A 121,896-nucleotide genomic window follows, 5' to 3' on the forward strand; every position below is an offset into this window, starting at 1 on the left:
CCCTCTCTGTGCCCCGATTCCACCTCTGTAAAATGGGGTGAAGCCCCTGGATTTGGGGAGGAATAGAGGAGTTCAGATACAAGGAGCTCTTAGAACAGTAGCCAGAGCCTGTGAATTTAGGTGTTAGCCTGACATTAAATAATAATAATAAACATGCATAGGTGAAAGGTCAATCATGAATTACACCTTAATATGAAAATTTAATGTTTGGGTGTGGAGGCAGTTTTATTACTCATTTCTGTATTCAAATTATTGGGGTTGGGGGGTTGGGCGTGTGTTGTTGGAAGCAGCAGAGCCAGTCCTTAAGGGAGAGGACAGGAGCCCCTGCTGTTCCTGCAGCCCCTGCCCTCCTGCTCTCCCCCAGCTTCCTGCCTGGAGTCGGCAGGAAATGCTGAAGGGAAGGGGTTGCTGGGAGGCAGGGCTCCCAGGCCACCAGATGGGAGAAACTCAAGGGAACCCTGCATTTTCTCTTTTCTCTCCTGCCCCCAGGAACCCAGTGAGAAGGTTTAATCCTGAGTATTTCTACTTTCACTTTACAAACTGCCCTGACCATGGAGGTCGCAATGGCTGCTACCTCTGCTACCAAGTGGAAAGAACACAGAGGGGCTTGCTCTTGGACGTGGGCACCGGGGTTTTTGAAAATGAGGTATGTGACCCACGATATGTCATCAGAGGCAGGAGCTAAGCCAGGGAAGGATGTGGGGAAATGATAATATGTAAAATGCCACATATGTAAAATTACAACAACATTGTCCTAAGGTTTAGTCCTGGATGTCACTGCCTGACCATCCAGAAATGCCAGGTACACCTGGGCGACGATGGCAGCCTCAGCATACACAGAGCAAGCCCCCGCCCTGCAGCCAAACACTAAGGTCTCCTGTGAAGTGTCCACCACATACCAGCCCTCCCTTCCCCACCCGGACTGCAGACTACTCAGACCCTTATGGGGTGGACGGGGTGTCACCGTGGCAGTCCTACCCGTGGGAGCACGATTGGGGTCACTTGTGTCATTTAACCTTTTCTAGTACCCAGTGTTCAAACTTTCAGAGAAATCAATTAATTTAATGTTCATAATGTACTTTGTAATATGTCGAAGATATTGTTTCAACATATTGTTAATACAAAAGTTCTTCATGAGATAGTTTACATTCTTCTTTTATACCATGTCATGGAGATAAGGAGTGTGTTCAGTAATTGTCACATATATCAGTGCAGGAGAGCCAAATTTCAAGAGCACAGTAGACACCTGTGCTAGTGGCTCTCTGTGGGCAGCACTGCTCTGGGCCCTCCCCAACAGACAGCACCCAGACAACAAGCCTTGACCCAGCAGCTGGGCCTGGAGCAGGCACCCGGAATGCTCATAGAAAGAAATGGGAGGGTGGGTGTTGGAGTTCATGGATGAGGGTGGGAAGGGATGACTAAGCTAAAACAGCCTCTGTGTGAGACGTTTAAAAAGGAATCAATCAATAACATGCTTCTGAGATTCTGGCTCCCTGTCCCCTGGTCCCGAATCCTCTAGCCCTGCAAAATGCCTGAACTGGAGGCCAGAGGATCTCTTTTCCCTCTCCGTCTCTCCCAGTTCTATCCCAAGAAGCCCAAGCACACAGAAATCTGCTTCTTGAATTGGTTCAAGACCCAGCAAGCATTCTTGGCCCAGAACCTGTCCCACGAGGAGAAATACCATGTCACATGGTTCATGTCCTGGAGCCCCTGCTTCCAATGTGCGAGGCAGGTGGTCGAGTTCCTCAAGGACCACAAGTATGTGCAGCTGAGCATCTTTGTTGCCCGCCTCTACTACTCCAGGAGGCCCCAGTACCAGCAGGGGCTGCGCAGCCTGCAAGATGCAGGGGCCCAGGTGGCAATAATGACTCCAGATGGTGAGAGCAGAGGGCACTGGGGCAGGGATGTGGGAGGACTAGGACCAGGCAGGAAGGACCTAGAATCCCCAGAAAGGAAGGAGAAGCCCCCTTAGCTGCCTGTGGAGGTGGTGCTGGAGTCGGGGAGTCTCCTGGAGGAGAAGTTCAGGGGAGAGAGGTGGTCCAGGCTGGGGAGGGAGGTGAAGGACACCTGCAAGAAGGAGGCTTCCAGAAGGGGGTGTGGAGGCGTGGCTCAGATTCACAGGAAGAAAGGGGACTGAAGTGACAATGAAGTCCCGGGAAGGAAAGAGAAGAGGGTCTGAAATCATGATGGGAAGAGCGGTCCCTAAGAGACACACTGTGTGTCCCCTCAAGGCTCCTGGAGCTGAAGCGCACCATGGTCTCCCCTGTTCCTTTCAGACTTTGCCTACTGCAGGAAGATGTTTGTGGATGACCCCCATAAACCATTCCGGTACTGGAAAGGAATATATATAAACAGTTGCAGCCTATCTAAGACTTTGGAGGACATTCTCAGGGTGAGGTTCCTCCCTCTGAATCTCCCCCTACCCACCACCCTCACCCCCCTCCTCTTCTCCCCTTGGGCCTTTCTCTCCCTCTGGGTCACCTGTTCCCCCCTCGGCCCCAGGTCCCTCCCTCCCTTCAGGTCTCACAAGTCCCTCTGCTTTCTCCCCTCCTGCACCCCTTTTCCTTCCCCCGCTTTGTGACTGCCCCAGACTCTGCTCTGTTCACCTTCCCACCTGCCTCACTCCCTGCTTCCTCCACCTCCCCCTCTCGATCCAGAATCAGGGGAACTGAAGGAAGGACTTCCATCTCTCTAAACAAGTGAGGAGACTTCTGGTGAACGAGGAATAAAACACTTTCTTTAAGAAGTGAAAACGGCCCTAGCTGGCTTGGCTTAGTGGATAGACCTTCGGCCTGTGGACTGAAGGGTCCCGGATTCAATTCCAGTCAAGGACACATGCTGGGGTTGCAGGCTCCATCCCTGAGCAGGAGGCAGCCGGTCAATGATTCTCTCTCATCATTGATGTTTCTGTCTCTCTCTCCCTCTCCCTTCCTCTCTGAAATCAATGAAAAATAAAATAAAATAAAAACAAGTAATAAAAACTCATCATTTACCACCATCTCCAAGTTGATTGAAAGAAACTAGGAAAAGGCAATGAATGAGCTCATAAGGAATTTTTTAAAAATCTGATTTACTTTTCATTTAAAATCAGTGATATGTTCCAAATCCACACCAGTAATATTGTACTCATTACTATCAGAGTCACAAATAGGAGATTATTTATTTACATTGATTTAAAGTCCAAAGCAATAACATGAAAGATTAAGAATCTTCCACAAAATGTTTTTTTCTCTGTAAGTATTTCATGAAGTTCAAATAGTTCAATAAGCACTTGCAAAAGTGAAAATGCCTTTCTCTTCTGTATGTACCTCAGAGGAGGGCAGTGGTCACACTAATTGCAACTGGCTAGGGAAAGTTAGTAGTATTTATAGAAGCAGAATCTCAAAGTCAAAAGCCTAAACGCATCGACCAAGGATATGCCGAGTGTAGTGCTGTGCTGGAAGCTGGTCCATCATTGCTGCTTGACACAGTCGCTGCAAGGAAGAAAAATCTGCATAGCATATGTTTCAAGGGACCTGGCGTATATGGCATACTGTTCTTAATATGTTTGCTCCCCTTCTTAGCGCTATGTGTTTTAACCAAGGTTACCTCTCTGAGAAAGATTGTTTTCCCAGGTGGAGATTTTCCCCTGGAGTTACAGATTAACAGGACTAAGGAAGGGAATAAATCAGTAAAACCCCTTAACTAAGTGCCTGGCGGGTAGTTAATCACCTTAACTATGAACAATCACGCTTAAGCTACATAATCTTTACTTAGGATAATCTCCTTCAGTTACTTCCTTGTAGCTTAACAGAACAGTAGAGTATTGACCTTGGAATGGAGATAACAAACCCCCTGACCTTTGGAACAGAATGGATAGGATTAAAATCAAATGATATAAATACAGATGTAACAGGAGAATAAAGAGAGTACCTGGCTAGAACATGGCTAGAGAACCTGGCTAGGCTGCTGATCAACTTAACGCTGTCCCCATGTCATTCCTTTTTTGCCGACTCCGTTCACACCTTTGGGAACCCCTGGACCTGCTGGGGTTGGACGCCAATAGTGCTGTCATGAAATGACAGCCCATGCAATAAGAGAAGAGAAAAGCTCAGGGTCACTATTGGGAAGAGCAATTGAAGTTGACATTGGCTGAGGGGAGGGCTGGGGATTACTGCGTCCTCAGGCCTTTCCAATTCCACTCCTTATAGAGGAACGGAGAGGTAGGAGCTTCCCTGCAGACAGAATCCCTCTGCCCTTCCCAGGACATGGCCCACGCAGGATGCAGTGCAGGCAGCAGCTGTCTGTCCTGCCGTGTCTCTGTGGAGCCTGAATCATGCTGAGCGAGCCCCTGGCAGCTGGACATCCTGCACAAGGCCTTACAGGCAACGAAGGACCAGGTCTCTCACCACAGCCTTCTGCTCACATGTCTGGACCACTCGTGTCACAACCTCACACAGGACTGTGAGGGACTGGGGCTGAATCCTTTAGTTTGAGAGACATTGGAGGGATAGAGAATAAGGACAGTCATGATGCTCATGGCCAAAACAGTAGGAAGGGACTGAGTCAGGAGTACACAGAGCCAGAGGGAAGACTTGATAGACAAAGTAACCTGAGGAGATGGAAGAAAAAGACAGGAGAGGGGTGGTGGGGTGGTAGGGTATTGTGGGGTGGGGTTGGGCAAAGCAGGGCTGGGGGCCAATGGTGGGAGACAAGGGACAGGAATGAGATCAAGGACAGAAGGCTGGGTTGTCAGGGGACTGTGGTCGCCATGAAGGAGCTGAAAGTCAGCTTGTTTCCCAGGACAAGACCTGTGGGAGGAGTAGGACAGTGTGGGGCTGGCTCAACCGCCCAGTGATGCCATTGGAATCGTGTCCCCCATCCCAGAACCCCAACTCAGCTCTGGGGGGTTGTCTTCTCATGCTGGTCTCCTCCAGCCTCAGATGGTGGCCCACCTCCACACATCATGACTCATTCCCAGGGGGGAGAGAGAGGACTGGACCAACCACAGAACTTTGAAGCCTGTACGTCCTCTCTGTGGACAATAGCAGGGACCGACCATGAAGGGCAGCTGATGGGCAGCCCATAAATCTGTTTCCAGGAGTGTTTCCTTCCTGCGGAGACCCTGTTTGTGTGGCAGAGGGAACAGGGCTGCCTCTTGGATTCCTCACTGTAACACATAGAGAGTAACAGTGACTGACCTCGGGGGCTGTGGTGACAGGTAAATGTCAGGCATTTGGGACAATGTCTAACAAAGGAGATAGATAGTCTTCAACAAAGGATGAGGTGATTATAAAGAAGAGGGGAAGTCTCTGGTTCAGTGAATCAATCTATTTTCAAATAATCCTTCAGTCCTCCAGCAGTTTCTGCTCATACCATGTGCAGCCTGGTGTTGGGAAGAAGTGGTGACAAGAACCATTAGGGGTCTCAGCAGGTGGTCGAGGCTGAGACCAAGGACAGGGTTGGCCCCTGCTCCTCACCCCCTCCTTCTTCCTTCCCTGATGGGGACTCCCTCCCTGTCCTCTGCCAGCTCCTCCTCTGACCCTGGGTGTTCCTCCTGTCTCCTGACCCTGTGCCTCGCCTCGCCTCTCCCCAGGACTCCCACATGTCCTGTGTGCTGCTGCCCTCATTTCTGTGTCTCCTCCCGCCCCTGCTGCAGGTGTACCAGGGAGAATGCCAGTCCCAGAAGTGACGCCACCATGCCCAAGTGAGCAGAAAGTATTGAGAGGGGCCTCCATTCCCTTTTCTCTAAATTAACCTCTGCCTTTTGGTGCAGACTCACCATTTCTCAGGACCTGGGTGAAGCCTCTTTCATCCCCAAGCTTGTCCAGACTGCACCAATTCTCACAGCAGAGAATGACGACTGAGCACCATATTGCTCTGAGGCAAAGTTCTTTTTCCCTTTTCCCAAGGTTGCAGGTAGACAAGGTTGAGCCAGGATTCATATTCTCCCTTTCTGCCCCTTTCCTCCCTCCATTCTTTCTTCTCTCCACGCTGCGTTACTTCCCTCCATCTGCCCAGAGTGATATATCTTTCTTTTTGATCCTGTTTCTTCCTCTCTGTTCTCCCTTTCCTCTTCTTTGCCCTCATAGCTGCCTCTTTCCTTCCCTTCCAGCTTCCCCTTTAACTTAATTTCAGACTCACTGAACATAAAATAAGACCCACAGAAATGGAGATATATACCATGTTCATGGATGGAGAGTCTCAGTGCCTCAGAGGCATCTATGTCTACCAAGATTGCTCTACACCAGGGGTCCTCAAACTACGGCCCGTGGGCCACATGCAAATACAAATATTATATTTGTTTTCGTTTTGTTCACTGCAAAATAAGATATGTGCATTGTGCATAGGAATTTGTTCATAGTTTTTTTTTTTAAGTATAGTCCAGCCCTCCAACAGTCTGAGGGACAGTGAACTGGCCCCCTGTTTAAAAAGTTTGAGGACCCCTGACCTACACATTGATAATAGGGCATCTCATGAAACACGAAAAGTTTGTCCATCACTCAGCTGGTTTGGCTCAGTGGTTGACCACGGACCCATGAACCAGGAGGTTCATGCATGGGCACTTGCCCAGGTTCTGGGATCTTTTCCCAGTAGGGGGTATGCAGGAAGCAGCCAATGAATGATTCTCTCATCATTGATGATTTTTTCTCTCTCTCCCCCTTCCTTCCTCTCTGTGAAATTAATTTAAAAAACATATTTTAAGGAAATTTTTCCCATAACTTCATGTAAATGTGTACACGGCCAATACAACTTCAAAGGTGAAGCTAAGGTGGATCGACATACCAAATATTGGACCTACTTTGAAGCCCTGGCAGAGCAGTGTGGTAGTCGCTCAGGCATGGACAGACAGCACGGCAAAGGAGCATATGACACACACACACACACACACACACACACACACACACACACTAGTATTGTGGGATTGCACATTAGTAGGACAAAATGACGTGGAAGGAAAGTCACTAAATGTCCTTGCATTGGCTATCCAATACAAAATAAAAAAAGACATGCCTATGTCATGTCATATACATACATGACAAAATGAATACATTTGAGAACATTGAAAATTAAGACATCTATACATGGAAAGACTTCATGAAGCAAGAGCCTAGCCACACATTGAAAGAAAGCATTTGCAATGGAACTGACAAGGGTCACTGTCTATTAGCTTTCCTAAAGCAAGAAGGACAGGAGCCTGCCAGCAGTGTCCTCCCCACCCTGTGAAGGCAGAGGGACCTAAGCAGAGGATCAAGCCCAGAACGAGGAACTCAACGCACATCTGTCCCTGATCCAAGGTCCACACTTTCCCATCATTCAACAGGAGGCAGGTGGAGAGCATGCACTGGGCTCAGGCTTGGCTGGGTGCAGGGTGGTGTGGGGAGGGCTACAGCCTGGCCCTCCCAGGGGAGCAGGGCCTGTCCCATCCCCTCTCTCTGCCATCATCACTTTCACTTTCCCTTTACAAGAAGCGTGGGTCCTGCTGCACAGAGGAGCCTTTCTCCAGCAGAAGTCAGCTCTGTCCAGAGGCAGGGCTCCAGAGGAGGAGGGAAGGTGGGTCTGAGGTTGAGGAAGATCACAGCCCAGGGCCCGCCCACCCCCGCAGCCAAAGAAGGAAGGAGGTGGGGTCCAGCTAAGAAGGCTTGAAGGTTCTTTATACAGGGACTTTCCTAAAACCTGGGCCTGTGAGCAGAAATGCAGCACAAGCGCTGGGGACCAAGGGCAATGCAGCAGCAACAAGGGAACCAACACTTCACTCCGGTGCCCTGGCCCAGGTACTGCCCCCAGTCTGTCCTTCTCTGTAGCTCTTTCTACTTGGAGGCCCTGAGGTGTCTCTGTCCTAAGCCTTGTCCTCCCCCTGGTCTAGCCTGGCTTCTCTCCCGCTCTGGGCACCTTCTCTGCAGGTCCCACTCCAGCAGGGGCTTTGCCTTCTTCTGGGGATGTCTCCACAATTGCTTCTGAATGGCCCCTCCTGCCCCTCGCCCAGGCCTGTTGTCCACTTGGTCCTCCTCACAGTCTGCCAGTTGTGGGGCTGGCTGTCCCCTCCCTGCCCGTGGGGCTGCTGCTCTGTGGCCTTTCCTGTGCCCTCTTGGCCATTAGAATTGTACTAAAGGATGAGTGGAGCACTGGGGGCATTTGGTTTGAAGCACTTGGATCCACTTTCTGTGCTACTGATCCCGTTATCCACTCAGAGTGAGAGGAGTTCGCTAAGCAGGAAGGAAAATCCTCTCTCCCAAGGTGCGGGAACTGTGAGCAGAAGAGCAAAGTCAGATGTCCCTAGAGGCATCCCTGCCCTCGTGTTTATAGTGCACGGACCAGTGGGGGAAATGCTGTTTACAATGAGGGAGAAAAGAGCCTCTCAGCCAATAGGGCCACCGCTGCCAGCTGACATCATGCAAGGGCTGGACATGGCTTTGCCTGGGCAAGGAACCGGCTCTGTCACTTAGCAGCCCTGTGACTTGGGCAGGCTACTTCCCTCCCTGTGCCCTGTTTCCTTCCATGTAAAATGGGGTGAGGCCCCTGGATCTGGGGAGGAATAGAGGAGTTCAGATACAAGGAGCTCTTAGAACAGTAGCCAGAGCCTGTGAATTTAGGTGTTAGCCTGACATTAAATAATAATAATAAACATTATTATTGAAAGGTCAATCATAAATTGCACCTTAATATGAAAATCTAATATTTGGGGGTGGAGGCCATTTTATTACTTATTTCTGTATTCAAATGACTGGGGGTATGGGTTTGGGCGTGTGTTGTTGGAAGCAGCAGAGCTGGGCCCTAAGGCAGAGGACAGGAGCCCCCTCACCCCCGCCCCCACCCCGCTGTCTCAGTAGCCCCTGCCCTCCTGCTCTCCCCCAGCCGAAGGGAAGGGGTTTCTGGGAGGCAGGGTGCCCAGAGTGTCCATGGAATGTGTTCAGGAGTCACTGGATGCATGAAACTCGTAGGAATACTGAATTGTCTGTTTTCTCTCTTGCCCACTGCAACCCAATGAGAAGCATGTATCCCAAGACCTTCAACTTCAACTTCCAAAATCTAAATGGCTATGGGCGGAAGTCTACCTTCCTCTGCTTTGAAGTGGAAAAATGGGAGGATGGCTCATTTCTTGACTATCAAAATGGTGTCTTTGAAACCAGGTATGTTCCCCACGATGCTGTCATCAGAGGCAGGAACTAAGCCAGGGAAGGATGTGGGGAGATGATAATATGGAAAATGTCAGAGGCTTATTCCCACAACACTGCCCTGTGTTTTAGCCCTGGATGCCCCTGCCTGACCCTCCCAAATCACCATAGACCAGCAGTTGCCAATGGGTGGTCTGTGGACCACTGATGGCCCGTGAGGTCTGAAAGGTTGGCAACCGCTGCCATAGACAATGGCATTTGACTTATCCACAAGGCCTCCTCTAGTCACTAGAGCAGCCGTGGGCAAACTACAGCCCTCGGGCCAGATCCGGCCCGTTCGGCTGTTCTATCCGGCCCACGGAGCCGAAAGAGCGGAGGGTTCTCTTGCTCTCCCCTCCACTCCTTCACCAGCAGCAGTGTTAACATGGCAACGTCAGGAAACACGGCCGCAGCTCCTTCTTCTGAGTCCAGTTTAAGAACCCATTGTGGGAGAGAAACAAGATAGCGGCATAGGTTAACACCGGAGATTGCTGCCTCGAACAACCACTTCAGAGATATACCTAAAGGACAGAACGGACATCATCCAGAACCACAGGAAGGCTGGCTGAGTGGAAATTCTACAACTAGGAGGAAAGAGAATATCATACCCAGACTCAGAGGAGGCGCAGTGCTGAAGTAAAATACTCAGGTGCGGAGTGCGCATGTGGAGCGGGCTGGTGGTGAGGGCGTGGTTGTTGTTTTCAATCGGGAGGGAGTTTCAGACTCTGAGCTCCAGATCCGGGCGAGTCTCTGGGGACCCAAACTCAAACAGGAGAAGCGGGACTGTCTGGCTTCGGTCGGAACTCGAAGGCAGCTTTCTCTCCAAGGTTTGCAGCGGTTGCTGGGACTCTGAGAGGCAGAGCACCTAGGGACGGAACTGAGAGCAGCCATAACTGCTCGCTCCGGCCAGCCCTGTAGATCCCCAGGGACCCGCCCCGCCCAAGCCCTGCGCAGAGCCATTTGCCAGATAGCCTCAGGCAAATGCTAGATTAGCACCACCCTAGAGATCCAGCACAGAAGCTCTCCCACTGCAGACACAGCTGACTCTCATAGCCAGTTAGCCTGGAGGTCAAATCACCCCTGGTATTGCCCACAACAATCAAGGCTTAATTACAACAAGACTGCGCACAAAGACCACTAGGGGGTGCACCAAGAAAAGATAAAAAAATGTGGAGACAAAGAAACAGGACGCAAATGTCAGAAATGGAAGATATAGAGCTCAAAACCACACTTTTAAGGTCTCTCAAGAACTGTCTCGAAAAAGAATTCAGAATAAGGGTCCTAGAGTGCATAAACCGGATGGAGGAAAAAATCGACAACCTCTGCAAGAAGCAAGACGAAACAGATGAAAAAATCGATAACATATGGAAGAAGCTAGAAGAAACAGATGAAAAAATCAACAACTTAAGTAAGACCCAAGAAGAAATGAAGAGTGATATAGCTGCAATGAAAAACTCCATTGAAAGTATCAACAGTAGACTAGGAGAAGCGGAGGACCGAATTAGTGAATTAGAAGACAAGGAAGCAAAACACACCCAAAATGTACTGCAATTGGAGAAAAAAATTAAAAGACAGGAGGAGAGCCTAAGGGAGCTTTGGGACAACATGAAACGAAACAACATACGAATAATAGGAGTACCAGAACAACAAAAGGATGAACAAGGATTAGAAAACCTATTAGAAGAAATAATATCAGAAAACTTCCCTGAGGTGGGGAAGAAAAAAGTCACACATGCCCAGAGAGTCCCAAACAAGGTGAACCCGAAAAGACCCACACCAAGACACATCATAATTACCATGGCAAATGTTCAGGACAAAGAGAGAATCTTACAGGCTGCAAGAGAGAGACGGAAAGTTACATACAAGGGCTCTCCCATTAGATTGTCAAATGATTTCTCAACAGAAACACATCAGGCCAGAAAAGAATGGACTGAAATTTACAAAGTGATGCAAAGCAAAGGACTGAATCCAAGAATACTCTATCCAGCAAGGCTATCATTCAAACTTGAAGGGGAAATAAGAAGCTTCACAGACAAAAAAAGGCTAAGGGAGTTTATCACCACCAAGCCAGCAATGCAAGGAATGCTAAAGGGACTGGTATAAAAATAAGAAATAAAAAGCTCAGAAAGAAAACAGCCACACAAAAACAGAAATGGCTACAAACAAGTACCTTTCAATAATAACTTTAAACGTAAACGGACTAAATGCTCCAAACAAAAGACATCGAGTGGCTGAATGGATAAAAAAACATGACCCATACATCTGCTGTCTACAAGAAACCCACCTCATTAGAAGGGACTCACACAGACTGAAAGTGAAAGGATGGAAAAATATCTTTCAGGCAAATGGAAAGGAAAAGAAAGCTGGGGTAGCAATACTTATATCGGACAAAATAGACCTCAAAGTGAAGGCCATAACAAGAGATAAGGAAGGCCACTTCATAATACTAAAGGGATCAATACAACAAGAAGATATAACTCTGGTAAACATATATGCACCCAATGCAGGAGCACCCAAATTCATAAAAAAACTCCTGGAAGATATCAAAGGAGAGATCGACAACAATACAATCATAGTAGGGGACTTTAATACACCACTGACAGCACTGGATAAGCCCTCTAGACAAACAATCAGCAAAGATACAGCAATCCTAAATGACTCACTAGATCAGATGGACTTAATAGACATCTTCAGAACACTCCACCCCAAAGCCAGGGAATATACATTCTACTCAAATGCTCATAAGACATATTCAAAAATAGACCATATATTGGGTCACAAGCAAAGTATCCCCAAATTCAAGAAGATTGAAATCATAAAAAGCATCTTCACAGACCACGATGGCATAATATTAGAAATAAACTACAATAAAAACAACCAAAAATACTCAAACACCTGGAAGCTGAATAGCATGCTATTAAATATTGATTGGGTTACCAATGAGATCAAAGAAGAAATTAAAAACATTCTGGAAACTAATGACAATGAAAACACAACAATCCAAAACCTATGGGACACAATGAAAGCAGTCTTGAGAGGGAAGTTTATAGCTCTACAGGCCTATCTCAAAAAACAAGAAAACATGGTAGTAAATCATCTAACTCTACAACTCAAAGAATTAGAAAGAGAGCAACAAGAAAACCCCAGAGTGAGCAGAAGGAAGGAAATAATAAAGATTAGAGCAGAAATAAATGACATAGAGACCAAAAAAACAATACAGAAAATCAATGAAACCAAGAGCTGGTTCTTTGAAAGGATAAACAAGATTGACAAACCTCTAGCCAGACTCACCAAGAAGCAAAGAGAGAGGACCCAAATAAACAAAATCAGAAACGATAGAGGCGAAATAACAACAGACCCCACAGAAATACAAATGATCATTAAAAAATACTATGGACTGCTCTACTCCAACAAACTAGACAACCTGGAGGAAATGGACAAATTCCTAGAAAAATACAACATTCCAAAACTCAATCAGGAAGAATCTAAAAATCTCAACAGGCCAATAACTATGGAAGAAATTGAAGCAGTCATCAAAAAGCTTCCATCAAACAAAAGCCCAGGACCAGACGGCTTCACAGGGGAGTTTTACCAAACATTCAAGGAAGAACTAAAACCTATCCTCCTCAGACTACTACAAAAAATTCAAGAGGAAGGAACACTTCCAAGCTCATTCTATGAAGCCAGCATCACCCTAATACCAAAACCAGGTAAAGATAACACAATGAAAGAGAACTACAGGCCAATATCCCTCATGAACATAGATGCCAAAATCCTCAACAAAATCTTAGCAAATCGGATCCAGCAGTACATCAGAAAGATCATACACCATGACCAAGTAGGATTTATCCCAGGGATGCAAGGATGGTACAATATCCGCAAATCAATAAACGTGATACACCACATAAAAAAACTGAAAGAAAAAAACCACATGGTCATATCAATTGATGCAGAAAAAGCATTTGACAAAATTCAACACCCATTTTTGATAAAAACTCTCAGCAAGGTGGGAGTAGAAGGATCATACCTCAACATAATAAAAGCCGTATATGACAGGCCCACAGCCAACATCATACTCAATGGGCAAAAACTAACACCATTTCCCCTAAGAACAGGAACAAGACAGGGATGCCCCCTCTCACCACTCCTGTTCAACATAGTACTGGAAGTGTTAGCCATTGCAATTCGGCAAGAAGAAGAAATAAAAGGCATCCAAATTGGAAAAGAGGAAGTAAAACTGTCCTTATTTGCAGACGACATGATATTATACATACAAAACCCCAGAGACTCCATCCAAAAGCTACTAGACTTAATACATGAATTTGGCAATGTAGCAGGATACAAAATTAACCCCAAGAAATCTGAGGCATTTCTATACACCAGTAGTGAACTTTCAGAAAGAGAGATTATAAAAGCAATCCCGTTTACCATTGCACCAAAAAAATTAAGCTACCTAGGAATCAACTTAACTAAAGAGGTAAAAGACCTCTACTCAGAAAACTACAGGACGTTGAAAAAAGATATAGAGGAAGACATAAACAGATGGAAGAACATACCGTGTTCCTGGATTGGTAGAATCAACATCATTAAAATGTCCATACTACCCAAAGCAATCTATAAATTCAACGCACTTCCCATTAAAATACCAACGGCATACTTCAGAGATCTAGAACGAACTCTCCAAAAATTCATCTGGAATAAAAAAAGACCCCGAATAGCTGCAGCAATCCTGAAAAAGAACAAAGTAGGTGGGATCTCAATACCAGATATCAAGTTGTATTACAAAGCCACTGTTCTCAAAACTGCCTGGTACTGGCACAAGAATAGGCATATAGATCAATGGAATAGAATAGAGAGCCCAGAAATCGGCCCGAACCAATATGCTCAATTAATATTTGACAAAGGAGGCAAGAACATACAATGGAGCCAAGATAGTCTCTTCAATAAATGGTGTTGGGAAAATTGGACAGATATATGCAAGAAAATGAAACTAGACCACCAACTTACACCATACACAAAAATAAACTCAAAATGGATAAAGGACTTAAATGTACGACAGGAAACCATAAAAATTCTAGAAGAATCCAAAGGCAACAAAATCTCAGACATATGCCGAAGCAATTTCTTCACTGACACAGCTCCTAGGGCACTTGAAACTAAAGAGAAAATAAACAAATGGGACTTCATCAAAATAAAAAGCTTCTGCACAGCAAAAGAAACCATCAACAAAACAACAAGAAAACCCACTGTGTGGGAAAACATATTTGCCAATGTCATATCTGATAAGGGCCTAATCTCCAAAATTTATAGGGAACTCATACAACTCAACAAAAGGAAGATAAACAATCCAATCAAAAAGTGGGCAAAGGACCTAAATAGACACCTTTCAAAAGAGGACATTCAGAAAGCCAAGAGACATATGAAAACATGCTCAAAGTCACTAATCATCCGAGAGATGCAAATCAAAACAACAATGAGGTATCATCTCACACCTGTCAGACTGGCTATCATCAACAAATCAACAAACGACAAGTGCTGGAGAGGATGTGGAGAAAAAGGATCACTTGTGCACTGCTGGTGGGAATGCAGACTGGTGCAGCCACTATGGAAGACAGTATGGCGTTTCCTTAAAAAACTGAAAATGGAACTCCCATTTGACCCTGTGATCCCACTTCTAGGAATATATCCCAAGAAACCAGAAACACCAATCAGAAAGGATATATGCACCCCTATGTTCATAGCAGCACAATTCACCATAGCTAAGATCTGGAAACAGCCTAAGTGCCCATCAGTAGATGAATGGATTAGAAAACTGTGGTACATCTACACGATGGAATACTATGCTGCTGTAAAAAGGAAGGAACTCTTACCATTTGCAACGTCATGGATGGAACTGGAGAGCATTATGCTAAGTGAAATAAGCCAGTCAATGAAGGAAAAATACCACATGATCTCACTCATTCATGGATAATAGAGACCATTACAAACTTTTGAACAATAATAGATACAGAGGCAGAGCAGCCTCAAACAGATTGTCAAACTGCAGCAGGAAGGCAGGGGAGGGTTGGGGGGCAGGAGGTAGGGGGGTAAGAGATCAACTAAAGGACTTGTATGCATGCATATAAGCATAACCAATGGACATAAGACACTGGGGGATAGGGGAGGCTAGGGGACTGTCTAGGGCGGGGTGATAAAATGGACACACATGTAATACCCTTTGTAATACTTTAAGCAATAAAAAAAAAAAAAAAAAAAAAAAAAAGAACTGTCTAGAAGCTGCCGATAAACTTAGTAAGGCCCTCGAAAAGACTGGTGAGACCGCCGATAAATGTAGTGAGATCCTCAAGAAATCTAATGAGACCCTCGATGTTGTGATAAAGAACCAACTAGAAATTAAGCATACACTGACTGAAATAAAGAATATTATACAGACACCCAACAGCAGACCAGAGGAGCACAAGAATCAAGTCAAAGATTCGAAACGTGAAGAAGCAAAAAACACCCAACCCGAAAAGCAAAATGAAAAAAGAATCCGAAAATACGAAGATAGTGTAAGGAGCCTCTGGGACAGCTTCAAGCGTACCAACATCAGAATTATAAGGGTGCCAGAAGATGAGAGAGAGCAAGATACTGAAAACCTATTTGAAGAAATAATGACAGAAAACTTCCCCCACCTGGTGAAAGAAATAGACTTACAGGTCCAGGAAGCACAGAGAACCCCAAACAAAAGGAATCCAAAGAGGACCACACCAAGACACATCATAATTAAAATGCCAAGAGCAAAAGACAAAGAGAGAATCTTAAAAGCAGCAAGAGAAAGACAGTCAGTTACCTACAAGGGAATACTCATACGACTGTCAGCTGATTTCTCAACAGAAACTTTGCAGGCCAGGAGGGAGTGGCAAGAAATATTCAAAGTGATGAATGCCAAGAACCTACAACCAAGATTACTTTATCCAGCAAAGCTATCATTCAGAATTGAAGGTCAGATAAAGAGCTTCACAGATAAGGAAAAGCTAAAGGAGTTCATCACCACCAAACCAGTATTATATGAAATGCTGAAAGGTATCCTTTAAAAAGAGGAAGAAGAAGAAAAAGGTAAAGATACAAATTATGAACAACAAATATGCATCTATCAACAAGTGAATCTAAGAATCAAGTGAATAAATAATCTGGTGATCATAATAGAATCAGGGCCATAGAAAGGGAATGGACTGACTATTCTTGGGGGGAAAGGGGTGTGGGAGATGCGGGAAGAGACTGGACAAAAATCGTGCACCTATGGATGAGGACAGTGGGTGGGGAGTGAGGGCGGAGGGTGGGGCGGGAACTGGGAGGAGGGGAGTTATGGGGGGAAAAAAGAGGAACAAATGTAATAATCTGAACAATAAAGATTTAATTAAAAAAAAAAAAAGAACCTATTGTGGCCCTTGATTAAAAAAGTTTGCCCACCCCTGTACTAGAGTCTATTGAACCTGCTGGCCCTCAGTCTCCACCTCTTCCAGGGACCTTGAACCGTCTTGGAGGAAAGAGCATTTAGGCTTGGGTAAAAGTGCTGATAGGCTTACGTGTATAGAAAAGAGTACATTCGATTGGACTCCCTTACATAAATGCTTTTTCCATTTCTAAAGCAAAATTTTCATAAAGGCCTGTTTCACCTCCCTGTCCTGTTTCTCAGTGATTGCTCTACTGTTATTAGAATTCAGCCACTCAGCCAAATTAGCAAAATGGGTCTTTGATCTAGATCATACATACATCAAAGTAAGCACTCTTCTTACACCATTCTCCTTGGGAGCTCAGGCTGTGGGCCACCTCAGAGTTAATGCTTGCATCCTGAAGTCTCTTTGATAGGCTGTACGTAAGCCTCTGCTACGTACTGTGGTTTATCATAAGGAATTTCCCACAGGCTAAGCTTGATACTCAAGATGTTGGTTGTAGGAGAATTGCAAAAATGAATGTGTTGGCCATACTTTAAATACCTGGATTAGAACCACAAAAATGTGAAATGCTATCTATATATATAAAAGCCCACTGACTGAATGGCGGAATGACTAGAACGACCAGTCAACCAGTCACTATGATGCGCAATGACCACCAGGGGGCAAACACTTAATACATGAACTGCCCCCTGGTGGTCAGTGCGCTTCCACAGTGGGAGTGAAGCTTGGCTAACTGGGATGAGCAGCGCCCCCACAATAGGCCGATCCTCGCAGGTCGCACCCCCGCACCAGTGCACAAATACATGCACCAGGCCTCTAGTCTATATATATATAAAAGCCAAGTGACCTGAACAACAGAACCAGTTGCTTTGATCAGCCCCCCCACACCCTAATTGGGGGTGTGACCGGCCAACCACCGCAGCCCCTCCCCTTGGCAGGCCCCGCTCTGATTAGCACCTCCACTCCGATTGGTGGCGGGCTGGCCAGACCCCACCTGTGCATGAATTCATGCACCAGGCCTCTAGTTCAGCAGTTCTCAGCCTGTGGGTCGCGACCCCTTTGGGAATCGAACGACCCTTTCACAGGGGTCACCTAAGACCATCGGAAAACACATATATAATTACATATTGTTTTTGTGATTAGTCACTATGCTTTAATTATGTTCAATTTGTAACAATGAAATTGGGGGTCACCACAACATGAGGAACTATATTAAAGGGTTGCGGCATTAAGAAGGCTGAGAACCACTGCTCTAGTTATAAATGATACACACACACACACACACACACACACACAATAAGGAACATAGCTTGTCTGCCAGATCTGGCATATGAAGGGTTGGAAAATATTAAATATACTGGAGACTCTGAACCCTTTGAAAGCACAAAATAACCAACGAATGCTGGATTGACTTGACGGACCTAGTTCAGCTGAGTTTTCATGGAAAAACACGAGATTGTAATCTCATTAAAATGTACTTAAATATGCATTACAAGGTTTTCACCATTTTTTCCCTACAGCAATGGCATTTTCTCAATAATTGAAAAGTGATTATCTTCCCAGTAATGCAGTTGTCACTTATCATGTGTTTTATTCTTCATCTTTTTCTGTGCTTTCAAACACTTAAAATGCTTGAGCACTTCCTTTTCAGAAAGTTATGAAATTACACTTAAAAATAATTTAATTTTAAATGCTCATTTAAAGGTGTCTGTGTATCTGTTATGTCCCTTTCCCTAGGAGCCAGCACTAAGACATTGTTCAGCAGCTTTTCAATGTTCATTACCTTTAAACCTAGAACCAAGTGCAACTGACATCTGTTACACGCTGGGTCTAGTTTTCTTCCATCTTCCAGGGCTTCGTGGAATAAGAAACGAATCTAGTACAAATGAAGATTAAATGTTTCTGGGCAACAGTAGAGTTAGCAAACAGATTATTTATCCACAGACGCACGTCAGTCCACTGGAGCAGGGGCTCAGCACATTGGAAATGTAAAGGGATCAGCCTCCTGTGTTTGGGGTCAGTTTTCTTTTGCTGTGTTTTTTATAATGAGGGTGGGGGCCTAAGTGTCCTTATCAAGCTGTGGTCCATGACACATGCCCGTGAGGGAGCCCGGGCCCTGCTGTGCCCTGCCGTGGGGCAGCACCGGCGAGCATCAGTGTTTGGTAGAGGAGCCCTCACGTTAAACAGAACCACTGTAGAGTACAGTGTACTGTTGTGTTGCTGATTTTCCTTTGAAATATAAACATTTTAAGCTTTTTTTGGTCAAAAGTGTTAACATATTAATGCACAAAAAAACCTTTTTGAATCTGGAAGATGGCGGCATAGGTTAACGCTGGAGTTTGCTGCCTCGAACAACCACTTCAAAAATACAACTAAAAGACAGAATGGACATCATCCAGAACCACAGGAAGGCTGGCTGAGTGGAAGTTCTACAACTAGGAGGAAAGAGAATAGCATACCGAGACACAGAGGAGGCGCAGTGCTGAAGTGAAATACTAAGGTGTGGAGTGCATGAGGAGCAGGCTGACGGCTGAGGGCGCGGTTGTTGTTTTCAATCGGGAGGGAGTTTCAGACTCTGAGCTCCAGATCCGGGCGAGTCTCTAGGGACCCAGACTCAAACGGGAGAGGCGGGACTGTCTGGCTTGAGTTGGAACTCAAAGGCAGCGGTTGCTGGGACTCTGAGAGGCAGAGCCCCTAGGGATGGAACTGAGAGCAGCCATAACTGCTCACTCCGCATGCCCTGTAGATCCCCAGGGACCCGACCCACCCAAGCCCTGCACAGAGGCATTTGCCGGATAGCCTTAGGCAAACGCTAGATTAGCACCGCCCTAGAGATCCAGCACAGAAGTTCTCCCACTGCAGACACAGCTGACTCTCATAGCCAGTTAGCCTGGAGGTCAAATCACCCCCAGTATTGCCAACAACAATCAAGGCTTAACTACAATAAGACTGCACACAAAGACCACAAGGGGGTGCACCAAGAAAGCATAAAAAATGTGGAGACAAAGAAACATGACAGAAATGGAGGATATAGAGCTGAAAAGCACACTTTTAAGGTCTTTCAATAATTTTCTAGAAACTGCCGATAAATTTAATGAGATCTACAAGAAATCTAATGAGACCCTCAATGTTGTGATAAAGAACCAACTAGAAATTAAGCATACACTGACTGAAATAAAGAATATTATACAGACACCCAACAGCAGACCAGAGGAGCACAAGAATCAAGTCAAAGATTTGAAATGCGAAGAAGCAAAAAACACCCAACTGGAAAAGCAAAATGAAAAAAGAATCCGAAAATACGAAGATAGCGTAAGGAGCCTCTGGGACAGCTTCAAGCGTACCAACATCAGAATTATAGGGGTGCCAGAAGATGAGAGAGAGCAAGATATTGAAAACCTATTTGAAGAAATAATGACAGAAAACTTCCCCTACCTGGTGAAAGAAATAGACTTACAGGTCCAGGAAGCACAGAGAACCCCAAACAAAAGGAATCCAAAGAGGACCACACCAAGACACATCATAATTAAAATGCCAAGGGCAAAAGACAAAGAGAGAATCTTAAAAGCAGCAAGAGAAAGACAGTCAGTTACCTACAAGGGAGTACCCATACGACTGTCAGCTGATTTCTCAACAGAAACTTTGCAGGCCAGGAGGGAGTGGCAAGAAATACTCAAAGTGATGAATACCAAGAACCTACAACCAAGATTACTTTATCCAGCAAAGCTATCATTCAGAATTGAAGGTCAGATAAAGAGCTTCACAGATAAGGAAAAGCTAAAGGAGTTCATCACCACCAAACCAGTATTATATGAAATGCTGAAAGGTATCCTTTAAGAAGAGGAAGAAGAAGAAAAAGGTAAAGATACAAATTATGAACAACAAACATGCATCTATCAACAAGTGAATCTAAGAATCAAGTGAATAAATAATCTGACATACAGAATGACCTGGTGATTATAATAGAATCAGGGCCATAGAAAGGGAATGGACTGACTATTCTTGGGGGGGAAAGCGGTATGGGAGATGCGGGAAGAGACTGGACAAAAATCGTGCACCTATGGATGAGGACAGTGGGTGGGGAGTGAGGGCGAAGGGTGGGGCAGGAAATGGGAGGAGGGGAGTTATGGGGGGAAAGAAGAGGAACAAATGTAATAATCTGAACAATAAAGATTTAATTAAAAAAATAACCTTTTTGTGATTGTAAGATTTAGCTTATGAGCCGAAACCGGTTTGGCTCAGTGGATAGAGCGTTGGCCTGCGGACTGAAAGGTCCCAGGTTCGATTCTGGTCAGGGGCATGTGCCTGGGTTGCGGGCACATCTCCAGTAGGAGATGTGCAGGAGGCAGCTGATCGATGTTTCTCTCTCATCGATGTTTCTGACTATCTCTCTCCCTTCCTCTCTGTAAAAAATCAATAAAATATAAAAAAAAAAAAGATTTAGCTTATGAATTATTCAAATCGAAGTGAAAGATGACCAGGTCATTGTTAATGACTCAGTCTATTAAGAATATATGTATTTTTGTAAAGGAAAAGGACTTGTTGATATTTAATATATTGTTATTGATTTCAGAGAGGAAGGGAGAGGGAGAGAGAGGTAGAAACATCAATGATGAGAGCGTATCATTGATCGGCTGCCTCCTGCACGCCCCCTCCTGGGGCTCGAGCCCGCAACCAGGGCATATGCCCTTGCCAGGAATCTAACCTGGGATCCTTCAGTTCACAGGCTGACGCTCTATCCACTGAGCCAAATCAGCTAGGGCAGCATTTGTAGATATTTAATCAGTACAAGATATATGTCTGTTTTGCAGAAATAAAATGGTGCTTAGAGATTCTCTTTAAATATTTTTGTGCTGAAATGCATTTTCTGTTGACCTACAGAATGTTGTGTACAAAACTGTATGGTCGAACTATTGGGCTAGGCTAGATACTTATGTTTTTAAAATCTGGACTTAGCCAAGTATACCTGATCATGTTAAAAATAGTATCTTTGTTATTAAAATGTGGATTGCAAAAAAGAAAAAGAAAAAAAAGAGGGTCTAGGACAGTTGGGGCTGCTGTGCACCAGTGCCTTATGGGGCCCTAGGAAGTGCTCTGCTGGCTAGGTCCTCCCCCAGCTACCCCCGGGGAGAACCCACACCCACATCCTGCCTGCCTCCAGCCCGCTCTGAGCCAAGCACTCAGGTCTCCTGTGAAGTGTCCAGCACATGCCAGCCCTCCCTTCTCCACTCAGAGCCCTTCTGGGATGGATGGGTGTCACTGTGGCAGTACTTTCCCCTGGGAGCGTAATCAGCGTCACTTAGGTCATTTAACCTTTTCTAGTACCCAGTGTTCAAACTTTCAGAGAAATTGATCAATTTCATGTTTATAATGTACTTTGTAATATATCTAAGATATTGTTTCACCATATCTGTAATAATAAAAGGGTAATATGTTAATTAGACTGAACGTCCTTCTGGACATCATTCCTGATGTCCTTCCGGACGAAGCCAGGGCTGGGCAAAGCCACCCGGGTCCTGGGTGCTTGCCAGCAGCTGGAGGAGGGAAGCCCAGGTCCTGGTACCGGAGGGAAGCCGGTGCCGGCAGCCAGGGGAAGTAAGGCCTACTCTTGAACAAATTTGTATGCATCTGTCCTCTAGTAGTTAATATAAAAGTTCTTCATGAGATAGTTTACATTCCTCTTTCATACCACGTCATGGAGATAAGGTGTATATTCCGTATTTGTTGCACACATCAATGCAGGCGAGCCACATTTCAAGAGCACAGTAGACACCGGTGCTAGTAGCTCCCTGTGGCAGCATGGCTCTGGGCCCTCCCCGGCAGACAGCACCCAGGAAACAATCCTGGACCCCAGCGGCCTGGCCTGGAGCAGGCCCTCAGGACGTTGGAGTGTGGTAAGGGATGCGTAAATAAAACATTAGGGAGGGGAGGCGTTTACAAAGGGATGAATCGCTCCACTGGTGAGGCTCGGTGGTTGAGCATCGACCCCTGTACCAAGAGGTCACTGGTTAGATTCCATTCAGGGCACATGCCCAGGTTGCAGGTTTGATCTCCAGCGGGACGTGTGCAGGAGGCAGCTTTCTGATGCTTCTCTCTCATCAGTGTTTCTATCTCTCCTTTTCCCTTCCTCTCTCTAAAAATCAATAAAAATAGCCCTCGCTGGTTTGGCTCAGTGGATAGAGCATCAGCCTGCAGACTGCAGGGTCTTGGGTTTGATTCAGGTCAAGGGTACATGCCCAGGTTGTGGGCTGGATCCCCAGTGGGGGTTGTGCAGGAGACAGCCGATCAATGATTCTCTCTCACCACTGACATTTTATCTCTCTCACCCTTCCTTTCTTAAATCAATAAAAATATATTTTAAAAAATAAAAATCAGCCCTAACCAGTTTGGCTCAATGGATAGAGCGTCAGCCTGTAGGCTGAAAGGTCCCAGGTTCGATACCGGCCAAGGGCATGTACCTTGGTTGCGGGCACATACCCAGTAGAAGGTGTGCAAGAGGCAGCTGATCGATGTTTCTCTCTCATCGATGTTTCTAGCTCTCTATCCCTCTCTCTGCCTCTCTGTAAAAAAATCTATAAAATATATTTTAAAATAAATAAAATAAAAAATAAAAATCAATAAAAACATATTTTTAAAAAATAAAAAGGGGATAAATCAATCAACAACATGACCTTGAGACTACTGCTCCCTGTCCCCTGGTGCCCATCCCCCAGTCCTGTCACATGCCTGCTTTGTTACGAGGCCCCTCCCCCCCCCCCCCCCCCCCCCGCCCCCGGTCTCTCCCAGTTGTATCCTGGCCACGCAGAACTCTGCTTTCTGGATTGGTTCCGTGAGAAGGTTCTGTTTCCTGATGAGATTCGGTGTCCTGATGTGCAATACCGTGTCACCTGGTACGTATCCTGGAGCCCCTGCTTTGAGTGTGCAGAGCAGGTGGCTGACTTCCTGAATGAGAAGGAGAATGTGGACCTGAGCATCTCCGCCGCCCGTCTCTACTTGTATGAGGACGAAGATGAGCAGGGGCTTCGAGATCTGGTTGCTGCAGGGGCCAAGGTGGCCATGATGGCTCCAGAGGGTGAGAGCAGAGGGAGCTGGGGCAGGAATGTGTGTATGGGGGGGGGGGGGGCGCGGGGGGGGGGCAGGTAGAGGCACCCAGGGACAGTGAGTGGCAGGGGAACTTGGGAAACTGAGGCAGAGTGAAGACACCTGGCAAGGAGGAAACTGGGCCCTGAGTGGGGTTGCCCAGGGGAGGCTCAGGAGAGAAAGGCTCCTAGGCCAGACCTGCCTGCTTTCTCCCCTCTTTACTGCAGACTTTGAATACTGTTGGGATAATTTTGTGTAAAACTGGGGATGGCACTTCACGTATTGGAAGAATGTGCGTCGAAATTATCGTAGTCTGCAGCAGCAGCTTGATGAAATCCTCTGGTATGAGTTTCCTCATCCCCCGCCACCGCCCCTACCTTACCTCCCACAACCTTCACCTGAGTCTGGGCCTCTCTGCTCCTTCAGGTGCCTCCCCACCCCGACCCTTCCTCCCTCCACCCCTCAGCGCCTCCCTGTCCCCCAGCAAAGGTGCTCCCCCCTTCCTCAGTCCTCCCATCTCACCACATTAACCAAATGTTGTTATTAAACCGAACACAAGTGTTCATGAATGTGTATGAGTGTGGCCATCAGAAGACTGAGGAGACAGAGAATGACTGCATTCGGTGGCTACGGCTTCCTTAGTAACAAACTGTAGCCCAGCCCCAGTGATGTGAATGCCCCTAGTATTAAGAGCAACTATTTTTTAAAAATATATCTTTATTGATTTTAGAGAGGGAGGGAGAGGGAGAGATGGAAACATCAATAATGAGAGAGAATCATTGATCTGCTGCCTCCTGCACGCCCCACACCAGGGATTGGGCTCGAAAACCCGGTATGTGCCCTGTCGGGGAATCCCACCGTGATCTCCTGGTTCAGAGTCCGCTGCTCAACCACTGAGCCACACTGGTCAGGCTGAGCAGCTATGCTTAATTAAGCCTTTGTTCACATGGTAAAAGCTCTTCCTGCTCAACTCTTTGTTCTCAGAAGGTCCTCATTAGTTGCTAACGTGTGTGTCTTTTTGTCTCCTCAGGGACTTGAGGGGAATTCATGACTTTATTTTTGGGACGGAATAATGCCTCCAAGCGGCTGGCTCCCGGGGCTGAAATGGAAGAGCCCTAGCTAAAACTGAAGCAGCACAGCTTTCTCTTCTGCTCTCTGAAGCTCCCCTCCCCAAGTCCCTATGTAATAAAAGGCTAATATGCAAATTGTCCCCTTGACCCGGAGTTCAACCAGGAGGCAGGGCCCCTCTGCCAACCACCCGCCCCCCCCCCCCCCCAATTAATGGAACCAAAGTTTAGTGGGAGAAACCAGTCCTGGAGAAGGTGTAGCTGGGGTTCCAAGTGCAGGCCGGTGTCTGGAGCCTCCTTTCCATGTGACAGTGGGGAGCAGTTTAGTATCCAAGCTAATTAAAGTCTAATAGTCCAGGTGTGGAGGCCACGTGGACGCAGGGGTGGGCTCCCCAACCACAGGAAGGAATGTCAGGAAGCCACTGCTGCCAGGGAGAAGAGAGAGGGCGAGAGGAGTGCGGACCTTTTACTTTAGGGGGTGGGTAGTCTTGCTAGCTCCTAATTGGTCTTTTCAAAGAATTCTGCCTAGGCAACATCCTTGGGATTGGTTTATTTTTTGCATTGATTTTTTTTTTAGAGAGAGAAGTGGAGGAAGGGAAGGAGAAAGGGAGAGAGAAACATCAATGTGAGAGAGACACATTGATTGGCTGCCTCCCGCATACACCCCAACCAGAGTCAAGGATTGAACCTGCAACCCAGATACATGCCCTTGACCAGGAATTGAACCTGCAACCCTTCAGTGTCTGGGCCGATGCTCTAACCACTGAGAAACACGGGCCAGGGCCTTAAAATATTTATGATTGGATAAGGCTTATGATTAGACAGTCTGGTACTGATAATGAATCATCCCACACCCAAAAATGTTTCCAACTGAATGTCAGCATAATGCAGTAATCCTTCCTTCCTGAAATAAAGACACTGTTATCAAAAGAGAGATTTTTGCCTTATATAAAAACGACCCTAACTAAGGTGAACTAAATTATAAAAACAAAACTTTTTATGCACCAGACTTCCAAGTTATCTGTGTCATGGAAGCACAATTCTCCCTACATTTGTAATTCTCTTTTCTTTGGCCACAGCTCTTCCAACATAGCTTCCCAGCGGTGTCATGCATTTCCCTTTAAACATCATGTTCTAGTGCGTGACTAACACTGACAAATTTGTCTGTGACAGGAGTCTTCCTCATGCTTGGCCAGCCTGTCATTTCCCCTCAATGTAGGGTGGTTCTAAGTGAGTGATCTTTTAGTGACATTTCTCTTTGGTGTCTGGGTGTGACCTCACAATCTAGCCAAATAACTTTTAAAGAGTCCAGTAAACTCTTTGGGCTGGAAAAGGCTGATTTCATTTTTTTAATTCAATCACAATCGTCTAATTATTAAGACTCGGTTATCTTAAGGAAAAACTGACAGAACTGACTCAAAATGTTTGTGCAATGTAGCCTAGTTCTATGGCAACAGAAAGTAAACCACTGAAAGAACAAATTTTTAGTGGAAGAATCATGATAAGTATGTGACTAAGAAGAGTCTCCATTCAAAATATACCTCGCATCTGGCCAATTACGGGGGGAAGGGGGAGGGAGAGGGGAGCCTAAAACATTTTTGAACTAGCTCTCTAATGCTCAAAACTTTTAAATTGATGGTGGGTATAATATTTTGTGCAGCTTATTTTTTTTTTCATTCTCAACACAGTAAAATGCTATAATAACTGAGGTTACATTTAATAAAACTTAATGATTTAAGTTTTACTTCTCAATCTGTAATTTTCATAGGGAATTTATTATATGTCTAATCACTTTAAAGGGAATGATAGAAAGGGGGATTTTAAAAAGTCAGAAACAATATATAAAGTCCTCATACAACTCAACAAAAGGAAGACAAATAATCCCATTAAAAAATGGGGAGATGACCTGAATAGACATTTCTCCAAAGAGGACATACAAATGGCCAAGAAACATATGAAAAAAAGCTCAAAGTCACTAATCATCAAAGAGATGCAAATTAAAACCACAATGAGATATCGCCATACACCTGTCAGAGTGGCTATCATCAAAAAATCAACAAACAACAAATGCTGGCAAGGATGTGGAGAAAAGGGAACCCTAGCACACTGCTGGTGGGAATGCAGACTGCTGCAACCACTGTGGAAAACAGTATGGAGTTTTCTCAAAAAATTAAAAATTGAACTTTCATTTGACCCAGTGATCCCACTTTTGGGAATGTATTCTAAGAACCCCCAAAAAACAATCAGAAAGAATATATGCATCCCTATGTTCATAGCAGCATTATTTACAATAGCTAAGATTTGGAAACAGCCCAAGTGCCCATCCATTTATCATGAATGGATAAAAAAGCTGTGGGACATTTACACTATGGGATACTATGCAGCTGTGAAAAAGAGGGATCTCTTACCCTTTGGGACAGCATGGATGGACCTGGAAAATATTATGCTAAGAGAGATAAGCCAATCTGAGAAAGACAAATATAATATGATCTCCCTTATTTACAGAATCTAATGAGCAGACTGAACTGACCAACAAAATAAGACCTAAAGCATGGAGGCATGGAGCAGACTAACATACCTTGATTCGGGGTTGGGGAGATGAGAAGAGATGAACCAAAGAACTTATATGCTTCTAGGCATAGTCCATGGATACGAACAATAAGGTAGTGAAGATATGGGGGGCAGGTGGTTAGGGTCTAGACAGGGGTGGGCAAACTTTTTGACTCGAGGGCCACAATGGGTTCTTAAACTGGACTGGGCCGGAACAAAAGCATGGATGGAGTGTTTGTGTGAACTAATATAAATTCAAAGTAAACATCATTACATAAAAGGGTACGGTCTTTTTTTTTTTAAGTTTTATTCATTTCAAACGGGCCGCATCCGGCCCGCGGGCCGTAGTTTGCCCACGGCTGGTCTAGGAGGATGAGGGTAAAAGGGGAAGGGGAGGTATCTGTAATACTATCAACAATAAAAAGTATATTTTAAAATGAAATAAAATAAAATTGGAAAGAGAAGACTAACACACAACACAATTATGCAGTAATAAACAGCAATCTGTAATCAGGGCTAGATTGTATAGAAGCCAGAGTTAGTGAGGATGTTAGAACATTGTTTCTGAAGAGGTAAATTAGTAAAACCTTTTTACTCATTTTTTTAGAAAATGTAGAATATCTATTAAATTTTCTGTCATGATTCACCCCGCCCCCCCAAAAAATGCAGAAATAAAATCTAGATACAAGTTTTATAACCAGGGCTACATTTTGTTATACATTTTTTTCATGGAAAATTTTAAACAGATACAAAAACAGGAGAATGCATCTTCATGTACATATCACCAAACCACACTGGCAGTTTTATTTTCTTGGAATGCTCTTCCTCTAGCTGTATTTACACAGCTCGCTTCTTCTCAGCTTTCAGAATTGAACTCGAATCACCTCACAGATGTCTTCTATGAACATCTGACCTAAAACTGTACCCCCTAAAACTCCCTCTACTTTTTCTCTTTTTAAAGGTTTTAAAATAGATGTTTAGAGAGAAAGTGAGAGGGAGAGAGAGAAACATCAATGTGAGAGCGAAACATCAATGATGAGAGAGAATCATTGATTGACTGCCTCCTACATGCCCCTTTCTGGGGATAGAGCCCATAACACATAACCTGGGCATGTGCCCTGACCAGGAATTGAACCAGCAACCTTTAGTACATGGGGCGATACCCAACCAATTGAGTCACACTAGCCAGGGCTACCTTTTGCCTTATTTCTCACCATAACATTTCTTACTTTCTATACTTTTTAAAAGTATTTGCATTTCTTATCTGTTTGCAATCCAATAAACTACATGAAGGGAAGGACTATCAAATGCTTTTTTCATTGGTATAATCTACTACCTAGACCAGGGGTGGGCAAACTTTTTGACTTGAGGGCCACAATGGGTTCTTAAACTGGGCCGGAGGGCCGGAACAAAAGCATGGATGGAGTGTTTGTGTGAACTAATATAAATTCAAAGTAAACATCATTACATAAAAGGGTACGGTCTTTTTTTTTTTTTTAGTTTTATTCATTTCAAACGGGCCGGATCCGGCCCGCGGGCCGTAGTTTGCCCAAGGCTGACCTAGACTAATGCCTGACACCCAGAAGGGCTTAAGAAATAGTAAATGAACAAATAAATATGTATGGATATGAGGAGACATCCATGATATAATACATTTAAAAAACACACAAAAAACCCTGCAACACCGTTTGGATAATATCATACATGCTGGATGGGAGAAAGCGGACTGCAATTGAGGTAGAAGTACTCACTGCATAGTCTGCACTCCACATCCACATTGCCCAGCTCACTTTCTGTTGGGCAGGGCTTTGGTTACTAGTTATGGCCAATAAATTGTGATTGAAAGTGGCATATATCAATTATGGGCTGGAGCAATAAAAACTCCATGTGTGATTTTATAGTCTCTCTTCGCTCCTAAAATGAGCAGAGGAGCCATGTATGGCAGATGATGACCACAGCATGGTGGACCTCCAGTATCCTGGGTCCCTGAGTGACTGCATGGAGAAACCATTCTGCCAATTTATTAAGAAATAAATTGTTGCCCTAACCGGTTTGGCTCAGTGGATAGAGCGTCGGCCTGTGGACTGGAGGATCCCAGGTTCGATTCCAGTCAAGGGCATGTACCTTGGTTGCGGGCACATCCCCAGTAGGGGATGTGCAGGAGGCAGCTGATCGGTGGTTCTCTCTCATCGATGTTTCTAACTCTCTATCCTTCTCCCTTCCTCTCTGTAAAAAATCAATAAAATATATTTTTTAAAAAAGAAATTGTTGTGTTAAAGCACTGAGATTTTGTTGTTGGTTACTGCAACATAATCTAGCCTATCCTCATATATGTACAAAACTAGCATTTATTAAGCATTTACTATATCCCAAAAACCATGCTGAATACTTTAGATAGTCTTATTAAACCCTCACAACACCAAGATGAGGAAACCGAGGAAGTATGAGGACAAATAGCTTGTTCAAGGCTGCCAGCTAAATGGAAAGCTGGAAATGATACCCAGGCAGTCTGGAGTATAACCAACAAAGCTATTAACAGTAGTGATCCCAGAGGGCAGGATTATGGGGATTGATCACTCTGTCCTGTATTTCTGTAATGTTACATGTGTACTTTTGCAGTGAGTAATAAACAAATAGATAAACTATATGTTAGATACTTAAAGACTATGAATTCAGAGATGAAAATCAAGTAACCCATGGAAACTGGAGTAATCAAGGAATGTCTAAGAATGACTCTACCAATCTGTAGGCATACCTGGTTTTATAGGTGAATTCTAGCAAATAAGAAGAATCATATTATAATTCATGATAAAATTGGATTCGTTTCTTAGGGCAAAAAAACCACTCCTAGTTATTTTAACTTTTGGTGTTAAATGGCCACCGCAAAAGGAAAGAAAAGCAATAATAATAGAACATTCCTTATAGCTAAAAATGGCTTTATTAAATGTATATTTAAAATGTTCTATTCAGTCTCATTTAAACAAAATATATATGGCAAAATATATAATAATCAGATGTATCTGTAGTTTTCCTGGCTGCCCAGAATCTTAATCCCCATTTTGGCTATTCAACAGTGGAGAATTCTTAACAGGAGGAAACCAAAAGTCCAAAATATTGGTTGTCTCAGACTCTGGGCAGCCAGGTAGCGTGTGTGTCACCTGAGTGTAATGCTGTGATGGTGTGGTGATCTAACAAAGCTACTCCCAAGCGTGACCTTGGCTGTGTACTTGGCTGCCAAGGTTCTTTTGGCCTCTGTCATTTCCTGAGTCTGGTTCTCCAGCTCCCCGTTGATTCTGTAAACTAACAATCTTCCAGAGGTGGTTGTGTGTTTGCTTTTTTTGTTTTTTGTTGTTGTTGTTGTTTTGCTTGGAAGCAAGAAGCTGACTACCAAGCAATAACTATTGGCAGCTATATAATTTAAAAGCTCCGCCTGTAGGAGAAAATGAACCACCATTGAAGGATTAAATAATAAGACCTATATATATAATGACAATGAATATCATAAAAGCACCTTGTCTAGATTTAAGATACACATTTCTCCCAAGTTTGATCTTTTGTTCTCTTTCCAGGAATTTCTGTCATATCTGAGTATTCCCTAACTTCACACATAAGTCTCCCTATGCTTAATTCACATCTTTCATTTATAATATCATAGACTTTCAAAATGGTGTCATTATGTAACATGATCTATTCAACAGTAGAAATGCTTTAAATTTGTGGCTTACTGTTATAGGAAATAAATTACTGAACTATTTTATTAGCTCACGTTCAAAAGTCTATAAAACAAAATAGGTGATGCTATAAGAAAATTAAAATTACCTGAGTTTCATTTGCCTATGGAAATAATAATTCCCACCTTATTTCAGAGTATTCATATAAAGATCAAATAAAATAATTTGTGAACATGTTTAGAGAAATATTATTTTAAGGTATGTTCTGTATTCAAATCTTAAGAAACATTGTAAGACATACCATTAGTTTACATACCACTAAGAAAGAAACAATGTAGCCAATTAAAAACTATAATATGCTTCTTTTTCATTTACATACATGTAAGATGCAGCATTAATTTAGATACCACAATGGAAGAAGCAATATAAAAACTGTAACACATTCTTCCTTATCATTTGGAACTTTTCTTAATACCTATTAAAAAACCCTTAATCAGACATGGATTGTTATATCTAATTCTTGTGCAAACATTAAGAGGAAAACATGAATGAAATAAATTGGTGAAGGTACTCTTAATACTTCTCATTGAGTCCAACATTGCTGAATCATTTTCGATTCAATCATTAATATCAATGTATTTCCACAAAATAACATTATCTGTGCCATCAAAAATGTTGGTGATATAGCATTTCTTATAAGAATCCATAATAGTTAAAAAAAAAAAAAACCCATAAAATGTTGTTCTGGGTCTTGAACTCATCTCCTCCCATGAACACATCGAATCTACAGCTGCATAAGGAATAATTTCCTCTCAATGAAATTCAGAAACTAGTTGAGTGACTCCTACACAGCAGCAAACAAGGAAATACCCACATTGGAATGGGTAGAAGAGGCTAAGTAACACATTCTCACCATAAACCCTACACTTGGCATAGCAACACACCAACACACAACCTGGAGGGAATTCCCAATTCCCAGACTCTCCCTGAAGAGTAAAGAGTATGGATCTCAGAGCCAGCATTACAACTTTTAAGACTTCCACCTGAGAGCCGGGCCCCAAAACATCTAGTTTTGAAAGCCAACAGGGCTTGCACCTACAAGACACTGATGGCTATAGTGAACTAAAAAAACAGTTCTTACAGGGCTCACGGGAATTCACCGCGGCTAACCACCCAGGGCCTCAATGCAGAGGCAGCAGAATGAAAGGCTCCCAGGCTTTCCATGAGAGAGGCAACTGGCTTACCTTAAAAGCTTCGGCTTGAGGAGCAAAAGGAGTTCATGCATCTGTCTGGCACGATGGTTTTTGCATCTGCCACCCAGAGGATGCCCCTTGAGCGCCTGGCTCTGGTGGCCAACAAAGGTTATGTTTGCAGATCCCACAGGCCTGTAACAAATAAGAGAGAAATCGTTCCTAACCACCTTTTTCTCTAGGGCACAGCACAGAGGCAGCAGGCAGAAACACCCAGTCTTTCTGTGAAGGAGGTTACTAGTTCACCTTAACAGCTGCAGCCCGAGGGGCAGGCATCTAATTTAACACACACATGGGGACTTAGTACCACCCTATCAGAGACTGGGTAGGGGGCAGACATCAAAGTCATGCTACACCCAGCTCCAGGTCACTGGTGTCTCCAAGACAGGAGCTTGTGGACAAAAGAAGAAACCGTTCTTAACTGGCTAGCCTCTATGCTCCACACAGCCCCTAACTCAGTATTTAGGGAGCAGACAGAAATGCCCATCTCAGTCTTCCCCTGATAGAATTATATTCGCATATTTTAAAAGATGCTGCTTGAGGATTTGGCTTCCAATCGGCCTGCACACTAGGTATTGCATGGAATCTTACTCTCTGAGACACTGACGGGTCTTGGCACACCATCAACTGCTGGGAGCCAGTAAGAAAAAAGGACAATCACAAAGGTTTAAGAGACAGCCAAGAGCTTGTAGAGGGTTGAAATATGTAAGTTTCATCTTCAACATGTGACTGTTCCTTTAAGATTAAGAGTTTTATCTAACACATAGATACCAGCACAGAGAGTCACAGAAAATGAAGAAATAAAGGAATACATTTCAAATGAAAGAACAAGACAAAAATCTCAGAAAAAGAACTTAATAAAGCAGAAATAAGTGATTTACCTGATACAGGGTTTTAAAGAATGGTCATAAAAATGCTCACTGAGGTCAGGAGAACAACACATGAACAAAGTGACAGAAAATATAAGCAAGTACCAAACAGAAATCACAGAGCTGAAGAATTTAATAACTGAATTGAAAAATTCTAAAGGATTCCACACCAGACTAGATAAAGAAAAAAAAAAATCAATGAATTTAAAGACAGGGCAATGGAATTCATCTAATCATAAAAGCCAAAAAAATAAAGAAAGAGTGAAAACAAGGGAAGATAACACACGGGACTTAGGGACAACATCAAGCAGACCAACATTCACCTTATAGGAGTCCCATAAGAAGAAAAAAAAGAGAGAAAAAGGGCATAAAATTTATTTAAAAAAAATAATAGCTGCCCTAGCCGGTTTGGCTCAGTGGATGGAGCGTCGGCCTGCAGACTGGGGGGTCCTGGGTTCGATTCTGGTCAAGGGCATGTACCTTGGTTGCGGGCTCATCGCCGGGGTGGGGTGGGGGGGGTGGGGTATGTGTGCAGGAGGCAGCTGATCGATGTTTCTCTCTCATTGATGTTTCTAACTCTCTATCCCTCTCCCTTCCTCTCTGTAAAAAAATCAATAAAATATATTTTAAAAAATTAAAATAAATAATAGCTGAAAAATTCCCTAACCTAGGAAGGAAACAGACATCCAAATCCAGGAATCTCATAAAGTTCCAAATAAGATGAACCCAAAAGAGACTCACACCAAGACACATTATAATTACACTGTCAGAAGTTAAAGACAAGGAGATAATATTAAAAGCAGCAAGAGAGAAACTATTTGTTATAAGGGAACCCCTTTAAGACATCATCAGATTTTCAGCAGAAACTTTGCAGGACAGAGGGAGTGAGACGATATATTCAAAGTGCTGAAAGAAAGAAAGAAAACACTGCCAACCAAGAATATTCTACCCAACAAAATTGTCCAGAATAAAGGAGAGTTTTCCAGACAAGCAAAAGCTGAAGGAATTGAGCACCACTAGACTGGCCTTATAAGAAATGTTAAAAGGGACTTCATTAAGTTGATAAAAGGGTACTAATGACTTACAGAAAAGCATATGAAAGTATAAATCTCACTAGTTAAGGTAAATATAAAGTTAAATTCAGAATAATCTAATGTAATGGTGATGGTTAATCATTTAAAAATCTAGTTATGAAGATCAAAAAAAAACAAAACACCCCAAAAGTACCAAAAACTATAACCATAATAATTTGTTAATGGATGCACAGATAAAAAGATACAAACTGTGACATCAAAAACGTAAGATGTTTAGGGGGAGAGTAAAAATGTAGTTTTAGAATGCTTTTGAATTTACATTGTTAGCAACTTCAAAGAGTTTACTATATATATATATGTATGTATATATATATACACATATATATACATATATACATATATATACATATATACATATATACATATATATACATATATACATATATATACATATATATACATATATATACACACATGTATATATACATATATATATAGTGTTTTATGTAAGCTTCATGTTAACCATAAAACAAAAACCTATAGTAGATACACAAAAGATAAAGGAATCTAAGCAAGCATACCACTACATAAAATCATCGAATCACAAAAAAAGAGATCAAAAGAATAAGAAAGGAACAAAGAAATTACAAAACAGTTAACAATGAACAAAATGTCAAAAAGTACACTCCTATCAATAATCACTTTAAATGCAAATGAGCTATATTTTCCAACGAAAAGATACAGAGTGGGTGAATAGATAATAATACAAGACTCATTGATATGCTGCCTACAAGAGACTCATGTCAGATGTAAGAACACATACAGACTGAAAATGAAGGGGTGAAAAAAGATATTCAATGTAAATGGAAACCAAAAGAAAGCTGGGGTAGCTTTATTCATATCAGACAAAATAGACTTTAAGACAAAACTATAATAAGAGACAAAGAAGTTCATTGTGTAATAATAAAGGAGTCAATCCAACAGGAGAATATAACATTTGTAAATATTTATGCACCCAACATAGGAGCATCTAAATATATAAAGCAAATATTAACAGACAAAAAGGGGAAACAGACAGTAATACACTAATAGTAGGGGAATTTAATACCCCCACTTTCATCAAAGGATAATCCAGTTAGAAAGTCAATAAAGGCCCTGACTGGTTTGGCTCAGTGGATAGAGCGTCGGCCTGCGAACTGAAGGGTCCCAGGTTCGATTCCAGTCAAGGGCATGTACCTTGGTTGCAGGCACATTCCCAGTAGGGAGTGTGCAGGAGGCAGCTGATCAATGTTTCTCTCTCATCGATGTTTCCAACTCTCTATCCCTCTCCCTTCCTTTCTGTAAAAAAGTCAATAAAATATATTTAAAGAAAAAAAAAATCAATAAAGAAACATTGGACTTCAACAACAAATTGAGCCAAATTACCCAATTCATCCCAAAGCAGCAGAATATATATTCTCTCAAGCACACATGGACTATCTTACATTGGGCCATAAAATGAGTCTTAATACATTTAAGATCAAAATCATAGAAAGCACTTTCTTGGACCACAATGATATGAAACTAAAAATCAATTACAGCCTGCCTGGCCAGCATGGATCAGTGGTTGAGCGTCAACTTATGAACCAGGAGGTCACAGTTCAATTTCTGGTTGGGGCATATGCCCAGGGTTTCGGGCTTGATCCCCAGCATGGGGCATGCAGGAGGCAGCCAATCAATGATTCCCTCTCATTATTGATGTTTCTTTTTCTCTCTCCCTTTCCATTCCTCTCTGAAATCAATAAAAATATATTTTTTTAATAAATCAATTAAAGAAAACTAAAAATTCACAAATATATGGAGATTAAATAACATGCTACTGAACAGCCAATCGTCGACAAAGAAATCAAAAGAGAAATAAAAAATACCCTAAGACAAATGAAAATAAAGTATACCAAAACTTATGGAATGTAGCAAAAGCAGTTCTAAGAGAGAAGCCCATAGTGATTAATGCCAACATAAGAAAGGTCTCAAGTAAACAACACACAGAATTAAAAACCCAAAGTTAGAAGAAAGAAAACAACAAAGATCAAAATGTAAATAAAAAAAATATAGACTAAAAAGACAATAGAAAATAAGAGGTGTTTTTTTGAAAAGAAAACAAAATTGACAAACTTTTTGCTAAGACTTACCAAGAAAAGAGAGGACTTAAAATCAGACATGAAAGAGGACACATGGTAACATGAGGCTTACGTAAAACACCTTGATACTAGATAAACACAAAGAACCATAAGTGACTACTAAGAACCTTACACACCAACAAAGTGGACAACCTAGAAGAAATTGGTAAATTCCTAGAAACATACAACCTACTAAGACTGAATCATGAAAAAACAGAAAATCTGATCAGACTGATTGAACCATTAATTAAAAAAACTCCAAAATATATAAAGAACTCACACAACTCAATAGCAAAAAAACCCCAATCTGATTTTAAAATGGGCAGAGAATCTGAATAAACATTTTTATAAAGAAGACATACAGATGGCTAACAGATACATGAAAAAGTGCTAATCATCATTACTTCTCAGGGAAATGCAAATCAAAACCACAATAAGATATCACCTCATACCTGTTAGAATGGCTATTATCAAAAAGACAAAAAAATAACAAATGTTGGCAAGGCTGTGGAGAAAAGGGAAACCCTTGTGCACTGTTGGTGGGAATGTAAACTGGTGCAGCCACTATGAAAAACAGTATGGAGGTTCCTCGAAAAATAAAAAAATAGAACTACCATATCCTTGGGAGCACAGCTCCTCAGCCAGGGACTTGACCCTTCTGGGTGCAGGGAATTGGAAAGACCCTCGGGTAACAGGTAAGTGGGACATGCTTCATTACAAACAAAGCAGCGGTGCACTGACTGGTCAGTGGCGACTTACATACACGCTCAAACAAAAGAGGCCTCATACCAATTAGTGATACACGCTCCTGCTACATTAACACAAACAGGTTACATAAGGGTGCGCTTGCGCGGTACGTATATTTCTACTACTGAGTCATTGCCCTCGCACCTGCATAGGGCAAAGGGGCCTTTCACCTGATAACACTGCGGCGTCCTCGCCTGCACGGGAAAGGCAAATTGCCCTTGATCATCTGGCGTGCTCTGATTAGGGTTCCCACACATGATCTAGCAATCCCACTTCTGGGTATTTATCTCAAGGAAACAAAATCACTATCCAGAAAAGATATCTGTATCCCCATGTTCTTTGCAGCATTATATATAATAGGGAATATATGGAAACAACCTAAATGTCAATCAACAGATGAATGGATAAAGAAGATGTGATATATATTCATAATGGAACATTATTCAGTCATAAAAGGGAAGTGATTTCCAAAAAGGATGAAGCTTAAGGGCATTACTCTAGGTCAGTGGTTCTCAACAGTTCCTCATGTTGTGGTGACCCCCAATTTTATTGTTACAAATTGAACATAATTAAAGCATAGTGATTAATCACAAAAACAATATATAATTATATATGTGTTTTCCGATGGTCTTAGGGGACCCTGTGAAAGGGTCGTTCGACCCCCAAAGGGGTCACGACCCACAGGTTGAGAACCGCTGCTCTAGGTGAAATAAGTCAGACAGAGAAAGACAATATTGTATGATCTCATATCTGTCAATTCTTTAAAAATACACACACACCTCACAGATACAGATAACAGATTGGAGGTTGCCAGAGGTTCGGGTGGTTGGTAAATGAAATGGATGAAGGTGGTCAAAAGGTACAAATTTCCAGTTAATAAGTCAGTCCTGGGGATCGTGACTATAGCTAATACTACTGTATTGTACACTTGCAAGTTGCTGAGAGTAGCTCTTAAAAACTATCTTCACAGAAGAACAACAAATTTGTAACTCCCTGTGGTGATGGATATTAACTATGAGGTAATCAGTTTGCAATAAATACATATATTGAATCATTATGTTTTACACCTAAAACTAATACATGTTATATGTCAATTATATCTCAATTTAGAAATCCATAAAATAAATAAAAATCATTAGAGGACACACCAATGATTCCATTAAAATAGAAGTTGTGATTGTCACCAATCTATGTTGCGCTCCTATTGCAAGTAAACCAACAGGCAAGGAAGGAGGCCATTTTACAGGCTGGAGTGACTGAATTTGACTATTAAGGAGAAATTTGGTTCCCATGGCACAAAGAGGGTACGGAGGAGAATGTCTGGAATGAAGATGGTTTGGGGTGCTTCTTAGAACTCCTGTGTTCTGTGGTACATTTTATAATTGTTTCACTCTTTGCTCCATTGGAAAATTTACAGGATTCTGTTGCTCAGGAGAAACTCATTGAAAACACAGGCCAGAGTCTGATAAGAAAAGAAGGCTATATATTTCTTAAGCTAGTGGTGTTTATTTTTGCCTCATATATTCTTTTGTGTGTATGGGTAAAAACAAGATGTGAATGCCATCAGCCACACTGGTGTTTTAAGTTGTGAAAATGCATGAATCAGTAAAAGAGTTAACTGAAATGTAAATCTCACAAGCAAAATATACAATTTCTGGCAGACTATACATAGTGCTAATTCTTTGAACAATATTGTTTTAGACCAAAATACTTTGCAAATTTATGCTACAAGGCAAGAAAGGGGGGTTACTAACTATGGAACTTTGGTAAATTACCGAACCTGTTTGGTAATCAGTAAAATGGGTACACGTGCTAGTTAGGTAAAAACGCTTTGGAAATGGGATTTCACAGAAAGGCCTTCTCTTCTCCTAAGCCAGGGTTTCTCGATCTCAGCAGTACTGACCTTTCAGGCCAGGCAATCACTCGTCGTGGGGCGCTGTCCTGTACATCCTAGAAAGCTCAGCAGCATGCCTGGCCTCTACCGCTATACCCTCCGTCATCTGGAGAGATGCCAGCACCAGCTCTCCCCCAGACATGAGGTTGACATTACCTCCCCAAATTGCCAACTGTCTTCTGGGCGGCAAAATCGCTGCAGTTGGGAACTAGTGTCCTAACCCCATGTTCATACAAAAAGAATTTGAGGGAGAAATAAAACAGCAGCCTCGTGGAGGCTGGATGTGTGACTCAGAAAATGGGGTGAGGCGCTCCGGGGGCCAGTGTGCCGCCAAGTCCCGATTAGTGAACTGACTATCAAGGGAAGGGGCAGCAGGGCGGAGGGAGCGGACGGAACCCGAGGCCCACACCGACTGAGCCACGTACCGCGGTGGGAAAGGCCTCGGGGAGCGGGGTCAGAACCCGGCCTCCAGGCGCTGCGGGGCGGAGTCCCGGGGTGTGCCCGCCCCCGCCGCGCGCGCGGACTTATAGCCGCAGGCCCCGCCCCGCCCCCGGGTGCGCCCCGCCCCCAGGTGCCCGCGCCTCCGGCCCCTGCGCCAGGCCCTGCGTCAGCGGCGGGCGGGGGAGGAGGCGTTGGCGCTGCCACGTCTTGGTGGGGGCGGCGGCGGCGACGGGCCACTGTGGCGCGGGAGGTGCCGGAGGTGGGGCTGACGCTGGAGCAGGATCCGGATGGGTAAGAGCCCGTCGGTACCGGAGGGGAGCGCGGAGTACGGGGCCTCCAGGGGTGAGGAGGGTTGGGGGCCCGGGAGCGAGAGCGGGGCGCGCCGGGGGTCCCGGGGGCCGTGGTGGGCCGGGCTGTGGCTTCATCAGACAGGTGCGCCTGCCGCCGGGGGAGGCGAGGTAGGCCCTGGGGGTGGGGGACGGAGCGGGCGGTTCCGTGCGGGGAGCCGGGCGTTTACCCTGGCAGCTGGGTGCGTGCACACGAGGTTGCGGAGCGCGGTTCGGGGCAAGCTGAGCAGACGCGCCTGGAGCAGAGGTGAGGGGTAGATGGCCAGTGGTCCTGCCTTGCAAGGGTGTCGCCGACAGGGCCCGAGCTGGGGCCGGGGTCGAAACTAACTCTGCGCTCACCAGGCGTCGGCATGGGAATGGAGGCAGCTGCTCAGTCTGTCGCCATCGGCTTTGAATGGGCACGAAACCCGCAGCCCCTTCCTCACCACCCCGCCCCGTTCCTTTCCGGGGTGCACCCCGCGGCGGTTGTGAGCCCTTGAGGACGTGCTCCTGCTTCTAAGATCACCTGCTGCGCTGACTAATCGGGCTTTCACGCGGGAACGAGGGACATCCTTTGTCTTTTTTTCCACGGGGCCTTCTACCCCTAGAAACACGGAGTATTGTGATTTTTCTTGTGGGAGCTTATGTTTATGTATGTAAACCGAACTCCTTTTCACACTAAATTAAACAGGCGATTATGGGGGTAGTGTTGTGGAGCTATCCACTTACGGACGAATCAAGGAATGGAGCTGAAGAATCCTTTAGATTAGCTCTTTTTAGGCAGGGTTCGCAGACATGTTTTAGCACAGGGGAGACAGAGCTACCTGTCAGCTGCGATGATATTAAAGACGGGTGTTAATTTAATGTGGTAATTAGAGCTCAGATGGGAAAACAAGATAGGATTCTGGTCCAGTTCACCCATTTGTGTGCTATGGTGCGGTCCATTCCTTGAAGCTCCACGTGGTTCCATTTCCTGGTCCATAGACTGGGAATGATGCCTAGATTACAAGGATATAATAAGCTACCAAGAAATACTTTTAAAAATGCCCAGGTGAAGTGTAATTGCACAGTTTAGTAATGTGGCCAGGCTTATTGAAGTCATCAGCAAATGGAATGTTCTTTAGATTAAAAATTCAAATTGTTATTGAAATTGTTATAAAGTGTATGTAGGTTAACCCTACTCCCAAATGGCACATGTCCCCCTTCTCCCATTAACAATGTAATGCAGTAGTATAGTGGTGCCCTAGGAGCTCTTGAAATGCGTAAGACAGTTTTAAAATCAACTTTAAAATCTTCCCTCCCAGTGCCTGTTACTTGTTCCTTTCAATTGCTTGCTTCCAGCAGCAGCTCCTCCCTACCCCCCATTTGTATCCCAGTCTGCTGTAGAGGCTGGCGAACCCAACTGTTGGAATTGTGTCCAAAGAATAGTCAACAGAATGAAAACCTGAAGTGATCCTAGTAAAATTGAATTTGGTGTATGGTTTTTGTTATATCACTGTGGCAATCTGAAAAACTTTTTCCTTCTGGATTTTCTGAAATGTAACCTCCAGGTAAGTCTTAACACCATCTGTTACTCATTCTCTAGGCATTTACTGGGCTAAGGTTAGGCATATGTGGGCCTTGTAAAGGCAAGAAATTGGCAGCAGACAATCCAAGTGTGGAACCCTGTGCAACCATGATGCCGGCCCTGTTGCCTGTTTTTGAATCCTAAGTCTCTTCCTTATTGATTCTGTTATCTGGAGCAAGTTGCTATGCCTGCTTCCTGGTCTGCAAAACAAGAATAATGATACATATGCATTGTATTTTTGAGTTAACAAATAGAAAGCACTCAATAAATGTTAGCCAGTATCATTGATTTTTATTTTATTTTATTTTTAGTTTTATTTTTTAAAAATATATTTTATTGTTTTTCACAGAGAGGAAGTGAAGGGGATAGAGAGTTAGAAACATCGATGAGAGAGAAACATCGATCAGCTGCCTCTTGCATACCCTCCATTGGGGATGTGCCCACAACCAAGGTACATGCCCTTGGCCGGAATCGAATCTGGGACCGTTCAGCCTGCAGGGCGATGCTCTATCCACTGAGCCAAACCGGTCAGGGCTTCATTGATTTTTAAATATTGATTTTGGAGAGGAAGGGAGAGAGAAAAAAACATCTATGATGAGAGAGAATCCTTGATATGCTGCCTCCTGCATGGCCCACACTGCGGAGGGAGCCTGCAACCCAGGCATGTGCCCTCCCTGGGAATGGAACAGTGGCCTCCTGGTTCATAGGTTGAAGTTCAACCACTGAGCCATGCTGGCCAGGCTGAAATTGTCTTTATGTTCATCTGAATTCCCCTCTGAACTTTCTTTAAACTTCATGGTTACAACTTTGTTAAATAACATGAACATCAAAATGTTTAATGTGTTGCCTTGAGGAAGTTAAATTCTTAATACTTTCTGGCATCTGAATTTAATGTACTCATTTTACTTAATTGATATTATACTTAAAATACAATATTGTTACCCATCATTCAGATAAAAATAGACATGTAAGCCTCAGGGGCCCATTTATCAGGGACAAACACTAACATGCCTGCACTAAAATTAACCTATAAAAAAGTTCCATAGGTTTGCCAGATTAAATATGTCCCCAGCCCCACCTGAGATGTATATATATATATACTAAAAAAAATTACTGTTGTTTATCTGAAAAAAAAAAAAAGTTTTAAACGGACTGTAGGCTTAAATTGATAGGAATGATTGTTTTAATCATCAAAAGTTATTTCCTTCCCTTACTATTCTTAGAGCCAGGTATAGTGTTGTTTAGAATATAATATGATCTGAGTTTGTTTATTTTCTGGGTCCACTTACCTTTATATATATTTTTAATTTTTTATGTATTTATTTCTTAATCTTATTGTTGAAAGTATTACATATGTCTCCCTTCTCCCCACCATTAACTCCCTCAAGCCCTCCCCTGCCACCCACCTCCCCCAGGCTTTCACCTTCTACTTGTCCGTTAGAAGGTGAAAGCCTGGGTTATGCATAAATATATATACAAGGTCTTTGGTTGATTATTTCCTACCCACCCACCCTCCCCTGCCTTCCCTCTGAGATTCCACATTCTGTTCCATGCTTCCAGGTCTCTGGATCCTCTCTGTTCATCAGTTTATTTTGTTAATTAGCTTCCACAAATGAGTGAGATCATGTAATATTTGTCTTTCTCTGAGTTATTCCACTTAGCATGATACTCTCCAGGTTGCTCCATGCTGTCTCAAAGGGTAAGAGAGTCTTCTTTTTTACTGCTGCATAGTATTTCATGGTATAAATGTACCACAACTTTTTTACCCACTCATCTACTGCTGGGCACTTGGGCTGTTTCCAGATCTTAGCTAGTGTAAATTGTGCTGCTACAAACATAAGGGTGCATACATACTTGTTGGTCGGTGTTTCGGGTTTCTTAGGCTCTATCCCTAGAAGTGGGAACACTGGGTCAACTGGTAGTTCCATCTTTAATTTTTTGAGGGAACTCCATACTGTTTTCTATAATGGCTGTCCCAATCTGCATTCCCACAGCAATGTGCTAGGGTTTCCTTTTCTCCACATCCTTGCCAGTACTTGTCATTGTTAATTTGTTGATGGTAGCCATTCTGACAGGTATGAGGTGATAACCTCATTGTTGTTTTAATTTGCATCTCTCTGGTTATCAGTGACTTTGAGCATTTTTTCATATGCCTGTTGGCCGTAATCTGCATCATTTTTGAGGGGGGAAATGAAAGAAAAAACTGATTTAAAAAAAAAGTTGTTCTTTCCTATCCAAGAATGCTAATTATTAGTTTAACATAAATATAATAGACGATCTGTCATTCTTTTTGTAGCACCTGTACCCAGCACACTGCTCACCTCATTCATTTAAATGTGAAAAAAAATTAAGAATTTATAAACATGAATTTCAAATTATTTGCTAACTAAAGGATATTTTATTGAACACTTGAAGTGTGGCAGGCACTGTTGGGTGCTTATATACAGTAATTCATTTCATCCTGCCAGTAATTTCCTCCCATTTTGTAAGTGAGAAAACAGATTCTCAGAGTTTACCTACCGTAGCCATGGTCAGTGACATTAGAACCCCAGGTCTGATTCCAGAGCTCACGCTCTTTCCATACCTAGGTTTAAATCCTGGCGCCACTAATGTTGTGACCTTGGGTAAATTAGTGCACATGTCTGCCTGCATTTCCTCCTCTGTTAAAGTGGTGATAATAATTGTCCCTTCCCTGTAGGACTATCAAAATAATTGAATTAGTAGTGTATCAAGTGCTTTGAACAATGCCTGGCACATAAGTGCTGAACAATGTTAGTTTCTATTATTACAGTGTCCCACCTTCCCAAAGCCTCTATTACTCTACAGCATTACCTTTATAGTCACATCAGGTTATACAGGCAGAAATTTAATCAACCTTTAAGGAAAAGTTAAGAGTTGCCCTTAAGCATATTGTGATTTATGAAATAGGGAACAGCTGGGAGCTGGGTTGTTGGGAAAATTGTTCTGTCATTAAATGGACTTTAATTTTACCTGCATTGTTTTTTTTATGGCATTATCTATGTATGTATCTATCTATCTATCTATCTATCTATCTATCTATCTATCTATCTATCTAAAAAGCCCAGCGACCGAATGGCAGAACGACCAGAACAACTGGTCAACCACTCAGTAGGACATGCACTGACCACCAGGGGACAGACAATCAGTGCAGGAGCTGCCCACTGGTGGTCAGTGCGCTCCTACAGTGGGGTTACCGCTTGGCTGTCCTGGATGAGCGGCGCTCCCACAGCAGGCGGATTCCCACAGGCCATGCCCCGCACCAGTGCACGAATCCGTGCACCGGTTCTCTAGTATTATTGATATACATCTTTAAAATCTATGTTTCAAAGAGCTAGAGGCAGATGTCAAATAGAATATTTTCTCTAACTGGGTATAGCAATCATAGTAACTTTCCTTCTATTAAATAAAATGCTTTGCCCTAGTGGTTTTGCTCAGTGGATAGAGCGTTGGCCTACAGAATGAAGGATCCTGGGTCGATTCCAGTCAAGGGCATATGCCACAGTTGCAGGCTCAATCTCCAGTGGGGGGCATGCAGGAGGCAGCCGATCCATGATTCTTTGTCATCATCGATGTTTCCATCTCTCTCCCCCTCTCTCTTCTCTGAAATCAACAAAAGTGTATTTTTAAAAATTGCCTTAAAATTTAAAATTTTATTTTAGATCTTACTGCAAAGATGATACCTGATGAAACACCTATGTTTGACCCAAGTCTACTCCAAGAAGTGGACTGGAGCCTGAATACAGCTACATTTTCTCCAGCCATTTCCCCAACAAATCCTGGAGAAGGTTTGGTTTTGAGGCCTCTTTGTACTGCTGATTTAAATAGAGGTATGGACTCAGTTAACAAACCCTGGTTAGAATTGTAGTTAGCATTCTGTTTTCTCCACAAACATTCTGATGATGGTGATAATTTTTTAAAATGATACTTGACTTTAGATTATGTTTTGTATTTCATTTTTAAAGTGACTGAGAACCATAATTCTAATGTGTATGTGTCATGGCTAAGACCATATATTACTATGAAATACTTCAAATGATTTAAGTACAACACTGCTCCTTCCTATAAGAGGCCAAAAGACTTCTTATAAAGGAAGAAGTTATCATGTGTAATGGCACATAAGGAAGAATCTTTAAGAAGCTAGATGGGGAATAAGGATAGAGATAATTTGCCTTGGATAAAATGCAAAAGATTTTGTCTACATGTTATTTCATTTTTTAGCATCTGTATTTTCCAAAATGATTTCCTTAAATTTTCATAATCAAAAGTCAATTTAGTCCATTTTCCCTGTGGTAGGAAATATGAAGAAACTAATTTTGGTCAAATTGTCATTGACTGTATAGACATTAAAATTCTCAAAGTTTGCCCTAGCCAGTTTGGCTCAGTGGATAGAGCATAGGCCTGAGGACTGAAGGGTCCTGGGTTTGATTTTGGTCAAGGGCACATGTCCGGGTTGTAGACTCAATCCCCAGTTGGGGGTGTGCAAGAGGTAGCCAATCAATGATTCTCTCTCATCATTGATATTTCTACCGCTTTCTCCCTCTTCCTTCCTCTCTGAAATCAATAAAAAATATCTTACAAAAAAAAAAAAAGATTCTCAAAGTTCTAAAATGTGCTGTGCCACATTAACATGAATGAAATTAATCAGGAATATTTAAAAATTGTAGTCTCAACAATTATTTACATCTCATATAGTATCATATTTGGTCATTGAGAATCTTGCACTTTTAAGTAAAACCAAAGCACATATTTGGAATATGAAGCATCCTTTGCATTGTATTTAATGCAAATTACATTGAGAAATGTACACGCTGGTTCTATAAATATTAAACATATTGAATATTATTAAGGTTAATACTCCAAAAAAATCTTAGGCAGGGAAAAACTTTGGTTAAACCTATTTTTCTTTGTTTTATGTAGTGATTGCAGAAAGAATAAAGGGTTTTAATTTAATCTTTTGAAATAATTTTAAAAGGATTCATTAAACTTAAAAAAATAATTGCTCATGATCTCACCTGCTTATTTAATACATTGCCTCATTTGATATCTCTTTCATTTGCTCTTCTCATGACTGGAAATCTGTTTTTGCAAAACTAGGTTTTATTAAGGTACTAGGTCAGCTGACAGAGACTGGAGTTGTCAATCCTGAACAATTTATGAGTAAGTACTACCACTTCTTTTTTTCTGAATGAAAAAAAAAAATAAAAAACAAGATTTTATTTTATTTTTTAGAGATCTCTTCTGTTTATACTATATGTATTTTTGTTCAAATAGAAATTATTCAGATAGCTAATTAGCTATTTTTGGTCTCTTTAAAAAAATTTTTTTTCCAATTACAGTTGACATTCAGTACTATTTTGTATTAGGTTTAAGTGCATAGTGGTTAGATAGTCTTATGCTTTAGAAAGTGTTCCCCCAATATTTCAAGTACCCACCTGGCACCATACAGTTATCACAGTATTATTGACTATATTCCCTATGCTATTCTTTACATCTCTGTGACCATTTTGTAACTGCATTTGTACTTCTCAATCCCTTCACTGTTTTTACCCAGCCCCCACCCCCCTCCCATCTGGCAACCATCAATTTGTTCTCTGTATGTATGAGTTTGTCTCTGTTTTGTAGATTCCACATACTTTGGGGCAAAAGTAAGTTTACAGTTTTGAGTACACAAAAGTTTATTCTTGTATTATTTGTGTATTTTTCCATACGAACAACTACAAAAGTACTTTTGCTTCACCCTGTATATGTGAAATCATATGGTATTTGTCTTTCTCTGTCTAACCTATTTCACTTAGCACAGTAATGTCTAGGTCCATCCATGTTGTCACAAATGATAAGATTGCATTCTTTTTTACGGCTGAGTAATAGTCCATTGTATACATGTACCACTTCTTCCTTATCCATTCAACTTTAAATTTTTTAAAAAAATGTTTTTATTGAATTTAGAGAGAGAGGAAGGGAGAGGGAGAGGAAAAAGAGAAGTCAATATAAGAGAGAAATCATCAGTTGCCTCCTGCACACATCCTGACCAGGTATTGATTCTGAAACCTGGGTATGTGCCCTGACCAGGAATTGAACTGGGCGACCTTTATGTGCACAGGACAGTGTTAAACTGAGCCATACCAGCCAGGGCCAATCAACTTTTGATGGAGCATTTAATTCATTTACATTTAAAGTTTTGTTTTTTTATCTTTATTGTTGAGAGTATTACAGATGTCTCTCCCTTTTCCCATTAACCCCCTCCACCCACTTTCCACCCTGCCCCAGCCTTCACCACCCTATTGTCTGTCCATTGGTAATGCATATATATATATATTTTATTTGGTTAATCTCTCCCCACCCCCAACCACCTTCCCTCTTAAATTTGTCAGTTTGTCCCATGTTTCTAAGCTTTCTGGTTCTATTTTATTCATCAGTTTATTTTGTTCATTAGATTCCTTGTTCATTTTCATTTTTATATTCAATTGTTGATATGCATTTACCACCATGTTATTGTTCATATTTTTGACCTTTTATTTCTTTTTCTTAAAGAAGATGCTTTAACATTTCATGTAATACTGGTTTGGTGGTGATGAACTCCTTTAGTTTTTTCTTGTCTGGGAAGCTCTTTATCTGACCTTTAATTCTAAATGATAGCTTTGCTGGGTAGGGTAATCTTGGTTGTAGGTCCTTGCTTTTCATCACTTTGAATATTTCTTGCCACTTCCTTCTGACCTTCAAGTTTCCTGTTGGAAAAACAGCTGACAGTTGTCTGGATGCTCCCTTGAGGTAACTAACTGCTTTTCTCTTGCTGCTTTTAAGATTCTCTCTTTGTCTTTAACCTTTGTCACTTTAATTATGGTGTCTTTGAGTTCATCTTGTTTGGGACTCTCTGTGCTTTCTGGACTTGTATGTCTATTTCTTTCACCAGGTTAGGGAAGTTTCCTGTCATTATTTTTTCAAATAGGTTTTTGATTTCTTGTTCCTTCTCTTTCTTTCCAGCATCCCCATGATGTGAATGTATGTGTGCTTGAAATTGTCCCTGAGGTTCCTTACACTATCTTCATATTTTTTATTCTTTTTGCTGTTCTGGTGGGTGGTTTTTGCTTCCTTATATTCTAAATTCTTGATTTGATTCTCGGCATCTCTACTCTGCTGTTGATCTCCTGTAAATTATTCATTTCAGTTAGTGTATGCTTCACTTATGTCCTCTTTTTATGTTGCTGATGTTCACACTAATTTCCTTGAAATTCCAAGTTCCTGGAGGCTCTCATTAAGTTCCTTGAGCATCCTTATAACCATTACTTGTTGAGAGTATTACAGATGTCTCTACCTTTTTCCCCCATTAACTCTCTCCACCCACTTCCCACCCTGCCCAGCCTTCACCACACTATTGTCTGTCCATTGGTAATGAATATATACATATAAGATCTTTGATTAATCTCTCCCAGATCAGAACTCTATATCTGATAGTTTTCTTGCTTACATTCATTGAGGTTTTCTTCTGGAGATTTCTCCTGTTCTTTCATTCGTAACATTTGTCTCGGCATTTTGGCTACTTCCCTATGTTTGTTTCTATGTATTAGGTAGAGCTGCTATGTCTCCTGGACTTCAGAGAGTGGCCTTGTATAGTAGGTGTTCTGTAGGGCCCAGTAGGTCAGCTTCCCCAGTCACCAGAGCTGGGCATTCCAGGTGTGCCCTGTGTGAGCTGTGTACACTGTCCCATTCTAGTTGAGCCTTAATTACTGTTGGCATCACTGGGAAGGATTGACCCCCTGGCTGACTGGCTGTGAGAACCAGTTTCAACTACAGCAGAGGAGCTGCTATGCAGGAGCCAATCCTATGGAGTAGGACTTGCTTCAGTGGGGCTTTGGTGTTCACTGAGTCCACCCTTGAGTCATTTGTGGAGGTGGAAGTGTTGTAGTCTGGTGTGGTCGAAGTTGAACACCAGGTGCACTGGCTCTGGGGCTCCCTGGGAGGTGCAGTCAGCCTCTGCCTATGTCCTGGCTGGAGCTACCCAGCATGAGCTACAAGCAATCTGCATATGGCTGCTACTTGTGTTCAGTCTGGAGGTGCCCAGAAGAGGCCAACCTGTGGACTAGGGTAGGCTGTCACTAGTGCCAGGCCTGGGGCCACTGATGAGAGGTTTGGGGTATGCTGATGCCAGCTGCTGCATATTTGGAAGATTTCAGGAAAGTCCAAAGCATGAGGTGAGAGGGGCCAGTTGTATGGAAAAGCCACTGGAAATGACTTGGATGAGCCTGCAAGTAGGGAGAGGTAGGGTCTTGGAATCACCAGGCAGAGTGAAAAGTGAGCCAGGATGATGGAGATTCAGATATGGTGCAGCCTGTCCATTCTGTGGCAGGTAGTTCTCAGTAAAGAAACACTGGACTCTAAAGCTGCCCCTCCAGCTCTTGCCCTGATTCCAGACAAGTTAATTCCTCCCTGAATGTCCCAATTTCCTTTCAAGCTGCTTCCCGGTGCTGGAGCTCAGGGGGAGTCCAAGTCCGCAAGGACCCTTTAAGAGGAACTGTCTGGGGCTCCTACAGCCTCCATGTCACTCAGCCACAATCCCCGCTGGTTTTTACAGTCAGAAGTTGTGGGGACTTCTCTTCCCAACACTGGAACCCTGGGCTAGGGGCCTAGTGTGGGGCAGGGACCTTTAGCTCTTCAGGGAAACTGCCATACGTGGGTTCCACTATTCTACCCCTCATCTCCACCTCTCCTATCAGTCTGGATGTGCTGCTGCTTTAATTCCCTAGTTGTAGAACTACAGTTCAGCCAGATTTCAGGTGGTTCTGAATAATGGTTCCGTATTTTAGTCAAAAATTTTGATGTGATTGTGGGAGGATGTGAGTACCATGTTTACCTATGCCACCATCTTGACCAGACCTTCAAAAGTATTTATTGATGGGTATGTTATTGCCTTTTTTCCCCTGATTGTTTTTATAGGTCTTTTCCTTTCTTATTCTATCTTATTCAATTACTTAGAAATGGAGACATATTTTTCACCTACTTTATGAGGTGCCTTCAAAGGGAATAAAGCAAAATGATTACTGTAATTTCTAAAAAGTCATGTAATCAAGAAACACTTGAGATCACAAGGAGAAAACAGAACTACTTTCACCAAAATATTTGGAAACCAGACTAAAAATTACAGAATGGAGCCATGTAAAAACATTCTTTTGTTAAAAATTTGCAGTTTTGTTCTATTCAAATATCTGCCAAATGTAAAAGTTCAAGAAAGCGATTTAAAGTGAGTAATGATTTATTAGTCACAGAAGTGGCACATATACAATTTATTTGTATAAGTGCTATTCACCTAAAAAGGCTGGATTAGTCTTTTACCTTGCTAGCATATTCTTTAAATGTATGGACTATATTCCAACTTACTAATCACTGATATTTCAACTACCTGGTCATTTAAAATATTTTCTTAAAAACAAAATACAGCCAAAACCGGTTTGGCTCAGTGGATAGAGCGTCGGCCTGCGGACTGAAGGGTCCCGGGTTCGATTCCGGTCAAGGGCATGTACCTTGGTTGCAGGCACATCCCCAGTGGGGAGTGTGCAGGTGGCAGCTGATCGATGTTTCTCTCTCATCGATGTTTCTGACTCTCTGTCCCTCTCCCTTCCTCTCTGTAAAAAATCAATAAAATATAAAAAAAAGTTAAAAAAAAAACAAAACCAAAATACAAATTATTATGGTAAAATAGCTTTAAATGTCCAGTAATGAAGTCAGCTAGTCCTCATTTTTTGCCACCTAATACAGTGTAATGTCTGCTACATAACACTGTCTTCTAATTTCCACAGAATCTTTTGAGCACATGAAGAAATCTGGGGATTATTATGTTACAGTGGTGGAAGATGTGACTTTAGGACAGATTGTTGCTACAGCAACTCTGATAATAGAACATAAATTCACCCATTCCTGTGCTAAGGTATGTGTTCACATTAATGCTAATGAGCTAAAATGGGCAGATGTGACCTTTGAACCAGGATGTCATGGTTCGATTCCCGGTCAGGGCACATGCCCAGGTTGTGGGCTCGATCCCCATTGTGGGGCATGCAGGAGGCAGCTAATCAATGATTCTCTCTCATCATTGATGTGGTATTTTTTTTTCTCTCTCCCTATCCCTTCTTCGAAGTCAATAAAAATATATTTAAAAAGTTAAAAAACACACAATATGAATTGTTCACTAGAAATTGTTCTGTAAGGTATTCAATTTGATATGGTCATAGAGAAAACAAGAAAGCTTTGTGAAACTTGGCAGTAATCTTTAGACTCCCCAGTGTTGTTTTTTTTTAAAAACAGTATTTTGAATATACTACACTAAGACCAATTCCCATCAGTTTCCAAATGGTAAAAGGTTCAGAATACCACATTCTTTTCTAATTGTGACATTTCTAATGCCTATAGAGCCCCTTTATTCCTCATGACTCAACATGAAATAGTAAAGGTAGGAACATTTGGTATGTTTTCTGTCAGTTAGGAATTTTGGGGCTTTTGTATTAGAAATTAATAAATTGTATTTGGATGTCTGAAATAAATTGCTGTTAAGCAAGAAGTAGGATGATGGATTAACAAAATTACCCTTTGGTGCTTCAGATTTTGAGAGTTGCTTTAAAACATTGGGGTGTAGAGGTTCAGGAGATAGACAAAACAAGATTAGACCACAAGTTGATTCATTATATTATTTCTTCTATAAAATAATTTTCATTTTAGTTTATGTAAAGTTCAAGTTCACAAAACACTTATTTTTGTCTGAATTTTTACCATCCATCACTTGTTGATTTATCTAAAAACAAAACTACATGCTTAGTCCTTTAAACACTGTAAATATTTTCAGAGAGGAAGAGTAGAAGATGTTGTCGTTAGTGATGAATGCAGAGGAAAGCAGCTTGGCAAATTGTAAGTAAGCAGAAACAAGGTAATCCTGGATAAATTACAATGTTTTTTGTGTTTCACTTTACAGTTCTTTGCCAAGATACTTGTTAAACATATTTTGCTGTTTGAAGTTCTTTCTGGTGTCATGAATTATGAATCCATTTTTACTCTATGACTGAATTTAATGAAAACAAAGTATTTTTACATTAGTTTTACCATAAACTTTGGAAATTGGAAGTGTACCATTTTGCAGACAGTAACATCTATAAATTAATTTTTAATAGTCAAATTCTCATACGAGTAGGAAACAAACTTTTGGCTGAGTCAGGTGATTTCCCCATTTCTCTGTCATATTTTAAAGCAAAATGTTCTCAGTCTCCTAAGTTGTAGAAACATTGAAACAGCCTTTACTGTATAATCCTTTATACATTTACTTAAAACTTTAAAAAACAGACCAAATTCTAATATTCTAATCTTCACTTTGTGATATCCTTTATAATTTTATAACTTCAATCAAGATGTTCTGTATGCAAACATGAGAAAACACTTCAGGTACATTTTTATAGATTTTTTTAAAGTTTTTTAAAAACTCCTAAGGCAGTTAGAATCCCATTCATATACTGGAAAGAAGTATACTTTTTGCTTTCTTTCTACTTCATATTAGTTAAACCAAAAAAGAGTTAATCTCATAGCTACTTTCACAAACATTAGAGTCACTTTAAAAATGATAAAGAACAAAGCTATTACTTACCCATTTTGTGTAGGAATGTTGACTGTTCCTAAGTAATTTGAATAGATTTAAAAAAACACTTAAATGCTTTCAGTGATTTAAATGCTTATCCATTTACAATATTTAAATAAATACATAGTGGGAATGGCCATGATCTAAACCTATTTCTAATATAAATTTGAAATTTAATGAAATATTCATATTGTTACTAAAATCTATTTCTATTAACAAATGCTCTATACCTTCTCCCTCCCTTTTTTTTTAAATTTCAGGTTATTATCAACCCTTACTTTGCTAAGCAAGAAACTGAACTGTTATAAGATTACCCTTGAATGTCTACCACAAAATTCTGGTTTCTATAAAAAGTTTGGATATACAGTATCTGAAGAAAACTACATGTGTCAAAGATTTCTAAAGTAAAAATCTTTTAAGAAAGACATTTGTCAAGGGAGCTAATGCCACAAGGTTGTATATCCTTCCTCAAGTTAAAATAGTTTGCTACAACCCAGTGACCTCCACAAATAGTAGGTTGAAAAACATTGTAGTACCACAAATATGACATTTAGAAGATTACTTTGGGCTGGTGGGACATGCTGTGAGTTTAGATTACAAATGAATATTATAGAGGATGATTTTTATTCAGAGGAATATATTTTTAACTTGAATCTTTTCTTGCATTGTATTTTTCTAAAATTTGGCTTTATTTCTTGGTAGACTATAGGAGTTATGTATTTGCTATCTGTGTACTGCTCATTTTAAGAAATACATACAATGAATAAGGCTGTTTATCACATTCTTAAAATTAATATTTTTGGTTCAAAGAAACATTTAAATATGAATTAATGTATGCCATTTCCCATGTTATTACTTGAATGGGATACATTAGACATAACTAAATGTAATACTGTACAACATGTGTTGATCCTAATGCTGTATTGACAAATAACCTGGCCAGTCTTTTAAAATAGAAATGAAAATTAACTTATGTGATAAGATTCAAAATAAAACAATGTAAATGTACATCTAAATGTTTATATAATTCAAATGTAGGTAAAGTGCCACCTGTGTTATGTGTAAAATATGATTTTTATTTAAAGTACCTAAAAGCAAATATAAGGTACTTTAAAACAATGAATTAGCAAATTCTGGCATATAATAGAACTATTATTCTGGTCACTATCCTGTTTTGATTTTTTTTTAAAGTTGAAGTAGACATATTAGATATGTCATTAATAGTTCTAATCTTTTGCATTCCATGTTATATAAACCTGTTCATATGATTAATAGTCTTTTGTTAGAATCCTAATGTCTGTGCTTTTCTTGAGTCTTCTTTTGAACTATTATGTCAAGTCATGGTTCATAACATTAGTTTTGTGTACTCTTTATAAAATGAACTTGGAAAGCAAAGATCACCTGTTTCTCATCCCTTTGACTCAAGACCTACCTCAACTGGATTTTGGCTTTCTCTCCAGGCAGTAAGTTAAAGTTGGTTTCTAAAAAACCATAGAAACCCAGCCCTAGCTGGAGTGGCTCAATTGGTTGAGTGTCATCCTATGCACTGAAAGATCACTGGTTCCTCTCCCAATCAGGGCACATACCCAGATTTCGGGTTTGATCCCTGGTTGGGATGTGTATGGGAGGCAACCAATTGATGTTTCTCTGTAACATTGATCTTTCTCTTTCTCACCCTCTCGAAAATCAATAAAAACATATTGAATAAATAAATGAATAAATAAATGGAACCATAGAAGCCCTTCACCAATAGAGGGTGCACTACTACCTACTGATGACCTGAATGGATGAACTGAACTCTCTCTCATGAAAGCAACAAAGCTAGTTTTGCCTTTACTGGAGTTCCCACAACCTTGCCATGACAGTAGCTTTACCAAGTACACCCATGTTAGAAAATAAGCCTAATAAAAGGCAAAATTAAATTCTTTATTACATTTTTGAGCACTGAACAATTTGATGTCAAACTATCTACAAAGTTGGCATTTCAACAAATTCCCTTCGGTGGTTCTCAACCTTCCTAATGCCGCGACCCTTTAATACAGTTCCTCATGTTGTGGTGACCCCAACCATAAAATTATTTTCGTTGCTACTTCATAACTGTAATTTTGCTACTGTTATGAACCGTAATGTAAATATCTGATATGCAGGATGTATTTTCATTGTTCACGACCCACAGGTTGAGAACTGCTGCTTAAAATGGCGTTCTTAAGGTCTTACTTTATATCCCCCCTAAAGGAAATAGTTACAAGCAAGGTATAGAATATAAACATTGTGTCATGAGGCTAGAGAGCAGGCAGACAGCTCGGGGTGTGGGCGATTGGAGAGGTGGAGGGAGTGAGCAAAAAAGAAAGAACTCATGGACAACAGGGTGGTGATTACAAGGGTAGCGGGGGATGGAAGGAGGTGGAAGAGGGCATAGGATAATGGTGACAGGAAAAAAAAAATTTTTTTAAATTATGTCATGAGGAAAATGATGTTCTATATTAGTTAACCAGAGAATGTTTATGATTTTCTAAGCCACATTTTAAGTAAATTTGAGTAAAAAAAAGGTATTTAACTATATTTACAAATTTGAGCATTGTTTGCTTTTGAAAAAGTATAATGAAGTGGAAGGTGCGATTTTTATTGTGCCCCACATATGTGTCTATTTGTATATCATTGATTCTACTGGTAAAATGCATTTTTTCGACATGGTAACATTTTGGAAATCTGGGTATATTTTATGATCAAGGGCTTGTCATAGTTTATTCAGTAATATTTTGCCTTTTAGTGGTATCTAAAATATTGGTGTAGTAATGGCATATTTGATGAAGAATAGTATGTAGGTGGACTAATGAGGGGAAGAGGTACAAAAGCAAGAAGTATTTTTTTAATGGGCTGGAAATTGCATAGATCACCTACCATTTCTTTTAGAGATGAATTTCCTCACTCCCAACTTTAAACTTGATCAATTAAAAATATACTTGAGCTGAAATTTGCACCTTACATTGATTACTGACCATAGTTTGTGTGTGTGTGTGTGTCCACAATGTATTGGAAGATACTCTTAAGTGCTTATCAATTTCCAGTGTTCATTTATCCTCCTTAATCTGTGGGAATAAAACTACGTTACTTCTCCCTAGAAGCCAACAATCTAAATAAAGAAGTTCTGAGGCATAAGCAGTATAAATGAGCTTTTCAATCGTTTTGAGGTATAACGGCACAATAGTTTTAATACAACCACCAATCTTCACAAAATAATTTTAATACTTTGTGTCTGGGCTAGCAGCATTTCGCACTGTGACATTCCTATACATACATAAGCATTTTGTCTAAGTACAAATGTTAAAAGCAGAGTAACTTAAGCAATTGCCTATACAAAGGTAAGTAGACACTAGGTTATTCTTCTTGAATTTTTGCTGCATAGTAAATTGCAATTACATGTCAGTATAATGTACTGATCTATAGAATACACTTTGAATTGTGAGGTATGGCAACTCCCTATAAAGAGAGCTAACATGTAAACCTGAATATTTTGAGTGATTTTTTTTTTTTTTTTTTAGCTGCCATGGATGGGTAAGACAAAGAAATCCAGCATTCAAAGACCTTAGAAACATTTTTCTGACCAAAACATAAAATAAAATCTTTTAATAATTCTCAGCTATTTCCTAATGATTCCTTTTTGGAGCACTGTTCAATGAACAACAATAAAGTAAATACTGAAGTGAAGTGAAGCTAAGTTTGTTGTGGAAGTGTGGGTTAAGCCAGTTATTGGGGAAAAAAAAAAAAGAATTCACCAGGTAACTGCTCATTTACTTTACATCAGTTGAGACTCTGATATATATGCATATATATGCATCCCAACTTTATAATTCAAGATTGCAGTTGAATACTTCTAATTCACTTGAATTACCAGGGTAATAAGACAATTAGAAACAGTATATTTTCTTAAAAAGGACATGCTTAACATTTTGACATTACTTCTAAATTCAGCTGAAATAAAATCCCCCTGAAATACATATTCTACTCCAAAAATTAAGTGGTTGAGAGTTTGTAGCAAAAGCTATCACGATTTAACATTTCCAACATAGAGTAGATACAAATAAAAGTAACTGCTGTTTAAAATATCTAATAGATAAAATAATATAAACCAATTAACTGATATTAGGTTAGAATACTGCCTTCCAGTTTGAATATTTTCAATATTTAAGTTTCTCACTTTCAAAATGGACAATAAAACAGTTGTCCTATGTTTTGAGGCAAATTCACTTTAAATTCTATGCCCAGATGACATATTTAATGTTTAAAATTGGGAACTATGCCACTTATACATTATTCAAATATTCTAGAAAATAAGTCATGATTGGTTAAATGTATCAGAGTTAACTATCACAAAACATCAGTAGAAATAAAGCATAGAAATGGAACTAAATAGAAGAAAGACTGGAAGAGCTACCAGAACTAGTTAAACATTAGGTGGAAGAACGGATCCCAGATAAAATGAACTTGCAATGTTCTTACATGAAGGAAAGAATAACATCATTTTGTCCACATTAATATTGTACTCATGACAGTCCCTTTTCCTAGTGTTGTGATAGAGAGTCTTTAATGTACAGTGCTGGGCAGGCACTTTAGTGAGAACATAAAAATTATAGTGGTTAGAAAAAAATGGAAAATTATCAGCAAAAATAACTAAATCTGTATTTTTTTGGCCCAACTTACTAGAGAGGATATGTATACCTAAGAAACTAATTTTAAAAATCTTTACCTCATTTTTAAAGCCTAAATGTACTACTATGAAGATCCTTTTGAGCAGACTTTCTGCTGAATGAAGCATCATATATTAGATTACAAGAGAGATCTTTGCTGACTTATCCAATAGTGATCTATTTACAGGGAAGCTGTGTTATCTGGCACTTTACCAACTGGAATTTCTGAACACTCAGTGCAAATTCTGACTCAACTAGCCAACCACACCAAATGACATAATCACACAACAAAATACAGACCACAATGGAATTAACATGTTGTTTTCAGGGTCATAAAATAGAGAAAGGGAAGGGAAATCAGAAGAGGAATACCACCTGGGTCAACAGGAATTGACTCTTATTAACAAAGCAATTTTAATTAATTTACTCTTGCTATGCTTGATAAAACACACTTTTACTGTATTATTACATTTTAGGGAAGAAAGCCTAGCAAGTAACTTGGTGTAATGTCACTTTGCATAGTACCTCTTGGTACCAAGGGAATGTATGGAAATCATTCCCATCAGTAAAGCACCTCAAGAGGGGACTGAGAAAAGTGAGAAAGGAGTTTTGCTTGTGCTAACCTAAATCAACTATAAAAAGTTAAAACACTCCTCCCTCACATTGTACTTAAAATATCAAAAGTGTTTTTGTTAAAACGATTTATATATACATATATATATATATATATATATATATATATATATATATAAATAAAACTGGAGAAATTGGATCCATAAAGTGACTTTGCTAATGCAAATTATAGGGCAAATTTGGATTAACTCAATGTAAAGAACTGATTCATACATGAATTTAAAATACACTAAAGTCTCCCACAAATCATTTTCCTCAATAAATGCAACTTCAAAAGAAAAGCTTCTGTCTGAGCCAGAACAACCTCAAAGAATTATTAGGATAATATAAAATAAAGGAGTAAATATTTCCAAATTATTTACTGAAGTTTCTTCAAGCCTCAGACTTTCAGTTTAAACTAATTTATGGGTTTAAAAAGTTAAAGAAAAATGTTAAAAAATTTTCAATGTTATACATACTCATTTAGAGGTCATGAGGATTTATTTATTTTTTAATGATGCAAGGCACTTTTCTTTTTTGGGATTCATTTAGGAAAAAAAATGGTGCTACATTGGTTTATTATAGTCTATTTAGAACCATTTTGGACAAAGAAAATTGGGCTAAGCAACTCTAAAAAGAACAAACACAACATTTGGCTTCTAAGAAATGTGAAAAGAAAGTCACTTGACAATCTAAAACTCTCCTTGTTTTTGAGCATCTGGTATAAAGCAATGCATCTTTTGTTCATTAAATATTTTTCTTCTATAGACTAAATAAATTAGAAAGGTAATAGGAAAGGAAGCAATACTTGGATCATCTTAAAGTAAGAATAGTTGGCTTATTGTCATGATTTCAAGATTAGTGATAAGGGATCAAGATGTTTTAAAAAATAAAAAGGTAATTAAGCTATTTAATTATAATAAAAAAGAAAGGTGACAGGTTCCTGCATTTGTTAATGTTTCTGTAAGAGACTCCATCATAAAATTGAACTGTAAAATTATTTTTTAAATGTAATATATAGAACACAAAATGAATTTTTAGCAAACTTTAGGAAATTCTTTTGTTATAAATTACCCAAATCTTATAAACAAATTCCCCTAACTTTGCATTATGTTTAAAGTAGTAACTTTATATCATACAAATAAATTTCAAGTATGAAAAGTGCATTATTGCAATAATACCTCTTTGCAAGTCCAAAATTTTAGTTTATAATAAAACTGTAAAGTGTTAAAAAGAAAAGGAGTAAAACCATCAGTGCCATCTATTGCAGAAATCTTACAATGTTGCTTAATAAGTTGTAGAGAAACACATCTGGAAGCAACATATAATTGAAAAGAAACTACTTGTGTTTTTACCACTTTACATTAGTATTGTCTCTAGTGTTTCCTCCTTCCCAAATAGAAATTCACATCCTCTATGGTGCTCTTGAGTCAGCCATTCTGTGCAGTAGCCACTTGCATGCTTCCAAAATCATCATCTTCTTCATGTGTTCTCTTCAAACTGCCTAAATGTATTGCATGAACATAACATATAATGGGAACTTAAATTTATTAGAAATGTTATACCTAGTAAGTTTCATTTTTACTGAAGTGTTGCCATGTATATATGCACTAAGACAATTCCATGACTGAACTTTCAGCAAACTAGTAAATTCTCTTGTTATGAATTACACAAATAACTTTGTATCTTCATAACAGAATACATTTTCCCTCTTGAGAATTAAGTATGTCTTAGGTGTTGTAAAAGATAAACATTAATTTTTAAAGTAGTTTGGAAATAGAAATTTTAGAGATAATGGTACAGAACAATTGATTATCAAGTTTATTTTTTTTTTAGGCATCATAATCGTGACTTAGGACATAAAATTTAAGAAATTAATTTTAAATTTGTACAATTTTATTTTGCAGTAATAATTATCTTTGCTTTCATAGACGCTGCTGAAAATATTTTTCCACTGAAGCTGTGTTTTTTATTATCAACAAGTCTAGAACTGGGAGAAAGGACAGCATGCAGCATATAAAGCAGAGATTTTCTTTTAACCACTCTTCACATCAGAGTCCACTAGTACAGAAATTTTCCACATGGAATCAAAGCTGTCACTATAAGGCCAATAGGTATAATAAAAAAATCTGAATCTCAATGGAGGAAAACTTTAGGGAACAATGACTAGTAAAGTGGTGCTATGCCTAACAATGGGATGGCCTTAAATTTATGCTCTAACAGTTGTGCTTAATCACAGTAATAATGTTAATTCAGAGGGCAGATTCCAACATGAAATTAATCTGTCACTATAAGATTAGTCAAATAAGGACAGAAATATAAACCAAGACAGTGGGATAAAGAAGAAAAACATGCTAGACAAGGCTAAGTACCGCTGCTGCAACTCAGTGTCAGAGAAGGTGCTGCACCTTCTACTTTTGTACCTTCTACTAAGGGAGGTAAGGTACAAATAACCTTAATGCAAGGCAGAAAGTGAGCAGTATAGATAGAGCAGTTTCATTGATGGGATTAGAGGAAGAGTAAGTTAATCATCATGTTTTCTTGAGATGATGCATGAACTAAGTTTTTAGGAACAGAGAGACTAAATGTGATTCTAGGTGGAAAAAAAGAGATGAAGAAAACCATCATGGAGTGCATAATAACAAGAAACAGGCCTTGGCGGGGTAGCTCAGTTGGTTAGAGCATGTCCACATATACCAAGGTGAGGTTCGATCTCTGGTCAGGGCACATACAAGAAACTACTAATGAATGCATAAATAGGTGGAACAACAAAGCAATGTCAGTCTGTCTCTCTCTTCTTCCCTCTCAAAAAATCAATAAAATCATCCTCGGGTGAGGATTAAAGAAAAAAGAGCAACAGTGAGGGGTGCAAAAAAAGATCAGAAGAGACTTTAATTACTACCTATGACACTACCTATTGTGTTTTCTGTAGGACTTAATCCAATGAAGGCTTCTGTACAGGAAAAATATCACAATTTGAACTATCTTTAGTGAAAATGAGTCTGGCCACAATGTCCAAACAGACCAAACGAAAAGACTTTGGATAGGAGGCCAACATGGGCCTGAACTAGATGGAGACTAGGAATACTAACTATAAAATAGGGAAGTAACGTTAAAGGTACTGAGGAAACAGACCCTAGCAGATTTCATAACAACTAGATGGTGGTAGCAAAAAAAACAAACAAAACAGTTAATGGCTCTGGCCGGGTGGCTCAGTGGGTTAGAGGGTTGTCCTGTTATGCCAAGGTTGCAGGTTCAATCCCTGGTTAAGGCACATATAAGAATCAACCAATAAATGCATAAACAATTGGAACAACAAACTGATGTCTCCCTCTCTTTCTAAAAATCATAAATTTTTTTAAAAAGGGTTAATGACAACTAGGAAGCTGAGCCTGAAGGATGAATATATAAAACTGTCACAACAGGCTGCGCAATACAGTGAAGAAAGTGCTGGACTGACTGGTGGTTCAGATCACAAGTGCTTAGTTTCCAGCCAAAAACACAATAGGAATGTAACCTGTTCTTCCTATCATATAAGGCTGTTGATTCAAATTAAAATGAAATGAACTTTGGGAGAGAAACACCATAAATGAGCAAATTCTATGAGTGCTCCAGTAAAGTAAAAAGAACAGCAAACAAGTGTAACAAGATCTTGGGAAGGAAGGTGAAAGTTAAAAGATTGTGAGAGTGTGCTTGAGTCATTACCTTTGAAAATGGGCAAGGACTCTGAAATAGGGAAGGGAGAAGGGCTTGAACATCCATAGCAAAAGAAAAACTTGAGGTAGTTGACATTAATCACTCTAGCTTGAAACATACTTTCATTTATTAACTATCATTTATTCTTAATAAGATCACCCCTTCACCAGACTTCTCTTATTATTTTAATCTAAGTGGCAACACAGTTATACTACTTAGAGATTTAAAATGAAAACAAGTAGAAATTTGATCTTCTAATCAGCTTACACTGATTAACCAGTTAGTGGTGTGCACACAGCAGATAAGACATATTTATTCATGTAAAATTAAAATTTGAAATTCTTTTTTTTATAAACAATTTAAATTGTTAGTGTAACTTGTAACGAGCAAAATATGATTCTTTTCTACCTTTCTTGTACTATCATCTTTCTCCCCACAACTTTCTCAAAAATGAAAAAACTCTTACCTGCGGTACCAGAATGAACAGATAATGACCTTTCTATCTGGAGTGGTGACATCATCTGTATTGTTAATTTTGCTAGGTAGATGGCTTCATATTCCTAAAATATAATTTTAATTAACTTCAATATACATTTAAGTTCTTGGATACCCAAAACAGTGGTTGATGTGTACATTATTAGTATTCTTAAGTTTATATCAAAAAATCTGGTACCATATTATTGTAAGAGAAATGCAGGCTTAAAATTCTTACCTCATAATGTCACATCTACTGATGAGACTATAAATCAAGGCAGGCCAATAGCTTGCACTAGGGCAGTGATGGCGAAACTATGACACGCGTGTCAGAGGTGACACGCAAACTCATTTTTTTGGTTGATTTTTGTTAAATGGCATTTAAATATATAAAATAAATATCAAAAATATAAGTCTTTGTTTTACTATGGTTGCAAATATCAAAAAATTTCTATATGTGACACGGCACCAGAGTTAAGTTGGGTTTTTCAAAATGCTGACATGCCGAGCTCAAAAGGTTCGCCATCACTGCACTAGGGCAGGGGTCCTCAAACTTTTAAACAGGGGGCCAGTTCACTGTCCCTCAGACCGCTGGAGGGCCGGACTATAGTTTAAAAAAAAACTATGAACAAATTCTTATGCACACTACACATATCTTATTTTGAAGTAAAAAAACAAAACGGGAACAAATACAGTATTTGTATTTGCATGTGGCCCGTGGGCCGTAGTTTGAGGACCCCTGCACTAGGGTATCACACACTGAACTACCAATTAATATGTATCGGGGCATTAGGATAACAAGTACAATACTTTCACCACTATTACTTATTGTTCTGATAGAATGAAAATTCAATGAGAAAGCAATATAAAGTTAGCAAAGTGGCAAATTATAAATTGAAGATGAGATTAAAAGCTAAGTTAATCAACTAGAAAATTTCTTAGAGTTTAATAAGGTTGCCAACTGAAAATGTAATAAAAACTAGTAGCTGTCCTATATACAAATAACCAAATAGAAAATACACGGGGAGAAGAAACAATTTCACTTATAATGGGAACAAAAAAGTACCTAGGAATAAATTTAATAAGAAATGCATATATTCTGTACAGAGAAAACTTTAAAACACTAAAAGATATAAAAGCTGATTTGAATAACTGGAACATATTCTTAAAGTAGAAGACTAAAAGTTTAACGGAGCCATTTCTTTCTGAACTGTGAATATATCATTAAAAACTATAAAACTTCTTCCAGTAAAGTTAATGAAGAACAATGAGGGGGTCTTGAGTCATACTATAAATTGTTTATATATTATAGTACTTAAAATTGTTTGATACAAGTAGAGCAATAAGCATATCAATGGAACAGAATACTAAGTCCAGAAATATACCCAAGTACGGAACAGAATTCATTGTATAATAAAAATAGCTTTTCAAAGGCAGATTTCCTTAAAAGAGCTCTTAAAAAACCAATAAGAAAAAGACCTGCAACCTGTATGGAAAATGGCAAACAATAAAGAGCTGCGCTTTACCACCAATATGACAATAACCAAAAAGTTTGTTAAAATACTTTTGATTACTGGTATTGTTTAGAGGATGGCAAAACAGGTCTCCTTGTTTTTGGGTGTGTTAAGTTTACATTACTTCAGTCTTTTTAGAGTTAATTTGATATCACCTTTCAAGTGCCCTCTAACCCAGCAATTCCACTCTGATCAGTTATCTCACAGGCATATTCACAGAGAGATGCACCTATTCTTTCGAATACTGTTTATAATCATCAAAGGCTAGAAACAATCTAAAGGCCCATGTTAAAAGGAAGTGGTCATATAAAATTGTTATATATGTACATATACATATAAAATATTTTTTGAGCTCTAAGAGATACTATTAGGGGGACTTATTTTTCACTGTACTCTCCTTAGGCATTGTTGAATTTTAAATTTTTAAACCATGAGTGCATATTACTTTTTCAAATCAGTTTAAAAAGAGATGTTTTTACACAACTGTTAAAAGGAAAAGAAACTAATAAATTACAGTTAACTTTCTGTTCTATAATATAAGGAAGAAATAAAAAACATTTTACACAAACAAGGTGAGAAAAGAGATACCACTGTTTCTCTTTTAAATGAAGAGAAAAAAAAAAGACACATAGACAGACAACCATATGGTGACTACCAGAGGGAAAAGAAGAGTTGGAAGAGGTAGAAGATGGTAAAGGAAGAGGTAAAGTGGTGATGAAAGGAGACTTGATTTGGAGTGGTAAACATACAATACATATACAGATGACGTATTATAGCACTGTATTCCTGAAACATGTATAATTTTATTAACCAACTAGAGGCCCAGTGCACAAAAATTTGTGCACGGGGGGGGGGGGGGGGGCGGTGGTGGTCCCTCAGCCCAGCCTGTGCCCTCTTGCAGTCTGGGACCCCTCAGGGGATGTCCACCTGCTGGCTTAGGCCCGCTTCCTGGGGGATCGGGCCTAAGCTGGCAGTCAGACATCCCTCTGGCAGCCCAGAAGTCCTCGGGGGATGTCCACTTGCCAGCGGGGAACAGGCCTAAGCTGCAGTTGGACATCCTTAGCGCTGCTGAGGAGGAGGGAGAGGCTCCCGCCCCCACCGCTGTGCTGGCAGCCGTCAGCCTGGCTAGTGACTGAGCAGAGCTGCCCCTGTGGGAGCACACTGACCACCAGGGGGCAGCTCCTGCATTGAGTGTCTGTCCCCTGGTGGACAGTGTGTGTCATAGTGACCAGTCATTCCCAGTCATTCTGCTGTTATGGTCAATGTGCATATTACCCTTTTATTATATAGGATAGAGGCCTGGTGCACGGGTGAGGGCCGGCTAGTTTGCCCTGAAGGGTGTCCTGGATCAGGGTGGGGGTCCCGCTGGGGTACCTGGCCAGTCTGAGTGAGGGGCTGAGGGTCGCTTTCAGGCTGGCCAATCCCCCCAGCGGGGACCCTCACCCCATGGGAGTGTGGCCAGCCTGGGTGAGGGGCTGAGGGCCATTTTCAGGCTGCCCGCAGCCCCTTCGGGGGGGGTGGGGGGGGTCCCACTGGGGTGCCTGGCCAGCCTGGGTGAGGGGCTGAGGGCCATTTTCAGGCTGGCTATGCCCCCTGGCGACCCAAGCTCCCGGTCTCTCCTTTTTTTTCTTTCAGCGCCTCCAGGGCAGGCTGGAAGCAGATATCTGGGATTTATTTATCTTCTATAATTGAAACTTTGTAGGTTTGAGCGGAGCCCAGGGCAGGCAGGAAGTTTGGCTTCCTCCATCGCCAGGGGCAACCCAAGCCTCCTGCTCGCTCCAGCTCCGTGGCCACCGCCATCTTAGTTGGGTTAATTTGCATACTCGCTCCTGATTGGCTGGTGAGTGTGGCTTGTGGGTGTAGCGGATTGACGAAGTTATGGTTAATTTGCATCTTTCTCTTTTATTAGTGTAGACTAGAGGCCGGGTGCACAAAAATTTATGCACTCGGGGGCGGGGGGGGAAGGGGGGTCCCTCAGCCTGGCCTGTGCCCTCTCGCAGTCTGGGACCCCTCGGGAGATAATGCCCTGCTGGCTTAGGCCTGCTCCCGGGTGGTAGACGGCAGGCCCATCCCTAGGTACAGCCCCTGGTCGGGCTCAGAGCAGGGCTGATTGGGGAGTTGGGGCGCCGCCCGCTGTCATTCACAGAGCAGGGCGGATTGGGAGGTTGCAATGCCACCCTCAGTCATGCTCAGGGTAGGGCCGATTGGGGGGTTGGGGCACCGCCCCCTGTCACACTCAAGGCAGGGTCGATGGGGAGGTTGCGGAGCCACCCCCTGTCACGCACAGAGCAGGGCCAATCAGGGGGTTGGGGCGCTGCCCCCTGTCATGCACAGAGCAGGGCCCATCAGGGGGGTTGGGGCTCCTTACCCTGTCACGCACAGAGCAGGGTCGATCGGGGGTTGGAGAGCTCCCCCCTGTCATGCACAGAGCAGGGCCGATCAGGGGGTTGAGGAGCTCCCCACTGTCACTCACAGAGTAGGGCCGATCAGGGGGTTGGGGCGCTGCCACTGTCACACTCAGGGCAGGGCCGATGGGGAGGTTATGGCTCTACCCTGTCACACACAGAGCAGGGCCTGTGGGGGGTGGGATGGGGGGGGGTTGGGGCGCCGCACCCTGTCACACACAGAGCCGCAAGGCAATCAGGGGGTTGGGGAGCTCCCCCGTATCAGGCACAGAGCAGGGCTGATCAGGAGGTTGGGGCGCCTTTCCCTGTCATGAATAGAGCAGGGCGGATAGGGAGGTTGTGGCCCCGCCCCCTGTCACACACAGAGCCGCAGGGCAATCAGGGGGTTTGGGCGCTGCCCCCTGTCACGCTGATCCCGGTGCCGGGAGGCCTCTCGGCTCCGCTGATCCCGGTGCTGGGAGGCATATTACCCTTTTACTATATAGGATAGAGGCCTGGTGCGTGGGTGGGGCTGGCTGGTTTGCCCTGAAGGGTGTCCTGGATCAGGGTGGGGGTCCCCACTGGGGTGGCTGGCCAGCCTGGGTGAGGGGATGATGGCTGTTTTCAGGCTCGTGGGTGACTGAAGCTCCCAACTGCTCTTTTTTTTCTTTTCTTTTTATTCTGGGCCAGCTTTAGCTCTGGCTCCAGCTCTGAGGCCTCTGCTGCTGAAAACAGGTATCTGTTTTGTTTGGGTTCTATAATTGAAACAATGTATAACTCCAGCTCTGAGATCCCAGCTTGCTGAAAGCAGGTTTCTGGGGTTTTGTTTAGCTTCTATATTTGTTACAATGTTTCAAACTGCAGGCTCAGAGGCTGGCAAGGCAGGCAGGGAACGTTGGTTTCCTCTGTCACTGAAGCAAGCAAGCCTCATGTTAGTTTCAAGCTGCCTGGCTGCCGGCCGCCATCTTGGCTGGCAGTTAATTTGCATATCGCCCTGATTAGCCAATGGGAAGGGTAGCGGTCGTACGCTAATTATCATGTTTCTCTTTTATTAGATAGGATGTTACCCCAATAAATTCGATTTAAAACCCAATAAAAATTAAAAATAACAAAATTATTTGTTTAAAACATTAAGTAAAAATTAATAGTAAATTGAAAACAAAAATGAGGCCCTATCTGGTTTGGCTCAGTAGATAGAGCGTCATCCTGCAGACCAAAGGGTCCTGGGTTCAATTCCAGTCAAGGACACATACCTCGGTTGCAGGCTCCTTCCCGGCCCAGGCCCTTGGTCAGGGCACATGCAGGAAGCAACCAATTGATGTGTTTCTCTCACATTGATATTTTCTCTTTTTTCCCTTCTCTCTTCCACTCTCTCTAAAAATGAATGGAAAAATATCCCCAGGTGAGGATTAAAAAAACAAACAAAATTGAGGTAAAATTTAAGGTACAGTAACTGAGACAATCTATGTTATAATGCACTCGATGTCTAAATTTGAAATTTATTCATGGAATCAGCCAGAGCACATTCTTCAACCTATGATTTTCTTTCTTGAAAAAAAAATCTTTTTTAGTGCATCTTTCTAGGCACAACAAAATCTGAAAAATCATGGAAAAGATAAAGCATATAAAATTTAAGAAGTTGTATGTAGCATACTTAGAATCAAAACTCAATGTGTGTGAACAAAGTGGAGAAAGAAACTGAAGACATTTCTAACATGAATTATTTATATTATTTATATTCAACAACGTGTCTTTAATCTTTTTTTCTAATAATAGCAGCCCTTTTTATTTTATTTTTAATCCTCACCCGAGGATATTTTTCCATTGATTTTTAGTGAGAGTAGAAGGGGGGGCGGGGGGGGACATCACTGTGAGAGAGACACATCGATCAGTTGCCTCATACATATGCCCTGACCAGGGCTGGCAATAGAGCCTGCAACTGAGGTATATACCCTTGAACGGAATCACACTCAGGACCCATCAGTCCACAGGCCAATGCTCTATCCACTGAACCAAACTGGTTAGGGCTGTAATAGCAGTTTTTAAGAAAATTCTTTTGGCCATATTACCCAAAGCAATATATAGATTTAATGGAATCCTCATCAAAATCCCAATGTCATTTTTTAAAGAAAGAGGATAAAAAATTATTTTGTGGGGGAACCACAAAAGACCCCAAATAGTCAAAGCAATTCTGTAGCAGAAATGTATACTTGAGCCCTAACTGGTTTGACTCAGTGGATAGAGCATCGGCCTGTGGACTCAAGGGTCCCAGGTTCGATTCCGGTCAAGGGCATATACCTTGGTTGCGGGCACATTCCCAGTAGAGGGCGTGTAAGAGGCAGCTGATCCATGTTTCTCTCTCATCGATGTTTCTAACTCTCTATCCCTCTCCCCTCCTCTCCGTAAAAAATCAATAGAATATATATTTTAAAAAAAAGAAATATATACTTGAAATCTACATGGTATTATTAACCAATGTCACCCCTATAAATTTAATTTTTTGAAAAGGAAAACTCTTTTAAATAGAAATGCAAACTTGAAGAATAAAATTAGATTATAGCGATTTTTAAGCATTTACAAAGTAAATTCTACACCTAAATTACACGGACTTAAGATTTTAATTATCCTACTTTCTAAAATGGGGAGAAAAGAGGTTACCTGAAGTTGATGAACAAATCCAGCATTAGGATTAATACAAAACCTTCTTTCTTGAACATAAGCAAATGCATCTCTGAAAACATAAAAAGAAAATTAAAGTGATGTTATCAGTTTATGAATTAAATCTTAATTGAGATAATTCATCTAAAATAGAAACTTATCTAAATATTTATCTAAAATAGGTAATCATAATCCTATAGCTTGTACTCAAAAGAGGTAGTGAGTGGTAGTGGAAATATCGACAGCGTGGTCAGACTAATCACAATAAAATGGTATCATTGTAAGACCTGTCTTGGAGGGCTACTGAGAAGATGGGAGGTAAGTGCAGAGCACTGTACAGAGCACCTGTCACATCATACATGCTCACAATGTTATCAGTGGTCAATGAGAAGTACATCTACTTCCACACTGTTATGAGGCATAAATGAGATAAAAACGCCTAGGAAACAGTGCCTGGAACATAGTAGAGACCCAATAAAAGGAAATTACTTTCACTATTCATATTATTACTGACAAGACACCAAATAATAAAGAGAATATATAAAAGTTTCCCAATGCTTGTTCATTTTTCAAATAAAATAAATTATCTGCATTCAAATAATATTCCTTTAAGAACTGATACTTATAAGCAAACTTATCCATTTTAAACACAAAGGATACGAAAAAAACAACACTAAATAAGCACTTGAAGAGTCCAGGGCCTTCACAGGGAAAGCAGTTGGGGGGTGGGAGTGGGGACAAAGAAGACTCAAGGTAGAAAGGGTGGCTCCAATTCCAACTGTGACCACCACTGCCATCCCGGGGGGTAGCCCGGAACAGCAAAAGGAGGCCAGCAATCGTTCCCATAAGGGCAGTGGCAGCACCCAGGGATATATTGCCAGTAAGAAGAAAAAGTGTCCACCTCTAGCTTTGCACAGGGTATCAGCATGGAAGCCATGAGTGAGAAGAAAATGGTGCCTTCTGATTTTAGCACAGGACCTACAGAGAAAACTTGCAAACCTTTGTCATTTAAGGATCCCAACTTTGTGCCCTCTGGCCATGGTGGTATAGCTGGCAAGAACAGAACTTGGAAGAACTAACAAATTCTCATTTCTGAAAGGACATTGCCATGGCAACTGAACAATCCCATCTACTTCAGTATTGATGCTCCCCTATCCTTCAAACCAGCTAAGCATTCTGATGTTTTAGGTCTTCTTGCCAACTGCAGTGACCCACAGAGCAAGCTGCGTTCAACACCATGGAAGACTTTCCCTACATTCACAGGCTGCCATGCTATGTTGTCACTGGCTACCTGGCCCTGAGAAACACCATAAGCATTGTTCCCTGAGCCCTGAGAAATGGAGTTGAAGTGGAAAATCATTTCAAAGCTAGACTTTGGACTCACAATTTTGCTTCATGGAAACATACTCATTCTGCTATCAATCTGGAAATGCCAGTGCTATGCCTTGGAAAGAATGTTTGGCTTTAAGGTTTTTTTTCCCTATGTTTTTCCTCCAAGTGTAATATCTCCTGTTGAGTTATATTTTATTTGTTGCCTCAAGTAAAGTCATTTGACAAGAAAATGACAACAAAAAACCCCCAAGCATTTGAACGTTTATTATGTGTCAGGTATGTGGATCCAATGCTGAACATAGCTCAAATAGAGTAATGGGGAACATGGTATAAAAATGACTCAGCATGACTCAGTGGTTGAGTATCAACCTGAGAACCAGGAGGTCATGGTTCAATTTCTGGTCAGGGCAAATGCCCAGATTGTGGGCTCGATCCCCAGTTTGGGGCGTGCAGGACGCAGCGAATCAATGATTCTGTCTCATAATTGATGTTTCTATCTCTCCTCTCCTTTTTTCTCTGAAATCAATAAAAAAATATATTGAAAAAAAGATGATGGAGAGATTGATGGGTGCATGTCATGCAAGTTTCATCTGCTAGGTTAAGTTATTAAGAATTAGAAACCTTTGAAAGCTTTTTGGGGTAAGGTGATTATATGTTTAGATCAGATTTATCTTTTGAAAAGATCATTCCAAGTACAGTGTGAAGAACAAAACAGACTGGAGAAGAGAATACAGGAGACCACTAAGAAGGCTCCTATTGGAGGAGTCCAGGAAGATACAACTGAGCTTGTATTGGGGGGATTAAATGATGAGGGAAAGATATATTGATACTCAATGTATATTTTAGGATATAAAACAGATAGGACTGGTTAATAGATCAGTTTGGGAGAAGGGGAATAAAAAAGGGGAAGGTATCAATGATTACAAGATTTCTAACTTGTGCAACCAGACACACTAACAAAGGAAACACTGCACAATGGCCAGGTTTATGTTCTGTTTTGGGCCAAGAAGCTCATGACCTCTCCTCTCTCTTTTCTATCTTTGCATATGCATGGAAAATACTATTCTGGATAAGAAAGACTACACTGAATTATGAAGAGAAGCTAAAAAAATTCGTAGGTAATTTTTCATCCAACTACTGTTAAAGAAAAACATAATAAATTAGCCTTTTAAAGAAGGAAAGCAGTAACATCTGTGTGTAAGTGTCTTAAAACTTATACTAACCAATTCCCTAAGCAGTAAATAGTCTTCCATGGATGATTCTAACTATCTTCTTAAAATAATAATAACAGTACCTCCATAAAACAAAACAAAAAATTTAAGTAGATAAGGGAGACAAGCTACAAAGGTTCAGAGACAAAGCAGCTGGTACAAGAGCCTGCCTAATCAAACATGACTAGATAACAAAATCAAAAGAATATTAACTTTAAACTCCCAACTTCTCCATTAAATTAATAATAATTTAAATTGTGGCTCAGTTTCTGAGTACTTTCTTACCTGTACTTCATTCCAAATGTTTCCATAATGTATGCAATAACAAAGGCAGCACTGAAAAGGGGGGGAAAAATTTAGAAAAAAACAACAGCAAAAAACAGAAAACACAACTCATTAATTAAATGTTAGAGAGAAAAAAATTATCTCTAACTTCATACCTCCTGGAGATCCCTGCATTTCCATGGACAAGAACTTTCCCTGAAAAAAAAAAGAAATAGTTATTCTGATAGAAAAATACAAAACAAGAAGTAAAGAAAACACAATCTTGCGAACAGTCCATTATATATAATTACAACTTTCATATCCTGAATTTAAGATGAATACTAACTGCCCTGGCTGGTTTGGCTCAGTGCATAGAGCGTCAGCCTGCAGACCAAAGGGTCCTGGGCTTGATTTCGGTCAAGGGCACATACCTAGGTTGCAGGCTCCTCCCTGGCCTGGGCCCTAGTAGAGGCTTGTGCAGGAGACAACCAATAGATGTTGTATATTTTAGGATATAAAACAGACAGGATTTCTCTCACATCAATATTTCTGTCTTTCCCTCTCTCTTCCTCTCTCTCTAAAAATCAATGGAAAAATATCGTCGGGTGAGGATTAAAAATAAATAAGTAAATAAATAAAATGAATACTAACTAAAAAATTAACTAAACAATCTAAATATAAACATTAGCTAAGTAAATATTATTTACCTCCAGTTTGTAAGCTCCCATCAATAAATTCTTTAGTCTGAAAGCAAAGACAATGTGTTATAATAAAACATATAGATTAACATAAACATAAAATACATACAGTGAAACAAAATATATTGAAAAGAATTTCCTGCTAATTTATATGAATAATAATTACATTAATTCAAGAATTTTCAGATAATTTCAAATACTATTTGAAGTTTAAAAGTTATACAGGAGCTAAAATTTAATTTAATAATTTCAAAGTGTGATTTCTCAAATTTTAAAAACATATGTAACACCACAAATTCAGCCATAACAAAGAAAAAGTTCAGACCATAAATAAGAGGTCAAACTATGAATACATTTTAAGTAATATTAAAATATTGATACCTACCATGGGAAAAAAACGTATTATATTTTCAACTGGATTATCTGCAATATCCAAGACTAAATATCTGAAAATAGAATATTTTGTGATAAGCACACTTTCAAACAAAACTCTCTTTATGTATTAAAAACCTAACTTTGAAAATTTCTAGACAACCATAAAAAGAATGCAAAACAACTTTCAAAGTATCATATTCCTAAGAACTGGACCATAGATTATATATTGCTTAAAGCATACATAACATTATTTTTTATATGTATTTTTTTTAATTGATTTCAGAGAGGAAGGGAGAGGGAGAGAGAGAGATAGAAGTATCAATGATGAGAGAGAATCACTGATCAGCTGCCTCCTGCAAGCCTCCCATTGTGGATCGAGCCCCCAACCCGGACATGTTCCCTGACCGGGAATCGAACTGTGACCTCCTGGTTCATAGGTTGACACTCAACCACTGAGCAACGCCAGTTGGGCAGCATACATAACATCTAAAGCCTTACATAACACATGTGAACATTTCTCTGATATGTTAATATTTTAAAAAATCTATCTGGTTAAAATAGAAAAATCACGAGACCTTCCTCCAGATCAGAATGGACCTAGAAAATAAAGACAAAAAGTGCCTATATTTATTATTGTTACTCTTCTATTTCTACTTCTCTAGGACTACATGATTCTTCTCTGAATGGTCCTGTAATCCACTCCTCCTTACAACCCTACAGAGAGCACTTCAGAAGAAACCTAGATTGGGCGCAGGGCGGGGCCAGGCCGGGGCACCCGGAGCCCAACTGGATCCTGCGGCCCTGTGGCCCATGCCCCTTCGTGCCCTCCACCCTCCGCCCAAAAAAAGAAGCCTGAAGTCTGAAAGAGAAGGAGCTAACCAAAATGAAAGGCAGTCTGATGGAGTCAAGAGTAAAAAATTCGCTGTTTGAACTAACCTTCAGTAGCGCAAAAAGTCAAGAGACCACCTGTCCTGGAATTTATGCTTTGGAAAACATTTAAAATAAGACATTATTAATATGGTAGGCTTTTTTTTTTATTTTGTGAAAAACTTCCATTTCTAATTTATCCAACTTAACCTGTTTACTTAACATAACTATAAATAAGTTATGAAATTAATTTTTAAGTTAGCATTGTTTTAAAAATTACAGTTCTTTAATGGTAAAACAACAATAAATTCAGGGCATATCAGAGAGAAGTTGAAGCTCAGGATCCAAGGATAATCCAATGTAAAAACCATAAGGATTCTGACAACAGTATCTTAGAATGACTAGGTAGACCTGTTGTATAAAACATTGCTTCAGGGGAGAAAATGTTAATTCAGAGTTAAACTAAAATATTTTACTATATGCTAATTTGAATGTCAAAAACTACTAGTACCCCTAGCTGTTTTGGCTCAGGGGATAGTGTCAGCCTGTGGACTGAAGGGTCCCAGGTTTGATTCCCGTCAAGGGCACATGCCCAGGTTGCACTCAATCCCCAGAAGAGGGAGTGCAAGAGGCAGCTGATTAATGATTCTCATCATTGATATTTCTATCTCCCTCTCCCTTCTTCTCTGAAATCAATAAAAATATATTAACATATATATATACATATATTTTTTAAAAACCACTACTAGAACTATCCTATATAATAAAAGCCTAATATGCTAAGTGTCTGACTGTTCATTCAACCATTTGACCTGTTGCTATGACATGCACTGACCACCAAGGAACAGACACTTCAACAGTAGATTAGCTTACTGCAGGGGTCCAGCCAATTGGGACTGGGTAAGACGGACCGGACACACCCTGCAGCCCTCCCGCAGTCCCTTCCCAGCCCTGATTGTGCACCAGTGGGGTCCCTCGGCCTGGCCTGTAGCTCTCTGACATCCCCCGAGGGGTCCTGAATTGCACAGGCCAGGCCAAGGGACCCCACCAGTGAACAAATCGTGCACTGGGTCTCTAGTCAATCTATAAGACAATACTCAGTTTAAGGAGAAAGAGTTCTTCCATTAGTATAAAGAACCTGCTCTGGGTACTAAAAACAAATGTAAAATGGTAACATTCATTTTCTCTAATATACATAAGTCTATGTGTGTATATACATAATACACATATACAATAAAGAAATATTTAGAAGAAAATATAACAAAATGTTAACCAAAGTATATCATCTAGGTTGTGGAATTATAAATGAGTTTTTAAATATTTTTTCTTGATATCATTTCAGTTTTTCCAAAGTATCTATAAAGGACAAGTGTTTATTTTACAATTAGAAATAATTCAATCTATTTTATTTTTAAAATATAGACATTTATTTTTAAAAACTAATTTTTATTCACTGAGAAATATGTACACAGTCAAAAGTTCTGTCAGTATAAAAAATATTTGCAATGAAAAATAGATCCCTTTACCATCCTAGACCCTGAATTTCCCTTCTGAAAAGCAATCACTGTCAAATTTCTAGTCTTAGTCCAGAAATTTTCTTTACAGATACAAAAATATATAGGGTGTCTCAAAAATGTATATACACTTTAACAGTTGATAATTCACTTAATTTTCACTCCTTTTCAGGTTTACCTGATTTGAAATAATAGGTGAAGCCAGACTAAGCTTTGAACAAAGAAAATTTATCCTAAAGTACTACTAGACTTTTTATGGGAATACAGACAGGATAAAGTTTATGTTACAAAATCGGCAATAGCTGACAAATTGAAGGCACACAAATTCCGAATGAAATTCCAATTCTTTGATGTTTGTGATTCCACTGGTTCGTGTTAACAGCAGTGCCTGGACCAGAACAGTCCAGTTTGAAAACAGGCATTGAAAAAAAATTATTAATTTCTGTAGAAGTTTTTAAATTTTGAAAATGAACTGTATGTTAATAAACACTGACGTTATGCTGGGCCAGCGGGGCTCGTTGGTTGAGCTTTGACCTATGAACCAGGAGATCACGGGTTTGATTCCCAGTGAGAGCATATGCCTGTGTTGTGAGCTCGATCCCCAGTGTGGGGCATGCAGGAGGCAGCTGATCAATTTCTTTCTCATCATTGATGTTTCGATCTTTCTCCCACTCTCCCTTTTTCTCTGAAAAAAAAAAAAAATTAAATAAACACTGACTTTATAACCATTCAAAGTGCATATACATTTTTTGGGACACCCATTATATGCCCAATGCCTTGTATACATTTTTAAACACACTGAGAGTGTACATGGTTCTGTACCTTGGTTTTTCTTTAATTTTTTATTGATTTCAGAGAGAAAAGAAGAGGGAAAGAGAGATAGAAACATCAATGATGAGAATCATGTGCATGCACCACACTGGGGATCAAACTGCAACCCGGGCATGTCCCCTAACTGGGAATCGAACTGTGACCTCCTGGTTCATAGGTCGATGCTCAACCACTGAGCAATGCCGCCAGGCTGATAATTTTCTTTTAATGAATCTTAGAGATTATTCCATATCAATACACACATAAATATTTAAATATTTTAAAATTTATTTTTATTGTTGAAATATTACAAATGTCCCCGTTACTCCCTCCTGTGCTCCCCTCCACCCTGCTCCCACCCAACCCTAGGCCTTCACCTCACTATTGTCTGTGTCTGAGGGTTATGCATATATTCATATCAGTTCTTTGGTTCATCTCTTCCTGTTGCCCCTCCCCACTTCCCTTTGAAATCTGTCAGTTTGTTCCATGCTTCCATGTCTGTGGTCCTATTTTGTCAGTTTATTTTGTTCATTAGACCCTACATATAAGTGAGATCATGTGCTATCTGTCTTTCTCTGACTGGCTTATTTCACGTAGCATAATAACAGAAAAATTTCATTCTTTTTCATGGTTATAGTATTCTATTGTATGTTCACACAGTACATTTTACAATGTCTTATACTAATGGACATTCGGGTTGCTTTCATTTTTATAAACAATAAAGCAGAGCATTAAAATGTTTTTAACATATATGCTTTTATATAGACACAGAATATCTCTAGAATGATATTCAAGGAAGAGTTTTAATAGTAGCTGCCTCCCAGGAGAGAAGTTAGGTATCTGGGTTTAGAGACTTACTTTCATTATATACCATTGTTGTACCGCTTGTAGTATACTCAATTTTAAAAATAAAGTTAAAATAAAGAAATTATATATTATTAGATGCTCAACAGCACTCACTGTAAAATAAGATAGACAAATTAAAATTACATGAAACACCATTTTAATCCAGGAGATCTGGAAAAATTTTTAATGCTTTATAATTCTGTTTAAGAGAGATCCAAAAAGAGTTATTCTCATATACTTCATAGTGGAAATGCAGACTGATCCAACTCACTGGAGGGCAATTTGCAGCACCTATTAAAATTTTAAATGCTCATATCTAGCAATTCCACTTCTACAAATTTACTGATATACTTACATATGAATTAAATGACATGTACAGGGAAACTGACTATATGCTATATTAGCAAGTCTGGAAACAATCTAAATGTCCAACAATAGGAGACAGTTGAATAAATTTTAGTGTAGTCATACAATAGATTACCGTACAACTTAAAAAGAATAACGCAGGTCCTAGCTGGTTTGGCTCAATGGATAGAGCTTCGGCCTGCAGACTGAAGGGTCCAAGGTTCGATTCTGATCAAGGGCACATGCCAGGGTTGTAGGCTCCATCCCCAGCAGGGGGCATGCAGAAGGCAGTCTATCAATGATTCTCTCTCATTTTTGATATTTCTATCTCTCTCTGCCTCTCCCTTCCTTTCTGAAATCAATACAAATATATTTTTTTAAAAAAAGAATAATGCAGCTCTAAGTAATGATACGCAGCAACTTCCAAAAAATATACAATTTTTTAAAAGCCAGAGTAAAAAAATAGTTTACCTTAGGAATTTGCTTATATATGTAACATTACTCTGGAAGGATACGCAAAAAGAAGTAACAATTGGATGTCTTTATGAAGGGAATTTAGTCTTTAGGGGATAGGAATAGGGAAACCTACTTTTCATATACATTATTTCAAACCTTTAGAATTCTGAGTTATATATATGAATTACTTATTTAAAATATTTTAAAGGACATCTATTTTTCAAATGATGTGCTGTACAACCCATCTCTATGTACAGAAGAAAGTCTGATATAATAAAATCAACTTGAATTAAAAACCAATTACATGTTTGCTACACGTAACATTTTAATAAATAAGAGCAATAATCTTACCTAAATAATTGTTGAAAGTTTGGTTTAATAAAGTTTGCTTCAATATTTTGTCTTATGCATATGATATGGGTCACTCCATGTTTCTGTAGTATAGGTAGCTATAAAAAAAAGAAGAGGCAGGGGAGAGAAACAGTTTAAAATACAAACATCATCCTACTGTAACATAGATGTTTGAAAATACACAATTCAACATTAGAATTAATACAGACACATCTGAACTTTAAATAAAGGGGATTAAAGCTAATTTTAAGATAATATAATTGCTGTGGCCAGTTGTTCATTGGTAGAGCATCGGTCTGTGGACCAAAGGGTTGCAGGTTTAATTCCCACTCAAGGGCATGTACTTTGGTTGCAGGTTCCCCACCCCCAGTAGGGTCATGTGTGGAAGGCAATCAATCGATATGTCTCTCTCACAGTGATGTTTCTTTCTCTTTCTATCTCTCTCACCCTGTCCTCCTTCCCTCCATTCTCTTTAGAAATCAATAGAAAAAATAATATAACTGAAATGATCAGCAAGAGATTTCAATGATTCAAGATTAATACATTAAATGTCCTCAAAAAACTAATAGGACTATTTTACAATTATAATCTTAGAGCTCGATGGGAGCTTAAAGATAATTTATTTGGAAAACAATACTATACAGTTGCTGAAAGCATGGACTTGGGAGTCATAAGAGCCCAAGCTTTATATCCAGCCCTGCAGTTCAGTTTTCTCATGTGAAAATGGGGAAAACAATACCTAGTCACTAAGTGGTTATAAGAAGTAGATAATGCATGTGGTGTTTGGCGGAGTGGCTTCAGCACATGTCAAGTGTTTATTAAATAGTAGTTACATATATTGACTATGGTATGTTTTTCTTTAGAGGGAATTAAGACATAAATAGTTGTTCAACATCGCTGACTTAATTAATAATATAGTACCAGAGTCAAAATCTCTAGATTACTCCTGGCCTCTCCCAGTATACTTTTTGTGCTAGAAGCCAGAATTAATACAATTCATAGAATCTAACGAAAGCTTTCAGGGTTTTAAAGTTCTACTAAAGTTGAAAATAGGCAACTCCAAATGTTATCTTCTTATATTCTGTGGTGCTTTTTTGGCTTGTATTATAGAGCAATTTAATGCAACACTAGGAAATATCAAATTTTTATTTGCAAGCCATTATAGTTTTCTGTGACTTTATAGATGATGTTATTTTAATACCTAAAATGTAAATTCTATGAGAGCAAAAACTTTGTTCAATGATTCATATTAAGTATGTGTAACAGGGCCTCAAACATAGTAGTGGTTCAATAATAATGTTTAATAAATGAACAGTTCATGTAGACATGAGGAATCGGAATAATCTTGAGTTTTCTATGATATTTAATCCTATAATCCTATATATTTGATTCCCACTTTCTACATTAAATACTCCAGAACAGTAATACTAATGAATTATGAGAGAAGTCAAAGGATAATTTATATTTGCTATGGACTGAATGTACCCTCCTAAAACTCGTGTTGAAGCCCTAACTTCGAAGGTATTAGGAGGTATATCTCTGGAAAGTAATCAGATAGACACCTCTCAAGGTTGTTGGCTTAGATGAGGTCATGAGGGTGGAGCCTCTATGATGGAACTAGTCCTCTTATAAGAGGAAGAGACATTAGTTTCCTCTCTGTGATGTGAAGATACAGCTAGAAGGCAGCCTTTGGCAAGCTAGGAAGAGGGAACTCACCAAAACCTAATCTTGTTGGCACCCTGATTTCAGACTTCCCATCCTCCAGAACTGTGAGAAATTAATGTCTGTTGTTGAAACCACCCAGTCTTTTATTATAGGCACCAAGTATTTTATTATAGCAGCCTGAGCTAATTAAGAAAACAAGGTTTTCAAAAGCTTTAAATATTAATTTTTGCAGCAAATTTTCCTATGTCTAACAGAGATTAGAGAGTTAAATTATCTTTGTATTTCTAAGTATATCTTGAATAAGAAGGGAGGTAAGCATTTGGTAGGATTAATAATTAATGTTGCATATTCACATTTATCCAACCTACAAAATGATTTCAACATTTATTCCTTCGCTCACATTTGATCTATGATAATCTGAAGATTTCATATCTATTAATGTGAGGAACTAGAAGACAACATATATAATTGTGGACAAAAACAATTTGAAGGCATATTAGGTTATTAATAAGTAAAAACAAGCCTGATTATCAAAATAGAATCCAAATGCAATGGCAAAGAGAGTACTTTTTACTGTTTAATAGATTTGATTATATAAAACAAATTATGACGTTTTCACACTTACAAACAACAGAGAAGTTTTACAAAAGAAATAGTTTAACAGTTACAAAGGGCCTTAGTTTGCCCTTTTTATTAAAACTGTATTTGAATGTAATAAAGGATAGGCTTAAATAATGAGTCCTAGGAAAGGAGTTTATTCCCTAAAGTTTCTCTATCTCCTTATAATGTTTTATTTTGTTGTTGTTATATATTTTGGAATGATGGTTATGAAAAGAAATATTGGTGACTCAGGGTGAAAAATAATCAAATTTGCCACATAAGCTTTTGAAGAGATAGATCTATATACAAATATTTATTATTTAATATGACAGATAGTAGAATTGGTAGTGAGAATACAACAAAAAATTAAAACCATCTTGAAGGCCAGTATTTTGTGAACACTACATTATTTGGGCGATAACTTTATGTTTGTGTTTTACAAAGTAAGTCACATTTAAATCTACAGTTGTCTGACCTATCCTTTCCAACGTAGTGGCAGGCCATCAAAATGACCAGGATGACTCAACGGTCAAACAACCTTCCAAATCACCCAAAATTCACAAATACATCAAATTATATCATGAAAGTTGAAAATTCTACCATTTTTACAAAACCTATTATAAGTAGGTAAGAATACTGGCTTCTAAATAGGCAAAGTTTGGGGGTTAACATTTGTGATACAATGTTTCACATTCTAATCCAAAGATAATTAGTAGAACTGTCATAATTCATAGGGCTGAATTCTCTAGAAAGTAGCAATGATACTGCTACATATATTAAAATGAGATCTATACTCTTAATTGTGTAATTGAAGAAATCTATTTCAGTTTGACACCATAGGACAGAGGTGGGCAACCCCTGGCACGCGTGCCAAACATGGCACGCCAGTAACTTTTGCTGGCACGTGAAACCCTCTCTTATAATCTTCCATTTACAATTTTTGCAAACATTTGAATGACATAAATATTAAACTACAAGGAACTGGCAAGGCACTTGATGTTATCTTTGGTTACATAAACGTTTTTGAAAAGAAACAGGAAATCTTTAAGAGGGATGTGGATGGTGGGAGATTTAGATATTTCCCAAACCTCAGGAAATCTTTAAGAGAGATGTGGATGGTGGGAGATTTAGATATTTCCCAAACCTCAAGAGGCACATCAAAGATTTCCCAAAAGATGACAGAACAGACTGTCAAAGCCTTCAAAAACTGTTTTTAAACATCATCGAGTCAACTATTGAGCAGTTCTTCTCAAGATTTGCGAAATTCAGAGAACTGGAAGAGACAGCAAAATTCATGAGGTTTCCAGACAGCATGAAACTGGAGGAACTAAACTTACAAATATTTGCATGGATAGACATGGCTGACTTTGAAATGCAGTTGACTGAATTTCAGAGTAGCTCAATTTGGAAGCAGAAATTTATTGACCTTAGAGTTGACTTGGAAAACATTGAAAAAAAAAGCGATTAGAGACAGGAGTACCAGAGAGAAGTGTCAAAAACGAACTATTGAGGACTTGGAATGCCATTCCAGAAATTTTTTGTTTAAAAAACTTTGCAACAGCATTACTCTCCATGTTTTCATCCACATATGCTTGTGAATCTTTGTTCTCAGTGATGAATTTTGTTAAGTCTCATAATAGGAGTAGCCTGATGGATGAAAGTAGTAGCTCGTGCATATCTCTGAAGGTCACGAAATATAAACCTGATGTAAAATCTCTGTCATCAGTGATGCAGCAGCAAAAGTCCCACTGATAATATCAAACGGAGTCAAAGTTTTCTGTCGGACTATCAGTGTACATGTATACATTAAAAAATAAATGTATTTTTCATCATCATATACTGTGTTTTTGTCGCTCGAATGAATTTTATTATTTCTTCAAGGTTCTTCACATACATACACCTTAAGAGAGATCAAGTAGGCGTAACGTTCTCAAAAAATTAGGGTTGGCACACAGAAGAATTTTGAGTCAGAGATTTTGCTGGTTTTGGCACGCACTCACAAAAAGGTTGCCCACCCCTGCTATAGGACATTTATATAGAGAGCAATACTTTAGAACTTAGAGCATCCAGACCTCTAAAATCTGGAAAAACAAAAATAAGATTTGATCCACTTCAATCAAAATAAGTGTGTGTATGTGTATGCACAGACAGACACAAACACACACCCTTGATAAGGAAAGGTTAACTAAAATATCCTTATTTTGGGCTTTCTACTTTAGAGGGTAAATAAATCATTAAATAAAAGTCCACTATTTGGTAAATCTTTCAAACACAAGGATTTCATGAGAAAAAAAAATAGAAACTTCATTTATGATTTGTGGTTAAACACTTGAGAATCACTGGCCAGTAAAATTTGGAAAGAGGCAGGTACTCCAGAGTAACAATTACTGTTAACATACAATTATTTGTGAACTCTCCCTCAAAAAATAAAACTCTACTAAAAAAAAAAAAAAATTACTACAAAAAAGTTGGTTAATAAAATCTCTTGACAAACCTAACGTAAAGTTCATACCTTGCTTTTCATAGCAGAAGAATATGGGCCTAAAAATAATCCAGGTAAAATTTCCTAGAAAAAAAAATTGAGATATTTACCATCAGCAATTTAAATCTATATAAATTATGTACCATAAAAGTGGATATTGCGTATTTTCATAGTTATAATAATTTGCTAAAAAGCTTATCTAGAGAGCATTTCCCAGCTACAATGAGCGAATGATTGGGAAGAGAAATGAATATGTGCTTTATACATCAAACGAGAATTCAAAATTCAAATGTGGTTCTGAATAATACATTCCAGATATTTGAACTTCCACAGTGCTTTTTTCTTCTCCGAGTTTTACTGACAATAGTGCTTTTATAGCAGTTTGGGTAGAATTAATACGTTGTAGGATTTCTTTTACATTAATAAAACACCTCTAATTTTACTTCTAGTCTCAGCTAAAATCTAGAAATAGGCATAAAGAAAATCTTCCCTTTGGAATTACATTAAACCTTATTCAGCTAACTCAAAAGCAGTACCCGATACAAGATTAGAACTGCTATCTAGCCCTGCCGGCATAGCTCAGTGGATAGAGCGTCTGCCTACAGAGTTAAGGGTCCCAGGTTTGATTCCTGTCAAGGGCACATGCCTGGGCTGAGGGCTCGATCCCCAGTAGGGGGTGTGCAGGAGGCAGCCGATCAATGATTCTCTCTCATCACTGATGTTTCTATCTCTCTCTCTCCCTCCCCCTTCCTCTGAAATCAACAAAAATATATTTTAAAAAAAGAATTGCTATCTATAGTTAATAACAGAAATAAAGTACAGCAAGTGAAAAAAAGGCAAATATCAAATGTTTGCTTATTGACAGTTTTAACAATTTAAATAAGTACTTTCTGAATATTGCATTAAAGCTTATTCTATGTGAATTCAATATAGAATGCTTTCAGTCAGGCTGTATCATACCCAAGATACTAACGTAGTAGTTCAGTTCTATGGGATATTGTCTGATTTCTTCTAACAGCTTCTTGTGAGCAGAAATAACATTTTTTTCATCTTTGCATTCTCCACAGCACCAAGTAAAATGGCTCTTAGGTACTCACATACTTTAAAAAAATGGATTTTCACTAAGAAAGAAAAGAAACAGATTTTTAGAAGTAAAAGGATTCCCAGGAACAAAAGATATTGCTTGATCCTAGGTCTAGCAGAGTGACTGTAAATGGTGAGAAATGAAAAAGAAAAGTGAACTGTTAATTAGCTATCACTTAAGTCATTCCATACTGGGAGAATTCAACTCAGTCTTCTGGAGGAGTTAGTTTTGGAAATTGATTGGAAATCACTAATATATCTAAGGTATGATATAGCCCGACTGACAGATTTCCATATACACTGAACTCTCCTGAATGTATCTAAACTAGACAAACAGAACAAACTACTTTCAAAAGGAATCAAAATACTGTATCAAATTTTTTAGATGCAGAAAAACAAAGTGACTCATTAAGCAAGTACATATATTACTGTCCATGGTTCTAATCTTAAAAATAAGAACTGCAACAATTCATTTCCCATCTTTTTAAGATCCACAATTAAGTTTAAATCTGTTAATATTTAAAAATACTTAGTGATGAACCTACAGATTATGAGTCAACAGATGAACCACAAAGGATTCAAATCCTTTGTGAAATTAGGTTATTTAATGATCCTATATAATACAAGGGTAACATGCAAATTGTCCCCTCCACTGGGAGTTCGACCAGAATTCAACCAAGGGGTGGGGCCGGCCGGCGCGGCCAACCTCCCATGTCCCCTCCTCCTCTCACTCCCGCCAGTCCAATTACCCTGATCGGGAGGGCCGGCTGGACCCCACCCATGCACGATTCGTTCACCAGGCCTCTAGTAAACAATAAGGTTGTCATACCTGCATCTCTCGTCTCATAGGGTAGGTCCACTCCTTAAAAATAAAGAAAAACACAAGAATAAAAGTTAAATAACATTATAAAAAATGTCACCCAATTAAAAATTAAAGATGTGACATTCAAGCGTGTGGAATTTTAAGAAAAGTTTATACTTTAAGAATATTCTATAAAAATAGCAGATTCAATTGGCTACACAAACACCTGAAAATGTAAGTAACAAGAAACAAGGTATTCTTTAAATATTTGGCCTTCCAAAATTATGATTATATTACTTCATACAATGGATGGAATAGATCATGAATTATAAGAATAGATATTCCAGAAGTTTCTCCCCCAAATAATCCTCTAAATTACAGATATTAATAGACATTTTTTTTTTTTTACATTCATGCTAACTCAGATCAACTGGCAGTAGATAGCTAAACCAAAGTGTGGAAAAGACTAAGGAAGAAGAGTGTTGTGATCAATAAGCAATATCTGCAATGGATGAAAGAAAAATGGTGTATGACAAGTATTTGCCATCTCTGATTTGCCAAATGCTTGTGAAACAGCCTTTCCCATACCTTACTTGGGCTTAAGATTCTGTCTTGTTCAACTCGTTTGAAATATACATTTCAAGAAAGCATAGATTTCATTCTGTCTTTGGAATGCAGACCAAGATAAAGAAGTCAGAAAATAATGCAAAATGCCAATGGCAAAGACAAAATATTTTAAAAGTTAGGAAAAGAACAAAGAAATGACAGTACATTGACATGAAAAATCAAATACAGTACAGATAGTCCTAATTTGTAAATGGATTGCATTCCAAGTCTCTAACTTGGTTGCTTAAAACTCAGAATTATAAATAGTAATTAGCTTTCTGAAGTTAAAACTAGAAGTGTTGCTGTTTTTTTAAAAAACACACAAACCTTTTATTTTAAAATGATTTTAGGATTACAGAAAAGTTGCAAAAAATTGTACGAGAAATCTCCTTTATCGTGATTCCCCAAGTCAGAAAAGTATTTTTAGCACTTAATGCAGAACTTTTATACACCCATAATAGAAAGGGAGAATATTCTACTCCTGTAATGCCAGCAGGCTTTAAAAAAACACACACAAAAAAAACAGAGAAGAAACAGAAAATATATTTTAATCTTGAAAACTGGTCTCAGCAATGTAGTAGTAGATTATAAATCCTGAGAAATTGTCTATGTAATGACAGTTTAAAAAAGGAATAAAGCCCAGCTCATGTGGCTCAACTGATTGAGCATGGTCCCATGCACTAAGAGGTCGCCAGTTCGATTCTTGATCAGGGCACATGCCCAGGTTACGGGCTTGATACCCAGTAGGGAGTGTGCAGGAGGTAGCCAATCAACTGATGTTTCTCTCTCATCCATGTTTCTATCTGTCTTTCTCTTTCCCTTCCTCTCTCTCTAAAAATCAATAAAAAATGTTTAAAAAAAGAGAGAACTTGGCCCTGGTAGGGGAATTCTGTTAGAGCATCATCCCGATACATCAAGATTGCGAGTTCAATTCCTGGTCAGGGCACATATAAGAATCAACCAATGAATGCATAAATAAGTGGAACAACAAATAATCTCCCTCTCCTCCCCTCCCCTCCCCTCCCCTCCCCTCCCCTCCCCTCCCCTTCTCTTCTCTTCCTCTCTCTCTCTCTCTCTCTCTCTCTCTCTCTCTCTCTCTCCACCTCTCCATCTCTTTCAAAATCAATAAATAAAATTTTCTAAAAATGAGAACTTATGAATATGGACAACAGTGTGGTGATTGTGGGGGAGTGGAGAAGAAGGCACAGAGTGAATAAATGGAAAAATTAAATGAAGAACACAAAAAAATAAAATTTATTTATGTAAAAAAATAATCTTTAAATGCACAGCTAAATTAACAAGCAAGTTAATCACTACAGATTAGTTTTGCTTGTTTTTTAACTTCTTATAAATGGAATCAACTATTTTATGTCTTGCTTCTTTCATTCCACTTAATGTCTGGGTTTCACCCATGTTGTAGTGTATGTCAGTTTTCCCCTTTTTATTTCTGTGCAGTATACTACTGTATGAATATTACACAATTTACTTATTCTCCTATGGAGATTTAAGTAGCTTCCAGGTTTTGGCAATTATGAATAAAGATGCTATGAAAATGTTTTTACTAGTATGTGCTCTTTGGTAGCCATATGCATTCCTTTCTCTTGGACATGTAAGTAGCAATGGAATTGCTAGATCACAAGGGTAAGCCTATATTTGACTTTACTAGACAATACCAAAAGTTTTCCAAAACCAATTTACTAGTACACTTCCACCAGCAAGGAATGGAGGCTGTAGTTGTTCCACATCCTCATCACAGTCATATTTTAAGTAGCACTGTACATGTGAGATATAAGACAAAGCCTAGGACTTGCTCAAAGTGAGAAGTCAAATAAAACATAAAAAGCTGGTCCCTAGCTGGTTTGGCTCAAAGGACAGAGCGTTGGCCTGTGAAATGAAGGGTCCCGGGTTCAATTCTGGTCAAGAGCACGTACCTTGGTTGCAGGCTCCTCCCCGGCCCGGGCCCTGGTCAGGGTTTGAGCAGGAATCAACCAATTGATATACTTCTCACACATCGATATTTCTCTGTCTTTCCCTCTCTCTTTCACTCTCTCTAAAAATCAGTGGGAAAATATCCTCGGGTGAGGAATAAAATAAAATAAAATAGAAAGAAAGAATTCACACAGGTAAGTTCCAATGAGCTCACAATAAAAAAAAAACTGACTAAAAAAAAGGTGGTAGTGGAAATGAGCTACCATGAAAAGCAGATATAACTGAATGACATCTACAGACATGCAGATAGGACAATGATGAAAAATTCACAACACATATAGCTATGGCCAGTGTCACTCAGTTGGTTGGGGAATCATCCTATACACTGAAAGGTGGTGGGTTTGATTCCTAGTTGGGGCATGTAGAAGAGAAAACTGATCGATGTGTCTCTCTCATATCCATGTTTGTCTGTCTGTCTCTCTCTCAAAAACAATGACGATATCTTCAGGTGAGGATTAAAAAAAAACCCACACCAAACATTTAATACGAGAGTAGCAAAAATATGACAATCAATTAAGAAACTCATTTTAAGAGAGGCAATGGAATATGTAGAAACGAAAAAGTGCAATTGAATTTAAAAAAGAAAAAACAGTGGGTGAATTAAACAGAAGAAAGAACACGATAAAGAAAGAATTTGTGAACTGGAAAATAGAAGTGACCTTTCAAATGACCTAAATTCAGAGATGGAAAATATGAGGCCTCAGAAGAGGGGAGGAATCAGATTGCAGTGTGCACTCTTTGAAGCACTTAGGAGCAGAAAGGTAGAAACATTCCTGCCTGAGTGGTCAGCACATATTGTAGCTAAACCCAGTGACAGGTTAGCTGTGGTCTTTCGCTTACCCACAGAGATCCAAGAAAACAAAGCAGTGCAAGAGAAAACAAAAACACTTCAGCACAACGTACTGGACAACAAAAAATCTCTTCTTATTGACCTGCTAAATAAAGAAGGATTACTCTTTTTAAAAAGCAGATTGCATTCTCTAGGCAGAGGGGAAAATCTATCAAATACCATGAAACCAAGGCAACAAGGTATCTCAGAAAGAAAATGAAAACATCTCCAGAAAATAAACTTAAAGACATCAAAATATATTATTTAAATGACAGAGAATTTAAGACTGCAGCTCCTAAAACTCAACAAAATATAAGAAAACTCAGGCAGTTTAATGAAATAAAATAAAATAGCTCAGTTGGTTAGAGAGCCTTGTTCCGATATGCCAAGGTTGCAAGTTTGATCACCAGTCAGGACACATACAAAAGAAATACTTTACCAAAGAGATTAATCTTTAAAGAACCAAATAAGCCCAGCTGGTGTTACTCAGTGGTTGAGCATAGACCCAGGAACCAGGAGGCCATGGTTTGATTCCGATTAAGGAACACGCCCCGTTTGCAGGTTGATCCCCAGTAGGGAGCATGTAGGAGGATATTTCGGTGTCATCGATGCTTCTATCTCTCTATCTCTCTATCCCTTTTGCTCTAAAAATCAATAAAGACATTTTTTAAAAAGGACCAAATAGTCACTTTCTCTCTTCCCAGAGCACACCCTTCTTTTCAAGTGTACTTTCTTAAGCTCCAAGGGCCCTTCTTTTGCCTCTGAAATTTGTTTCCTTAACCCATTTCTTCTATGCCTCATTTTTACTACCTCTATAACTTTCTAAATAAACTTCTCATAATTTGGGTTCTTAGCTCTGAATTCTTTCTTTGCAGAACTCAAGAACCAAGGTCCAACTTCATTGTTTTGACAGTATCACCAGTTAATGTAGGTGCCTTATCGCCCTCTCAGTTGGCTAGAGGCACCTCCTTACGCTTTCAGTCTCCTTTCTTGGAACCTACTCAATGTGGAGTTAAAGGTTAGGGTCCTTAGCTCCAAGAGCCCTTTCTCTTATAATTTGAAATAAAAAAAAAAAAGATCCAAACAGAAACTCTGGAGCTGAGGAACTCAATAAACTAGTGAGCTTAGGAAATAGCACTGACCAGATGGAGGAAAGAAATAGAGCTATGGGAAATAGAAATCTACAAAGGATGTAGATGGAAGAATAATAAACTTGAGAGGAAAGAAAGAAAAGAAAGAAAAAGAAAAGGGAAGGGGAGGGGAGGGAAGAAGGGAGGAAGGAAAGAAGGAAGGAAGGAGAGGGAGGGAGGGAGGGAGAGGGAGGGAGAGAGAGAGAGAGAGAGAGAGAGAGAGAGAGAGAGAGAGAGAGAAAGAAATTCTATGAGAATATCTGACTCCATCAGGAAGAGCAATATAAAAATAATGGTATACCAGAAGGAGAAGAAAGGGGGAAAAGAACAAATAGCCTACTCAAACAAATAGTTGATGAGCCCTAGCCGGTTTGGCTCAGTGGACAGAGCATCAGCCTGCAGACCAAAGGGTCCCCAGTTCAATTCCAGTCAAGGGAATGTACCTTGGTTGGAAACAACTCCCCCCGCACCCCCACCCAGGGCTTATTTTTTTTTAAATAATTTTTATTTCTTGAAGTATTTATTACAAAGAGTATTACATATGTCTCCTTTTCCCCCCCCCTTGACATTCCCCCGGCCTCCCCTACCTCTTAGTGTCTTGTGTCCATTGGTTATTCTTATATGCATGCATATAAGTCCTTCGGTTGATCTCTTAAACCGCTCCCCCCAAACCCTCCCCAGGCTTCCCACTGTAGTTTGACAGACTGTTCAATGTTGCTCTGCCTCTGCATCTACCCCTGTTCATCAGTCTATACTGGTCCCCATTATCTGTCCCAACCTCACTGGAGCCGTCCCAACCTCACCAGGGCCGTTTAGTTCTCACCAGGGCCGTCCTGACCTCACTGGGGTCATCTCTACCTCACTGGGGCTATCCCTACCTCACTGGGGCCGTTTCAACCTCACCGGGGCCGTCCCGACCTCACCAGGGCCGTTTCAACCTCACCAGGGCTATACCGACCTCACCGGGGCTGTCTCGACCTCACTGGGGCCGTCCCGACCTCACTGGGGCTGTTTCAACCTCACCGGGGCCGTCCCGACCTCACCGGTGCCGTCTTGACCTCACCGGGGCCATTTCAACCTCACCGGGGCCGTCCCGACCTCACCGGGGCCGTTTCAACCTCACCGGGGCCGTCCCAACCTCACCGGGGCCGTTTCAACCTCACCGGGGCCGTCCCAACCTCACCGGGGCCGTTTCAACCTCACTGGGGCCGTCCCGACCTCACCGGGGCCGTTTCAACCTCACCGGGGCCGTTTCAACCTCACCGGGGCCGTCCTGACCTCACCGGGGCTGTCCCAACCTCACCAGGGCCGTCCCAACCTCATCGGGGCCGTCCCGACCTCACCAGGGCTGTTTCAACCTCACCGGGGCCGTCCCAACCTCACCGGTGCCGTCTTGACCTCACTGGAGCCGACCCGACCTCACCAGGGCTGTTTCAACCTCACTGGGGCCATCCCAACCTCACTGGGGCCGTTTCAACCTCACCGGTGCAGTCTCGACCTCGCTGGGGCCATTCTGGCCCCGGATGCCGTCCCAACCCCACTGGGGCCGTCCCAACCTCACCAGGGCTGTTTCAACCTCACTGAATCCATCCTGACCTCACTGGGGCCGTTTCAACCTCACCAGGGCTGTTTCAACCTCACCGGGGCCGTTTCAACCTCACCAGGGCCGCCTCGACCTCACCAGAGCCGTTTCAACCTCACTGCCACCCAGGGCTTATTGCAGGAAGCAACCAATTGATGTGTTTCTCTCATACTGATGTTTCTCTGTTTTTCCTTTCTCTTCCACTCTTCCTAAAAAATCAATGGAAAATATCCTCGGATGAGGATTAACAAAAACAAACAAACATACAAAACCACAAAAAAACAACAACAAAGAGTTGATAAGAACTTCCCAAACCCATGGAAAGCACTGGATCTTTGAATCCAAGAAGCAAACAGAACACCTAATTATCTCAATCCCAGAAGGCCTTCTCCAAGGCACATTATATTAAAACTATAAAAAAACAGTGACAGGCCCTGGCCAGATAGCTCAGTTGGTTATCAGCAGTTGCCAACCTCTCGGACATCACAGACCACTGGATGGTGACCGCTGCTCCAAAGGTTTCCTTAAACCAGCGGTAGCCAACCTTTCAGACCTCACGGACCACCAGTGGTCCAGACCATCGGTTGGTGACTGCTGGATTAGAGCCCGTCCCGATATGCCAAGGTTGCAGGTTTGATCCCCAGTCAGGGCACATACAAAGAACAACCAATGAATGCATAGATAGGTGGAACAACAAATTGATGCTTCTCTCTCAAATCAATTAAAAAAAATTTCTGAAAAAGAAAGAATTCTCAAGGCAGCCTGGGAAAAGAAGACAGTAAACTATAAAGAAAATCCCATTAGGGTTTCAGCAGAAATCCTAAAAGCCAGGGGACAGTGGAATCAAATATTCCAACCATTTGACAGAGAGAAATTACCAGCCAAGAATAATATATCCAGCAAAGTTATCCTTTAGATATGAAGGAGAAATAAAGACTTTTCCAGACATACAGAAGCTGAGTGAATTTATCACAAGATTTGCACTACAGGAAATGCAAAGGGGTTTTTCTATTCAAAACTACGAGTAAGATGACTAACAGACAGACAGAAACAGGAAATTGCAACCCTTATTCAGAAAAGGTACTATACACTTAAATATAACATAAAAAATAAAGGATAAAAACATTTTTTAAAAAGACAGTTAAAAAAGAAACATAAAAGGGGAGGTGGTAAAGGCCTGAATTTTCAAAGGGGAAATAAAGGAACATTCAGAAGAAAAAAGAACTGCTGTATATATGAAACTTTCTTTTCCAAAGCCTAATGGTAACCACACTGAAAAACAAAACAAAACACACAGACACATAATATTAAAAAAGAGAAAATAGTAAACAAATAAAAAAAAAATCATAGAATACCACCAAACTAAAATAACAGACAGAAACATAAGGGGGAAAAAAAAACAAAGGAGACACAGAGCTACCAGAAAACAAAAGATATAACAGCTACAGGTAATCCTCATGTATCAATAATCACCCTAAATGTAAATGGACTGAACTCACCAATAAAAAAGGCGCAGAATAGAGGATTGGATTGAAAAAACAAAACCCAAACAATATGCCGCCTTAGGGAGACACATCTCAGCAACAAAGACAAATACAGAATAAGCACACAACAGATGTGCATTCGGTAATCATTGCACAAGATACTATGAATCATTTTTCTTTTTTTTTCTTTTTAAATAGCCAGCCTTATTTTCTTGGAGCAACTTGTCAAGCCGTGAGAAAGAAAAGTGATTAAAGAAACGTGTACTTTTGAGTTTACCTAAAATAAAATCTCTAAATTGTGCATGATAAAATAAAAAAAATGGGAAAATATATAGGGAAATGAGGTTCTGCAATATCATTTACCAAAAAAAATTTTTGAAGAAAATAATTTTCACTGTCCAATAATTTAAAACATTTTATATCAGATCAAGCATGAACATATGGGATAGAATTCAAAATTTACCTGAAAATTTGAGTGAAAAAGAGGCTTCAAGGAAAGGAAAGGTATTATAGGAGTAAAAAAGCAAGTTATAGAGAATGAAAAATTATTCCTATGCATAGGACAGATAAGTTTGCAGACTCCTTAAGTGAGTATCAGGACTTACTATAACTAGGCTTGTATCCTTTGAAACTTAAAAGCTTTCTATCATAGAATATTTCATTTGGAACTATTCTTGATCTCAAGAGTCTTCCCTCCTTGTTGCCCTAGCCTGGATTACTACCTACCTACAGAACAAATCTTAAACCTTCTTAGTCTACCATTCCTGCTCATGCCTTTGGCATACTGTATCAAGATTTTAAAAGTTATCCATGCTCACAGTCTTGCTCTACCAGACATCCATAGGTCTGAATAGATCTATAATAACCAAGTCTTGCCAATCATAATCTCTGCCTGCCCATACTGCTCCTGAAATCATCACTTTAGAAATGGTGGTATTATGAATTGGGCAGACTCCTAGTATAACTGTCAATCTATTGAGTTAATATTAATTAGAAGAATCAATTTCCCAAATTTTGTTGATTAACCAAGTAGCCCAACTATATTTTTCAAACCAAAGCAAGCCAACTAAGTCAAAATACAGTGGGGCCTTGACTTACAAGTGTCCCGACTAACAAGTTTTTTGAGATACCAGCTGTCTCTCGGCCGATTTTTTGCATTGAGTTGATAGAGTAATTTGAGTTTAACGAGCTCCTTAACGAGCTCGGTCTTGGGACGAATTCGTAAGTCAAGACCCCACTGTATCCCTAATTGTGAAACACACCTGCTCCTAATAAAAATTAATTCACAAGTGAAAATCCTCCAATCATCAATGATAAAGGGTACCATATATTATTAAGACATCTTTCATTATATCTTCTTTCTCATGCAAATGCAAAGTTATAGCAACTATAAAACTGCATTATGGGGCAGAAAAATGTTAAAAAATGTTCGAGGATCCATCAATAAATAAATGGCTTGGCCGGTGTGGCTCAGTGGTTGAGCATCAACATATCAACCAGGAGATCACAGTTCATTCAATTCATGGTCAGGGCACATGTCTAGGTTGCAGGCTCATCCCAGTAGGGGGCTTGCAGGAGGCAGCTAGCTGATCAATGCTTCTCTCTCATCACTGATGTTTTTAACTCTCTCTGAAATCAGTAAAAATATGTTTAAAAATAAATAAATAAACCAAAGAATATATATGAACCAAAGAATATAGGCTATAACCATTAAGGTAAATAAAAACTCAATTCTTACTATCAGGTAGATTAAAACACATAATTTTTAGAAATGCCAAGATAGATTACAAATATTACATAGGTCGGGAACAACTTGGGGAGAAAAGAATGATCAGAATTCTATATCTGATCTGGGACGTTTCAGAAACCATAAATTAGTATTACAGTCTCCTCCCAAAAATGTAGTCCTCTTTGAGAATAAGCCCGTTGCTTTAGTTGCCGTACCTTGCTCAAACTTTGCCAAAAACAAAGGACTAAAGATGTCCACTCAAAAACAAAAGGGTTGGGAGAATATGGGAAGACAGAGAGGCATTCAAGTAAAATGCTTCTATATCAATTTTTCTTAAACCTGCCCACCTTCGTTAGAATTATCTGGCTCCATCTCAGACGAATTAAATCAGAATAGATGATGGTGGGTCTAGGCATGGCTATTTTTAAAAAGTTCCTTAGGTAATTTTACTCTAAGTCAGGTTACAAAAGCACCACTAAATGTAAAGGTACTAGGAAAGGGATGCTCAAGTCAGTGCTATTAAGTAAGCCCTATTTTTGATGATGTACTAAGGCAGTGGTCAGTAAACCACGGCTCGTGAGCGACATGCGGCTCTTTGGCCCCTTGAGTGTGGCTCTTCCACAAAATACCACGTGTGGGCGTGCACGTACAGTGCGATTGAAACTTCGTGGCCCATGCGCAGAAGTCGGTTTTCGGCCTGGGCAAGTCTATTTTTAAGAAGTGGCGTTAGAAGAAGTGGGGGTATGTTCACTGAGGTCGACCCCTCAGATTGAGGACGTTTTTAGTAAAGGCCAGCTTAGGAGTACCCTAATTAAGTTAATAACAATGTACCTACCTATATAGTTTAAGTTTAAAAAATTTGGCTCTCAAAAGAAATTTCAATTGTTGTACTGTTGATATTTGGCTCTGTTGACTAATGAGTTTGGCGACCACTGTACTAAGGGAATCAAAAGATAAAGGGCCCAGCCGATGTGGCTCAGCGGTTGAGCATGGACCCATGAACGAGGAGGTCACAGTTCTATTCCTGGTCAGGGCTCACACCTGGGTTTCAGGCTCGATTCCCAGTAGGGGGGCATGCAGGAGGCATCCGATTGATGATTCTCTCTCATCATTGAGGTTTCCATCTCTCTCCCTCTCCCTTCCTCTCTGAAATGAATAAAAAATATCAAAAAAAGATAAAGAAAAAGATAACATTTAAGTTGCTAACCTACAATTAAAGTAAATTATATTTCACTTTCTACCTGAAAATAGATTAATTTTTGAATTATAAAACCAACAGTCCTAACTATGCAACCAATTTGTTTAAAAAATTAACACTGTAAAATTTATTTTTCTTCCTCACATCTAAAAAACTACTATAATCTTGCCACAAGTAAGAAAGATTCTATCATCAAAACTGTTAAACAGAAAACCACAGGCCCTAAACGGTATCACTCTTGATGAAAGCCAATGATACCAAACCTAGATTGACTACCTGATTCTTTTTTGTGTTTTTGTTAATCCTCACCAGAGGATACCTTTTTCCATTGACTTTTAGAAAGAGTGGAAGGGAGGTAGGAAAATGAGAAAGAGAGAAACATCAATGTGAGAGAAAATCATTGATTGGTTGCCTCCAGCACGTACCCTAACTGGGGCTCAGTATCAAATCCACGAACCTTCTGTGCTCAGGCTACCACTCTATCCAACGAGAAACAATGGACAATGGCTAATACCCGATTCTAAACACAGTTTCAGCCTCTTCCAGAATCATAATCTTAAGCAGTCTGGAATTGATTTTTTAAAATACATTTTTATTTATTTCAGAGAGGGAAAGAGAAATAGAACCTGGGGATCGAGTTCGCAACCCGAGCATGTGCCCTGACCAGGAATCTAACCTTGACCTCCTGGTTCATAAGTCCTCGCTCAATCACTGAGGCATGCCGGCTGGGCCATCTGGAATTTCTTATCTGTCTGAAAAGCCCCCCCGCCTTCCCTTTAGAGGAAGGTGTCCTAGCCTGAAATAATTCACTTTTAATTTCTTGGTTCCATCTTCATTCTGCCTATAAAAACTAAAAAAGTTGGTGGAAATGTCATTATGCAATGCATGCCTATAGTTAACTAGTTGAGTGCAGGGAAAGTGCTGACAGCCATGCAGAGGAACACAGTAAATGCAAAGGTACTTAATTGGAAGAGGGTGGGGGAAGAGGGGAGGAATTAAAGCATTACAGGAACTGAGAAAAGATGAATATAACTAGGGCATACAAAGAAGGGAGCAAGAGGAAGAATAGCTCATAATGAGGTTAGAGAGGTAGGCAGATTCAAGAACACCTTGGACCCTCCAGATGATGTTACAGGTTTAACTTCATCCTCAAAACAACGGGAAATCACAGTGTTTTTAAACAAAGGAGTGATCTTTTTGCAAACTGATTTGAACACAGCTAAATTTTTGCTCATGTAAAAGTGAAATGCTTTGCCTCTGACTCCATCTTGTTCAAGCCTGCGTTGTTTCTGTGACCTTCAGGATAACAGCTCCTGCTTAGTCTTGCCTTTCAAAGCTTTGGGGCACTTCGGACTGGTAACACAAACACTGACCTATAAAGAATGCCCTGACCAGCATGTCAAGAAACTTGGAAGTAATGTTCTTAAAGAGATGATAGGATCATCAGGCTATCACAGCTTGATCACATCCATCATTAACAGTATTCTTGCTTTACTTGAATTCCATTTTTACTAAAGCAAGATTTGGATTGTACTTTAGTTTTCATGTAGTGCTTCCTATGTGGAAGACACTATGCTGGCTGGTCATGCTAACTACATTTAAAACCATTTGACACTTCACATATCTCAGTGGAAATTAGTTTATCAGTTTAGCATGAGTAACTACACACCCTATTTAATGGGTATTTAAAGTTTTGTCTGCCCCAAAAGCACTCTCCATCTTCTGTGGAAATGTCTACCAATGATGAACTTCACTATCCTAGCCAAGGAAGCAGGTACATGACCTAGCCTGGGCCCTTCATTATATTTACCACTTCCTGGCTGTAGTGACTGATCCAAAGGATGGGCACAATACCCAAGCTGGGCCAGTCCTCTAGATTTTAAACACTGAAGCTTGGAGAAAAGTGCTTTTATTCCTCAATGTGTAGGCCCCGGAGAAGTCGATGGCCAAACGCCATACTAGTGAAAGAGCCCAAGGAAAAGCAGAGACACTGAGAAAGTAAGGACAAGCACTGATGAGAGGCAGTGGCAGCTCTGATGCACTATAATACTGTCTAGTCAGGACCCTAAGATTAGCTGCACCTCTAATTTTCTGGATTCAGTTACTTCATGTCTTTTTGCTTAAGCTAGACTGATTTTGCAACAAAAAGAGAAGAAACATCTAATGTTATAAAATAAGGAATTAACTGGCTTTCAGTAGGTAGTATCTGTTATCATTATCTACTAGACTTTAAACATTACTTCTGTCCCACACAGAGAACAAGAAAGCTATATTTTCAGTAAGATTTTATAATTTTTGCAGGGATAACACATATTATATACACAATAAAAGAGTAAATTAAAATCTGTAAACATTTTAAACTGGAAATTTTAGGATTAGAGCAGGGAAGAATTGAGGTCCTCACTGTCTTGTGCTACTCTGTTACCATGGACTTATTCTCAGTAAACTGCAATATCTTCACCTGAAAATTGGGGATGCTCTACATTATTCCTAAGTTTGCTTCCAGTGCTGAAATGACTGAGTACTTATGAAGATATAAAAACATACTCCTCATTTACACTATTCCATATTAAACAAAGAAAAAAGTTAAATTCATTATTAAACATAAATTCAACTTTTTTTTTTTCCTATTTGAGTCTACTCTGGCCCTGGCCAGGTAGCTTAGTTGGTTAGAGTGTCCTCCCCATACCCCAAGGTTGTGGGTTCGATCCCTGGTCAGGGCACATACAATAAACCAACCAGTGAATGCATAAGTAGATGGAACCACAAATCGATGTTCCTCTCTCTCTCTTTTTCCCTTCTCTCTCTCTCTCTCTCAAATCAATAAAAATGTAAAAAAGAATCTATTCTGAAAACATATGCAAATCTCAAGGATCACTACCACAAGCAAAAGATCCCTCCAAACAAAAAAATGTGAACCCCAAGTGAAGATATTCAATAGAATGAATATTTGGTATAAACTGAATGGTCTCTTAAAAACAGAGCGTTTTCCAATTACTTTTTAAGATATTTAAAACTAGAAATGTTAGATTTCTTTCTTTCTTGATCGTGCTAACGCATGCCTTGTCCTGTTACTAATTTAGAGTTCAGAAAATTCTAATTTAATATTCTGCAATACACTTGAAGTAACGAGTAGATGGGGGGGGGGGGGGGAAGACACGAAAAAAAAACCCAGCAACACAAAACTCAATACAAAAGTTAGACGGGGGAAAAAGTAAAGTGGGTTATAAAAAGAACTCCAGTAGAAATCAGGAAGCCAAGCTATATAAGAATTTTATTACTAACTTCCCTCCAAAGGGCAAGGTTTCTGATTTAAGTTTTCAGACTCAAATAAGCCAGCTTGTAGCTCTGCCTCAAAACAAACAAACAAAAACAGCTACTTTGGGAAACTTCTGCAAAGGAGCATTTTGAACGTCAGCCCCCGTATCTAGTCCGCACGTGGGTGAAGTCCCACAGGTGAAGTCTGTGACGCCAAAGCCATCCCTCAGATGGAGAGTAAAAGCACCGTTTCCCTCGCATTGCTTTTCCTCGACGCTGACTCGGGGTGGGGAGACGGCTTCTGCCCACCTCGTTAAATTAATGACCCCGGACCCAACCCGTCGGCCGGCGCCTGCGGAGGGCAGGACCTGAGCCGGGGAAAGCGCCACCGCCCCCGAGCGGGAGGCTCCTGCCTGAGACCCCGGGACGTCAAGAGGCAACCGGGCTCCGGCAGCCTCGGAGGCTCCCACGGCTGGGGCCTGGGATTCCCCTCGGCCTGTGCGTGGCGGCCAGGGGCAGACTCACCTCGGCGTCTTCTTTGCCCTGCGGGAGCGAGGGAAACTCCAGCTTCACGTCCTCCATGATCCCGGCCGGCGGACTGGTGGGTGGGGTGGGAGTAGAGTGATTCGCCAGCCCGACCGTCGGGCCGGCAGCGGCGGTAGAGGAAGAAGGGCCGGCGGACCGAGGGCTGGCGGGCGGCGGCGGCCTTACAACTGACACACGCAGACCAGAGGGTCCCGGCGGCGGCGGCGGCGGCGACAGAGGGGCAGAGGCGGGTGCGGCGGCTCATACCCGGCCGCCATGCTGTTGCGGTCTCCCTCCCCCGGAGTCCCCGCGCCCCGCAGGCGGCCCAGACTGGGGTACTACCACGAGCCCCACAACCGTCTTCCCTTTTCCTCCGGCCCTCCCCGCTCCGGCCAGCCAATCCCAGCCCACGCTCGCCCTCGGCCCGCCCCCCGCGGCCGCCAGGTGTCAGCGCGCCGCCGCGCCGCCCCCTCGCGACAGCGCAGCCGCAGGGGGCGGCGCCTCGAGGGCCCGTGCGGAGCTCACCGGGGTGGGAGGCGGGGCTGCGGCAGGAGGGAGGGAAGGCCTGAAGGTCCTGGGAAAGGCAGTGGGCGATCAACCAGGTCGAGCCTTCCACACAGACGCAAACCTCTTCCTTGGTCTAAGAATGGTCAGTACATCCCAGCCACCAGTAGCTGGGATCCGAAAGGAAAACCATGGTTTCTCCCTTCTCAGAATCCTGCGCAATCTGTGGTGAGGTTATAACCAAGAGTGATGAGTGAAGCGTTCATCTTAAAAGTATGCTCCACAAAAAATGAAACACCCATCACTTTTAAGCAAATTGAAATGGTGGGCTTCGGTATATGACAACTAGGAAATCTCAAGAAATGGCAAATAGAAAAAAGTCCTAAGAAATAGAAATGGAATGGATAACTCAGTAAATTGTACATAATACTGAAGAAAGGTCTCTCCCTTTAACTTGAAGGGTATGAATATTTCAAATGGTGATGAACTACATGGCTTTCGGTATCTTTTAAAAAGGACTCAGAGTAAATACTATATTGTTAATAAAGATTAGGTATATGATGTTCTCTCTGGACCTACGGAGATACTGTTATCCTTTTTGTATTTAAACAGATGAGGAAAATCAAGCTTAGAAGAACCCACACTTTAAATATTTAAGGTTTGTATACCAAACTGATTCCTGAAAAAACCACCACCAAAGTAAAAAAGCAAGTCATTTATTAATTAAATTGCAAATTACAATGGATAGAGAGAATCACATGGGTATTTGACCTAGACCCTCCAACACAAATATCCTATTACTTTTCATATTGTCATATTTATGAAACATAGTCAACATACAGACAGCAATGGAACTGTTCAATAGTTTTGAGTTTTAGGTGGCTAGCTTCAGCAATCCATTTTTTCTACTATGTAATCTGTTTTCTCTTTTAAAGTTATAAAAAAGCATACAATACACTAATTTTGTGTTTGTGTGTATTAATCCTCACCAGAGGATAATTTTTCCATTGATTTTTAGAGTGGAAGGGAAGGAAGGGAGAGAGAGAAACATGAGACACATCCAGTGGTTGCCTCTCAAACTCGCCCAACTAGCTAGGATTGAACCTACAATCCAGGTACCTGTCCTTGACCGGTAATCAAACCCAAGACCTTTCGGTGGCCGAGCCAAAGCTCTGAACACTTTGCCACACTGGCCAGGTTAGTAAGTTTTTATTTTGAAGAATGATTGTATAATTAATTACCCAGGTCATATAATGTTTGTTTTTTAGTGTTTATGAAACTGAAGCCAAGTTTCTTTTTTTTTAACACCTTTAATAAGATCATCTTAATTGATGCCCAATGATGATTTCCGATTGTAACGTTAAGTCTTTAACTGCCACATGATATGAGAAAGAACTGCGTATAGGTAACAGAACTTTTGTTTCAAACATTTCTGACATCAACATCCCCTACATCAGACACTCAGCATGGTATCCATAGACACCTATAGAGTCCATGGGTGAACTTGGGAAATAATAAATCTTAAATTTTAGTATGTGCAAAATTATGTATACTTATGTGCCAACTTTTCTGGGAAGAGGGCCCAGACTGTGACATTCTCAAAAAGGAAACTATCATCTCATATAACCTAAGAAAACCAAAAAACCAAGTAATGTTTATTAGCAAGTATTACTTTCAATTATAATCTAAGGTTATGGATGTGCTTGTACTATTTCAATTAACTATTATACAGCCTAGTTACAGTAAGTGAAAATTAAAGACTTTCTGAAAGAAGGTATATAGACATGAAAACACAGTAAGATGCTGTTATGAAAACAGTGTGGGTACCGTTTTGAAATAAAATTAAAAAGCCAACAATCTAAATCAGGGGTGGGGAACGTCTGGCCCACCGGCCTTATTTGGTCTGGCCCTGCCAAGGCATTAGGGATGATTTAATTAAATGTTTGACCAAATTAGCAACTAATTTTTAAATTGATAATTTTGTATGGCCTGGGAATGATGTTTTAAATATCCAAATGACCCTTGGCAAAAAAAGGTTCCCCACCCCTAATCTAAATACAACTTCATCTTGGTTATTAAATAGTTTACTTACTAAATAAAGAACCTTAAGGACTATAATAAATATACTCTTACAAAAGACAAGAATATATGTAGAACTGAATGAAACAGATTTTATTCAACTTTTTAGGATGAGTAAAACAAACGATATAAAATAAGTCATAGAAATGTACTACTATCTCAAACCATTTTCAATGTTTTATAAAATGCTCACACAACAAATATGAAAAGTTACAACACACTTATAACTTCTGCTGCAATAAATGCAACATTAACAAACATACAAATTTCTTCTGTACCAATCTTAAAGTACAAATACTGAGTTACTAATTTTTGTTATTCATATATGTTTTTATTCATGACTTTTAATGAGATCATTGCCAATACATACATTATTTTCCTTAACTTTATTTTTACATTAAGCCAATGTCTGTCATGCAGCCATCAAAATCCTCACAGTAAATTACACAGGTTTGTAGTCTAATTTTGACTCTAGCTTCTTAGAATCAGCCACTTTTCTGACTGCTTTCATGAAGTCTTCCTGTACTACAAAATCATGATCAGCACGAATTGCAAACATACCTGTGGAAAATAAAATAATGTGATTGCTTTATATAATATGTGAATTATCCTATCCTATATAATAAAAGCCTAATATGCAAATCAACCAACAGGGAACTACCAGCAGAATGATCAGTCACTATGACATGCACTGACCACCAGGGGGCAGACACTCAACGCAGGAGCTGCCCCCCAGCCCACAGGCCCCTCCCACAGAGGGAGGCAACCTAGGCAGCAGTGGGGCTGGCAAGCGGGCGCACCAGGCCGGCCAAAGTGGGTGCCAGCAGGGGCCCCCTGATGGTCCCACCAGTTGCCCTGCAGATTGGCCCTGATCGCCAACCAGGGACCCTACCCATGCTCGAATTTCGTGCACTGGGTCTCTGCTTTATTATAAGGAAACTAAATAATGTAATTCTATGGAGTACTAGTAAAGTTGAAGGAGCGTAGATTTACTACTTCTGAGTCAGCAGTTCTGATCTGTTAAAAATCACTATCACTGTTCAATGACTTTCCAGCTATCATGAACATTATTTTCCAAATCAAAAGCTAGAAAACAAGATAATTATCTGAATATTTAAAATCTAAATCACACAACCCCTGTATCCAATGGCATCTTGAAAAAACAAAACAAAATCCAAGTATAAACAAAACATACACATTTTAAGCATCAGTTTCTTAACTCTACAAGTAGCAATTCCTTAGAAGGAAGTAACCCATGTATGGTTTGGGAAAACACAAAACACCTCCTGATAGCCTTGACTTGTTAATAATGAAAAGGTTAGAGAACAGGAATTTTTAGAAAGTGAACAGTACGCTTTAACATAACTCAATGCCATTATTCATGTATTAAAATTACCTTAATTATATACAAATTGATTGATATTATAACTTCCCCATTCGAGTATTGTAATTCAATTTTTTCCTTCAAGTTTTTGACACGTTACTTGTCAAATAACTGACAAAGGAGTAAAAGTTTTTTGTTTGTATTTTTTCTTTTTAACATTATGTAGTTATATCATGGATCCCAGGTTAGAGAGGATCCTAATTTCATAAGCTAAAGCCAATAAGGTATCCCTATTTACTAATTAAATGAATCCTACTAATATTTTCATTGAGGATCTGCTTATATTGAATTTTCACTCATATAAAATGAGTGGGTTGAATAGAAGATTTCAAGGGTTACTTCCTATCTTCTTCCCTTTCAAGATTTCTAATTACAAGGGGTCTTGAAAATAGCTACTCTATATTGTCTTCAGAAATCAGGTGAATAGAAATAACTGATTTTTTTTAATACTGAAGTTTTAAAACTTGTCTAGAAGGCTACAACTAAATTAGGCAAGTTATTTTTCCAAACCTTGTGAATCCAAATCATTGCTTAGTAAGTGAGTGAATCTGAGATGTAATCTAATCTAGAAAGTATGATAATCTCTGGATTTGAAAGGAAAAGACAACTATAACTGAATATAGTGTATTTTAACCTACAGGAAGATATGTTAACAAAAAATACTCCAAAGAATTTCAATATGTCTCCAGATATCAATGTTCCACCATTAAAAAGCTAAAAGCTTTGTTGGAAATAGCTAAATATCATTTCTTTGTATATGATGAAAAAATGGAGATCATCATAATTTGATGGTATCAGCCTTTAAGATTATGACATTCCCAAGGACAAATCTCATCCAATGGGGGATGAGAGCTTTTGTTTGGATTCCATTTTAACTAAAGCAATCTTTTGATAATTTGGTCAATGGAGACTCTGGAAAGAGAATGTCATAAATTACTTCAAGTAATTCAAACCACATGATAGTTTACCTATTAAATATTATTTTTTGTTCATTATTAAGTCTTTGTGAGCATGATTTACTCTGATTCAAACTGAATTTCTAGATTTGAACATCATCTGATTCAGATACAGAGTCACAGTATACCCACAAAGATACTCTTACGGAAAAGCCATGCCTTTAAATACTGTGTGTATGTATAAGAAATGTTAAAATAAGGCCAAAGGTGATATGGAAAAAGAGGAAATCACACATTGTAACACTTATCATAGAAATCAATTTTTTTGATTTTCAGATTCTGTGTGGAGGACGGAAATTAATTGACTATTATGTGGGGTATTAAAACCACTTGGTACCAGAAATAAAAAAAGGATCACACAACCCATAGAGAAAATTATATTTAAAATGATTACATTTACACAAGCTGTACGAACACAAAATTCATAAATCAAACTTTCAAAGCTGACAGACTAGCATCAGAAAACATGTCATCCACATTGGAGATTTCTCTGGTGCTGGCCTAGTCTCATTTCAGCCACGGGTGTGAGTGCACAGTTCTGTATAGCTTCAGACTTACTTCAGGGGACCAGTATTCTATCACATACATGTCTTTCCATACTCTACCCTAGGCATCCAAGTGCAAAAGAGTTAACATTCTCAAGGACAAATCTCATCCAATGGGGGATGAGAGCTGGTAAATAAATGCCAATCTCCCAATATTTCAGCTGGGTAATGCTAAATGGCATTCTGGTATGCTTCTCTGGATCTCATCAAAATCAGCCCTCCCTTGCCTAGAGCAGCCACCTCAATGGTACACCCTTATAATAGCATTTCCTTTTCCCATCTCATGTGCCCTGTTCCCTCCTGCTTCTTGGAATCATTCTTCCCCACCCCCACCCCCACCCAAAAAAAACAAGCACCCAACTCCTTACAAAGCCCAGGCTCTGCTTTTAGACAAACTCAACACATTTTGAGCAAATTAAATCAAATCAATAGCAAACACTATACTTTAAAAGCATACCTGCTTCAGTACAAACATTTCTCAGGTCTGCTCCATTAAAACCATCTGAGAGCTTCACAATTGCTTCATAATCTGGTTAGGAAAAAGCACTGGAAATTAATTTTTTTAAAAAGATGTTTCTGATTTATGCTCATAAATGGAAAATTTAAACTAAAGAGCCTACTTTGAATTTGGTCAGCTAGGCATCAACTCTGTTAACATTATACAATACTAACAACCAAAAACTATATTCTAAGTAAACCAACACCAAGAAGAAATAAACATACTTCTGAAACTTTAAAACCAAGAAATATCCTCAATATCTGAAAACATCTTTAAAAAAGTTATACACATGTGAACTTCAGATTACCTGTCAAGCTATAACTCATTAAAACTATAATCAAATATTTAATTTGAATAAACCAAGACACCAAACAACTGTAGCAACAATGGAATTTAATCTCATAAGCCAAATATAAATATACCAAAAATAGTCATCAGATACGATTTTATCATATGGAATTTTCAAATGCTAAATTAAGCAACGGTAGCTTTTCTGGTTTTTTGTGTGTGTAGGCTCCGAGTGGTATCAGATCTATGATAACAACTATTAAGTAACCTTTCTATGACAGACTTAAAATGAAGAACTAATAGCAGTAATGGACTTGATATGGAATAGAAAGAGAAACAACTGCTACAATGTGAGTAACTCTGATGGGACACCCTTTATCAGGCAATCTAGAGTATGTCAATCTCTATTAGAAATCATACAGATATCCCAGTCAGCGTGGATGAGCCTGGACCAATGAACCAGGAAGTCACGGTTCAATTCCCATCTGGGGCACATGCCCAGGCTGTGAGCTCAATCCCCAGTGAGGGGCATGCAGGAGGCAACCAATCAATGGTTCTCTCTCATCATTGAAGTTTCTATCTCTCTCTCCCTCTCCCTTTCTCTCTGAAATCAATTTTAAAAATTTTTAAAAAAGAAAGAAATCATACAGATAATTCATTAATTAGCTTCATTCAGGTCCAAATTATAAACTTCCTGAGAATAGGAATTCCCAAGGTTAACACAACATCTGGTACCTAGCAAGAGCTCAGTATCGGAAACCTATAAATTGACATTTTTAGTTCAGCTCATCTTTACAGCTCAAAATTCTTTCACATGAGCAATGAAAATATTAAGAGGCAGTAATCAACTATTTGTAATTATTCTGGACCATTAATTTCTAAAGGGCTTTTAGTACAATTACTAGATTCCCATAGTCCAGGGGTCAGCATACTTTCTGTAATGGGCCAGATAGTAAATATTTTTAAGGCTTTGCAGGCCATATGGTCTCTGTCAAAACTACTCATTTCTGCCCTGGCTGGGTGGTTCAGTTGGTTGGAGGTCATCCATACTCCAAAAGGTTATGGGTTCGATTCCCAGTCAGGGCATAGAACTAGTTTGCAGGCTTGCAGGCCTGATCCCATCGGAGGCAACCCATCAATTTTTCTCTCACACACTGATACTTCTCTCTCTTTCTCTCTCTTCCTCTCTCTAAAATTCAAAAGCATATCCTTAGGTGAGGATTAAAGAAAGAAAAACAACTACTAATTTCTGCTATTATGGTGGGAATGCAATCATAGACAAAAGATAAATGGTTGTGTTATAATATAAATTTATTTACAAATTAATTTTGTTATTCTACAAAAACAGAAGGCAGAATTTGGCCTACAAGCCATGGTTTCTGGCCTCTACCCTAGTCTAGTCTTTCAAATCTATAGAAAACTATTTTATAATTTATCCTCTGTCCTCAAATTTCTAACATTCTTTTCCAATCTTCACTCTGAACTTGCTTCCTATTTCATTTAGAAAATAAAAGTATTCAGAAGAAAAATTCTACAAGTTTCTTCCATATTTGAGAAACTGTCATCATAAACATCTATAATACTCTGCCTTCCCTCCTATTCTTGTAAATGAAGTCTATATTCATAGGCAGGGCCAACCTCTCTTCAAGGAAAGTGCACTATTAATTTCTCATTCTCCTAGATCCCATCAGCATAAAAATTAAATTCTTGTATCTTAAAAGAAAACTCCCCCAAATCCTCATCTCCATTTCTGATACAGCTCTACTTCTCCTCTTTCCTACAGCTTTCTTTGAAAGAAATGTCTAAACTCAATGTCTCTCCTCCCAATCTCTCTGAAACCCCATCTGAAGTAGGCTTTCATTCCCAATTCCCACCATCTCAAAGAAACTGCTTTTGATAAGGTCACCAATGATCTCCAAAAATCCAAAGGTCCATTCTCAGACCTCTTCTTATCTAACCCACTATCAGCATTTGATAGGGAATTAATTCTTCCTATTAACCATTCACTCATCTTCAGGACACCATCAGCTTCTGGTTCTACTCCCGCCTCTGGGACACCTTCGCCGTCTCCTTTAATGGTTCTGCATCTCAACTTCCTAATGTCAGAATTAGCTGTTTTTGAAGCTCTCCTCTATCCACATTCACTTCCTCAGAAATCTGACCTAATCTCAAGACTTTAACAATCATTTTTATGCTATTATCCACATTTGTATTTCCAGCACAGACCACCCCCAAAGAACTATTGATGCATATAGAATTACTAATCAATATCTTTATTTGGATATCTAATTGGCATCTCAAATTTAATATACCCAGAATTAAACTCATTCTCCCTTTAAAACCTAATCTTTCCAGTCTTCCCGTGTTTTTATTTGATGGTAATTTCAGCTTTTCAGTTGTGTGAGCAAAAAACCTAGGTCTTCCCTGGTTCTTCCCTTTAGTTCACACCCCACATGCAGTTCATTAGCAAATTCTGTCACCTCTATTTTAAAAATACATCCAGAGAAGTTAAGTGGTGGGCGAGGTTACAGATGAAAAGTTTCATCTGTAAAGAGTTAATAATTATTGAGGCTGGGGGATGAGTGAGTACTTAGGGTTAGAAGTTCATTATACTCTTATCTCTACTTCAATGTATTTCTAATTTTCTACAATAAAAAGTTAAAAAACAACAAAGTACAATCATTCCTTTGCTTACAATCCTCCAATGGCATCCATATCTTCACAAATAAAAGTCAAAGTTCCTACGGGATGGCATCAATAAGGCTCTACACAATCTGGTCCCTATTCCTTCTATGATTTCACTTAGTACTAATGTCCCATTTACTCTGCCATGGACACCTTGCCTCTTTGCTGCCCCTAGAATGTTCCAGACATACATCTGCTTTAAAGTCTTCTTACTTGCTACTCACTCTGCATGAATTCCCCCCAAATATTTCTATCTAGCTCCTTCACATTTGCAGATCATTGCTTAAAAATCAACCTCTTGGTAAGGCCTTCCCCCTCCCCACTTCCATTTAAACACACGCACCCACACACGCATGCACACCTGCTCCTGGCATTACCTAGTTCCCTTTTCTTGCTTTACTTTTTCCTCCACAGCACTTATCATCATCTAGTACACTATATACTTTATTCACTTTATCGTTCCTGACAAGAATGTAAGTTCTATAAAGGCGGGAATTGGTCAGTTTTGTTCACAGCTATATCCCCAGCACTTAAAACAATTCCTAACATACAGTAGATGATCAATAAATATTAGCCAAATTTAAGACCACTATGTTTGCTAAATTTAAAACTAGATATTTGATAGGCTACCAATGATATACAATAGCCTTTTGCTTCATTTACCAAATGTAAATAATATATAAAAATAGGTTATTTTCTTACCTATTTCACCATGCTTTGTAATGGGACCTGCATGGATTTTCAATATATCTAATCTTGCTTGTTCGTTTGGTAAGTCAATATCTGAAAATAAGAAATTTTAAGAAATCCTTTTGCAGTCAGTTTTGTTTGCTTGTTTTTGTTTTTTAAATACAGTAGGGGGTGAGGAAAAATAATAGAAAGAGAACTGCCCGAGTTGGTTTGGCTCAGTGGATAGAGCACTAGCCTGCAGACTGAAGGTCCCAGGTTAGATTCCAGTCAAGGGCACATGCCTGGGTTGCAGGCTAAATTCCCAGTAGGGGGCGTGCAGGAGGCAGCTGATCAATGATTCTCTCTCATCATTGACTGATGTTTTCCTCTCTCTCTCTTCTTCTCCCTTCCTCTCTGAAATCAATAAAAACATATTAAAAAAAAAGAGAGAGAGAAAGAGAGAACTGAACATAGACAAAGGGAAATGGACAGCAAGTAAAGAGCCTTCACTCACGTATTTTTCTATCTAATCTTCCTGGACGAAGCAAAGCAGGATCCAGTGTATCTGGTCTGTTAGTAGCCATGATCATTTTAACTCTATGTAGAGTATCAAATCCATCCATTTGATTCAGTAACTAAGAATATATTTATAAAAATTATAGAGAGATTTTACAAAACATTCCAATCATTAAAAAATATACAGGCACAATTTTTATATGCCTAATACCATGAAATGTATTGCCTACAGATAATCTTCGAAATCATTTCATGGAACCCAATTTTTTTCTCTCTTATATTACGGAATATACTTCCCATCTTCCAAGTTTCAAGATTATTTCACTATGTATCTTTTTATAGCTATTAGGTAGTTTTAAGTCTGGAAGTTTATTAAGTCTGGAAGTTTCCATCTGGTCAAAAATTATGAACTAAATTATGTGGATCTGATCCCCAATGTTCAAGTTTTTTTCACTTAATTACTTTTAAAAATAAAAACGACTAACAAAGCCCTGACTGGTTTAGCTCAGTGGATAGAGCGTCGGCCTACGGACTGAAGGGTCCCGGGTTCAATTCCAGTCAAGGGTATGTACCTCGGTTGTGGGCACATCCCCAGTAGGGGGTGTGCAGGAGGCAGCTGATTGATGTTTCTCTCTCATCAATGTTTCTAACTCTCTATCCCTCTCCCTTCCTCTCTGTAAAAAAATCAATAAAATATATAAAATTAAAAAAACAACAACTAATAATAAAATCTAACATATAAAGTGCTTATGGTGTGTCTGACATAAAATTTACATTATGACAACTGGATATAATGATTATCCTACAAATCTGATAATAAATCCATTAAATATCTTTTCAAATAACTCTACTACACATAGAAATATGAGACACTAAACATTTTTTTATTCCTAAAGCTTTCTTGCATACATGTTGAAAAACCTAACTGCAGTCAACAAACTTTTAAAAATATAGCTAGCCTCACATGTCTATTTCTTTCACAAAATAAGTTAGCTAACATATAAATTTAATGAATAAAACTAGTATCAGTGTTGTTTTAAAATACCTCAATTTAAGGTTTCTAAGAGACTCTATAATTTTAAAATACTGTATACCTTGTGAACAAATGAGTTTAATTTATGAAAAGTAATTTTCAAATACCCATTCTCAGACAGAATTTGACACTGCATTACCTATGCTACCTAGCTTCTATTTGTAGAAGTGTGAAATGTATTTAGGTTCTTTCTATCACTTTCAGATTTTTAAGTGGAGAAAGGCTTAAGTATATTCTTCATTTAAACTGTACATATTTGACCTTCAATTATCCAATGTTCACTTCTTTATTCAATAAACATTGATTTCTTTATAAAACCCCTTTACCAAATATTACCTCCATTAAAGTTCTCTGAATCTCTCTATCAGCTGAAGTACCCTCAGAAAACCGACGACCACCTAAAAAAATGACATGGAATTTCATATGCGTTACTCTTTTCTTCTATAAACATCATTTAAGACAAAATATGACTAGTGGATAGGGTTAAAACCAGTAAGGTGAAAATTAAGTAGTAAGAATTATACTGACAAAGTCAATGATTTTAGTATAACATTTCTTATTTTTCAATGTCAACATCCAATTCATTTTGCTACTTCACAGAAGTTTCAATGAGAAGCGAGGGGAAAAAGTTCTTTTAAATTAAAAAAATTTTCCTAACACTTTATTAAAAAGTTTAAATTTTTAAAGATGTAACTCTTGCATTGACTGGGTGGCTCGGTTGAAGCATCATCCTGTACACCGAAAGATGGCAGGTTCGATTTCCAGTCCAGGAGCAAACAGGAGGCAACCGATTGATGTTAACATAGATCTCTCCCTTCTTTGGGTGAGGATAAAAAGAAAAAAAACAAGTTACTCTTACCAATAGCATCTATTTCATCCATAAAAATGATGCATGGCTGATGATCTCTGGCATAATTAAACATTTCTCTGATCAAACGAGCACTTTCACCAATGTACTTGTCTACAATAGAACTAGATACAACCTGGTTAAAGAAAAAACATTAAGGTAAACATAAGATAATTCAAATAAAATTCAATTTCAACATCTACAAAAAAGAATCTTCCCTTTACCTTTAAGAAATTGCAGTCTAGCTGGCTAGCAACAGCTCGTGCCAAGAGTGTTTTTCCTGTACCTAGTAATGGCAAAAGAAGTCTTAATTAGATGGAAAGTAAAACAAACTTTCAAAAGCCTTTTAAGATTGTAATCCTTTGGATAGTAAATGCTGCAAAATGGAAGCTAAATCCTAAACAGAATTTTCAGTGAAAATTCCATAATACTTTTACTTTCAATATTAAAATTTTTAATTTTATTCAAAATATCTCTTATAATTTTATTTTAAGCACACCAAATACAATAAATTTAAAAATATGTCAGCCCCTGGCTGGTTTCTCAGTGGTTAGAGCATTGGCCTGCAGCCAGCAGCCTAAAGGGTTGCGGGTTCAATTCTGGTCAAGGGACATACCTCAGTTGCAAGCTTGATCCCCAGGCCAGTTGGGGTCGGGACACATGTAGGAGGCAACCAGTCATTGTGTCCCTCTCACACTGATGTTTCTCTCTGTCTCTCCCTCTCCCACTCTCTCTAAAAAAATATATACATCAATGGAAGAAATATCCTTGGGTGGGGATTAATAAAAAAAAACAACTATATTAAACCCTATTTACAGATTACAATAGAAACTTGTTACATTAAAACACATTGGTCTCTTCTGCACACAAAATGGATCTTTAACCCATGCATGATATTACATATCAAGTATCGATTATTTAGAAACTATTCGTTCAGTGAGTTATGAAAATCTCCAAAACGTTGGTATTTTTCATTATACAATACTAAAAAGACCACATTTGTTAATATCATCACCAATTCATCCTTTTAAGTATGTAGTAGAAAGCTGTCAAGCTCATAGTGCCAGATGTAAGGTTTTAAAACTCTGATTTTCCCTTGAAAGGTTAAATTTTATCTCTGGCTACAAATGGTGTCAGTTGTTTTCTTTATGACAGGCAAACTTCATTTACTTTTGAAAAGCATGTGCCAGATAACCAATAACCAGTCTGAACAACCAATAACCAGTCTGATAACCACAGACTATCTAAAAATTATCCTTCCAGCTAATTCAGCTAGCAACTCAAATAATTGCACAAAAGATTAACTATCCTATTCAATATGCAGAAGTACTTTATATGTATTTTCCATATCATCACACAGAATAAAGATATTATTCAAGTATCAAGATTTAATACAATAATTTTTACTACTTAACCAAGGACATTTTAAAGTGAAACTGGCATTTTAATACTGCAAGTGTGAACAGTCAAAAACACATTGACTAACACCATTTTGTGTCACTGACTTAACTGAGTCAAGCTACATGAGCAGTTTTACCCTTTGCAATTGCACCATCAGCACAGACACCAACACAGTGAACAAGGCAACTAAGATCTTAGCATTATGAAACTAAGTTTAGACCTTGCAAATTTCCAACAAGTGTCTCAGGGACACCCAGAGGTCTGTGAGCCATATAGGACAATACACTAGAACAGTGATGGCGAACCTTTTGAGCTCGGCGTGTCAGCATTTTGAAAAACCCTAACTTAACTCCGGTGCCGTGTCACATATAGAAATTTTTTGATATTTGCAACCATAGTAAAACAAAGACTTCTATTTTTAATATTTATTTTATATATTTAAATGCCATTTAACAAAGAAAAACCAACCAAAAAAATGAGTTCGCGTGTCACCTCTGACACGCGTGTCATAGGTTCGCCATCACTGCACTAGAATTATAGGGCATGTTAAGAACCACACAGGTCTACTAATGTGTGGGTTTTTCTCAGTAAGTACCAATACTGCTTTCATTTGCAGTTGGGAATCTGCACACGTGGAGGGCCAACTATATACGTTGATCTATGCCATTTTATGTAAGGGACTTGAGCATCTGCACATTTTGGTGTCCCTGTGGGTCCTAGAACCAGTGCCTGAGGATACCAAGGGATTTTAAGTTATATGCAGATTTTTGACTGTGTATGTGTATGTGCGTGTGGGGAGGGGAGCGGGGGGTGGGGGGGTGGTCAGCGCCTCCAATACCATGTTGCTCAGGGTCAAGGGGACTAAGCATGCTGAGAGACAGCAGACACACATCTCCTATCTCTCCTTACTCCCAACAGTGTGGAGGTTGGAATTGCCCACATGAAATTTCCAACTTATTTTTTTATTCCTTGATTCATTCATTCGTGAGGTGGACATAATTAATACCAACCTGGTGGTCCATATAGCAAACAGCCTTTTGGAGGTATTATTCCTACACGTTGGAATAATTCTGGGTTTGTAAGAGGTAATTCTATCACCTAGAAAAGAAGTTGCATGTTTCTTAAACATTGGTAAAGATTTTGATGTACTTTCAAATAGTTTAAGTAAAAATATCAGTATAGTTAGGTATACACATCACAATTCATAATAGATCTAGAATCCCATGTTATGTAAAACTATTTATATTAGAGGTTTTTCTTAGATGTCTCTTACATCTAAAAAATATTAAATATTTTTAAATTAATTAATTAAAGTGTGTGGTTATTTTAACAAACCACACATTTGACTAGAGTGATGGTTATATAGGTATATAATCTGTCCAAACACATTTGAACTGTGCACTTTAAATCTATGATTTTTTTTTAACACTCATCTGAGGATATTTTTCCATTGATTTTTAGAGGAAGTAGAAGAGAGGAAAAGGCAGAGAGAAATACATCAATTGGGTTACCTCCTGCACTGCAGGCCTAGGTGGAGCCTGCAACAGAGGTACATGCCCTTGACTGGAATCAAACCCGGGACCCTTTGGTCTGCAGGCTGACTTTCTATTCACTGAGCCAAACTACCTAGGGCTAAATCTATGCATCTTATTTAATGTAAGTTATACCTCAATGAAAAAAAAATTCACTACAATAACAATCAGTTAAGCATCAAAATCAAAAGACATATACTATTTTGCAATTGGGAATATAATCCTATATAATAAAAGCCTAATATGCAAATTGTCCCCCTCGACCTGGTCGACTGGGAGTTGGACCAGGGGGCAGGGGTGGCAGGCGGCTGGGGGAAGGAAGGTCCTAGCCAGCAGCCGCTAGGGACCCCACCAGTGCATGAATTTCGTGCACTGAGCCTCTAGTACAGTGATGGCGAACCTTTTGAGCTCGGCATGTCAGCATTTTGAAAAACCCTAACTTAACTCTGGTGCCGTGTCACATATAGAAATTTTTTGATATTTGCAACCTTAGTAAAACAAAGATTTATATTTTTGATATTTATTTTATATATTTAAATGCCATTTAACAAAGAAAAACCAACCAAAAAAATGAGTTCACGTGTCACCTCTGGCACGTGTGTCATAGGTTCGCCATCACTGCTCTAGTACAAAATAATTCTAAAATGGGGAATTTGGTAAGTTATAACTACCACTAAGTAAAAAAGTATATAAAACTTCCACATTTAAGTCACCTTAAAGCCAGTATTTTTCTTAAACAGCTTTACCAAAAGAAAATATTTAGGGCACAGGTAACTTACTCTACTATAAGGGTGGGAAGCTAACAATAATAACGGTATGGGAAAAACTATATTACACATTATCTAAATGTGCTTTGACCAAATAACCTACTATGATAATAAAATCACAGAGGCATGAGCATTGAATTATATCAATTACTAGAGGCCTAGTGGACGAAGTTCATGCACGGGTAGGGTCCCTAGGTCTGGCCGGTGATCAGGGCCTATAAGGGCCTTCTGGCTGCTGGCTGGGGCCTTCCTTTATTCCATGCCACCCCCTGGTGGTCAGCACACGTCATAGTGAGCAATGGAACTCCCACTTGAACCCCGAGGGATACTTTGCATATTAGCCTATTATATATATAAAAAATAAATATATAGAAGATAGATTCTTAGTCAAAAAGAGCAGGATTTTTCTAACATCAAATTATCTCCACATTAACAAACACATACAATTTTCACAGCTAGAAATTCAGTACTGTTCTTCTCAGCAAGAATATTAAATGTATAATATTCAGTAACCACTATTTGGACAAAGTAATTTTTCATCCCTTTTCTCCCTTCAGGAATCTTAAAACCAATAGTATTTATTATAAAGTTCAGAAACAAAGCATACACTACCAACCTCTCTTAATTCCCGAATCTGTTCTGATAGCCCTCCAATCTCAGAATAGGACACATTCCCAGGGTCTTCATGAGACATGTTGTAAACCAATGGATCCACCTCTCTTGGCAAATACCTATAATGACAAGGTATGTATTTTTCTTTTTAAAATGAATTTTCTCTCAGCCTACAGATAAGAGTATAAATGATGTAAGCACATTTTGGTGATTTTATTTAAAAATGTTTAAACTAATTAGAAATTAGTAAAAGGGGAATGGCAAAATATTCAGTGATCTCTAAAAACATATTTTGGACAAAATTTTCCCTGTGTGAAAATAAACTAATTAGAATCAGAAACTTACCTCATGATAGTTAGTGTAGTCATATCCAAAGCAACTCTTGTTCCTGGCTTCAGCTTACTTTTGTCAAGCTAATTTTGTAAAACAAAAGGAGTTAAACTCTTAAAAAGGGGAGAATATGTAGAAGCCAAATAATCATTTTACCCTGCAGAGAACACTAATATTAGACATTAGCACCATGCCATCAGAAGGCTATAAACATTATAATTCAAAGTTATTTCCATCTGCCCCTTTTGTGCAATCTAAGCATGAAATGTGAAATCACCAATACATAAAGTTTGAGATGTAAATGACCTTGTTCTTAAAGAAGGAATGGCCTTTAGTATTTAACTTTCAAAGGCTCATTATTACAGTTCTACTCATTTGCACTCAGGCACTGTAGTACAGTGACTTCAGTGATTACCAAGGCATTTATACAGAAATCTGTTAAGTGAACATTTTGGGAGAAGGAAAGTGGTGTGCCCATTGGATTTATTTTAAAAACTATACCTTTTGGGAAGAATGTATTAGATGATCATAGGAGAAAAGGGGGAAATGCATTTTTTCCCCTTTAGAGATTTTTAGTAAACTGTTAAAAACAAAACAGTCACCATCATTTCATGCCTTTGCTATATGCCAGACACTATGCTAACTGGATTATACCAGATCAGTGGTCGGCAAACTCATTAGTCAACAGAGCCAAATATCAACAGTACAACGATTGAAATTTCTTTTGAGAGCCAAATTTTTTAAACTTAAACTATATAGGTAGGTACACTGTTATTAACTTAATTAGGGTACTCCTAAACTGGCCTTTGCTAAAAACGTCCTCAATCTGAGGGGTCGACCTCAGCGAACGTACCCCCACTTCTTCTATTACCACTTCTTCAAAATAGACTTGCCCAGGCCGAAAACCAACTTCTGCGCATGGGCCACGAAGTTTCAATTGCACTGTACATGCGCGCCCGCATGTGGTATTTTGTGGAAGAGCCACACTCAAGGGGCCAAAGAGCTGCATGTGGTTCGCGAGCCGCGGTTTGCCGACCACTGTACTAGATTGAACTATTCTAAACAATTTATTGGTATATTTGGGCAGAGTAACTTATTTGGCTAGAATTGGGTAGTATCTATCCAACAGATTCGACCTCACACTCAGGATGTTACTTTCCATAAATAAAGTTACTTTAAAAAAAAAGAAAAAGTGTTTTTATTGATTTCAGAGAGCAAATGTGAGGGAGAGATAGAAACAACAATGATGAGAGAGAATCACTGATCGGCTGCTTCCTACACACGCCTCACTGAGAATGGAGCCCAAAACTCAGGCATGTACCTTGATTGGGAATTGAACCGTAATCTCCTGGTTCATAGGTTGATGTTCAACCACTGAGCCACACCAGCCAGGCTAAAGTTACTTTTTCATAGATTAAAAAACTGCTTGCCAATACAATTTCAGAATCATACAAATTACTAACTACTTACCACAGAATTTTGTAAAGAGCTCTAAGGTTAGGATTTAGTATCAATTACAATGAAGTAGAAGCAGGCAAAATACAATAGATTAAACTGAAAAAAATTACAAGTGAGGTACCTGAAAAACAGCTAAAATGAGATCAATGTGAAGCTATTTCAACATTAACATCTACAAGAAATATATACTCTGGCTTTTCCAGTATTTTCCAGTTTTCAAAAACTCCCTTGCCCTCATACCAGTATCTTCGAAACGCCAACCTTTTTCTTAGTTTATTTTGTTTTTATTGATTTTTTAGAGAGAGAAGAAGGGAAAGGAAGAGATGTGGGAAACAAAAGCATCGATCGGCTGCCTCCTGTATGTCCCTACTGGGGATAGAGCCCACAGCTCGGGCATGTGCCCTGACTGGGAATCAAACTGGCGACTTTTTGGCCCATGGGACGGCATTCAACCAACTGAGCCATTCTGGCTAGGGCAGAAATGCCAACTTTTGGCATCCAGAGGGTCCTGAAAGGAACATAATCCTTTGTCAGATTAGGCATCTAATATGTTTTATTTGGAAAATGTCATTCCATTTAAATGCTATGCAAAATTCTCAGATTAGAGTTTGTCCCTGGGTTAAATTCCATCCTACTCCATGTTAAATCAATGTTTATAACAAACCTGATATGACAAATACTCAGAGAAAGCTCCTCCCAATGAATTTATAAGTATGTTCTAAGGATACTTCGTAGAGAATAGGGTAATACATAAATTGGATTCAGAGGCTACTAGTATTATGATTCAAAACCATTTGCTGGCATTTTGGATAACTGCAAAATGAAATGTGGAGTTATTTCAATTTGCCTATATTCTAATCTAAATGAACTCATACAAAATCAATTTAAGCTGTAGTACAGTCTGTAAGTAACATGAATATTTAAATATAAAACAGCTAATTGACAGGATCTAATCCTCTGAAATCCCTTTAAAAAAATATGTTAAAATAAAATCATCTGAGATATATCTAGTTCTAAAGTCTTTGATTCCTGCCTGGCCAGTGTTGCTAAGTGGTTGAGCATCAATCCATGAACCATGAGGTCGTAGTTTGATTTCTGGTCAGGGCACATGCCCAGGCTGCAGGCTTGATCCCCAGTTGGGGGGTGAGCAGGAGGCAGCTGATTGTTGTTTCTTTCTCATAGATGTTTCGATCTCTCTATCACTCTCCCTTCTACTCTAAAATCAATAAAAATAAATAAAAGTCTTTGATTTCTAAGTGTGTAGAGCTGACTGAGGCAACTAAGTATAGTAGCAAGTAGAGAATACCAGGAATCAAAGCCCATGGTTTTAGTTTATATCTAACAAACCACTTTTGGGAGTTATGGATGTAATACCTGACCTGCTTACCTCAAGAATTAAATAACTTTTATGAATGTACCTTGGCCAATTATAAAGCACTATACAAATTTAAAGTGTTACCTGTCGACGACAGCCCACAACATATCTTGGTCCATTTGTAGCTTTAACAATGACTAGAGAAAAGAAAATGAAAGAAAACATTTAAAAAATAGCAAGTAAAATGAAATATACCCACATCGATGTCAGGTTGAGTTTTATTTCTGTCCTCCAAGAAGACAATACATAGTTGAAAGAAAATTAAGTCTATGCAAGAATAGCATCTACCTTCACTATTGTGAATAATAAGCATTATAAGCATTTCAAAAGTTGGTGGGGAGAGTCCACTCTTTTTCTTATTAATTAACAATGTAATCCACTTACATTTTTCTTCAGTTAACTGCTTTAGTACTTCACCCACAATCTAAGAAAGAAAAAAGAAAGCATTATCTTTAGCCAACAGCTTAAAAACAAAGCAATTATCTTCACCCCTTACACCGCAAACTCCATTACCTACCTGCCCAACACTTTGTAGGGCCTTCAGATCATTTTCAGACTTTTCATACTGCTTGGTAAGTTCTTTTAATTGTTCCCTTACTGAAATCATATAATTTGAACATTTTTAATTAAAAATAACCTTAGTGGGTTTAAGTTACTAAGTCTCACTTTACTTAAGTTTACTTGTCTATTTCATGTTACATATATTTCACATCCAATATATCAAAGCACAAAAGAAATAACGCTGTTTATAGGTGACACGTTTAAACATGAAATGTTACAGAGAAAGAATCATTTTTTTTTTGATCGGCAATACATTTTAGGCTACACTCTAAAGCAGTGGTTCTCAACCTTCCTAATGCCGCGACCTTTTAATACAGTTCCTCATGCTGTGGTGACCCCCCAGCCATAAAATTATTTTCGTTGCTACTTCATCACTGTGATTTTGCTACTGTTATGAATCGTCATGTAAATATCTGATATGCAGGATGTATTTTCATTGTTACAAACTGAACATAACTAAAGCACAGTGATTAATCACAAACACAATATGTAATTATATATGTGTTTTCCGATGGTCTTAGGCGACCCCTGTGAAAGGGGCGTTCGACCCCCAAAGTGGTCGCGACCCCCAGGTTGAGAACCGCTGCTCTAGAGAGCTGCTGGCACTGTGACACTTCCGGATGTGCCACTACAAATCCAACGATACCGGTTAGACCCTCCCTCACCTCTTCCCCTGCTCACTGGGTTATTATGACTGCTCTCTGGCTTTCTACCTCAAAGAAGGGCAACAGGCTTGGTGCTCCGCAGATGGCATGAAGGTGCACTATTAAAAACCTACAAGCGGCCTTTTGGCTCAAGAGTCAAGGGGAACTCGTGTGCCTGGCGGGGTACCACTCCAAGCACAAGAAAAGACGAGGTTACCGTGACGGCGGCCTCGCCCTCAAGCCCCTCGCCGGCTTCCCACTCCACGAACACGCGGCTACCCGGGCGCCGTCTCCTGCTGCAGCAGGTCCCTGAGCCCCGTCGCTCCCTCTCGGGGCCGGGCCCGCGCCAACCCTGCCCACCCTGCACCCCCGCCGGGCAGCACCCTGGCCCACTTGCCCTCGCCCCCCGGTCCCCATCTCGGAGCTGGGAATGCTCTTTCTGTCCCCGGGACCAGACCGGGCCACGTCCGGCCCGCGGACGCTCCGCTTCCCAACCGCGGGGCGCGATGACAAAGCGCCTTGCCCCTGGCCTGAGGCCTGCCCATCGCCTGGGCCAGGGGGCCGGGCTCCGTCAGGGCCTCCGCCGCGTCCAACACGGAGCGGGCCCAGGCCCGAGGCCGCGCGGAGAGAGGAGCACTCACGCTCCTTGAGGCGGCCGTCGATCTCCTTGTGCTCCAGCAGTTTCTTGCGGTAGTCCTGCAGCGCCTTATCTCTAGGGTCCGCCATGATGAGAAGCCGTCGCTCATAGGGGATGCCGGGAAGGGCCATGGCCGCCCGGGCGGGGGTGGGGGCGGGGCGAGCGGGGACCGCCTCCCTGGGAGGGCGGGTTCGTGGGAAGCCACGCCCCTTCCTGTTGGCCCCGCCTCCCTACTCCATCTCTCCTTTCCAGGACATAGGCGTGCACTGAAAGGAGGCCTCCGACCGCACTGCCCCCTGCTGGTCAGGCTGGGTAAAGCAGGGTGCTGTTATTCTGGTCATTCCAAGAGACCTCGCTATCCTTAAATCACTGCTGTCCTGGAACCACAAAGACTTTGTAATAAGCTGAGTTCAGAGTGAAGTAGGGAATGTGCAATCTCTCTATATAGTTTTGATGGCCTATCGGTATAACACAGTCCTACTATCCAGGACCTCTAGGTACGGAAGGAGGCTATTTCATTTATTCATTCAATGAAAGAGGTACTAAGGGTACACAATGTGGTGGGGAGATGAAAAAAAAAAATCTCAGAACGTAATAAATTATATACTGTAATGTAAATACTTTTTTTAAATCCTCACCCAACAATATGCTTCGAGAGGAAGGGACAGAGAGAGAAACATCGATCCATTGCCTTCGGTTGCCTTCTGTGCATGCCCTGACGGGGGCACCCTTATACTAGTATGTGCCCTGACTGGGAATCCAACTCGGTGCACAGTACCACAGTCATCTAAACTGGCCAGGCTGTGCTGGTAGTAAAACATGGTAATGTTACAGAGCAAGGTGAGGAGAACTAATTTAGAACAGATATCCCAAATAAGGACCCAGTTGTGCAACAAAGTGGAGAAGAACCTTCCAAACAGAAGAAACAGCAGGTGCAAAGATCCTAAAGTGAAGAAGACCTTGGCTTGTTTCAGAAACAGAAAGGAGGCCAACAAGAGCGGAAAGGGGTGGATTGTGGAGATGTGGAGCACAAGATAAAGATGCTCCCGGAGGCTGAGTCAGAAACATGAAGTCTGATAGAACTGTCTTTCAGATTTCTGTGCTTTTGGACAAAATACTTAATCTTTCAATAATCTGTAAAATGAGCATAATAATTGTACCTATCTCATAAGGATGCCATAGAGCAGGGGTCCTCAAACTACAGTCCGCGGGCCACATGCAAATACAAATATTGTATTTGTTCCCATTTTGTTTTTTTACTTCAAAATAAGATAGGTGCAGTGTGCATAGGAATTTGTTCATAGTTTTTCTTTAAACTATAGTCCGGCCCTCCAACGGTCTGAGGGACAGTGAACTGGCCCCCTGTTTAAAAAGTTTGAGGACCCCTGCCATAGAGTATTAAATAAGATGATATGCCTATAGCCATTAACATAATAAGTCTGACACACAGTAAGCATTCAATAATGTTATTTTAAATTATTTATTTTAAGGGTAGTAATGACCTCAATTTTTGCGGGCTAGGTCTCTGTAGCTGTACCTTTCCCAGCCTTGCTCGTGGAGAGAATTTATTGTTGTTCCAGTAGAATCAGTCAAGTTCTCCAAATAGAGTCCGTTCGATTTCATCTTATCCACTGGCTCTGAATTTTGAGTTTAAATAGGA

The 121,896-nt window shown here is 39.8% G+C and overlaps 4 protein-coding genes and 1 pseudogene across 9 annotated transcripts in view; 3 read left to right on the forward strand and 2 right to left on the reverse strand.

Annotated features, from left to right (window-relative positions):
• Window positions 1-2,947, forward strand: part of LOC308513879 (DNA dC->dU-editing enzyme APOBEC-3Ca-like) — a 4,025-nt gene extending 1,078 nt beyond the window's left edge. Inside the window, exons 2-5 of the mRNA XM_081083966.1 lie at window positions 490-646; window positions 1,580-1,877; window positions 2,277-2,392; window positions 2,658-2,947. Of these exons, the coding sequence (XP_080940092.1) occupies window positions 490-646; window positions 1,580-1,877; window positions 2,277-2,392; window positions 2,658-2,672 (586 nt within the window). The 3' untranslated portion in view covers window positions 2,673-2,947. The remainder of the gene's footprint in view (window positions 1-489; window positions 647-1,579; window positions 1,878-2,276; window positions 2,393-2,657) is intronic.
• A 36,562-nt stretch (window positions 2,948-39,509) lies between these two features.
• GNPNAT1 (glucosamine-phosphate N-acetyltransferase 1) lies at window positions 39,510-54,539 on the forward strand. 4 transcript variants are annotated; one of them, XM_081083969.1, is made up of 6 exons: window positions 39,510-39,626; window positions 44,909-45,076; window positions 46,344-46,406; window positions 51,041-51,168; window positions 52,078-52,139; window positions 53,118-54,539. In XM_081083969.1, exons 1-6 carry the CDS (start codon window positions 39,623-39,625, stop codon window positions 53,263-53,265), a joined length of 573 nt encoding a protein of 190 aa, XP_080940095.1. In that variant the 5' UTR covers window positions 39,510-39,622; the 3' UTR covers window positions 53,266-54,539. The 4 variants fall into 4 exon arrangements, with proteins under 4 accessions (XP_080940095.1, XP_080940096.1, XP_080940094.1 ...); XM_081083968.1 differs by having other exon boundaries at window positions 39,612-39,677; XM_081083970.1 differs by lacking the exon at window positions 46,344-46,406 and having other exon boundaries at window positions 39,538-39,626; window positions 53,118-54,533.
• Window positions 54,540-58,642: 4,103 nt separating this feature from the next.
• STYX (serine/threonine/tyrosine interacting protein) lies at window positions 58,643-99,293 on the reverse strand. The gene is made up of 11 exons (XM_081083987.1): window positions 98,915-99,293; window positions 84,612-84,644; window positions 82,730-82,783; window positions 77,953-78,050; window positions 72,774-72,834; window positions 72,398-72,434; window positions 71,867-71,906; window positions 71,712-71,762; window positions 68,884-68,956; window positions 62,320-62,413; window positions 58,643-59,661 (listed from the first exon to the last, which is right to left on the reverse strand). The coding sequence occupies exons 1-11, from the start codon at window positions 98,969-98,971 to the stop codon at window positions 59,588-59,590; spliced, it is 672 nt and encodes a 223-aa protein (XP_080940113.1). The 5' UTR covers window positions 98,972-99,293; the 3' UTR covers window positions 58,643-59,587.
• LOC308513932 (INO80 complex subunit C-like) lies at window positions 69,810-70,210 on the forward strand (annotated as a pseudogene). Its single transcript has one exon. The product of its transcript is annotated as an INO80 complex subunit C-like (transcript).
• Window positions 99,294-101,569: 2,276 nt separating the features above from the next.
• On the reverse strand, window positions 101,570-120,373 carry PSMC6 (proteasome 26S subunit, ATPase 6). 2 transcript variants are annotated; one of them, XM_081113207.1, is made up of 14 exons: window positions 120,241-120,373; window positions 118,912-118,991; window positions 118,779-118,818; window positions 118,479-118,531; window positions 115,577-115,644; window positions 115,236-115,350; window positions 113,331-113,418; window positions 111,144-111,205; window positions 110,932-111,055; window positions 110,409-110,470; window positions 109,038-109,158; window positions 108,557-108,637; window positions 104,840-104,911; window positions 101,570-102,058 (listed from the first exon to the last, which is right to left on the reverse strand). In XM_081113207.1, exons 1-14 carry the CDS (start codon window positions 120,365-120,367, stop codon window positions 101,940-101,942), a joined length of 1,212 nt encoding a protein of 403 aa, XP_080969333.1. In that variant the 5' UTR covers window positions 120,368-120,373; the 3' UTR covers window positions 101,570-101,939. The 2 variants fall into 2 exon arrangements, with proteins under 2 accessions (XP_080969333.1, XP_080969334.1); XM_081113208.1 differs by having other exon boundaries at window positions 119,637-120,333.
• Between the last annotated feature and the right edge of the window lie 1,523 nt (window positions 120,374-121,896).

Source organism: Myotis nattereri (assembly GCF_964212035.1).
Source record: "Myotis nattereri genome assembly, chromosome: 1".
NCBI classification, from domain to species: domain Eukaryota; kingdom Metazoa; phylum Chordata; class Mammalia; order Chiroptera; family Vespertilionidae; genus Myotis; species Myotis nattereri.

What these genes read in the sequence shown, in the direction of transcription:
- GNPNAT1 (XM_081083967.1), top strand. Translation starts at nt 39,623, where the DNA reads ATGGGTAAGAGCCCGTCGGTACCGGAGGGGAGCGCGGAGTACGGGGCC. An exon ending in TACTGCTGATTTAAATAGAG is followed by an intron (nt 45,077 to 46,343) that starts GTATGGACTCAG and finishes TTGCAAAACTAG; the next exon opens with GTTTTATTAAGGTACTAGGT. An exon ending in CAATCCTGAACAATTTATGA is followed by an intron (nt 46,407 to 51,040) that starts GTAAGTACTACC and finishes TAATTTCCACAG; the next exon opens with AATCTTTTGAGCACATGAAG.
- STYX (XM_081083987.1), bottom strand. Translation starts at nt 98,971, where the DNA reads ATGGAGGACGTGAAGCTGGAGTTTCCCTCGCTCCCGCAGGGCAAAGAA. An exon ending in CTATGAGACGAGAGATGCAG is followed by an intron (nt 82,784 to 84,611) that starts GTATGACAACCT and finishes TTTTTTTTCTAG; the next exon opens with GAAATTTTACCTGGATTATT. An exon ending in AATGCAGGGATCTCCAGGAG is followed by an intron (nt 71,763 to 71,866) that starts GTATGAAGTTAG and finishes CCCCCTTTTCAG; the next exon opens with TGCTGCCTTTGTTATTGCAT.
- PSMC6 (XM_081113207.1), bottom strand. Translation starts at nt 120,367, where the DNA reads ATGGCCCTTCCCGGCATCCCCTATGAGCGACGGCTTCTCATCATGGCG. An exon ending in ACTACACTAACTATCATGAG is followed by an intron (nt 115,351 to 115,576) that starts GTAAGTTTCTGA and finishes TTGTCATTATAG; the next exon opens with GTATTTGCCAAGAGAGGTGG. An exon ending in AGATTCGGGAATTAAGAGAG is followed by an intron (nt 113,419 to 115,235) that starts GTTGGTAGTGTA and finishes CTTCTTTTCTAG; the next exon opens with GTGATAGAATTACCTCTTAC.